Source organism: Serinus canaria, chromosome 24, assembly GCF_022539315.1.
Source record: "Serinus canaria isolate serCan28SL12 chromosome 24, serCan2020, whole genome shotgun sequence".
In the NCBI taxonomy this organism is placed as follows: domain Eukaryota; kingdom Metazoa; phylum Chordata; class Aves; order Passeriformes; family Fringillidae; genus Serinus; species Serinus canaria.
This window is the reverse complement of record NC_066337.1, coordinates 961907-1103760: the sequence shown is the minus strand read 5'-3', so window position 1 is coordinate 1103760 and position 141854 is coordinate 961907. Positions and strand designations below refer to the sequence as shown.

General features: G+C 52.1%; 1 protein-coding gene across 2 annotated transcripts; it reads right to left on the bottom strand.

The window, feature by feature from the left end:
- Positions 1–57410: 57410 nt before the first annotated feature.
- On the bottom strand, positions 57411–134691 carry ETS1 (ETS proto-oncogene 1, transcription factor). 2 transcript variants are annotated; one of them, XM_009097824.4, is made up of 10 exons: positions 134578–134691; positions 127599–127681; positions 125253–125397; positions 82115–82234; positions 81413–81613; positions 78060–78137; positions 76711–76956; positions 72343–72603; positions 63003–63121; positions 57411–62044 (listed from the first exon to the last, which is right to left on the bottom strand). In XM_009097824.4, exons 2-10 carry the CDS (start codon positions 127668–127670, stop codon positions 61829–61831), a joined length of 1458 nt encoding a protein of 485 aa, XP_009096072.1. In that variant the 5' UTR covers positions 127671–127681; positions 134578–134691; the 3' UTR covers positions 57411–61828. The 2 variants fall into 2 exon arrangements, with proteins under 2 accessions (XP_009096072.1, XP_030088435.1); XM_030232575.2 differs by lacking the exons at positions 125253–125397; positions 127599–127681; positions 134578–134691 and adding an exon at positions 104719–105056.
- Positions 134692–141854: the final 7163 nt, after the last annotated feature.

The following is a 141854-nucleotide window of genomic DNA, read 5'->3' as shown; positions in this document are numbered from 1 at the left end:
CAGGGCTGGTCCACGGCCATGGCCAGGGCTGGGAGCAGCAGAAGGATCCAGAGTGGGCCTGGGAGGAGGCTGGAGCTGGGATGTGCTGGGGTTATCTCTTTAACAGGTTTCTCCTGTGCCTGAACATATGTGCAGGAACATATCCCTGGAAAATATGTGAGTGGGTGAGCTTGGCCCCAGCTCCCTCCCAGATGGGACATTCCAGAGCCCACATCACAAAGCCATCAGCCGGGCTTTGACAGAGCTGCCAGCACCTCCAGCCTCTATCAGAGCCCAAAAATGTCCATATGATCCCTGCTCCCCCCAAAAACTCCTTCTTGCTCTCATTTACAGGCAGGAAATGTTGGCAAAAAGGGAAAAGTAGGGAGGGGAAAAAGTAGGGGATAAAAAAAGAAATGAGAGGGAAGAAGAAATCTTCCAGAGGGAAACGTGGAAGAGGTGAGACATGAGGTGCCCTATTGCTGGGACCCCAAGGGGCACAGACACCAAATCTCATCCCCAGGGTGCCCAAACCCAGCTGGTGTTGGCCCATTTTCCAGCAAACCCTGCAGGGAGTTCCACAGCATCTCCTGGTCCCCTCCTGTCACTCCAGGAGATGCTCCCAGGTTGCTCAGTCCTTACAAGTTGTAGCAGCACCACTCCCACAGAGGGGACTTGGGGCTTTCAGCAGCACCAGCCCCAGAGTTTGAAGGCTGGTGCTGGATATGGAGCGCTCCCAGGCTGATCCCATTTCCATCTGCAGAGAAGGGAGGCTTTGCTGAGGCCAGGGTGACATCCCCCAGCTGGGATGCATTTCAGCAGCTCCAGAGATTGTTCCAGGCTAAGGAGCTGTTTCCCTGCACACAGCCGAGTGTAATTCCCAGGAAAACCAGCTGAGCCCTTGGCCTGAGCTCAAAACACATTAGGAAATCAAAAGCATTTATTTTATCCAATTTTTCTCCTGAGCTTTGCTCAATACTCCCAGAACAAGGAGCTTTAATAGACTTTGGTTTGTGACTGCAGACACCTTGCATAGCTTGGCCCTTTCATCACGTGGGAACTGGGATATCCATCATCTGGAATCAGCTTAGTGCTGTGTTCTCCTTCTCTGCTCCTGGATTTGCATTTTGTCCACTGGTGCCTAATGAATTTAGAGTGTCAGGGCTTATAAATCATTAAATCCAGCAACTCTTTGCATCCCATTTTCTACCAAGAATCCCTAAGAGCCACAAAGGCATTTAAAACCTCTCAGGGCTGGTGTTGTGGGGATGATCTCCAACATGAATGTTTGCTGTGCTCAAAATTGCTGAAATATGGCAAATTTGGAGGAGGTGCAAGAAGGAAATTGTTCAGCAGTTCAGATTGAACCTAAAATTTTGAACAAATTTGGCAAAAAAATGTCCAGACAAACCTTATTCCTTCTTGTTATTGCCCAGGAGAATGTTTGGTGTAGGGTTTAAAACATTTTTATGGATATTTTAGTCTTAAAAGCAGCCAGCCCAGCAGGGTTTTCTCCTCACCCAAAAAACTCCTCTTGAATGTCAAAGAACCATTTGCTTCTTCCGAAAATAAATAATTTGGCACAAAATCCCTTTGCTTTGACCTGGCCTGAACTTCCCTTGGCTCCCTGCTGCTGCTTTCGCTCCTGAGCCTTGGCCCAGAATCCAGGGATGGCTGCAAACCCCTCGGGCTCAGCTGCCTTGGGATTCCATCCCTTGGACCCAGGTTTGGAATGGGAGCTGGGAGCACCCAGATTTGGAATGGGTGGGAACTTCTGGAAGGTTCCCAGTGGTCCAAAGGGGCAGGAGCAGGCTGGAGATGCTTCCAGGACGAGAAGCAGCTTGGACAGACCCACGTTCAGTTCCCCAAAACCTGTTCCTTCCTATTTCCTTAAAATCAATATCCCATTGCTTTCCAGGGGTAAAACAGGCTCCACTGCTCATCAGGACCTGCAGGGAGCAGATGATGTTGTTACTGGATTTTTCCCACATAAACCTGGATCCCTGAAGTATCAATGTTCAGCCACACAGGTGACCCAAACTTGCTGGAAATTTTGTCCCATATTTTGAGCCACCACACACCTGGTTGCTACCCAGAGCCAGCAGCTCTGTTTCAACACCCATAAATCCCAGGCTTGGAATTGGAACTGGGCTCCTACAGATCCTTGAAGCAATATTTAGGTTGGGGTGGGGGTAGCAGAGGTTTCCCCCCCCCATCTTTCTCAAAATCCTTATTCTTTAACAAACTTGTTGCCAGACAGAAGACAAATTTTCTTTGAATGTCAAAACAGGATGTTTTTGACAATCTCAGGACATTCAAACAGCGGTTTTTTTTGTTTTCTTTTTGAAACAGGAAACTCATCTGAGAGCCCTTTCCTGCAAATGGTTTCAGTTGTGACAAAACTGCCACATTCTGACAGAGCTTGGGGCATTTTTTATACAAAAAGATGCCACATGTAAAAATTTTTGAAAAACCCATCCAGGTTACTCAGTCCTGGAGGTGGGTGTGGATTTTTCTCCTAAAAAAAACTCATTAAAGGGAAATATATGGAGATTGAGCTGTGGAGCAGCTGGACTGGGAATGTTTGTCATGGATATTTGGAGCTCAAGGTCATTAAAGGGGATCTACCCATGGCATTGCAATCCAGGTGTCTCTGCTGCATCCCCAAATCCCCATGGCACATCTTTGAGCACGAGGGGATGGAGGATGCTGAACAAACATCAGTGGAACAGCGCTTCTGAGATGCTCAATTCTCAACAAGGAACTGAAACGAGATTTGCAAGTCAAACTCTCTGCCCCTCTTTGCACCCAGAGGGAAATGGGGCTCCAGCAGCTCCAGGGGGCTGAAACGAGGGAGAGCAGTTCATGGTGGGTGACAGGGGAGGAGCTGGTGGGGTCTGGGTGGTGGAAAATGCTTTGGGAAATCCTGGGTGTTTCCCAGTGTCAGGATCCTGTTCAGAACCTCGGAGCTGCTCCTGGAGCCCTGCCCTCCCAGGTGTTGGACCTGCGCTGTGGAGGGATTGCAGCAGGGGGAAACCCAACCCTGGCACCACTAAAAAGGAACCTGAGCCTCTGCATCCCAGTATCTCATCAGGTGAACCTGGATGCATTCAGGAAGCCATTCCAGGAGCTCTCTTCCTCTCTTAGCCTGGCTTTGACAACCTCCAATACAGGGGAGGGAAAAACAATCTGGTTTACACTCAGACACAGACATTTCAAGACTTTTGTCTTTTATTTGCTTAGAGATGGAATCAACTCATCCCAGCCTGGATTAAAACCATCCCTTATGGGACCAGCTCATCCCAGTCTGGCTCAAAACCATCAGTTCCTTGTGGGATCAACTCATCCCAGCCTGGCTTAAAACCATCCCTTATGGGACCAGCTCATCCCAGCCTGGCTTAAAACCATCAGTTCCTTGTGGGATCAACTCATCCCAGCCTGGCCTCTGACTTGCCTAGGTCTCATCCAGTCTTCAGCAGGACGAGCACCCCATGTCAAAAGAGCAGCTGCTGGGTTGAGATGGCTCCTCCAGAGGCTTTTAAACATGCCCTGGGCATTGCCTGGCAAAGCTCTGGGATGTCTCCATGAGATCCCAGCTCTATCAAAGCTCAGGAAGCACCAGTGAGCCTGGTGGGAATAGCAGGACCCCAAAAAGAGTGATAAAGGTGGAATCACCATCAAGCCCCATCTGGTTTCTGTATTGTTGGGTGGTCTGGAAGTTCTGGGATTAATGGGATCCATCCACAGTTCCTTGCATTCCTCCTCTCTGTTTTGCCCATGCTTCTGTGAGGACTTGCAGAAGTTAGAATATCAATATCAGAAGGAATGTAAGGAAATATTCATTCCTTCTGTCAAGGAGATCCAGAGGAAGGCAGGAGGAATTAACCAAATGTGAGATCAAGACAGGATCGGTCCACTTGCATTTCTGTCACCCAGAGCAGGGAGAGGAGGGATCTGGCTCCTCATCATTGTGCTGGATACAAGCAAAGAGCAACAGCAGCATGAGGGCTCTGACACGAGAGACCAAAATCTTCTGCTTGATCTGCAAGGAAGAGAAGAGAAGAGCAGCTTCACTGGAATTTCAGCAAAGGGAGAACACTGCAGTGAGAAATACCTTGATTTTTTTCTTGTGCAGCCCAGATTAACAGGACTGTGGTGTTGGAATTGTTCTCCTCCATCCCCTTCCCTCAGACTGTGCAGTGTCCACATGGTGCTGCTGGGCTGGATCAGTGTTCCAGCACTGCCCATCAGAAATGTTCCACAGGAGTGCAAGGCACCAATAAAATTGTTCCCCAGAGGGGATTTTCAGACTCATCTTTCATCTAATTTGATTAACTTGGCTCATTTCCTGCTCTCCCTGTGATCCCACTGATGAGATGTGCAATCCCAGGTTTATGGTGCCCTGCTGGGATCACTCAGTGACAGGAGGGAGCTTTGCAGGCACAGCCTCAGCCTGGCTCAGTGCATTCTGCCTCCTCTGAGTCCCCAAGCTCTATCTCTGCACCTGAGTGTCAGGACACCATGGAATCACAGGATGCTGGGATGGTTTGGGTTGGAAAGGACCTCAAAGCTCAGCCAGTCCCACCGCTGCCATGGGCAGGGACACCTTCCACTGTCCTGGGACATCTTTCCACTATCTTTGCTCCAAGCCCTGTCCTGGACACTGCCAGGGATGGGGCAGCCACAGCTGCCCTGGGAATTCCATCCCATCTCCTCCTCACCCTCACAGGAAAGAATTCCTTCCCAAAATCTCATCTACACCTGCTCTCTCTCCATGGGGACCCATTCCCTGTCCTGTCCCCACCACCTTATGAGGTGGCCCAAGGAACAACGAGCAGGCTGGGGGCTGCTGAGCCACCCCAGAGCATCTGAGGGCCTTGGAGCTGCAGGTTCTGGGTAGGGCCAGACCTGCTGTGCCTGTGCACAGGAATGTCCTGGTGTGATCCCAGATTTCCTCCTGCTGCATTTTGGGGGTCCCGGCTTTGTCCCTCTCCAGATGTGAGGGGATGGGAGGCAGGGCTGTGTGCTCTCAGCCCTGTTATCTGCTCTTTAAACAGTGTTAAACCTCCAGAAATAAATCCTCTGGAAGAGCTTGGTTTTGCTCAGCTCCTCGCCTGGCAGTGCTCCTAAAACATCCAGGAGTTTTCATGGAGCTCTTTAGGATACTTGACACTTCCATCACTCCTTTCATCCTGAAGTGCTTTTCCAGCCTGAGACCGCTTCTTCAGTCAAACTGTTCATGGAATAGTGGGGTTTTTCCCTAAAAACCAAATCCTACATCATCCTGGGAGCCCTGTTCATCCTCCATCCCTGTGGAATCAGTGAGGGCTCAGCACACAGCTCATCCACGAGGGGATTATTGGGATGATGCCACTGCAAAGGGAGCACTGGGAAGTGGTCCTGCTTTGGGAAAAGTGGTGGTCTTTGGGGAAAAAAAAGAAAATACATGTACAGAATGCAGAAGACACTGAATTTGGCTCCAATCCTCTGCTGGAAATTGGCTGCTGCTGTTGCTAACACCCAAAGCAGGACAAGCTCGTTCCAGAGTGAATTCCTTCACAGCTCTACCTTCAGAACCGCTTTGGATCCAGACAGCAATGCTGTCCAAGCTTTGGGAACAGTTTTAAGGGTGAAGGAGCTCCCAGCCCTCAGAATGCCCCAGGGACAGGCTGAGGGCAGCTACCTCCAAAGGACAAATTTACCCTGGACTGGGATTTTCCATTTATCTGCCCTTAGCCAGACCCCAAATGCCTAAACCCCTCTTCCTGCCACACTGTGGGGGAGATGGAGATACTCACCCCTTTCTAACAGAATCAACTCTCCCTGTTTATTGCTAAACTGATAACAAACATCTGGGATAAATAAAACCCACCCCTGAACCCACAGCTAAACCCAGCACTGGTGTGAAACACCAGGAGAGAGCTGGGCCACAGCAGCCACACCAAGAGGGTTCAGTGCCAAAGGCCCCATTCTGAGGTTGCCCTTGGACTTGATCCTTCCAGGCAGGAATTTACAGGAATTTACCATGCTGCTTTCCTTTAAATTGCCACAAAGATGTGAGTGGCCCCCAAATCCTTATTCTGCTCAGTGCTGGACTCCAGGAAGGTTTTGGGGGGAGAGGTGGGAGAAGGTGCTTTTGGCTCCAGTAGACCAGGAGCTTGTGCTGCTATGGAGGATCCTCTGGAGCTTCTGTTTCCAGGAAGGCTCCAAAGGAGCATCCATGAAAGTTGAGGTAGGATTGCCAGGAAAAATGAAGCAAATTTGGAAAAAATTAGCCAGGAGCTTGTTGCAGGAGCTTTCCTCCATCTTCCAGACATGCAGGTGTTGCCTGGCCCTGGAAGATGTCAGGACTGTGGCAGTGAGGTGTGGCTGATGTTAAACAGGACAGGACGGGTGGGTTTGATTGGAAGAATGCAAATGGATTGAGATGGAGATGAGGGTGTGTGGCTGGGGGGGAGCAGGACAGGGCGGGCAGGCCCTGACACAGGGTGCCCAGAGAAGCTGTGGCTGCCTCATGCCTGGAAATGTCCAAGGCCAGGTTGGACAGGGCTTGGACCCACCTGGGATAGCAGAAGGTGTCCCTGCCCATGGCAGGGACATGGAATGAGATGGGCGTTAAGGATCCTTCCAATCCAAGCCATTCTGGGGTTCTGTGGCATTATCCCCACCATTACTGCAATCCTGCTGCTCCCCAAAATCTGCCCCTGCCTCATCAGGTCAGGTGTTGGAAGAGGAAGCAGTGTCTTGGCAGGGTGGTCAGAGCTGGAAAGATGCTGGAGAAGGATGGATGGCATTTGGAGAAGGAGGGCAGCTGGAGAAGAAGGGCACTTGGAGAAGGACAGAATGATGGAGAAAGATGGAATGATGGAGAAGGATGGGATGATGGAGAAGGATGGGATGATGCAGAAGGATGGAACGATGGAGAAGGATGGGATGATGGAGAAGGATGGGATGATGGAGAAGGATGGGATGATGGAGAAGGATGGCATCTCCCCACTAATGAGGCTGGGAATGTGCAGTGCTGGAGCTGCCTGGGCCGGAGTTAAAGGGGTGGTAATTACCTGATTACTGCCTAATGAAGGACAATTGAAATGGATAAGCCTGCTTGGTGCTTGAAAAAACCCGAGGAGTTTCTAGGGAAACCAAACTGCGAGATCTCGGCTGGAGGGGGGAAAGGGAGGCTGCAGCTCCTTGCCGAGCCAGGCCGGGGAGGGCGATCCCATTTCTGACTCACGATCCCCAAATCTGACCCATCCCGGAGCCATCCCACGGGATGACCTCATCCCACAAACCCAGCTAAAGCCAAGCAACAGCTTCGTGCAGCGTGCTCGGAGCAGAGGGAAGACAAATGGTATTTGCTGCCCCAGACCCCCCGGTGGTTCCTTCTCCCCCGCGGCTCGGGGCGGTTTCCAGCCGCCGCGGCTTCCAGCACGTCTCGCAGGGCCTGGGCAGAGCTGGAAAATGATGTTTAATGTGTCTGCCTGGGCAGGAGGTGATTAATCTGTCTGGGGGCATGGAAGTGCTGGTCGTGTTTGTAGCCATGGAGGTGCTTTCATCCAGGGCGGCCAGGAGAAGCTGTGAACACCCAGAGGCTGGGGCAGCTATTTATTTGCTTTATGGAATGAATATATTTAATCCTTAAGTCTTGGCTGACCTCCTGCATGAATGGGTGCCCTGTTGGGAGAACCCATCCCACCCAAAGCAGGGCAGCCAGGGATGCGGTGGAAACGCCGTGCCAATGGGAAGGGCAGGGGCCCGGATCCCGGCACAACAAGAAACGCCGGGATGGGGGAAGGCCTGCGGAGATTATTCCCCGCAGCGCACAGCTGGGTTGTTTCTGCTGCCGCCAGATAAAAGGCTGGAAGTTTATCCAGGCCGGGTGCAGCAGGGATAGGTTTCCTGCAGACAGGTGAAACGCTGAGCACGGGACTGACCCGAGAGCAGACGGCCCTGGGGAATGTCCCAGCCCCGCTCGGAGCCGGGGCGCAGCCGCTGCAGCCCCCGGTGCCCCGGCACGGGCAGACGGGAGGGGCCGCGCCGGGCCGATAACAGCCCCGGAAAGGCATCAGAGACACCCGGCCGGCCTCTGCCTCTCGTCACAGCTCCCTGCCAAGGGGGCTCCTGCACCTTGTCAGCCTCCTGCTAATGGGAACCAGCTGCCGTGGGGGATGGAGAGCGGGGGAAGGGACCGCTCCTAATCCCTGCTGCTTGCCCGGGGCTGCGGCAGGAGGGAGCGATGGGGATGGGATGGGGATGGGTTGGGGATGGGGATGGGATGGGATGGGATGGGATGGGATGGAATGGAATGGAATGGAATGGAATGGAATGGAATGGAATGGAATGGAATGGGATGGGATGGGATGGGATGGGATGGGATGGGATGGGATGGGATGGGATGGGATGGGATGGGATGGGATGGGATGGGATGGGATGGGTGGGATGGGATGGGATGGGATGGGATGGGATGGATGGGATGGGATGGGATGGGATGGGGATGGGCTGGGATGGGATGGGATGGGAGGGATGGGATGGAGGGGATGGGATGGGATGGGATGGGATGGGATGGGATGGGATGGGGATGGGATGGGATGGATGGGATGGGATGGGATGGGATGGGCTGGGATGGTGGATGGGATGGGATGGGTGGGATGGATGGGATGGGATGGGATGGGAGGGATGGGGGATGGGCTGGGATGGGATGGGATGGGATGGGATGGGATGGGATGGGGAGGAGGCACCCAAAGAACTTGATGTGGATGCAGAGGATGCTGAGGATGCAGAGGATGCTCAGCCCCCAGACCAGCTCTCGGGACCTGCTCACTTGTGGGTGCAGCTGACACTTCACTGAACAGTTTTTCAAGCTTATTGGGGTTCGCCATTCCCCAGGGTGGGTGTAATATTCCTGCCTGCCTTCCCCTGTCCCAGAGGAAAGATTTGTACAGAGAGAATTCCATAGCCCAGAGCTGAGCTCAAGGCTAAAGCTCATGCCCAAGAGACAAGCTGATATTTTACCCCAAAATATCCATTTCACCCCCCAAACTGCGGCAGAGCTCAAATGACTGCTCTGCACAGAGAACAGACCTCCCAGGAGAAGTGGTCCTGGGGAGAGGATTGTTCTGGGTGTGCAACAGCATCCTCCTTCCCCGTGCTCCTGCTCTCCAAAGTCACCAACACCCCAAACTCTCCTCGTTCCTTGCAGGATTTTCACCCTCTGTAGCTGGGAATTGGAGCAGAGGGAGGATTTACACCCTTGTCCAGGCTGGGCTTCTGGGAAGAGCAGCATCTCCAAGGAACCGGCTCCATAATTGGGTTAGCCACACTCATTTTCAGGAACAGGTTGCTGTTAACGAGTTTTAATTAAAACCATCTTCACAGTGTCAGCAAGTTGAAACCGAGGGCAGTGTTTCATATCCACAGTAATATTCCCAGCCGGATCACAGGCAGGGTGTCTGCCAGCATCCCAATTTTGGGGCAAAAAAAGCCAAATTTGCCAACCCAAGTGGCTGAAGCCTCACCTGGACCCCACACACAGAGCCCAAGGGTAGCTCAGCCTCTTCCAGCACCGTGGATGCTCCTCCCTCCCCTATTTCCCAAACTTTCTCCAGGTTAATTTTAGCAATCAGCCCCTCCAGGAATCTTCTCTGGAGCTTAATCCCATTTGTGGAGGGGGAAAGGAAGAGTTTTCCTGCAGTGGAATTACTCTCTGCTCTTTTCTTGCTATGAAATTCAGGTTTTGGCCCTTTGGAACCTCTGGAAGAGATTTTCCCCTGCTTTTTCCCAGCCCTGGCTCTGCCCAGAGATTTCACAGCTCGTTGCAGCCTCACTTTGAGTCCATCCTGAGCGTTCTAAAGGCTCTTCTGAGCTCTCTCCAGCTTTCAGTGCTCAGGGAGATGGGATCAGGGAGGGACACGGGATCAGGGCACTTTTGGATGTGCTGCTGCAGAGAGGTGGGATCCAGACTGGGTTTGGGCTCCTGAAATCCCAGGATGCAGCTCAGGATCCAGGAGTGCAGCCCTGGCACAGCTGCCTGCCTTTTGCAGCTCTGCCTGTTGGATCAGATTCCTGGGCTGATGAGAAAAGGGATTTAATTCACCAAGAGACAGAATTCCACTTCAACCCATCAGTGGAAAATGAACTTTGAATTCCAGGCGCTGTTTGGATCCATTTCCCTACTCAGTCCCCAACAGAAGAAGATCTAAACCCTTGTGCTTCTCATCACAGAAATTTTCCCTTATTTTCCCTCCCAAATCAGGTCTTCAACCCAAATCTGTGGCTGCCCTTGGCTTTTTGTCTCCCTCTTGTGCCAGGCCTGGAAAGGATTTCCAGGATTTCCACGGAGGAGGTGGGATGGTGCCTTTGCCATGTCAGGTCTCAGCTCCACACTGGGGATGGGCTGAGCCCAAAGGGGTGTTGGGACTTGGGGCAGGAATTAAAACTGTGCCTTTAACGTGGGATTGTCCCAAAGGAATTCCAAAAGCACAAATCCTGCATGGACACGAGCACCATTCACCCACCATAAAGCCCAAGCACTGGAGAAAAGCTGAGTAGTTTGGGAATCTCAACTCTGCCTTTCTAACCTGGACTAAAAAGACTTGGCTTGCTGTTAAATAAAGGGAAACTCCTGCTGGAGGGGGAATTTTGAACCTGGCAGTCCCAGAGCAGGCGCAGGGTGGGTTTGGGCTGAAATCCCGGGGTCTCCCAGCGCTGCTGGGTGATGCAGGAGAGAAGGGGCGGAGCTGGTGGAGGGGCAGGAGCGGCAGGGCCGGGGGATCCTCCCGGGGCATCCCGGCAGGCAGGATCCTGACCCAGAGCAGACGGGAAGGGAGGGAGGCTTTTTCCAAGGACCCACTGGAAGACCCTGAATGAGAGATGTGGGACTCCAGGCAGCTCTTCCAAATGCAGTTTATTCCATCCACGAGGTTACAGCAGTCCAGGGTGGCAGAGCTGTGCCCACAGCTGTCAGCTCCAGCTGCAGGCAGGCCTGGAGACCCTTTGGGTTTGGTTACAGTGCATTATATACTTTTCTTTGCTTGAAATCTTCATACAGTAGAACCAATCTATCCCTTAACTATTATCCATAGCCTATCATAACTCCTGTAATTACCATATTCATGTTACTATTCTCCAATCACTCACAGTCAGTCCATCACAGTTTAAGCTAGAAGTTGTTTTTCAGTTTTCTTGCAGTGGAAAATTCTGAGACCTTTTTCTCCTTGCAGCATCAGCAGGCTTGTTTGCCTGTGCTCTCTTTCTGCTTGGTAAAAACATCTTCTTGTTTGGGGTGGGTTTATCCTTAGCTCTAAGCCATAAAAACCCCTTCTCACTAACACACCCTTTGCCTCCTTGGTTAGCCAGTCAAACTGGCTCAGCAATTCTTTTCTTCTATATCAAAACTTGCTTCCATCTCTATTCCTTCTTCAGATTCTATATTTAATAATCTTTCTGCCAAGCATACATATCTGTGAGATTTTCTTGTCAAACTTTCATCTTTCCCAACACTTGGGGAGATAAAGTGTTTAAATCAACCATGTGCAGAAAGAGAGCAGAGATGCTCCAGGGTCGGGGGATAAAATTAGGGATTGAGCCTCCAGTGGGGCAGGGTTTGCTGCACCTCCCTGCAGGGATGCCCAGAGCTGTGTCTGGGAGGCAGACCTCATTCCAGCTGGGAAGCAGAGTTAATCCATTCCCTTCCCCAGCCCCAGCTCATGGCAGGTTTGACAGATCCCAGGGCTCCTTCCTGTGTTCTGCCCATCCCTCACTGGGCTCCTGCAGCAGGAGCAGGGCACAGCATCCCCCTCCTGTCTCTGCCAGCCTCATGTTCCACAGGGAAAAATACCAGGAGAAGTCCTGGCTCCCTCAGTCCTGGGGAAAATCTGGGGATTTCTTTGGCTGGGATAGGAGGCAGTGCCCATGAGATCCCCACACCTCTTTGGACCCATGGGAAAGGATTTTGGGGTTGGTTTTGGGGCTGTGCCAGGAGTGCCAGGTCTCCATCTCTCTGGCTCCTACAGAACCCCCTTCCTATCCATAAAGCACAGCAAAATTCCCTCTTTTTTCCATCTGAGCTCAGAAAAAGCAGAGGAGATAGGGTGGATGTGGCATTGCAATGCCTACATCACAGATTTCATGGACATTTGGGGGAAAAGCTGCTTTCCTTGGGGGGGATGAGAGCAGCACAGGGCCAAATCTGACCTGCAGTGGAAATCCAGGGATAAAATCCTTTATCCAGAGGTTTTTTGCTGGCATTTCTCCCTGCAGAGTGTCCTGGGCAGAAAAAAAGACCAACCCCAAAGCCCTTTTCTTTTGCATTTGTGGGACTGGGACTCTGCACTCCCAAATTCCTGCTGTTCCCTTTCCAGCCCAGCCTTGGAGAAGAATGACCCCACTGAATGGGCCAAGTTAATCAGGTGAGCTCCTGACACACCTCATTTATCTTCCCTGAGCCTGGGAGACCCAAAAAATGGGATTAAAAGCAGCGATAAACAAAAGGTCCCAGACGGCCAAGAGATTTGTGGATTTTCCCCTGATCTGAACTCTGGGTCCAACATTTGGTTTTTATTTGGGAATAATAGGAAGTGACAGAATTGGGCTTTTTCTGCTTCACTTTGTGACTGATAAAAATATCCTGGAGGAGGTGGGAGGAAGGTCTGGGAAGGATGGACTGTGGGATCCACTAATTTGCCTTTTTTTGGGAATTAGTGGAGGGTCTTCCCCAACTTGTTATTGCAGAGGGATGGCAGCTCCCACCTCCCCTGGTGCTTCCCTGGGTCTCCCTGTCCAGAGGGGAACAGGAGCTCATTCCTGGGTTATGGAGAGTGCAGGGCTTGGAATGAAAACACTCCCAAAACATTCCCAGCCTCCAGGGCCACCCCCATCCATCACCCTGGATCCAGCCCCAAACATCCATCACCCCCAGGAGCCCTCTCTGCATCCCTCTGATGCCTTGCAGAGCCCCAGCAAATCCCCTTCCTCCCCTGCAATCTTCAGCCTGCCCTGCTCTCCCTCGGATCCAACAGAAATCCCATTTCCCATGCTAAAAACTCCTCTCCTTAGGAACGTTCCCAGATCCCAGCTCTGTCTTCAGGGAATGTTTGGTGCTACAGAGCTCCTGCTTCCACTGGGCATCAGGAGCTCCATGTCTGTGGCATGAGCCAGCAGATGGAAATGAATCCCTGGTGGAGCCCTGACTGCTGAGAATTTGAGAATTTCAGATTTTGTGCTGGTGGATACTGACCCCCAGGAGAACACTGCAGTGACCTGAGGCCGTGGAGAAGCTTCCAGAATGGAATGACAGAACTGGGATTGTGGGTGTGGGGTTTGGATAGAAGTGTGTGACATCACAGGGTGGAAAACTTAGAGTTTAAGGTTTTAGCACATAGCAATAGATATTGAGCAAGATGGAGGTTTTAGGGCAGAGGCTGGTCCTCCTTCTCCTTCTCCTTCTCCTTCTCCTTCTCCTTCTCCTTCTCCTTCTCCTTCTCCTTCGCCTTCTCCGAGTCTCCTATCTCCTTCTCCTTCTCCTTCTCCTTCTCCTTCTCGCTTCTCCTTCTCCTTCTCCTTCTCCTTCTCCTTCTCCTTCTCCTTCTCCTTCTCCTTCTCCTTCTCCTTCTCCTTCTCCTTCTCCTTCTCCTCCATGGGTTTGGGTGGTTTTGTGTAATTGGACAGAAAAGTCCCCATTGCAGCCATGGGTGATTGGTTATTGGGTTAAAAGTGAAAATAATTTAGGTGTCATTTCTTAATTGGGCAGTTTAGCCTTAAAAGACCTTGTAGAGAGGGATGTGGGACCATTTTTAGTTTGTTGGAATGAAGTGCTGTAGAACTCAGGTTTGTGAGGCTGTGACATGGATAAGAACTGATAAACATCTGAGTCCCAACAAGGAACTCCATCTCAAACATTTAATCCACACCCTGGTAAAAAAGAAGATAAAGCCCAACACATCCCTAAATATTTCTGGGGACAAATGGAAGTTCCTTCCTAGGATTTATAAGAAATAGAGACATGGGGGGGTACAAAGCCCTGGAAATTAAAATTTTCCGGAATTTTTTTCCTTCCACAGTTGCCCTTTCTGCCCTGGATGAAATATGTTCCTTCAGTTGGAATTTCCTGAGAGGAGCACAGAAGTTCATCACCAGGCTCTGAAAAATCATCGGTGATCCCATCAGTTCTGAATTTTTAGGGAAAACTGTGGTTTTTCTGAAAGACTTTTAAGGTTTCATTAAAATAAATGCAAAAAACAACTTTTTATGTCACTTCTAAGAGCTGCAGCCTTGCTCCTGATTCCTGGGGCTCCTAAAATCAGGATCATTGGCAAACTCTGGATCTAAGGGATGCATCTTTACAGGAGGGTGGTTGGGTTGTTTGAATTTAATAGAAAACAATCCTGAGAAGGGAAAAAATCCAAACACATAGGATGGTGGAAACAGCCCCTTTTTTACTGCTTAGGATGCCCTAAAAGCAGTGAGGGCTGGGCTGGCTGTGCAGGTGTTTAAGAGGGAATGTTCTGATGTGGACATAGAATTCCAGGGAAAGCTCAGCCACCCCCCTATTTTAAGGAGATGGGCAAGAACAAAAGAGGTGCTTCCCAAAACGAGCTTTCCACAGCAGATTCCAGTGCACTGGGATTTAATCTCCTGGATCACCTGGGAACACCTTCCCAGGACCCTGTGGGCCAGGAGAGCCAGAGTTTCCCTGTCCCTAAGGCCCTGCACCATTTGGGGTTTGGGATTCCCACACTGAGCATCCCAAAGCTTCCCAGAGGGGTGCAGCAGGCAGGAGGGATGGAAGGAGAGGCCCTGACCCCAAAGGAAGAAGCAGCTCTGTCCCTACAGCCCATGGAGAGGAGCAGGAATGTGGAGGAACAGGGTGGGATCTGGGAGTGTCCATGACCCCAGACCCCTGGGATGGGGGTGTGGGGCATCACTGCAGGGATCACAGCCCCCTGCAGATTTGGGGTGTGGAAGGGCTGGATTTGGGAAGCACCTCTTAACTGGGATTCAAATCTAAGCAAAGCCCTCTGGCTTCATTCCAGTGATGCTGAAGCTGGGATGAGCTCTAAGAGCTGATGGAATTTTCTCCATATCTGTTCCCACCCATGTCAGGTCTCCTGAGCTCTTCCTGTGTCTCCCACTCCTCACATTTCTTCCAAAAGCCCCAAATCCCGATTTTACAGATGAACCTCCACTTCTTTTCCTTTTAATTGAGGAGGTTTCCAGACCTCATTCCATCCCAAAAACCTCACCTTGGGCACCTCAGGGGCTTGGGAAATCCCTGCCCATCCCCAGAGGATGCACAGAGAGAGTCAGGAGCTTTGAGATCCTCTCCAAACCCCAAAAAGAGAGGTGGGATGAGCTGGACTCAGTGCACATGGAAAGGCTTCAGTTTTGAACTGGAGCAGGAAAAGAGCAGGAAAACCCCCAGGGCATTGTGTTTTCCATGGATCAGCATCTCCTGTGCAGTGTTTAAGAGAATAATGAGGATAATGAGGAATAAAGAGAATAAAGAAGGAATAATGTCATGGAGATGATGGGATCCACACAGCCACACAAGCTGCTTTCCTGGGGAAACTGAGGCCTGAAAGAACCCCTGGAACCCCCGGAACTGCCTGGAACCCCTCCTGGAGCCCTGTCTGGAGCCCCTCCTGGAGCCCCTCCTGGAGCCCTGCCTGGCTGGACTGGGAGTGTGCAATGGCTGTGAAAGGGATGAGAACCTTTGGTCCAGGTCTCCATGCTGGCAGGTGTGGAACACTGCCTGAGTTATGAGATGTCCCAAATGCTGCAGCCACAGAGTTGGGTCCCTGGCATGGGGATGTGCTCCAGGCCCTTTCCATGCCTCTCCTGCCCCTCTGGCATCCCCAGGATTTGCTTTCTCCCCGTCAGGCCTGGAGCAGGGATGCAATCCCAGGTTCTCCATGCACAGCATTCCCACAGTTTGGCAGTTTCCCCTCCTTTATCCCACAATACATATGGAGAGAAGAGCAATGTGTTTGGAGATTAAAACTCACCCCAACTCTCCCACCAAGCCAAGGGAAACCCTCTGGGAAGCTCCTTTTTGGGTTATTTGATGTGGCTCAGCACAGAGCAGCCACCTCCCATCCCTGGCATTACCCAGGCACCTGGGTCATTTAACACTGCAATTTGTAAATCTGGTTTTTGCTAAGCCAAATTAAAATACTCTTTCTTTAAAGGCCTATAAATCACTGTAAAATCCTGACCTGCCATGGTCAACAGCCCCTCTCTGGCCCTGATCTGAGCCAGCATCTCCATGGCCACGAATATTGGTTTTGGAGACCTGTAAGGCAAAAAGATCCATTCTATTATCAGCAAAGGATCTCTTCTGGAGCTTGCAGGAGCTTCCTCTCTTTTAAAATCCAAATAAAAAAGGAGCTTGAGAGCAGAACTGTGGGAGAATCGCCCTGTTTCCCTGAGCAGAGCATCTCCCGTGGCTGCAGCTCCATCCCGGGAAGCAGCTGTGCCTGTGGGAGCCCTGTCCCTCCCGGCCCGGCTGTGTTATTGTGAGTGTCAAGTTACAAATCCCCTTTCCATGCCCAGATCCCGGCGGGAAAATAAACGGGGCGAGGTCAGGACCCTGCCAATAAACAGGAGCCAGCCCCGGCTGGAGTGGGGCCGAGGGGATTTGCCGGCCTGGCCCTGCAGGTCCTGGCTCTGAGGTGGTCATTGTCCCTCCCCATCCTGCCAGGACACACAAATCCCCTGGGAGAAGCAGTGCTGGGAGGGGCTGGAGTCACTCACAACCCCTGCAGGTCGATCTATAATCGATCATCTTGCAGAGACAAAGGGGAATTGTCAGGTTTTCTCCAGAAATAGTGCCTTTGGCCAAACCCCTTCCTTTTCCAGGGAATATTCCTTGGAGAATATCTGTAGGTATGGAGCACACTCAGGGGGGTGAAAATTCCTTCAATCAGAATAAAGCATGGCAGGAAACTCCAGCCTGGAGCTGTGGATCCATTCCTGGCACTCCCCATGAGGGATTAGGTTTTTGGCATCTGCTGAGGCAAAGGGAATGTTGAGGGCATCCCAGTGGGAGCCAGGGATCTTGAGCAGTAGCAGGGAAAGGGTTAACATGTATATTCCCACAGGAAAATCCCATCCCATCCCATCCCATCCCATCCCATCCCATCCCATCCCATCCCATCCCATCCCATCCCATCCCAGCCCAGCCCAGCCCAGCCCAGCCCAGCCCAGCCCAGCCCAGGCCCAGCCCATCCCATCCCATCCCATCCCATCCATCCCATCCCATCCCATCCATCCCATCATCCCATCCCATCCAGCCCAGCATCCATCCACCAGCCCAGCCATCCCATCCCATCCCATCCATCCCATCCCATCCCAGCCCAGCCCAGCCCAGCCCAGCCCATCCCAGCCCAGCCCAGGCACAGGAGCCCATGAGGGAATTCTCAGGAGCAGTCACCTTCAAGCTCCTCTTCTCCCCTCCTTCCCCAGCCTTGGATGCCCCTCCCGAGGATTTTTCTCCCTAATTAAGGATGTTCCCTGTGAATTTGCTGTGCAGGGTGGGGAAAGGCCAGAGAAATCCAGAAGCAAAAACCCCCCCAGAGGGCACCAAAACTGAAGGTCTCCTATTTCCATGTCCCTTTCCCACAGCTCCCTCCAGCACCTCCTGCCCTTCCATGGTTTGGAATGAGGGCCCTGGGTAAATATTTGCAGAATAGGGGAGAATTTAAAAAAAGGGATTTGTTCACCATTAGGACAGAAATAAAATAATAATAATAAAGCACAGATATTAGAAAGACAATATGGTTCAAAGCATTGGGGTTTCCATGGGAGGAGGGGGGAGCCCTGGCACAGGTTGGGTGGATCCCTGGAAGTGTCCCAGGCCAGGCTGGGTGGGGCTTGGAGCAACCTGGGACAGTGGGATTCTGCCCTGCCGTGGCAGTGTGGAACAGGATGAGCTGTGAGGTCTCTTTGCAGCCCTGAGCACTCTGGGAGGCCACTGATGCCTTGTGCAGGCTGCCCTAGACCAGGGCTGGATGGAGTTAAAGAATAAAGCAGGGATTTATTTCAAGGATCTCCTCCATGGATGCACCTTGGGCAGCACAAGAGCCCAGCCAGGGCTGCACCCAAGATGAACCAAAATGGCCCCAAAATGCACGGCCAGGGGTCTCTCACTTTTATAAATTATGCTCCATTTGCACCTTGCAGTTCAATTCCAGCTTTGGCCCATCCAGTCCCACCCTTGTTTTTCTCTCTCCAGCCCACGGGGTTTGTTCTCCTGGGCTGAGATTTGGATCATTTGTCCTTGGTGCCCAGCTGGAGCAGGAATTGTTTTATCTCCCTACCCTGTGCACAGAGCTCACCATCCCCTGATGTGAAACCCAGACCCACTCACTAAAGCAGCACAGAGTCTGAAAAATAGAAAAGCTAAACCTGAGGCATCTCCATAATTCCATAATTCCAGGTGGTTTCAGAGCTTCACTGTCACTCAGGTGCAGCTCCCACCACAGACCCACCACGGGAGGGGGGCAGGGCTGGAGGGGAGGGCTCAGTGCCCAGCTCCAGCAGATTTTGGGTGGTGCCCCTGAAAGGCCCAGGCCCAAAGAGCCGTCAGTGTCCTGGGACTGAAACTGGGACCTGCCACCCCAAAAGCACCTGGAGGGGACTGTTAACAGGGAAAAATGAGAGAAAAAGAGGGAAAAAGAGGAAAAGAGGGGAAAGGAAAGGCTCAGCTGCACGAAGCTGCTCAGGTCAAGGAGCATCTGGAGCTGGTTTTAGGTCCAGATTGGAGAAAACTTTTTACAAACAAAGTCTGGTTAAACCCAGATTTGCATCACTGCAAACTGAAACTTTGCTGCATCTTCAGGAGTCAATAAAGGACCCACATTTTGTGTTATATTCATATCATATTTCATATCTCCAGGAGCCAATAAAGGACACAAATTTCATATCATATTTATATCATATTCTGCATCTTCAGGAGTCGGTAAAGGACCCACATTTCATATATTATTTTAATCGTATTTTGTATCTTCACGAGTCAATAAAAGCTCCATATTTTATATCATATTTGTATCATATTTTGTATCTTCAGGAGTCAATAAAGGCCCCTTATTTCATATCATATTCATATCATATTGATATTTTTAATAAAAGATATTTTATATCTTCAGGAGTCAGTAAGGCCCCCCATTTTGAATCATATTTTGTATGTTCAGGAGCCAATAGAGGCCCAACATTTTGTGTCATATTTGTATCATATTCCACATCTTCAGGAGCCAACAAAGGCCCCATACTTTGGGCCATATTTGGCTTCATTTTCAGAGAGGCCCGGGAGGTTTTGGGTGACACCCAGACACGTGAGCAGCTCCAAACCTCTCTCTCTTGCACCTCTCCAAAAAGCAAACGCTGCAGATGCAGAGGAGAGATTTCTGTGGGTCCTGTGAGCTCTGAGCCTTGCCAGGGGCACCAAAATCCCGAGCAAACAGCAGTGACAGTGGCGACACCAGTTTGGGGTGGCTGTGACAAGAGCTCCCCTCTCACCTCTGCTTTGGGTCACCTCGGTGACAGCTCCTGCTTTAAAGGCACAAAAGTGGTTTTTGTGAGAGTTTTTTGGGGTTTGGTTTGCAGCTGCTTTGCCCAGGAGCTGAGTGAAACTCTCGAGATCAAGATAAAGGTTGCGTGGCAACCAAGCACCTGATGGATGAAATATGACACAAATGCAATCTGAAACGTGGGGCCTTTATTGGCTTCTGAAGACACAGAATATGATCTGAAATGTGGGTCATTATTGACTCCTGAAGATGCAAAATATGATACAAATATGATCTGAAATATCAGTCCTTTATTGATTCCTGAAGATGCAAAATATGATATAAATATGATATGAAATTTGTGTCCTTTATTGGCTCCTGGAGATATGAAATATGATATGAGTATAACACTAAATGTGGGTCCTCTATTGACTCCTGAAGATGCAGCAAAGTTTCAGTTTGCAGTGATGCAAATCTGGGTTTAACCAGACTTTGTTTGTAAAAAGTTTTCTCCAATCTGGACCTAAAACCAGCTCCAGATGCTCCTTGACCTGAGCAGCTTCGTGCAGCTGAGCCCTTCTCTTCCCCTCATCCCTCTTTTCCTCCCATCCCAGGAGCTGGGACCACAGGAGTCAGTACAGGGGTCGGGTTTGATTTGGGCCCCTGCTCCTGTTAAAGGTGGAGAACCTATTGTATTTGTGGGGTGCCCCAGTGAGGGAAGGAATGATGGATCTGACTCCATGTTCTCAGAAGGCTCATTTATTATTTTATGATACTGTATTATATTAAAGAATGCTATACTAAAGAATACAGAAACGATACTTACAGAATGCTAAAAGATAATAATGAAAACTTGTGACTCTTTCCAGAGTCCAGACACAGCTGGGCCCTGATTGGCCAAAGAGTGAAAACAACTCACCCCAGAATGCAATGGAACAATCACCTGTGGGTGAACAATCTCCAAACACATTCCACATCAGCACAGCACAGGAGAAGCAAATGAGATAAGAAATGTTTCCCTTTTCTCTGAGGCCTCTCAGCTTCTCAGGAGAAAAATCCTGGGTGAAGGGATTTTTCAGAGGATGTGAATGCCACAGAGAAACCTGGGCTACTACTCCTGCTCCTGCTCCTGAGGGTGGAGAAACTTCTGGCATGGAGGAGAAAGTGATTGATGAGCTCCAAGTCCTTCCGCAGGTTTGCTCCTTGATGAACACTGACGGTTGGACTGGATGATCTTCGAGGCCTTTTCCAACCCAAAGGATTCTGAGAGTCCATGATCTTCCCATAAAAACTCGCAGATTGCTGCAAATCCACTGGAAAGGGCTGGGGTTGGAGATGAAAACTCCTGGCCCAGAGGCTCAAATAAACTTTACTTTGGAGGATTTTAATCTCTTTGCGGATCAAAGCATGAATTGCATCATTTCTTCACAGGAAGGTGGCAAAGAAAATCCCTGTTTGGAAAAATAGGGAAACTGCAACACAGCACAGGACTTGAAAAATCCTGGCCAGATCAAATATTCCACATTTCTTGGAGGATATTTGGAGCACATTTCTTGGTGGAATAAACCAGGAGCTGGTGATAAACCAGTAAGAAAATAATCCTGTGTCCAGGGAAACTTGGACTGCTGGATCAGGGGAGGAATAGAGCTGGAAAGGTCAAGTTCACCTCTAAAAATCAACCCCTTGCTTGGACAGATTCCCCCTTTTCTGGAGACAAAGGAGATTTTCCCATGGAAAGTCGTGTTTGGCTCATTAAGAGGAGAAGCTGCTCTGCCTGTTCAAATATCCCTATAAATGCTGGATAAATAAATCCTAAAGGATCTGTTTAATAAATTGTATTTTTAGGCATCCTCAGCAGGTTCCTTCTGCCCCTCGGTGAAAGCACACGATGCCCGGGAGCAACAGGAATTCCGGAGGAAAATAAATTCTCCCCTTCCTTGCCACTCCCTTTCCCTTCCAATCCAGGTGCTTCTTTAGGAACCTCCAGGATCAGAAATATTCAAATTTCCCAGATTTTTTTAAAGGGAAAGCTGGGAAGGAAGCATCCAGCCCCAGTGACAATTTCTGTTTTGTGCAATCCTGATTTTCCATGGATCTGTTCATTTTTATTGTGATCAGCCGCAAATCCTTTCCCTGCACAAGGAAATGTTTTCATGGTCTTGGAAGGAGATTTTTGGCCCCAAATGCCAACCCAGCAGCAAAGAGCCCTCATCCTTCCCTCCTGTTTTCCAAGCAGGGAAGGGCTGGAGCATCCCAGGCCCAAGGACTTTGCCTGATCCCCTCTTTGCCCGTTTTCACCCAGAAAAGTGATTTATTAATGAGGCCTGGTGGAATCATTTCCCCTCCCCACTCTCCTGTAAAACCCCACAGGCTCCAAACGAATGGAATTGCTGCGTTTGATCCCCATTTTCCCCCTCACTCCATCCCCCCGTTCCAAATTTCCTCTTCCCCACCTCATAAAAGGATTTTCTCCCCAAGAAATGCTGTTCCTGCTTTGCTGATGGGGTCAGGACCTTTCTTTTTTCGGGTTTTTTTTTCCTTTTTTAATCCATTTTATTACCCCCGGGGAAGGAGGTTTTCCATCTGGGAGCTGTGTAATGCAATCCAAAAATAACAGCACGGCTGCTCCCTCCTGTGCCCCAGAGCCCTGGGAAGGGACCACCAGCATCCCTCTGGAAGGAGGGAGAGATGGGGAAAACCCTGCCCAAATCCTCATTTCTATAAATTAACTCATACTAAATTATAATATAGTCTGTATATTCTGTATATTGTGTTTAATAGCCTTTATATGTATTGTATCTATTAAATTATTTCAACAATATACAATATACTGTATACACATTATTTTGAAAAATGCAATAATTGTGAATTTTCTTTAATAGGGATACCTTATATAGATATCATTCCTCTGGAAAGATGGAGAGATGGGGAAAACCCTGCCCAAATCCTAATTTATATAAATATAGTCTGTATATTCTGTATATTATGTATAAGTAATTATATGTATTGTATATTTTAAATAATATACAAAATACTGACTAAATATAAAATAATATTAAATAATTGTGAATTTTCTTTAATAGGGTGATATTTTATATATATATATATATATAATTCCTCTGGAAGGATGGGAAGCTGGGGAAAACCCTGCCCGAATCCTAATTGTATAAATATATTCTGTGTATTATATATCATAGTCATTATATGTATTGTATATATTCAATACTTTAAATAATATAAAACATGATGTATAAATGTTATAAAATATTTATTTATTACTATACCATTATATTATTAATATTATATTATTATTATATTAAATAATTATTAATTTAATATTACAATTATATATTAATAATAGTACAATTATTATTATAATGTTAAATAATTGTGAATTTTCTTTAATGGGGAGAACTTTATATAATTATCATCCCCCTAGAATGAAGGGGAGCTGGTGAAAACCCTGCCCAAATCCATTTCTAGAAATGCAGTCTCTATGTTATGTACATTGTGTTTATTAGTCATTAAATGTATTGTATGTATGAAATAACTTAAATAATATACAATATAATAAATAAATATTATTAAAATATTAAATAATTGTGACTTTTGTTTAATAAAGGAGAAATATATCTACATATTTATATTTACATCTACATTATATTTATATCTATGTCTATATTTTTTTATATATATATATAAAATCCCTCTGGAATGATGGGGAGATGGGGAAAACCCTGCCCAAATCTTAAATTAAATAAATATATTCTGTATATTCTGTATATCATGTTTCATAGTCATTATATGTATTGTATATATTAAATACTTTAAATAATAGATAATATAATGTATAAATAGTATAAATTATATTTATATCATATAAATTATATTTCTATAAATAATATAAATTATAAGATAAGTATGATGTTATAACAATATTAATATATTATTACATTATTAATATTCTATTAAGTGACTATTAATTTAATAAGACAGTTGTATATATTGATAATGATAAAATTATTATTATTCTATTAAATAATTGTGAATTTTGTTTAACAGGGAGACCTTATATAGATCTCATCCCTCTGGAATGATGAGGAGATGCGGAAAACCCTGCCCAAATCCTCATTTCTAGAAATAAAATCTGTATATTGTGTTCAATAGTTTTTATATGTATTGTATATATTAAATAACTTAAATAATACACAATATATTCTTATAAGTAATGTTTTATATATTATTAAAATATTATTATAAGAAATATATATTTTATATTAACATTATTAATAACAATAATTATTCATCTCATTGATAATTGTGTTATAGTTACTGTGATATGTAATATAATACTTACATTGTGTATTATAATAAATAATTACTATTATATTATTAACATATTATTCTATTTAATTACTATTAATAATATAATATTAATATAAAATAATATTAGATAATTGTAAATTTTCTTTAATAGGGAGGCCTTTATATAGATCTCATCCCTCTGGAATGAAGGAGAGATGGGGAAAACCCTGCCCAAATCCTCATTTCTAGAAATATAGTCTGTATCTTCTATGTATTGTGTTTAATAGTCTTTAAACATATTGTATATATTAAATAATTTAAATAATATACAGTATAATGTATAAATATTATAAAATAATACAAAATAGTTGTAAATTTTCTTTAATAAAGGAGTCCTTTATATAAATTTATACCATCCCTCTGGAACGATGGAGAGATGGGGAAAACCCCATCCAAATCCTAATTTATATAAATATATTCTGTATATTATATCTATTATGTTTAATAGTCATTATATTTATTGTATATATTAAATGCTTTAAATAATATTTAGTATCATGTATATTATTAATATTTAAATTATCAATATTACATTAAATTGCTAATAATTTAATAATACAATTTAATATAGTATTAATAATACAAATATTATTATAATACAAAATAATTTTGATTTTTCTTTAATAGGGAGACCTTTATATCCCTCTGGAATGATGGAGAGATGGGGAAAACCCTGACAAATCCTCATTTATATAAATACATTCTGTATATTATGCATCATAGTCATTGTATGTATTGTATATATTAAATACTTTAAATAATAGATAATATCATGAAGAAATATTATAAAATAATACTAAATAATTGTAAAATTTCTTAAACACAGGAGACCAGGACTTTTTGGGAAGTCCCTCTGAGGATGGACTGTCGATCTCCATGGGAGTTATTCCCTTGGATAGCCAGCAATGTCTTTTTGGATATGCAGTGTCTGTCCCTGCGTCCTCCTCTCCCACCCCGGCCTCCCCAGGGCTGTGGAGAAGGCAGAAGGGACCAGGCCCAGGGAGCCCCCCCAAATCCTTCCCCAGCCCCCTGGGAACACTGCCTCTGCTCTGCAGCCCCTGGAAACAGCTCTTGAGTGGGAAAGGGATTTGTAGAGAATTCCCAAAGCCTGACAGAAGGGTCACACCCTGTGCATTTCCATGTATCCTTTAGGGAAACACAACCATGGAAGGTGCACTGCAGTGGGACCCACGAGGGGACATTTTAGACTAATGAGGTCTCTGGTGTTGAGATGACCCCGAGGTGTTGGAAAGTCTCTTTTTCCCAGCCCTGAGACCGAAGAAGAAGACAGAGTTCCTTGGCTCTGGTTCTCAAGGTTGTTTATTTGCTCTTATCCAATGCATGGTCTCTCTCTGCCCTGCTGAGGTCTGTCCAGCAGGTCGGTCCATGGCACACTGACCACCCTCAGGGCAGTGTTAGCTTTTTATACTAAGAACTGCCTGTACTTTATTTACAATAATTTCCCAATACCCATCACCTCTGTTAGACAGTCTGTCTCTACTCTAAACCAGTCCAGAAGTGTCACCATCACAGCAGAAGTGTTGCCATCTTGTTGCAGGGGCTCCATACTGTTGTCTCCTTATCACAAAGGTTTCACACCTTCTCAGTGTTTCTCGCGGGCAGCTCCTCAGAGCACTGCCGCTTTCTTCTTCACAAAGTAACCAACTGACTCCAGTTCCCTTCTCAACCAACCACCCCACTCTTTTACAGCACTCTTCTTCTCACTGGTTACAGCTGGGCCTGTTAAAGTCAGGCCTGTTCCTAATCTTGGATAATTGGCCCAACTGCAACTCCTTAGGGGTAAGGTTACTTTCTACACTATCTTTATTTCCTTAAATTCTATCCCCCTACAGAGAAGATGGAGGCTAAGAAGAAGAAGGAGAAAACACACTCAGATTCCTCCATCTCGCCTCTTGAACCCCCATTCTAAACCCCCAAAATTCTACATTTTCACCCTGTGACAAATTCACTGTCATTCTACTCAAACTCTTGTGGCTTGTAACTCCTCACACAAAGTTGGGAATTGTTTCCATGGCTAAAATCCAAGGCACAGGTGTGTTTGACTCTGTGTCAAGGTCTCTGAGCCCCCTGCCAGGGTCTGGAGTCACCCAGGGCAGCCAGAGCAATGTCCTGGGTTCGGACATTAGATGTTTGGCTTTAAGACATTTACAGTAAGGTGTGGTGAAAGCCAAAAACCACATATATTGTATTGTAATTAAGAAATGGCTTCTGATTTTGATGGTGTGGATTGTAACATCTGTGTGGTCTCACCCTTCTCATGAGACTGAAAATGGAATAAAAGTTTTTAAAACACCTCTCAGTTGCCCCATCTCTGGGTCAGCAAAGGGCCTAATCTGACAATTTTGGGGAAAAAATGCCATCCTTAACAAAACTGGATGTTTCCCATGAAAAACTGGGATAGGTTATGATGGCCAGAGTGACAGACAGGGAAAACTTTATTATCTATTTATATCTCAATTTTTATAGATATTTAATCTCTATCATATATTTTATATATCTCTATCAAATACTTAACTCCCAAATCCCCAAGGAAGGCATTTTCCAAGTCACCTTTCCCCATTCTCCCCTTTGTTAAACCAGTTACAGCTTCCAGGCAGGAAATAAAACTCAAATATTTTGCCCCTTGCAGCTGAACTCAACCTTTATTTATTTTAGAAACATGGCTTGGATAGAAACTCATAAATCTCTCATCCCTCAGAGCTTCCGAAGCTCCTGGGAACATAATTTTCCTTTGAAGTGGAAAGTGGGAAAAGTAAAGGTTGGGAAAAGAGGCTGGTCCTGCATAGCCCAGTTTCCCCTCCCCCTTCAGAGTTTCCAAAGAGTTTCTTTTCAAATTTGAGATGAGTTTCACTCCCTGGTTTTGGTTCAAAAAATGCAGGAAAAAGATCCCAACCTGTCGGATTTACAGCTCTTCCCATCAGTGTGCTTTAAGAAAAGAAGGGAGAAGGAGACATTTGGCTTTTTCTCCTTACTTGAGGGAAGGTAGCAGGCAAAGTGGTCCAGCTGGGATTTTTGGTGCTATTTTGGTAAGCAGAGCTGACCCTCGGCACAGCCAGCACCACTAGAGGGCCCAGAAAGCGCTTCAGTGATGCTGGTGCTTTCCTCGTGGTGCTTATCATAATATCCAGTGCCCTAAAATTGCTTGTGCATCACTGGATCCCTTCCAAAAAATTATAATTAAAAAAAATAAATAAAATAAAGTCCCAGCAGTTCCTTGGGTGGATTTTTATGTAGAGGCTCCTCCAAGACTCCTGCAACAGCAAATCCCTCAAATTTCAGCCCCTGTTTGCAGCTGCCAATATCTTTTTTTTTTTTCCATAATCCATATTTTGGGCACAGTTGTACCTGTTTGAAGTTATTTGGGATCAATACAACTTGCATGGATGTCATTCCCCTACCCAAGCTGGAATTCAGCTCACAGTGACCCTCCTGCCATGGATAACTCCGAGGACATCCAGGAGCTGGGACTGAGCAGTGACAATCAGTTCTCCTGGGATTTTTTAAACTCTTTTTATATGAAATGAGGAAGGGAACAGCTTTTCCTGCCATTCTTCTCTTGGATATTTGGGGTTCAGCTCAGCAAACAGGGAGAGGAAGGTCCCCAGGAATGGGGTGGGGGTGTTCCAGACCCAGGAACAGGGATAGATACATTCTGAATCCCAACCTTCCCAAATCCTCAACTCTGCAGCTTAAATACCTCCCAGAACAAGCCAAGGACAGCCTTGGATCCTCCAGCCTGGGATCCCAGCCCCACAGCCCTGTCCTAGGATTAGGAGCTGCCTTGAGCCCTTCCCAACCCACACAGAGGGGGATCAGGGAGGCTGGAATCACACAGGGGTGGAGCAGGGATGTCAGGAGATCTTATCCCAGCCTTTATCTGCCATTCCCCATTGGTATCTGTGCCTCCAGCAGCCTCTGCCCCTCCGAATGCTCCCTGAGCACTCCCAGGGGACAGCACTGAGAGCTCCTGGGGACACCATGAGGGACTGGAGACGGGAATTGGGATATTGGTGGGAGCAGTGATGGGGGAGGGCAAATCCAGAGAGCAGAGCAGCCCCCAGCCCATTCCTGACCTCAGTTTGGGACTCATGGGGATCTCGGTGATGCTCCCAGCAATGCTCTGACCAAATCACAGCCAGGGGTTAAAGAGCCCTTCCAGCAGGAGTGTGAGTCCCAGGGCATGCTGTCATTCCCGGTGTGCCTCTCCAGGCTGGGAGATCCATGCAGGAATTCCCATTCCCAGCGTGCCTCTCCGGGGTGGGAAATCCATGCACATGCCGGAGTTGCCATTCCCCAAGTGCCTTTCCGGGGTGGGAAATCCATGCACATGCAGGAGTTGCCATTCCCTGAGTGTCTCTCTGGAGTGGGAAATCCACGCAGGAATTCCCGGAGAAATCCACGTAAGAATTCCCATTTCCAGAGTGCCTTTCTGGAGTGTGAAATCCGTGCACCCGCAGGAATTGCCATTCCCGGTGTGCCTGGAGCAGCTCCTGAGCCATCCCCGTGCCGGGAGCGCGGGGCCGGGCGCAGGAAGGGCTGGGCTCCCTGCAGAGCCATCTCCGGGATGTTTCCTGTAATTCTTGCTGGCCCTGACCCGCCTTTGGTTATCGAGGTGCCGCTGCTGGGCTCCCGCTGATCCTCCCCCGAGCATCCCCGCTCTGGGCTTTATCTCTGCGGGATTTCGCTTCCTCTGACGTCTTTGGAGCTGCCGGGAGCAGAGGAGGCAGCGGGGCAGCACCGCAGCCTCCCGTGTCCTCGGGAAGCACGGGCACAGAAAATCCCAAGGGATGCTGCATGCTGCTGCCTCCGCTCAGCTTGGCAAGAGCGAATTCCATTTTCCACATCATCCATGAGCAGCTCCCGAACTCCTCTATCAAAACTTGCATTGGTGTAAGGTCCTAGAGGATCCCGGGATGGTTCAGGCTGGAAGGGACCTCAAAGCTCACCTTGTTCCACCCCTGCCATGGGCAGGAACTCCTTCCCCTCTCCCAGGGTGTTTCAAGCCCCGTCCAACCTGGCCTTGGGAACTTCTGGGTGGGGATCCTGGATAAATTCAGGGTGTCCTTGTGAAGTGCTGGGAGGCTTGGGGTGTAGCAGAGGTGTGCCTCTTCCTGCCCAGCCTGCCGGCATGTTCAGAGTTAAACCTCGGTGGGAATTTAAACCCAGCCAGACACTGACTCCCCGGAGTCCCTTCCACAACCAGCCAGCATCCATGGATGGATTCACCCCTTTTTGGGGAGAGGGACCCCCAAATCTGGCAATTGGGAGCTGCAATTGCCAAACCCAAACCCCGGCTCCCACTGAATTACCCACCCCTGCAGAGAGCCCAGCCTTTAACGGGCCCTTCCAACCCAAACTATTCCAGTGTTCCATGACTTTGTGGGGGCTCACCGGTGCTTTGGGAGCACCATCCCCCCCCAAGCCCCATCACCCTGCAGGGAGCGGCTGCACCCAAGCCCCGGGGCTGAGCTGCGGCACCGCCCGCGGGGCGGCCTTGGCCCCGCGCTCGTCCCCCGCAGCCTTTTCCACCGTCCCGCTGCCCATTGTTCCCGCAGCCCGGCCCTGACCCCGGGTATTTATAATCCCCCTTTCCGGGCCGGCATTGTGTGCTCAGCCCGGGATGAGCCGGGCTCCGCTCCCGCTTCCGCGCCTTCCTGTTTACACCCGGCCGGAGCCGGAGCCAGGCCGGGCCCTCCACAGCTCCGCTTCTCCTTCCAGCGGGGACGGTGTGATGGCTCTGCTCCCCAAAACTCCTGGGGAAACGGGGATAAATCACCCCCTGTGCAGTGCAGAGGGACCAGGCTGGGGACCGGCCACCCTTCTGCCCACCCTGCTGGTCACACCCTTTTCAGAGCAAGCCCTGGCATTGGTTTGCCTCCTTTTTCAAGGAGGTTCCTTGGGATGGACTCAGCAAAGCCATAAAGCCCCTGGAGTTTGGGAATAGTTGGGTTAACCCAGGATGAGCTCTAAGACACCCTATTGCTATTACCACCTTCAGCTTCAAACCCTGGAGAGATTGTCCTGGGGCTGCTCAGACAATATAATCTGGGCTATATCAAGTTCTTCTACACTGAAACACTTTGTGACCCCAAAATAACATCCATGCTCAGATTTGGGCCCCAAATGGATTTTTTTGTCTCCTAAAACTGGCAGTGTTGTAGCTCAGCAGGCCATGGCCATGCCTTGACACAGACAAGCCTTGGATGTGTTTTGTATTTTAAAAAGGGGGAAAGATCTCCATTCTGTGCTGATCCTGTGTGCAGAACTGCTCATTCCAGCAGCAGAGACCTTTTTCCCAGATAGATTTTATTGCTGGGGGAGGTAAATCAGCGCTGGCAAGGGGCAGACCTGGGGCTGCCAAGAGCCTGTGGTGACCTCTGTGACAGAGCTGGGCCACAACAGGATGGGCTGTGGGCTCCCCTCTGCTGCAGGGCTGGAGCTCAGACTAACAAAAAAGAGGTCAGTGTTTAATGGGAAAAGGTGTGGCAAGAAAGTCAGGCCTGACCCGGTTCCAGTTGCTCCTGCTGGGACAGGATGAGTGTGAGGGATCCCCAGTGCTCACCACGGTGCTGTCCCGGCCCAGGGAGAGCCAAGGCAGAGGGAAAAGGTGTTTCTCTTGTGCTAGCAAGAGGAAAAATTGCAAAAAGGCAAACCAACGCCAGGGCTTGCTCTGAATAGGGCGTGACCAGCAGGGTGGGCAGAAGGGTGGCCGGTCCCCAGCCTGGTCCCCATGCACTGCACAGGGGGTGATTTACCCCCATTTCCCCAGGAGTTCTGGGGAGCTGAGCCATCATTAACCCCAGAGGGTGCAGAGGTTACCCCATGGGCAAACCCCAGCCTGCCCCAGCCCCTGGGCAGCCCCTGGCGGCCGGAGGGGTCCCCGGGAGTGGAACAAAGGCAAGCCCCAAACCCAGCCCAGGCAGCGTTCATGTGTGGGGTGGAGCCACCCTGCAGGAAACCCCCAGTGCAGCCACACATGCACCCGGCCTGGAGAAACCATTATGTGTGCTGCTGTCCCCTCAGCCCGCCTGGGGACGTCACTGGTGGCCTCCATCCATCCCTGGAGGAGCTCCAGGCGTGTTTCCCCTTGGACAAACAATGGCCCTGACTCACAGAGTGCAGACTTTGGGGGGGTTTTTGGGGGGCTTTTCCTGCTCCCGGCCCGTCCAGGGAGAATTCCCCCCAAAATCCCACCTGCAGCCCTGGCAGATGTGCAGAGCCCACGGCTGTCACTGCACATTTATCCTTTATCAGCCCCTGACAGGCCAGCCAAACAGAATTCCAGATGTTTCCTACCACAGAGCCCAGCCCAAGGTTTTGGGGATTTTCAGTGTTGTTTTGGGTTGTTCAGTGTTTGCTCGGCTCTCCTGGCACTGGGACATCTGGAGAGAGCATCTCCCTGCAAACACTGATTTGTTTTTTTCCCCAAAATAGGAAGAAAAAATTAAAATTTCCATGCAGCTACTGTTAGCCAATATTTAATATAAAAATAAAATCCTGGATTTCTCCTGGGACCACTCAGGCAGTAAAATCTGGGCTATCTCAAGTTCTTCTATGTCTCTGAAACACTTTGTGACCCCAAAACAATGTCCAGGCACAGATTTGGGCCCCAGATGGATTTAAAAAAAGAAAAAAATCTAAATTTCCATGCAGCTCCTGTTGGCCAATATTTAATACAAAAATAAAATCCTGGGATTTGTCCTAGGGTTGCTCAGGCAATAAAATCTGGGCTATCTCCAGTCCTTCTATGTCCCTTAAACACTTTGTGACCCCAAAACAATGTCCAGGCTCAGATTTGGGCCCCAAACAGATTTTTGGGGAAAAAAATGTATAATTTCATGCAGCTCCCATTAGCCAATATTTAATACAAAAATAAAATGTGCTGTCTAATTTGTTGGGTCATTGGTAACATTATTTATGGGGAGAGGGATGGATAACAAGAATAATCCCACACAAAGGAGGCAGTGGGATCACACCAGCCTTCGGGTAAGGATTCGAATTCCCTTTGCTGGGAATGGCAGCAGGATGGAAGCCCAGCTGAAGGCTGGGGCTGGCACTCCACAGGTTTCCCTGATCCCTGGGAGGAACGGGATCAAACAGCTCCTGGAATGGTTTTGGATGTGTTGGTTTTGGCAGAACGAGAACTCCTTAGTAAACCAAATATTTTTTAAAAAATAGATTTTCGTTTTTACTTTCTAATTTTATTTTAACTCTGAAGCAAAATATTTTCCATGGAATGCCCCTGTCTGGCTGTCAGTGTCTGTGAAGTGGAGCTGATGGACCCGATCCAAGCATCCCACCCACGGCCTGTGCCAGCCTGGGCTGCAGCTCCTCAGGGCTGGGATCTGCCCTGCTCTGCCAGACCTGCTCTAGGCACTGCAAACTGAGCACAAATCCTGTCAGAACCCAGGACATTGCTCTGACTGCCCTGGAGGACTCCAGACCCTGGCAGGGGGCTCACAGACCTTGGCACAGAGTCAAACACACCTCTGCCTTGGATTTTAGCCATGGAAACAATTCCCAACTTTGTGTGAGGAGTTACAAGCCACAGAGTTTGAGTAGAATGACAGTGAATTTGTCACAGGGTGAAAAAGTAGAATTTTGGGATTTTAGAATGGGGGTTCAAGAGGCGAGATGGAGGAATCTGGGCGTGTCTTGTCCTTCTTCTCCTTCTTCTTGTCCTCCGTCTTCTGCTGTGATGGGGACACTTCTGGATTGGTTTAGAGTAGAGACAGACTGTCTAACAGAGGTGATGGGTATTGGGAAATTATTGTAAATAAAGTACAGGCAGTTCTTAGTATAAAAAGCCAACACCACCCCAAGGGCAGGGACTGAGCCACAACCCGACCTGCTGGACAGACCTCAGCAGGGCAGAGAGAGAATGGAACAGATAAGAGAAAACCCTGAAAAGCAGAACCAATGAATCTCCACTTCTTCGGTCATGGGGCTGGGAAAAAAGAGACTTTCTAATACCAGGGGGGTCATCCCAACCACAGAAACCTGAGAAAATCCCACCCTGCATCACCCCCAGCCCCCAGAGAGCTCCTGCAGGGCAGCAGCTGGGGAGGGGGCTCCTTGGCAGTGCTTTTGGGGGAGCTGGAGCATCCAGGAACATGGCAGGTGGGAGGGGGCAGTTCCCAGCAGGAAAATTGGATCTTCTCAGGGCAAAAAGCAGGATGGTGCTGGTGACCTGCCTCAGGTGAGCTGGGAAATTGGTGGAGGTGAAACTGGAGATTCACATCACTTCCAGATGGCAGTCAGGAAGCTGCTGGAAGATTCCACCATGGGGTTATGCCAAGAATTTTCTCTGCATTAATTCCCACTTTGGACTTCCCAGGTGAGCCCCTGCAGAAGCTCCCAGCAGTGTGGGTGGTCCTGGTGCTATGGATGAGCTCTCTGGAGACAGAGATTCCTTCCCTCATGCAGAAGAAAATAAAATTTCTACCTTGACCTGAAGTCATGGATCCATGGAATCCTGGCTGGTTTGGGTTGGAAGGGATCTGAAAGCCCATCCAGTGCCACCCCTGCAATGGCAGGGACACCTTCCACTGTCCCAGGGTGCTCCAGGCCTGTCCAGCCTGGCCTTGGGCACTGCCAGGGATGGGGCATAACTCCATCCCTAATTAGTGAAGAGAAGCAGAGGCAGAGCAGGCTCACACATTGATGGTGTGACTGAAAACCTCACCATTCCTCCATGTCCAGAGGAGACTTCCCAAAGCATCCCTGCACTGTGGCCATCGAGCCCTGCTGGGTTCATGTGGAACATCTGAGAAAACAAGAATTAAAGAGATTGGAGAGGGAAAGATCATTGTTTCACTGCCTGGTGAGGGGCAGCTATGGGCAGGGGAATTTCCCTTTCATTATATTCAGATCATTTCCCCACACCAGGAAAATCCACATCCTTTCCTCACCAGCCCCCTCAGAAAGTTCCCCAAGCCCTGAGCCTTTCCCCCTTTATTCCTTGTGGGATCATCCAGGCTGTGAGGAACCAGGATGAACAGAATATTGTTGAGATGGGAGGATAAACAGGCTGGGAGGAGGGGACTGGTATCTCCCCGTTATCCCCAGGGAACAGGGACATCAACAGGAACCCTTGGTGGCTCTGGGCAGGGTGGGAGAAGTCCAGCTTGAGGCTGTGGAATTCCAATTGTTCCTGCAAAACCTGGCTCTGGAGATGTTCAGCTTAAATCCAGCGTCCTTGGGAGCACAGCCATCAAATTCAGCAGTGCCACCAGGCACGAGGAGCAACCACAGAGAGCTTGTCCCGTTCCTGCCTCCCAGCAATTCCATTGGGATTAAGGATCCTTTTTGTTGGAACCCTAGATGCTGAGAATTTCAGACTTTCTGTGCTGACAGGCACTGATCCCCAGGAGAACACTGCAGTGACCTGAGGCTGTGGAGAAGCTTCCAGAATGGAAAGATAGCACTGGGATTGTGGGTGTGGAGTTTAAATAGAAGTGTGTGATATCACTGGGTAGAAAACTTAGAGTTTAAGGGTTTAGAATATAACAATAGATATAGAGCAAGATGGAGGTTTTAGGGCAGAGGCTAGTCCTTCTTCTTCACCTTCTTCACCTTCTTCACCTTCTCCTTCTCCTTCTCCTTCTCCTTCTCCTTCTCCTTCTCCTTCTCCTTCTCCTTCTCCTTCTCCTTCTCCTTCTCCTTCTCCTTCTCCTTCTCCTTCTCCTTCTCCTTCTCCTTCTCCTTCTCCTTCTCCTTCTCCTTCTCCTTCTCCTCCATGGGTTTGGGTGGTTTTGTGTAATTGGACAGAAAAGTCCCCATTGCAGCCATGGGTGATTGGTTATTGGGTTAAAAGTGAAAATAATTTAGGTCTAATTTCTTAATTGGGCAGTTTAGCCTTAAAAGACCTTGTAGAGAAAGACAGTGAGCCATTTTGTACCTTGTTAGTGAAGAACTGCAGAGCTCACTGCTGTGAGACTGTGACATTGATAAGAGAAAATAAATACCTGAGTCTGAACACAAAATATCGTCTCAAGAGTTTCAATCCCAACCTCGGCAGAGGAAGGAGGAAGCCAAAAACCAACACTTTTCCACCCTGGAAAAATGAACACCTGTATGGCACAAGGGATGCATCTCATTAATACAAATTGTAATAGATTTCCTGCTTTTTAGAGCTTAATCCTCACAAGAAGGGGCCAGCAGAGGGGGTCTGCTCTGGGAGCCATCAGAAATCCAGCACAAAGCTCTTTTTAGGGAACAGGCATGGAAAGAACGAGCTCTTGGGTTATTTTCCAGTGTTTCCTTGTGTTTTCCAGCTTTGGTGGATATAAAGATCCCCAGGATTTTTCCCTGGTGCTGTTAATCCCTTTCCATCCATGCACTGAGCAGAAAAGGGTGGGGAAGGACCAAAATCAACCAGAGTCATTGGCAGGGAGGGGGCAGGAGCTGCCAACATTGATACACTATAAATAATAGCCAGAGGGGCTTGGGAAAAGGAAAAAATCCAGAGAAATTCCAGAATAAAGCAGGAGAGAGCTGGGATGAAGCCTGGTGTGTTCAACATCCTCTGCCGTCGTCAGGGCAGGAGCAGGGGCTCTCTGTGCTGAGCCCAGGCACAAAGAACAGGATAATTTGGGAAGTGCAGGATGGATTTCCTCCCCAGGACCCTTTGGATTGTCTCACCAGTGCATTACATCCTCTAAAGCTTATAAATCAATTAACTCAGGCCTGCTTAGCTAATTAGAGCTGCTTACACTTCCAGCTAATAAAATATTTGTCATTTCGAAGGCACGTGGGAGTTTTTCTTCAGCTTAACCCAATCACCCTGACAATTCCCGCAGCTGAAGACATTCCCAGAAGCACTTTTTGCCCAGAGGTAAGAAAATCTGATTAGGTAAAAATGACAAAAACTTGCATTCCTGTAGTTTTCCCTGCTGGAGTGTGGATGGATGGAGATGATGATCCAGCAGCACTCCCATTGGCAATCCAGCAGTGGGGATGGAATTTGGAGGAAATTTTGGGATTAAGGGTGCAGAGATCTGTTGGAGACTTGGGTTCAATGGATTTCATCATTTTGGCTTCATCCTTAAGCCAAGCCTTGCTGATTTTGGGAGGATTCAAGCTCACCTGCCTGGTTTTTGGTGTTTATTCATCTCCACATGTTTAATTCAACAAAGGAAAAAGAAACTCTTTGAATGTGCTGCTGCATCCAAATGTTTTTTTTTTCCTCTTCTATCTTCCCTTATTTTTTAATGGACTTAATAAAGAAGGAGATGTATCAGCCAAGTCCAGCCCATGTGGCTTTAACAACTCAATTTAATTAACATCTCCCAAACTGTCTTATTAAAACTAAATTAAATCCTGATTTGAGAGGTTTAATAGATCACCCAGACCTTGTGCAGAGACAACTGCAGCTGTGGGAGTGCCAGCAGAAGGAGCTGAGCCTTTCCCTGCTCACCTTTGTGGGGCCAGAGCTGCTCCCTCCCCCATTCCCAGGCTGCAATCCAGGTCTCCTGCCAGGTTAAATCAGTGTTCACTCTCTGGGGCTGTAGACAGCCAAGAGCTCCCTGAGTCCTGAGTTTATCCTGGAAGACAGGAAAAACTGCCAAACCAGAAAATTATACAGAATATACAACCCTTTCCCTGGCTTTTTAAAATGCATTTGCCTAAACCACATTTTTGTAAAGTTATTTTTTGACTTATTAAAAAAAAAAAGATGCTCAGGTTAAATAAAAATTATTCTAAAAATGGTCCTGTATGCCATAAGTGCTGTGTGGGGAAGGATTTTGGCTTTGGGGTAGGTGGAAACTCATCATTTTTGGAAGGGAAACAGGGAAGAGCAAGAAAACACCAATTTATTTTGGAAATTTCTGCTCCCAACAAGGCAAGTGCTGCTCCATCAGCCTCTTCTGTGGAGGAGCTGCTGCCTTCCCCATCCTTCTGTGCCCTTTTCTCTCTATTTCCCTTTCCCCCTTTGCTTCCCCCCTCCTCCCTGGAGGTTCTGCCTTCCCCCTCTGCTCTCCAGCTCCCAGGGATGCTCTCCCACCAGAAAGCCTCCAGGAGCTGCTTCTGCTCCTGCTTTTCCCAGCAGGCCCTCAGGACTGGAGAGCTGATGGGGGCAGCATCTGCTTTCCATCACCCTGCCAGGCCAGGCTTAGCTCTGCTCCAGTCTAAGCCCTGCCCAGGTTAATCCCTGCTCCCACAGCCCTGCCCCATGGCTCCAGAGGGCTGGAGACCAAGGGAGCTCCTTGGGGTGGGGCTGAGCAGGGCTGGAGCTGCTCCTGGGGACACCTCAGAGCTCCTGGGGACACCTTGGAGCTCCTGGAGGGGCCAGCAGGGCTGGAGCTGCTCTTGGGGACAGCTCAGAGCCCCTGGGGACACCTTGGAGCTCCTGGAGGGGCCAGCAGGGCTGGAGCTGCTCTTGGGGACAGCTCAGAGCCACTGTGTGGGCTGGCAGGGCTGGAGATGCTCCTGGGGCACCTTGGAGCTCCTGGATCAGCTGGCTGGGCTGGGGCTCCTCCTGGGGCACCTCCAATCTCCTGGGGACATCTTGGAGCTTCTGGAGGAGCTGGAAGGGCTGGAGCTACTCTTGGGACACCTCAGAGCTCCAGGAGGGAGCTAGACCTGCTCCTGGGGCTGTTCCAAGGTGGGTTGAACCCACGGATGAGTTTTGGGGAGGGGGTTGCTAGCAGGGCTCAGCTGCTGCTTTTGGGGGACCTGCCCATTCCTGGGGCACTGGCCTGGTGGGAAGGGCCATGCCCAGGGACAGTGCCAGCCTGGAGGAGGGCTCTGCTGAGCCCAGGGGGGCACAGGCAGGGACTCTGGGGCTGGAGGGAGCTGGGTAAGTGCTCACATCCCCCAAATCCAGCTGGCCTCCGGGCCAGCACTCCGAGCAGTGGGCAGCCTGGTGCTGTGGGATCCTGTTTCCTCTGGTGTCCTGGTTTGGGGCAAATTTGGGAGAAAACCTCCAAAGGGGCCCCTCCAGAAAGCAAACCCACACAGGCCCTGCCTCATTTGGTTTGGGAAGGATTCCTTGGAGAGAAGTGGAAAGAACCTGTTTATTTAACAGGCACGGCACCCCCAGCACACAAAATCAACAATACCAGATGAAAACACTCTGTCACTGCTCTGAAGAGATGGCAAATTCAGAAAGTCTCTCCTGGGGTGCTCGCTCTGTTATCAGTCCCTCTGGCACTGGGCATGGCTGCTGCCCACCGTAGGCCCCAGCAGGCCACAAGGTGCCAACTCTCGGGGTTTGCCAGGGCCCAGTCCAGAGCAGGCTCGAGTGGATCCAGAAAAGGATAAAAAAACAGTCCAGGGAAAATTCAGACTGATGAGCTAAACTAACTAATGAACAGGAGCAAAAAGCAAGAGCAAAGCAGGAACAGAGCAGGAGCAAGAGCCAGGCAAAAAGCAAAAGCTGCACCATGCACTGCCCTGTCTCTGTGTCCCACCAGCCGTGGAGGAGCGGCTGATAACAAAACAAAACAAAATAAAGCTTCGCTCTTCAGAGCCAGTCTGGAAGGCACAGAACATAATATCCAGCATAAGCAGAACACACAAATGGGGATACAAGGATCATAATGTCACCCTAGGACATCTGGGAAGTTTGGGATTCATTCATTGTGAGCCCTAAAGGTGCCTCTGCCCATCCAAACCAGCAGCAGAGAGGGCAGCCAGGATGGCTCAGACTCCAGAGCTCGGGAAAAAAAAAGGATTTAAAGCCAGATTTAAACCACACTAATTAGTTAAAAAGCCATTGTTTCATCATTTAGTGGTAAAGCAGTGACTTTAAACCAGCAGCTGCTCATTTTGCAATTCTCCTGACGAGGATTTTCCATCCCTGCTGACGTTGGTGGAGTTATATCACCTGGAAATCTTCTCCCAGTGTGTGTGGAGCAGCCTTGTTTACTGAAGAGTTTTAATCCTCCATTTACAGCCCCTCTGCTGAGAATCTGCGCTGAAATCAGGAAAGGCATCTGCAAAAAAACAAAAAATCCTGAAAAAAACCCTTTGTAAGCAGAAGGGAAGGAGATTTGAATCACTGAGTGCTGGAAAACTTCTCTCGTCTATTTATTCCTGGGCCTGACATCTCCGAGAAAAAAAATCCCCAACCACTTTCCAAACTCCAAGAGGGGTCTGGAAAGGTTAATCCTGGCACAATTTTGCCATCAGCCGTTCTGGAAGCTGTTTCCCCACGGAAAATGTTATCTTGGGTTGGGCTAGGGTGTCCCTGGGTGCTGCAGGGCAGCAGCAGGATTAGCCCCAGCCACGTTTGTAACTCTGTTAATGTGGGAGATAAGGATCGTGTGATAATTGCTGGCAGCAGGGAAAGAGAAATTCCCCAGCTCCAGCCTTGGGGGACAACTGCCTTTTCCCTAAGAAGCACTGGGGGGAAAACTCCCTTTTTCCTAAAAATCACTGGGGAAAAACTCCTTTTGCCCTAAAAAGCATCGGGGGGAAATGCTCTTTCCCTAAAAATCACTGGGGGAAAACTCCGTTTGTCCTAAAAAACCTTTGGGGGAAACTCCCTTTCCCTAAAAAGCATTGGATGAGCACTCCCTTTGTCCTAAAAAACACTGGAGGGAAAATTCCCTTTTCCCTAAAAAGCACTGGGGGGAAATGTTCCTTTCCCTAAAAAGCATTGAGGGAAAATGCCCCTTTCCCTTAAAATCTTTGGGGGAAAACTCTTTTCCCTAAAAAGCTCTGGGGGGAAAACCCTTTCCCTAAAAAGCATTGAGGGAAAATCCCTTTGCCCTAAAAAGCGTTGGGGGAAAACTCCCTTTCCCTAAAAAACATTGGGGGGAAACTCCCTTTCCCTAAAAGCATTGGGGGAAATGTTCCTTTCCCTAAAAAGCATTAAAAAGTTGGCAGAAAACCATCAGTGAGCTTTTTTCTGGCACGACACCTTCCTGGGGCTGCTGGGACTTTTCCCAAAGAGGATTTTCAGGAGTTTTGTCCCCACCCATGGGTTGGGGTTTGTGTGGTGGTGGCTTCACCAAGAGGTGGCATCTCTCCAGGTTTGTCCTGGTGACCCTGAGTGTTTTGGGGGGAATTGGGTGATGTTTCAAAGCCAGAGCTCGAGTTAGAAATGTCACTTAAACCCCAGATCTGTGTGGTTTTAAGTTGTTATTTTCTTTTTATAAAAGGTCCTTAGAGGCTTGTGCTTTTTTGTATGAATAATTGTCTTTTAACTTTCCTGGGAATAAGCTTCAACAGCTCCTTGGAAAAGCCAAGTGTTGCCTTCCAGCCTCCCAAAGAATCTGGATGCTGTAATTAAGGACACAGAAATTCAGGAAAAAGAGAAATGAACAAACCCATAGAAATTATTTCCCTCACTTTCTCAAAACCCTTTTCCCCTCTCTGCCCCCCTCTTCCTTTCCTCTCCTGAAGCAGTTGGTTGTGAGTGGGGTTCAACTTTCCACTGTCAAATTAAACTTTTCTTTTGGAACAAAAAAACTTTCAGTTTAAAAAAATACTGGGAAAACATCTCAGTAAAAATTATAAATGTTGTTTCAAGTGAGAATTAATACTAAACCCCAAAGTTATGGACAGAGTTATTGACCTACTTCTGTGCAATGATGATGTGGAATCAGCTTCCTTGGGTTTATTTTTTTATATCTTTTGCATTATTTGTAATTCCCAGAGCTGCTTTGCTTCTGCCCAGAGACCCTTTTAGTAGTGTGAGGAGGGGTCCCCTCCTGGGGGCTCCTGGAGCTTCTCCCTCTCCCCCTCAGGAGTGAGATACCCTGAACTTCCCAGGGAAAAAACCTCCAAGCCAGGGGGAGTCCTGCTGCTCCAGAGGGGGCTCATTTTGGGATTTCAGGCAGCAAAATCACCCCAGTGAACCCCCAGTCTGAAGCAGAAAGGTTTCTGTGGCCCTTTGGAGGTGGAGCAGGGATCAGACACGTGGAGAGGGGAGAGGAGGAGGGACCCAGGGCTGCTTTGATCCTTCTTGGCTTCCCCAAGGCCCCCATGTGCCCAGCACCTGAGAAAGGCTATTTATAAATCTGCAGGAAGAACAGGGAGCCCATAAATCTCCTGGGCTTCCTTTTCTCTCTGGAGAAGGAGGAAAATGAAAACCACGCACTGGATTTCCCAGGGATGCTCCATCCTCCTGCCCCAGCCTGGAGGTGCCCATGGGACCTGACTGTCCTCACCTGGGGGTACTCAGTAAGGCAGGAGGTGAAATCCACACACTGGACAGGAGGGAAGACATTTTCCTGACACTTTGGGGTGGTTTCATGTGAAAACCCCAAAGCTCCCAAGCCATGAACTTTGCTGCTGCTGAATCTCCATCCCCACGGCTCCTTGGAGGACCAGATTCCATCACCTCTCAGCCAAAGCCATTTTATTAGAATGAGGAGAGCTGATCACTTTGAATAGGAACCAAACCCTCCATTTTGGTAGGGGAGGGTCACAGAGTTTCCTACAGGCTTCTGGAAGCTGCCATGGAGATTCTCTGGAAGCTTCTACAGGGCTGAGCTTGTGCTGCAGCCCAGCATCTCCACACTCAGCATCAGTTTGGCTGCTGGACCCCAAATTCCTGGAGGAAAGGTGGATGCCATCAGGCTCAGCCACACACTGGAGTGGTGATGCCTCCCTGTCGGGCAGAGCTGCTCTCCTTGGGATCAAAGATCAAAGGGCACCAAATGTGTGACCTCCCGTGGGGGCTGGAGCTCATCCCAACGCCAGAGCTCCTCGTGGGGAGTGGAGGGGAGGCTGCTCCTGTCCCTGCTCCTGGGTGAAAGGGGAGCAGTGCTGCTGACCCCAGGGGCCACAGAGAGCAGGAGCAGATGGCAAACAGAGCTCCCAGTGTGGCCCTGCCCGCAGGAGGTGACCCTGGGCACCGGGCATTGTCACCAGAGTCCTCACCAGGACACGGGGCCCAGTGACTGCAGAGAGCTGCCCCAGGCAGCAGCTGCTAAAAATACTGGGAGGGACAAAACCTGGCTCCTCCTGCCCCTGCAAAAATTGGGAATTTGTTGTGCTGTTTGCATGGCCATGAAAAAAACTGTCTCCACTTTTTTTGGTGTTTTTTTCCCCATCCTTTCATCCTTTCCACTGGTGCTGTTCAGCTCTGAGCCCTGGATCTAAAATGAAGAACATGGAGATCCCTTCTGCTAAAAAAAAAAACCAAAAACCACTGAGAAGTTATTCTTGGTATCATTTTTAAGGTGGGGAAACTGAAGCACAGAGCAGGGTTGGATTTTGCCTTCCCCTTCATATCCTGGGAACGAGACAGGGAATTTCATGCAAGTTTTCACACAACCCTGGCCAAAATCAAAGCTGCTGCCCATGGACACGTGGGATGCTCTCCACATGGAGCAAGGCTGCCCCACTCACTTTGCATCCACTGAAGGAAAAATAAATCAAACAAACCAGTCAAAAACTGCCTCCTAAAAGCCCCAGTTCTCACGGCCGGCAGTGACCAGAGCCTCCCTGCGGTGCTTTCCTTGCAAAAACTTGGGATTTTTTATCCATGTAGGATAACTGGGGCAAAGAAAGGGCTTATTTCAAAGTTATGAGGGGAGAGAGGTGCCAGAGAAAGGAATTCAGGTAGTGAGAGGGAGATGCTTGGCTGCACATCTGGGATCAAATCTGTGGAAACTGAGGAGAATCCAAGAAAACCACCTTTTGGGGATGGAGCTGGGCATAAAATTGGGAAAAGCAGCAGAACACAAAAAGGGGGAAAAAAAAAAGATAAAATCTCCTCCAGCACTATCCAAGTGTTTCCTAAACCCCCAGGGAGGGTTGCACACATGGGAAAACAGCCATAATTCAGGACATTGGGATGGGGAGCTCTGGGAAAAGCAGCGTCTGAAGTTTCTGTGATGGTCCCACAGCACCTGTGGAATATTTTCTCTGCTGCCTGCCCCTAATTGCATCCATCTGGGATGGAGGAGCTCTTTCAGCGCTGCCATGCGTGGGCAGAAGCTGCTGGGCTTTGCCCCATATTCCTGTCAGATCCCAGATAAACACAGCCCCGTCCCTGGGGAGGCCCTGGGCTGCTGGGATAAAGCAAACACACCAAGTTCTGCTTCCAGGGCAGCTTCAAGAATGAAGCTCTGATTAAACAGATGATTTTCAGCCTCTTTTTGTCATATTCTTGTGAAAGAGGGGTTGACAACAAAAATAAAAAGGAGGGGCAATCTCTCTTGCCTTTTCCCTGGGGGCATCACTGGGAACACAGGCACTGTGTGCCTCAGTTTCCCTGTTTATCTTTGGGACATGCTAAAACTTGCTGCCTAGATGAGCTTAACAAAAATTCCAGTGTTTAAAGTGACATTTCCATGTGCCACCCCCACATGTGATGTCCCAGCAGCAAGAATGTAAAGAAAAAGGGGAAATTCCCCCACTCCTCATGGAAAACTCTACTGGAGGGAAATCTCCTCCAGGAGGAAGGACCAGGGCATTTGGAGCTGGTTGGGGCTCAGAATCCCCCAGGGATCAGCCTGAGGCTGCAGCAGGGGCTGGGATTGTCATCACATTATTAAACAGTTCTATAAAACATCCAAGTTTTCTTCTGGTGGGAAAAAACTGCAGGAGGGAGGATGGGGGAGCTGGAGTGGATTTTTTCCCTGATTGCAATTTTCTTTGTCTGGATGTCAAGCTCCAAAACATCCCAGTGACTCCAAATGATTCTGGACACTGATTTGAAAAAAATTCTTTCACATTTTGGCATCACCCAATAAAATTCTGGAGAGATTTCTCTCCCCATTATCTTCCAACCAATTCCTAGAGAGTGGGGAGAGGAGATAATTAAGTCAAGCCTCATTAAGTATTTCAAGAATCCTTCTCTCCTAAGTTTTCCTGTGGTCCATTCACTTGCAGCAATCTTTACCTGAGCTTATCCCACCTGACACTGCTGGAGAAGTGGGAAAAATCCAAATTTTTGGATTTGTGAGGTGCCCAGGGATGGAGAAGGGTCAGAAGCCAGGATTTAGACCCAGTCCTGTCACCCTGGGTGACATCTCTGCTTCTCCTGACCAAAGGGTTGGGATGAGATGTTTATTGCCCAGCAGCAGCACCTGAAATCACAGGATCATGGAATTACTTTGGTTGGAAAAGACCTCTAAGGTGACCAAGCCCAGCCATAAATCCCAGTGTGGACTCACTGAGGTCTTGTAGGATGGTGTGGTTCTGACACCACCCACTGCCCCTTGGTCCCCAGGCCATGAAATCCCTCCTCAGGTGGATCAGAAGAGGCTTTTCTTGGAATCATGGAATTCCAGAATGGTTTGGGTGGGAAGGGACCTTAAAGCTTCTCCAGTCCCATGGGCAGGGACACCTTTCCCTGTCCCAGGTTGCTCCCAGCCCTGTCTCACCTTTCCTTTTCTCTTCCCCATGGTCCTTCCTCCCTTGCTCCCACCATCCCAGCTGAACTTCATGTAGAGAGTGGGAAGTGGAATCCAGGGAGGTGGAAAAGGGTGGGAGAGGAGGAAGAGGAGGAAGTTCCAGGCCCAGCAGCTCGCTGATGGTTTTGCTGTTGCTGTTTGTATTTTTTCTCCCTTTATGTTTATCCAAGTTTGAAATTCCACTTAATTAAGGAAAAAAAAAAATCAAAGCCCTGCCTGGAATTTCTCTTGCTGCCCGTTCTCAGCCTGTGAATTTCCCAACGCCTCGGCAGGGGCTGCCTGGACTCCGTGGGCCCAGAGCCAGCTCTGGTTTCCATTACAGTGATTAATGCCAGGGACCACGCTCACATCCCAGGCCTTCCACGCTGCTCAGGGATTTGGGGAATTTTGGTACCAGCTCTGTGAACCCCTTCATTCCTGTGGGGCAGCCAGGGTCACATTTCCAGCAGGAGCTTGGAAGCTGCTCCAGGAGGATGGGAGCAGGGCAGGGCAGGATAGGGCACCCTTAGAGCTGCTGGGGTCCCCCTGCTTTCCTCTGCTTTCTGCTGAGGATTTCTCCATGCTCAGATCCCAGTTTTTCCTGCTCTCTGCTGAGGATTTCTCCATGCTCAGATCCCAGTTTTCCCTGCTCTCTGCTGAGGATTTCTCCATGCTCAGATCCCAGTTTTTCCTGCTCTCTGCTGAGGATTTCTCCATGCTCAGATCCCAGTTTTCCCTGCTCTCTGCCAAGGATTTCTCTATGGTCAGATCCCAGGTTCTTCTGTGGGAAAGCCACTGCTGGATGTGGGGAGGGCTGGTGGTGAGAGGTTTGTGATGGCAAAAGCAAAGTGGGTCAGAGCATTTTCCTTCTTCCCTGTGTGCCCATAAATCCTGGAAACATCCAGGAAGCCACCACCAGGACCAGCCTCTTCCTCACCCCCAGCGATTCCCAGCTAACTTCAATCCCTTCCTGGGAAAAGCATCACTAAATACAACTTTATTCCTTGTACTTTCATTTGCTTTGCTTTGTTCCCACAGACCACAGCTGGCTGCTCCCAAATCCTGGGGGACGGGGGATTTCAGGAGGAATCAGGAAAGCTGGGATGAAAGCAATGCTGGACAATCCTTGCCAGATCTCCCCTGGGAAGGCTGAACTCTCCACCACCCTTGCTGAAGGCACCTTAGAGGCACCCCCACAGTTATTCTGCTTGTGCTCACAGTTTTCCCAGATTCATTGGATCAGCCCTAGGAGGAAATGCCCAGGCTCCCCAAACTCCTTCTCCAACAGATGTTCCAATAACAGCACATTAAAAAGGAAGTTCCCTCTTCCAGGTAGCTCCAGCTGTCAGTGATCCAGAGGTGAAATCTGTCCTTTGCTCTTGTCCCTATAAATCCTTTCCTGGGCTCCAGGCCAAGGCAGCTGCTGCTGAGGGGCCAAGGGGTGCTCAGGGAGTTCACTCCTGCTACCCTTATCCCAGCCAGCCTGGACCTGTGGGGAAAATCCCAAAATGTCTTCAAATTCCACGGGATTGCCCTGTTTGCAGCTCCTGGAAACAGGATTGCTCCTTGTCCAGAAAAATAAGGTGGATTTCACCCAAAATCTGTGGAAGTGCGTGGATTATTTGGGATGTGTTGATGGCCTTGCCCTGCCCCTGCAAGACCTGGTCAGGTTTTTTGAATCTCCTCTCCCTACCCAGACAGATGAATCCATCCAAACCATCTCTCTCAGGTGTCTCCAAAGCCTTGGATGGACACCAAATTATTTGGGATACATCAGTGGCAATGCCCTGCACCACAAAACCTTGTCAGGTTGGCTGAGTCACCTCCCTCTTCCCAGAGAGATGGATCCATCCATCCATCCATCCATCCATCCATCCATCCATCCATCCATCCATCCATCCATCCATCCATCCATCCATCCATCCATCCACCCTTCCATCCATCCATCCATCCATCCATCCATCCATCCCTCACCTCCATCCATCCATCCATCCATCCAGCCAGCCATCCATCCATCCAGCCATCCATCCATCCATCCAGCCATCCATCCATCCAGCCAGCCATCCATCCATCCATCCATCCAGCATCCATCCCATCCATCCCTCCATCCATCCATCCATCCATCCATCCATCCATCCATCCATCCATCCATCCATCCATCCATCCATCCATCCATCCATCCAGCCATCCATCCATCCATCCATCCATCCATCCATCCATCCATCCATCCATCCATCCATCCATCCATCCATCCATCCATCCATCCATCCATCCATCCATCCATCCAGCCATCCATCCATCCATCCATCCTTCCTTCCCTCTGGGTGCCTCCAAAGCCCTCTTCCCACACTTCTAAAGCTTCTTGGGTTACAGACTCCTTGGGGAGAAAAAGATCCTGTAATTTTTTTGAGAGCTGATCAAAAAATGATGTTTTGATTTTATTTGATTTCTCTCCACTCCCAGAAAATTGATTTTTTCAGCTCAAAGCCAAACTCTCCCCCGCTACTCCCACACAATTTGTATTTCTGTGCTGATTCCTTCCCCTCCTTTGTAATGCCAATCCCAGAATTTCTATGGAAGGCAGACATCTTTTACAAAGAGTTTATCAGGAATCCCATTATTTACCTGGAGAATTGTCATGAGGGATTATTGCCTTTTCCAGAAAGAATTTTTTCAGGCTTTCCTTTTGTGTGTCAGCTCAAGTCTCCAAGGAGCTGCCAGAGCCATGGCACTCCGGGGCACACATTCCACAGCTCCCAGCATCCGGCTGGCAAGAGGAGAACAAGCTGGGGCTGCCTTGGCCTGTTCAGCCCTGCTGGAGGTCACAGTCCCTCATGTTCATCCTCCTTCCTGGAATGCACATGGATATTGTCTCTCCCAAGCCAGGCTTTGGTTTCCCAGCCCAGCCCACACTTCTGCGTGCAGAGCCTGAGCAACCAACGGGATCCCAGCTTTGTCCCTCTGCTGATGGGATGAGGAGCCGGCATTCCCTCCTCAGAACCACATTCCTGAATATCCCCACACCCCCGTGTGCTTCCCGCTGCCTTCGGCGAGACCTCTGTCTGCTTCCCACCGTGCCCTTCCCGGGACAGGGAAAGTGCTGGGAAAGTTCTCTCCCAGGGCACTCAGCTGGCTGCGGCCTTGAACAATGCTTGGAAGGGAGGATGGGGAAAAAAATAGCCCGGCTGACGGCACAGGGACTCATCCAAGCAGCAGCAGCAGTGCATAGTTTGTGGTGGAAGTGTCCTGGAGGTATTTCCTACGGAAATCTGGATTGGGTTAGCCCTGCTGGCAGGCTGGGATCTTCCCAGCTCAGAGGCCCTGTGCTGGACTCCCATTCATTGGTCACCAGCTTTCCTACTCCAGGCTTTGCTTTTCCCAAGGACATCTCTTGGTCTCCTCCCTGGCTGGTTTTCTGAGGGATGTTCCCAAAAAAGCATCTGCTGGAGGCTGAGATTCCATCCCCAGGAAGATACCACGGGACTCCTCATCTGGAGTCCCCCAGGATCCATCCCATCCCAGTGCTGGGGCTTCAGGATTGAGTCAGAGACCATGCCCGTGGTTTTGGTGGCTGCACATGGGGGAGATGGAGCTCCTGGACAGGGACATGCCTGGGTTGGACCTGTCCGTGTCACTAGAGCATGGCAAGGAAAGCAACTGAGTTGTCTCCACCAACTCCTCGTGTTTTGTTAAGAAAAAAGGGAAGAAAAAACTGAGCTCATGTTTGTCAGCACTTCTGATCCCTCTCAGGACATGACTTATCCTGATTTGGTGCTCTGAGACAAATCCACCTTTGCAGAAAAGTCTTCATCATCCACAAGGAAAGCACATGGAACACCAGAATTCTTTCCTATTGCAAGCCACTCTCCCTCTCCACAGCTCCATCAGCTCCTGCTCCCATCAGGCTTGGAATTTTGGGACCCCACTGGCTGGCTTTAAGCCCTGCTTTTCCCAGGCCACGTCCCCACTGCTCTCCCAAATCTGACCCTTCCAGAGCATCTGGCAGCCGAGCGCGCAGATGTTGGGCAGGGAAAACCACACAGCATTTTTATCCCCCAGCAAAACCTCCTGTGTTTATTTCTGGAGTCACACCAACCCAAGACGAGGACCTTGAGGGCTGAGAAGGAATGTCTGAGAAGATTGTCAGCAGGGCTGGGAGGGAGGTGCTCTCCAGAGGGAGAGGTGTGCTCCAGAGGGAAGGGTGTGCACTCCAGAGGGTGGGATGTGCTCTCCAGAGGGTGGGATGTGCTCTCCAGAGGGTGGGATGGGCTCTCCAGAGGGAGGGGTGTTCTCTCCAGAGGGTGGGATGGGCTCTCCAGAGGGAGGGACGTGGGTTCTCCCAACACACAGCTCTGGATGACAATCACCTGCTCTGCGCTGGTGTCCCTCCCTTGTTTTGGTCATGGGCAAGGCAAGATTTGGGGTGAAATCTCAAATTCTTCTTGTAAGCAGATCCCTGAGCTAATTCAGCCCTCGTCTCCAAGAGATCATCTCCATCTCCACACTGGGGAGGGATGCCCACTTGCAGATCTGTGCAACCCCTGGGTGAGCACAAACCAGCCCCCAAGTGATTCCTCTCATCTTTTCTTCTGTGGTTAAACAAGTTTGAATCACAACCCAATTTGATAATTAAACCAATTTCACTAAAATGTGCCACCCCTGGAAGCAGCCTGTGCTCGTTTCCCCTCTCCCACAATCCCCAAGCTCACAGAGGGGGAAGCCAGCGCTGCAGCTGCTGAGATTTCTAAATCTACACACCAAACCTGGATTTGTTCTGTTTCTGTTTGTCATTTCCATAAGCCATCCCAGTAGGAATTGCACATTCCTGGTTGCTAATTCTATCAGAGAAGGGCTGCACAGATCCCCAGGCTGATACCAGGAATGCTCCTACGGAAAGAGCGTCATGTTTTCCTGTGTACACAGAGTGGCTCTTCCTGAGAGGAATTGCAGACATATTTTTGTTGAGTTGTTGGGTTTGGTTGGAGTTTTTCCCTCCTTGCTGGTGGCTGAGCAAGCAGCTGGCATGGCCCCTCCATGGATGATTCACCGTGACCAGGCAAAGGCAGATCCAGCTCTTCCTGGCCCGGCTGCTTGTGACGGGAATTTTGGGTTCAGGCTGGGAGGTTTTGGGGATGGGAACCAGCTTTGGGTTGGGTTGGTGCAGCATGAGGTGGTTGGGAAGGGGAATGTGCAAAATCCCATTTTGCTACTGCTACAAGGTGGTAATCCTGGGATTAGGGAGGGATCATGGGAGTGGATCAGAGTGGCTTGGGTTGGAAGGGATCCTAAAGCTCAGCTCGTTCCAGTGGGACTTTCCTCTGTCCCAGGCTGCTCCAGCCCCAATGTCCAACCTTGGCCTTGGGCACTGCCAGGGATCCAGGGGCAGCCACAGCTGCTCTGGGCACCCTGTGCCAGGGCCTGCCCACCCTCACAGGGAACAATTCCTAATTCCCAATATCCCATCCATCCCTGCCCTCTGGCAGTGGGAGCCATTCCCTGGGTCCTGTCCCTCCATCCCTTGTCCCCAGTCCCTCTCCAGCTCTCCTGGAGCCCCTTCAGGCCCTGGCAGGGGCTCTGAGCTCTCCCTGGAGCCTTCTCCTCTCCAGGTGAGCACCCCCAGCTCTCCCAGCCTGGCTCCAGAGCAGAGGGGCTCCAGCCCTGGAGCAGCTCCACAGCCTCCTCTGGGCTCTCTCCAGCAGCTCCCCTTCTGATGTTGGACTCCCAAGCCCACACAGCACTCCAGGATGGATTTGCCTTTGCCACTGAGGTACATTTCCAGCTCAAAATAAGGCTCAGTTGTAGAAACTCTCCCAACACCTGTGTGAAAACCCCAGGTTCGTTGTCAGCACCTCAGCCTTGGCATCCAGGTGGAATCCTGGCAAGGAGCTGCTGTGTTCTGCTGCAAGGAATGATTTCTTTGAGCTGCAGAACGTATCTGGGGGGTGAGGAGTAAAAATGAGCCCCAGTCTCCAAATAAGCCACAGCATTCCTGAGCAAACCCTTCCAGAGCTTAAGGAGCCTCAGCAACTAACACCTTCCTGATTGCCACTCTCTGTTCCTCATTGCACTCTGTGTTTGTTACTGATCAGTTTTTGCCTCCCAGCCCTTCATGGCCACATTTCCTTTCCCCATGGAGGAAGGGAGCCTGTGAGTTGGATAAATCCTTTCCAACACACAGGGAGCGAAATGGAGCTCCCAGAGCCTCCTTTCCATAATTCTCCTTGCTCTCTCCTGAACTGCTGCCAGTTTTGCGGCTCCTCCACTTGGGCTGTAAATATTGGTGCTGTTGGAGCCCAAAAGCTGTCCCACCTCTGGGATGCTGCTCCCAATTCACATCCCCTGATTTTCACCCCAAAATCAGAATTCTATTGGCAGAGCTGTGAGACCGGGCACCATTTTTTTGTTATTATCCCTGTTTTACTTGGGAGATAAGGATCTGTACACATTAAACCCTAGAAGTGACCAAGGCTGGGCTGGAGAGGGTTGGAGAACCTGGGATAATGGGATAAATAATTACATCATTAATAAGAAATAAATAAAAATAAAATTAATAATTATTTTAAAATTTAAATTTAAATTTAATTATTTTAATTATATTTATGTAATAAATTACATAATTTAATGTACACATTAAACCCGTGGAAGTTCCTGCCCATGGCAGGGGTTGGAATGGGATGAGCTTTAAGGTCCCCTCCAACCCAACCTCTTAAATCTTCCCAAAACCTGGCAAACCCCAGGGCAGCACCACACATCTCATCCAGCCTTTGGAAAGGCACCCCTGGGTGCTGGGGGTCCCAGGGGCCCTGGGGAAGCTGCTGGCACCCCCCAGAACCCACAGCAGGCTGGGCACTGTGGGATCCAAACCCTTTGGCACATCCCAGACCAACGTTTGGCACAGCCCTTAAACAGTCAGCAGTGGCAGAGATTTCCAAAAGCAGCTGGGAAAGGAGCTGGAGGGTTTGGATTCACTCTGAAGAGCATAAATCCATTGCTGCACACCAGCAAAGGAGTTTTCCCCTGTGTCCCCCAAGGATGGTGACAAAATCTCTCCTATTGATCCCTTTTCCTGTGTTGATCCCACCCAGCCAGAAGTTCCTTGGATCCTCAAGTCCTTCTGCAGCTCCATGAGTGCCACTCTGTCACTCTTACTCATTTACTGGCATTTCATCCCCCTTTCTCCTCCTTCCCTTGCTGGCAGGAAGCCCCTGCCTTCTATTTTTATCATCAGGAATTGGCTCTGCCATCAAAGTGGGACCTCACAGGAGCAACCCCTGGATTCAGAAAAGGGGAGAGGGAAAAATAAACATCCATCTCACCCTGTGCCAGCACTGAGCCAGGGCTGGATTTCGTGGAGATGGGGAAAGTCAAACCAGGGCTGTGCCAGCTCCGTGCTGAGAGTGAGATTTCCCCCACTTGCTGTTTTTTGGGGGGATTTCATGCTGAAAACTCAGCATGGTAATGCAGATCCTGATGATTTATGGGGAGTTCTCCTCTAAGGAGGACTTTCCACTTGGCCAGACTGGGCAGTGCTGAGGAGAAGGGCTTGGAGGGGTTTGGAAAGAGGAGCCGGCAGGGAACTGGGAGCAGGTGCTGCAAAACACCTTCAGTCCAGGCCCCAAAGGGTCACCTTATCCCAGAGGCTGGGGCACAGGATGGGGACATGGGGCCTCCAGGTGCCTTCACTGTCCCCGAGGTGCAGCCACTGTCACCAACCCCATTCCCAGAGTCCTGACTCCAGAAGAGCAGGAGGGATCCAGCTGGATGGGGCTCTGCAGAGCTTTTGCACATCATTAAGGTCCAAAATGACCCCGGTTAACTTTAGATCCTCCGTGCTGATGTTCCCCGTGTTCCTAGGAAAGCTTTGGGAGGTGTTTGGGAACACAGAACCCCTGGCAAGGGCTGCTCACAGCTCAAACCCTGAGCTGTTTGGGCAGGACATCCCTCCAGGCTTCCCACAGGATCCTGATGGTCCCAGCTCCCAGGTTTTGGGCGTGGTGTCTCCAGGAAAACCCCAAATAACATCCCCCAGTGTCCCCCATCCCACTTTCCTGGGAAATATCTGGGATAGAGGTGGGGAAATGTGGCAGCAATGTGGGAATGGGTTTATTCTGCCCTGCTGGGTTGATCCTGGCTGAGGATTCAGGGGATTGGAAAAAAATGAAACATCACAGTGGTGGTGGGGCTGGAAGGAGCAGCTATTCCATCCTGTCCCATCCCATCCCACCCCATCCCAGTCCCAAACAGGGACCCCCAGTGTTCACCCCAGTGTTAAAGGCAGGCTGGGAGGGTTTGGGATCTGGGATTGCACTTGGGGAAACTGAGGCAAAGATGGTGGAGGAGGCCAAACTTGCCAAGAGCTCCCCAAGTCACAGATCCCAAATCCCAGACCTCCACTGGGGATCCCTGCCAGCTCCTCGTGCCCTTCAGAGAGGAAGCAAAGCCTTTTCCTGCTGCCAGATCCCCCTGCTTGGCTTCCTGGGTTCATTCAGCCCAGGGTTCTCCCTCCTGGAGCAGAGCCCCCAGCAGGAGGACAGCAATGGGAATTTTGCAGGAGCAACCAAGACAGGGAAGGGGAAGAACATAAAAACCCCAAAGAAAAATCTCAATGTGGGGAATTTTAGTTTTATTTTTTTTTCTTGCAGAGGATGATTCCCTGCTCCAAAAGAAACCCTCCTCTGGCAGGCTGGAGCTGAGCAGGCTCTGCTCTCCCCTCCATCCCTCCCAGCCAGCCCAGGATCTGGGCTGGGAGCCGGGGGCTCACTGGAGGTCTGTGGTGGGCACGTTGGTGGTCTGCCCCAGCCAAGGCCAATGGCTCTGGCTTCACCTCGTGCTTTGCAGCTGGGAAATGTCATTAATGGGGGCTGAAAATCCATGGCACCGTTCCTGCCGTGCTTTTCCCACTGTGCCAGAGCTGGAGCGGCAGGATGGGGGTGGAGGATGCCAGGGAGGAGCCCCGGAGGAGGGAGGAGAGTTTGGGATGGCGGGAGGGCTGGAGAGGGGCAATGTGGGAAGGCAGTCAAGGAATGAGCATGGAGGAGGAGGGAGAGGCTCTGCTGGGTCCATCAAGGTCAAGCCAAGCTCAGGGAATGGGATATTGGGAAATTTACCCCGTGGAAAGTTAGCCCTGTCTGAAGGAAAATATGAGCTCAGTTCAGCCTGACCAGGCTGGGAGTGTGCTCCTCCCTTCCCAAAATGATGCTGAAGGCAGGAGGGGGATGGAGCATCTGGGGAGCATCCCCACCTCAGGGATACAGATTTTTGGGGAGTATTCTCACCCAGGGATGCAGCATCTCAGGAAGCAACCCTACCCCAGGGATGCAGAATTCTGGGGAGTGTCCTTGCCCAGGGATACATCAGCTGTGGGAGTACCCTGACCCCAGGGATGAAGACCTTGGGGGAGCATTCTCACCCCAAGGATGCAGCATTTTGGGGAGTACCCCCACCTCAGGGATGCAGAATTTTAGGAAGTATCATTCTTTGATGGATGGGGAATTCTGGGGAACAGCCCTGTGCAGGAGTTCTTGGTGAGCACTTTGGGGACCATCCTTTCTGCAGGGATGCAGCATCCTGGGGAGCATCCCTACCCCAGGGGTGCAGAATTCGGGGCAGCAGCCCCGGCCCAGGCTCCCTCCGTCACGGGCAGTTTGCCTCGTGTCCCCAGCCCCGAATTCCTGCCCTCCGGAGCAGCCTGGCACAAAGGCTCATTGTGGGAGCTCCTTTCAAGCGAGGCCAGGGAGCGGCCGTGCTCCCGGGAGCGGGGAAAGGCCGCTGGAAGAGACGGAAAGTTGCTGTTGGACGAGGTTCAGAGGCCGGGGCTCGGCGGGAGGGAACCGGGGGAGGAAAGCAAACAGCGGAAAGTGCTGACTCCGACAGGCAACCCCGGCATCCCACGGCAGCACCCCCGGCACGGCCAGCCCGGCAGGGGGAATGGTCACCAAAGGTGTCCCAGTGCCTCCCAGCAGCCCCAGATCTCCATTCAGGAGGGGGAATGGGCACCAAAGGTGTCCCAGTGCCTCCCAGCAGCCCCAGATCTCGTTTGCCTGAGGTGATGTGCTCGCTGTGGCCGGATCCACCAGCGGGATGTGTGTGCAAGGCTGTGCTCATCCCACAGGGAATCACAGGATGGTTTGGCTTGGGAGGGATCATGAAGATCATCCAGAAACCATCTGGATAATCTTCATGGATCATCCAGAAGGATGATCCAAGGAAGGAGCCAAGCTCATCCCCTGCTGCTCAGCACCCCATCCTTCTCCTTCCCCCTTTCCCTCTGCATCCCTCTGCTGGCTCCCCTTAAATTCATCCTTCTCCTCTTCCATTGCCTCCTTCCACTTCTCTGGGATCTCAGGGATTTCCAGAGCCCTTCCCTCACTTCACCCTTCAGCCTGTTCCTATTTCCATCTCAGTGTCCCTCAAACACCAGTTTCACTGTCTCATTTCAAGGCACCAACCTGAAAATGTCCCTTTTCCTCACTGGTCTCCCCTTGCAGCAGCAGCTCAGGGTGTTTCCACCCCAGAAATCCTCTCCATCCCACAGGGATCCCTTGGGATACGCTGCCCCCTGCTCCACTGCACTGCTGCATGTGTGCATCCCTGGATAATCACATGCTGGGGAAAACCCTCCTGCCCACTCTGGCTCTGTTCAATCCCACACAGGAGCAGCCACACAGCAGCCAACAGACCAGAAAAATCCTCCTCCAGCCCCAACTCCCCACACAGCCAGGATTTTCTTCCTGGAGAGGACATCACTCCCAGCAAACCCTTCCTCTCTGCTCAGTTCTATCCTGAGGGTCAATTATTCCATGATTCTACAAAATTATTGTACACAAAGGTCTTGGAGCAGCCTGAATTGCAACCTGAGTAATTCTATTCTATTCTATTCTATTCTATTCTATTCTATTCTATTCTATTCTATTCTATTCTATTCTATTCTATATTCTGTAATTATATTCTGTTAATAATTATATCTTGAAGGTCTCTTCCAACCTTTTGATTCTGTGATTCTGTGATATTCTATAATATTCTATAATATTATATTCTATGATTTCAAATTCCCATGTTTTTTATTAGAAGCCTGGTTGCAGGATGCTGCAAAGGGGTTGGTTTTGGGGGAGCAGAGCTGTGGCTGTGATGGTTTTTTCCATGGGAAAATCTCCGGTTCCCTCCTCAGACTCCACTTCTCCATCCCAAATCTCACTGCAGCCGCTGCTGGCATGGAGACCTTGAGAAAAGGAGGGGTGGGGACAGGGCAGGGGCATCGGGGGGGCACATTTGCTCCGTGTGCCCCTGCTCCCCCTCCGCTTCCCCTGGGGGAGCAGGGGGCGGTTAATGGGGTTAATAATTAACGCGGGGCCGTTCATGGGCGCGGTGGTTTTAGTAGGAGCGCTCCACAGGCTGCAATCCCTGCGGAGTGCGGCATTCGGGCTGCGGGGGGGACCTGCGGCATCCCCAGGATCTGCAAGGAGGATAAACCCCCGAGAGCTGCGGCACCTTCACCCCTTTGGGGCTTGGCTGCTCCCCCAGCAGAGCCTCCGCAGCGGCTGCGCTGGGAAGGGAGCGGAAAGGAGCGGAAAGGAGCCTAAAGGAGCCAAAAGGAGCCGCTGGATGTTTGTTTTCCCGGGACAGCCGAGCACGAGCCCCGGCGGTCCCGCTGAGATGAAGAAGCCCCGCCGGGACCAAGGGCCCACGGCCGCCCCAGCGAGTCCCGCCCGGAGCTCCGCGCTGCAGGGAGAGGATGGAGCGGGCTGGGCGCTGGCCCAGGGCTGTCCCCGCTTCGGCTCCGTTCCCTACGAGGTCGGGGATCGGCTCGGGAGCGCAGAGGTGTCCCGTGAGGACCATCAGGATTCCCCATCCTCATCCTTGGTTATCCCGGGATGTTGTTCCCTGTTATAAATGGAGAGTTTCTTATCCTGCATCCGCATCCCCCCGTGTCTTGTCCACTCTTCCTCTGGTTCCGGTGACTCTCCCGAGTGTCACATTCCTGAGCAATGGCTCTGACCCGAGCCGTGCTGACTCAGCCAATCCAGCGTCACTGGTGTCCTTTGGGAACTTCCCTTCACGCAGAATTTTATGGATCAGCACCAGCTCCTGGCCCACGGACGTCCCCCAGATGCTGGATTCATTAATCACCACTTCCAGAGGCTCAGGCTCCAATCCAGCCCTGTCCAACTGGGCACAGCACCGTTTTCCTCCTGGCTTGATGAGGACAAGGAAACACCAGAGCCAGCATAAAATTCCCTGGAAAAAGCATCCTGACTGCTGTGCAGGCTTGGGAGCTGGAATCGTTGTGAGTCCCTCCTGATGCCTTAAAGAGCTGGAGCAGAGGCTAGAAGTTCAAAGGAATAAAGTGGATATTTATTGAAGTGCCTTCAAAGGTCACACCCTGGCAGTACCAGAGCCACAGTCCTGGCTCTGCCCAGATGGCTCCAAGATGGAAGCAAAAGAGGCCTTGGTCACAAGATCTCCCATTTTTATAAGTTTTAGTCCATTTGCATACAGGAGTTAACTGTCCAATTAATAGTTTGCAATTATGAATTTTCACCCTCCTTGTTTGCTTGCCCACCCTCTTCTTTTCATGTTCTTTGTGCTTTGGGCCTGAAGTTTGAAGAGATTGTCTGGCAGGAACAGGATGGTTTTGTCTCCACCACCCTGTGAAAACATCCTGGTAACACTGAATACAAAGCTAAAAGCTGCACACCAAAACAGAACTGAAAAACTCAAAACCCAAGGTACCATTCCAACCCAGGGCATTCCATAATGGATCCAAATGTGGTTTTCTCCAGGATCTGAAGCAGTGGTGAAGAACTTGGAGAGGGCCAAGGTGGATTTCTCCTCCCCATGGGCCACAGCCCAAGGTCTCCAGGAGGAAAGAGAATTCCCAGCACAGCTTCCCTCTGGTGGCCACGGGATCTGCGGGGGGGGCACACCCATCACCCGAGGATCCTGCTGAGGAAAACGCCCCTCTCAAAGCTCATCTGGACTGGTGAACCACAGGCACCCCATGCTCCCAGTGAGGACTTGGGATGAAAGAGGGTTTGTGGGGTGTGGATCCACCATCCTAAAGTGAGAGGGAGCCATGGGGAGCATCACCCCACCACGATGTCAGCCAGGCCCTTCTTTCCCATAAAACCCCAACTTCAAAAATGGGGAAAACAGAGAAATTGCTGGATTTTCTACATTTTTTGTTTTCCCACTTTCTGCCCCAAATCTAAAGAGGAAAGGCATGGAATAATCACACGGACACCAAGGGTTAGGAATTATTCTTCTTTTAATTTCACATGGTTTAAAATACGATATGAAATAAGGCTACAGTATATAAAAAACTCTCCAGCAAAATGATGTGCCAGCATCAGCAATTAAAACAAAACCAATCCCCTCCTTCTCTAGGAGTTCAGTGGAGGAGGGGTTTTAGGTTTTTTTTGAATCCTTTAAAAAAAAACCAAACAGAACCAGACACAACACACGGACACACACACACATCGCTACATCTCTAAGCTACCTCAGCTCAGGTTTTTTTAAAAAAGCACCTGCTTTTTCCTTGTTTTTTTATTTTTTTTTTAAATCTCGCTTTTAAACTTTTTTTCCCACTTTTAAAAAATATAAATTATATGAAAATACAAGTTGGAAAATAGTCAAACAGCACAATATAACAATCTCTTTTTTTTTTTACTTCTTCTAAGTCTATCAGCTTAAAAAAAAGGTGTAAAACCAAAATAAAACAAAAAAAGACTTCCTTATTTTTGTTGGTTTTTTTGTTGTTTTTTTTTTTTTTACTGAGGCAGTTAATTCCTGGAGATATTCCATTATAACATATATGTGTACATAGATTTATTCTTTATTTAACCTCTTTGGAATGTAGACAACAGCTCCTTGTGTTACACAGACCCTACCAGGGAGCAGAGCACACCAAGGCATCCCAGCTTTCCAATGTTCACAAGGAACCAGCAATTGAATCCTAAAACCTTGGAGAAAACCCCTCCAAAACCTCAAAACTCAGAAAGTGGAGATGTTTCCTGCAGCATCTGGATTTACTGCTGCTTTCTGGGACCATTTTTTGGAGGAGGTGCTGCTTTGGGAAGACAGGAGAAAGTGAAATGTTACATTACTTCTTTATTTGTTGCCCTGTTTTGTTATTTCTCCCCCAGAAGGATCCCATCTGGATGGGGATGGAGGGAGTGTGGGAATGACATGGATCTCCACTTGGACACACCCCAGAGTCCAAGGGCTATGGTGATCCCACACATGAAGAGGGAGAGGGACTGGCAGCAGGAAAGTGCTTGTGGGTTTTGTCATTTTTGGGGTGGGGTTTGTCATTATTGGGGTGGTTTTATCATTATTGGGGTTTTTCCCTTTATTTTTGAGTTCCCAAATATCAACTGTCAAGGCCCCCAAAGCTGTTTGCAAGGCTCAGGCTCTGCCAGAGGGGCCAAGGGAACACCAACCCACATGGAAACAGCAAAGAATGAGCAGGACACAGAAAATATCCCAAAATCTCACCAAAGCACCTGAGACATTCCAAACCAAGACAAAATCATCCCATTTCCAACACTGTCTGCAAGGGGGAAGTTCACTCCTGTGTGGAGGAAACAGCACAGGAGGGAGTCCAGCCCTAGCAGATCTCCATCATCCCTCTCAGATCCATCCTTCTGGGCCAGCAGGTGGGAATTAACCAAATTTTCATGGACTAGAAGGAGCTCAGAGGGTTTGGGTTGAGCTTGTCCAGCTCAGCACAGCCCTCACCAAAGGCCAGCAATGAAAAGCAGAAGGAAAAAGGAACCAAAGCAAAAGAAACAAAGAGAAATCTGCACATTTCCAGTGTATAAACAGCACCCATCTCTGGGATGGCCTCTAGAACGGGAATAAAAGCACAGGAAAATAGGAAATGATGGAGCTGATGTGTCTGGGACTGTTCACAGGCTGTGAGCTGGGAGGGCAAAGGGCTGGAGAAACGATGGGGAAACTCCAGCCAGAGGCTTCTTCCAAAAATCCAGAGCTGCTTCCCCTGGCTCACCTTTCCTGACCTTTAAACATCTCCCCAAAATCAGTGGGAACCACAGGCTCAGCTTGGAAACCTGGAATAAGCACAGTGGGTGAGGGATGTAGCCTGGCTGGGGGATGGGGTTGTAGCCAAACCTGCAATTCCTCCTATTGGAGGGAAATTTTATCCCATTCTTTTTCAGCTGGAGTAACCAAGCAAAGCAGGAGAGATGTCCTGGGGCATGGCCCATGCCAGGGGCAGGAGCTGGGATGTCTGGGAGTCCCTTTCTAAGGCTGGAAGGGGGATTGAAGTGACCCATGATGGACAAGCTCACATTGCAAGCACTTTGCAGCAACCCTGAATATCCCAAAACCCCTCTGATTGCTGTGGGGATGCTCTTTGCCAGCTCCTCCCTGTGCCCTTACACCTCTCCTGGCTCCCTGTCCAGCTGCCCAGCCAGCTGTGGCTCAGGCTGGACCTGTCCCAGAGCCTCACCTCTGGGGGTCTCATCCATGATATCCCAATTTTCCTTTCCTCCCTCCAGCTTGGCCAGGCTGCCTCCATCCTCCTCCTCCCTGCCTGCCCAAGGAGATGAGCCTGAGTTCCACTTCTCAGTGGGCAGAGCCCCCTTCCTCCTTTGGCACCTTCATCCCCTCTTCCCTCTTTCCCTCCATCCCACCCTTTCCTTCAGACAACCCACAGCACCTGAGTGTAACAATCTCCCTTCCTGGGCCCCCTCTGCTTCCAGCCCCTGGCAGGAGTTCCCTCCTGGCCTCCCCATTTCCCTCCAACTCCACCTTTTGTAAGGACACAGCAATTCTGGGGCTGATTTTCCCTAAAATGCCCAGTTTTAGGATGCAGAGGTGCTGGGTCTCCCCCACTCCAGAGGCCAAGGAGAGCCCAGCACCTCTGGGCATCACTCTGGGGATGGGCTCCCCTCCAGCTCTGCCCCTGTGAGAGGGGGATTGTGCCTGAATATTCTGGGTATTTTACACAGATTCCTGTCCTGCCACCCCATCCTTTGGGATCGGGCAGGAATCACTCCTCAGCCCCTCTGGAAAGGCTCTGACCCCAACTCCCAGAGCTGTCCAGTGCCTCTGAACGAGCTCTGTGCCCCAAGAAACACAGAGAAGGGATTCTGGTAATGCTGCCTTTAAATGCAGACATCCAGAGGGGTGAAAGATTCCCTTGGGAGGCCAAATCTGCAGGGATCTGGCTTTAGGATTGTACTGGGATATGGGAACAGCCTCTGACCCTCCAAGTCCCACCAGTGCCCCTAAGGGTGGTGGGACCTTGTCCTCAGCCTGCCCAGAGCATCCCAGGGAGCACAGGGAGCAGCAGGAGTGACCCCTCCAGAGAAAACCAGCTGCAGGAGGGTTTGGAGGCCAGAGGGAGCAGCTGCCCTGGACCTGGTCCCACAGCCACCCCTGGTGACACCGTGCTCTGTGCCAATCTCGCTCTGACAGCAGCAGCCTAAGAGCCATAAGGACCCCATTTGCAGGGACAATTTCCTTTCTGCTGTGCCCACACATGGCCATAAAGACAGAGCTGCTTGAAACAGGAAGGAAAAAGCATTTCCCTTTGGGTTTTGAACTTTTTCCTGATTTTCCCCCTCAATTACCTTGCATATTTTCCATTTACCACATTGAAAACATGGGAATTTCTTTCCTTTCCCCCTCCCAAACCCAAAAATGTCTGTAAGCACCAAAGTGTTCCTTGAGCAAAAGAAGTGATTTGGAAAATGCCAAGAGACATTTTCCACGGAAATTTTGAGAGGATTTGTGCAGCCAGACATTAAAAAAAAAAGCAGAGATTTCAACCAGCATTATCAGCACAGCGTGTGGAGCTGGAAACAGGAGTGGCACCCCCAGCCAGCATCAACAGGAGCCACTTTGGAGTTCATGTTCCTTCCCATCCCAGTCCCAGCATTCCAATTTTCCAGTGGGGTCTATATAAACTAATTCTTCTTTTTCTCTTTTCCCTCCCTGGGATAAAACTCTCTGCTGGCAGAACAGAAACAAACACACACAATATTGCAATACTGAGACCATCTTAGAGCTTAAGACTATTTAGAAAAAAAAAAAACAAATACTGGCACAAAATTTAATAAAATAAAACTTTAAAAAAAAATAAAAAAGTCTTGATCCCTCCTAGGAAAAATTCTCTCTTGTAGAAAAGAAGACAATGGACAGAAAGGTGATGGAGCAAGAACAACAGTTCTTGGTCTTTTCCTATATTGCCCCTCCCCAAAGCAAGAATATTCACCCTTTTTGGTTTTCCAAATGAAAAAAGTTTAAAACTCCTCAAATCCTCAGGAATATTGTCATTCCTGACCTGTCAGTTTGTGTGTGAGTGACCAAAGGGATCCATTCCATCACATTTTTTTCTAAACAGCCAAGGGTGGGGAGGGGATTGTTGGTTTTTTTAAGTGAGCTACATTTTCCTGGCTTTCTCAAAACTCAGAATTTTCCCCCAGAAAAGCCTGTCTTGGAACTTTCAGGAAATCAACAAAAAGCCCAACCTTCCCCTTTTCCTCTTCCTCTCCCCTCTCCCCTGACATCCTCAAAGCCTCGAACCTGAGCGGCCCTCGGAAAAAATACGAGCAGAAGAACAGCGAAAATCAATAAAAAAAGAATGGCCAAACAAGTCCTGGGGCTGTGCCAGGGGACAGCGCTGTCCCCGTGTCCCTGTCACTCGTCGGCGTCGGGTTTGACGTCGAGCATGGCGTGCAGCTCCTCGGGGGTGTAGCCCAGCAGGCTCTGCAGGTCGCACACGAAGCGGTACACATAGCGCTTCCCTGCCGTCTTGTGGATGATGTTCTTGTCGTAGTAGTAGCGCAGCCCGCGACTCAGCTTCTCGTAGTTCATCTTGGGCTTGTTTTTCCTCTTGCCCCATCGCCGGGCCACCTGCAGGCAGCAGGGATGGGGAGGAAAGGTCAGCCTGGCTCAGCTGGTGTGGCTGTGGGGATGTTCCTTTCCCAGCAGGAAGGGGGAGGATTTCACAGAACTCACAGAATTCCTCATCATTAAGAACTGATGCTTGGGAAAACCAACCTCTGTGCAGTGGCAGAAGATGGCAGAGCACCCCATGAGGATTTATGTGGATTACTTCGTGTGCTACCTCAGATATATCCTCATATCCCAAGTTCTTCATCCCTTTCCCAAGGTTCCTCCTCCACCTTCTGCCTGCTCTAAACCAGAGGACACCAACGTGCAATGGCCCAATGCAAGTCACTTCTGCAGTTAGGCAAGCTCCAGTCACTCATGGAATTATTTAGGTTGGAAAAGCCCTCTAAGATCATGGGGTCCAACCATCCCCCAGCACTGATCCACATCCCCAAGTGCCACATCCACAGAGCTTTTAAATCCCTCCAGGGTGGGGACTCCATTGGCAGCTGTGCCAGGGCTGGACTGCACTTTCCATGAAGAAATGTTCCCTTATCCAACCTGAACCTCCCCTAGCGCAACTTGAGGCCACTTCCTCTTGTTCTGTCACTGCTATTTGTCAGAAGAGACCAACCTCCATCTTCCAGTCAGGGGAGGGGACAAAGATCCCACCTGTTCCCCAAAGCAGGGGACAGTCACCCCTCACCTGTACCCAGCCTATCTGAAGAGCTTTGCCACTGCTCCTCTCCCTAAGGTGTGCCATTTACTTCCCACCAACTTTGGGCACAAACCCCTGCTTCCAAAAGGTGACTGCATCCCAATTTTCCCAACAAGCTTTCAGTTGGACTCTGATTCCTTGGTTCCCCACAACATACCCAAGACCAGAACCAAGTGGCTGCCCAAAGGGAGGAGGAGAGGCTTATCCACACCAATATTTCTGAGGAATTTGGGTTGTGCACTTAATTCCAGGGCAATTTACCTCGTCTGGGTCTGAAAGTTTGAATTCCCAGCCATCGCCCGTCCAGCTGATGAAGGATTGACAGGACTTGTCAGTGAGCAGTTCCAGCAGGAATTGCCACAGCTGGATGGGTCCACTGCCTAAAAAGACAAAGGAAACATGGAATATTAATACCAGGAAAAGCACAGTTTGTTCTATCACAGAGGGGGAAAAATTCCCATACAAAAGGTGCTCACTGAGTAAAATAAAGCCTTCTGTCAAAAAGAGCCACCAGCAGCCACAGGGCAGGAGCTGAGCTGGGAGTTAAACCCTACAGGTAACAGAGCTTCCTATTTGCAGGAAGAGCTGAATATTCATGCCCTGGAATGCTTCACGTGGAGTTACATAAATAGGATTATTTTTCTGGCACACAAACAGGAGGAGTCACTGCCTTGGCACGGCAGCAGCGCCAGTCTCCGTGCCAAAGAGCCGCCGGGCACGGCTGAACTCCGGCAGACTCCGCTTCCCGGCCGTGACTCTTTGCTCTGTGCTGCTGATCCAGATAAGGGGGACCCAGGTACAAGAATTCCTTGGCCTCTTTCCAGGGCGTGTTGCTGCAGGAATGGGCTCTGCAGACTCGTGGGGAGGGCAGGGGAACACAGAGCTCCCCAGCCCAGGATCTCCTCATTGGCACAGCCCCAGCAAATCCACACAGAACCTCCTGGCAGCTGCTGCTCCCCTGGCCCCGCTGGACAGGCATGAGGTGATGCAGAACATCCCATGCCATGGGCATTCCACCTCTCCTTCCACACCTGGTCTCCACCTCCCCTCCAATCTCTGCCTTGGCCCATCACCAATTTGTCCCAGTGGCCCCAGTGAGAGCCTGCAGTAAGGCTGGGCTGGAGTCATGGAGAAATTTTGAAATATTTATCTCTCCCTTGGGCTTGTGTCCCAATCCAAGGTAGAGGAGAAGCCCTGGAGCTAAAATCTCTTTGAGGAGCAACTTCCAAATGTGGCCACATCCCAAGTATTGCACTTAGCTGTGGGTAAGGTGTTTTGGGAGAGACCCTGCCATGGTTTAAACCCAGCTTGGAATAGATCATTAATAATAATATTTATAACAATAATTATAACGAGACAGCCAGAGGAGAAAGGAAATTATTTATCCCACAGGGAGTTGCACAGGCTGGATTAGCTGGGGTAATCCCAGTGCTGACAGAACTGAGCAAAGATTCAAGCAGGGAAAAAATGAGTTATGGGCTCAGAAAAAGGGATGGAGCCCAGCCTGTTTTCAGGAATGACAATGGATGCTGTCTGAGCTGTGGCTGTGGGATAACCCATGGAGGGAAGGGAGGGCTGCTCCCCTTCCCCACAAAGTCTGAAATTACTCCAAAGCTGCTGAGGAGGAGGAAATGAGGGAGCTGGCTCCAGGACACAGGAATGGCCATGTCCCATCCAGCCCTTCCCAAATTGTTTCCCTCCTGTTATCCCTGTGGAACCGCTCCAGGGCTTTGTCAGCGCCAGGCCTGGGGGTTATCACAGCCCCAGGCAGGGCAGGGCAGGCAGGGCAGGGAGCTCATCCTGCTGGAAAGGGGAAGGGACCCAGTGGGGAAAGGCTCCAGCCCACCACTCCCTGGAGCTTGCCAAGATGTTGACTCCACAGCCACTCTCCCCAGTAGGGATGGAGCTGGATAATCCATGCCAAAATGAGGGAGGAAATGCAGATGACGCCTTTGCCTCTTGTTGAAAGGGAGGAGTGAAAAGCCTGGCCTGAAGTGCCACCACATCTCCATGCTCAGGCCTATTTATAGCAGTGAGCTCTAAATGCAGAGAAAACACTGGGAAAAGGCTTTAGTGGCTGCCTGAGGTCCTCCACAGGTGAATTCCCAAGGGGATGAGTTCTCTTGGCCCATCTGGCCTCACACCAACTCCCCACACACAGCAGGAAGCATCCAACACCCAAATCGAGTTAACAGAGACACAGCCCAAGTGTCCAAGGCCAGGTCCATCTCCTCCCTTTGATTTTTTTCCTGCCCAACTGAAGAATAAGGATTTTTAGTTGATTCCTTCCCCAAAATAAGAGGGATGGAAATTCATCACCTGGGTGCCGGGTTCTTGGGTGAGGAACTGCCCTCAAAACACCCCTGGGCCATCCTGGCCCTGCAGGATCTTTGGAGGCTCCAGCCTCACTAACCCTGGGCCAATAGCCAGTGCCATTCCTGTTTGGTTGCCAGCTGGCAGGAAGAGGTGCTGGGAAACTCAGGAATTCTTGCCTCTCTGCAGTAAGCAAGGTAGGGCTCCTGCCACCGCTCCCAGTGCCACCCTGCTGGGTATTTTGGGATTTCCAAGGAAGTGGTGTCTTCCTTGGAACAGGGATTCCCAAGGTCTATTCTGAGCTGCCTGCAGGACACACGTAAAACCCCAAATTCCTCTGGCTGGACAGGCAATTATGTGAGGAATGTGTTTGTGCAGGGCTCCAGGCATGTCCCAGCTCCTGCAAACACCCCCTCCCTGCCTGAGGGGGAGGCAGTGGAGCCTGGCAGATGTGGCACTGCTCGAGATGGCAGCGAGGAGCAGGAGCCAAACCCCAGCACATGCCCAGGCCTGCGCCCCAAATCAGCACTGGCAGGGAGGAGACAGAGCAGGGAGCAGTGCTGGAGGTCAGGACATCATCTGCTGCAGCTGTAATTAGTGCTGGGAGGGGGAGCTCCACAAATGAGCCACTCTGCAGCCAGCAAGGAGCAGGGAATATCTTCCCATAGGATTTCAAGGTGGCTCATGCAGCAATGCCACTCCCCTCAATGTCACAGGGCAAGCTCCCAGGCTTGTCCCTGCACCCAAATCTCCTCACCCACAGGAGCTGGGAGCAGCGCACATTTTACATCCCTTGTGCTCCAACCCTTCCCTTCACCCAGCCAGGGCTGGAAATCCCCATCAGGATGCCAGGGTGGGATCATTCCATGGGATACCCTGGGCTGAGATCACTCCACCCCAGCCAGGCTGTCCCAAGGCCAGGGGGTGCCTCCCACCCCAGGATCTGCTGCCTTGGTTATCCCAGAACAGCCCCCTGTTCCCACAGCCTGGGTTGGGGATCTACCCCTTGGATCCCGCAGCAGATCCAAGAGTGAGGTGGAGGGGCACAAGCAGCTTTTATGGCATTGCTCCCCACACAGCCAGGGGCTTCCCAGAGCAGACCCAGCCCTGGCTGGGGACTGGGGGCAGCCCCTACTCCACAAAAGACAAGGGGAGGACTCAGAGGGGTGGGGGTGTCCTCCCACCCCACCACGACCTCCTGCACCCACGGGGCTGCTAAAAATAGCAGCCACAATGGGGGCCCTGTCTGGCCTTGGTGGCACTGAACAGGGTCCTTCAGCAGGGACTGTCACACCACAGGAATTCTGCGGCGTCAGGGGGAAAATATTCCCCTGGGCTGGGTGTCAGTGGGAACTGTGGGAACTGGGAACCGCTGCCCGAGCAGGGCTTCCTCAGCACCAGGCCCTGGTGGTGTCCCCAGGGTTTGGTGCCACACCATCCCTGTGCCTCCCTTGGGCAGGAGGGTCCCCCACCTCCTTCCCAGCCACGGGGACACCAGACTCTGCGGGTGGGGCTGTTCCAGTGGCACGGTGACGGTGGCACTGCCCAGCTGGGGCAGACGGGCACAACCCCGGATCTGCTGTCTCTCTCGGGACGGTTTTACACACCCACCCCTCCCAACGGCCTCTGTTTTGTTTCCTTTGGTTCAAACAAGACAAGAAGACAAAAAAACCCCACCTACCAACCCCCAGCGAGGCACCTTTGCCTGGCGCTCTGCGGTTTGTGGTTCCAGCCCCACAAAGCAACCAGCCCTGGCAACGGCTCCAAAACAGCCCCTGCCCCATCACCTGCCCAGCCTGCCCACCCCCCTGCATGGCACCACGGCCCCCAGATCCCCCAAAGTGTTGGGAGTGCTGGTCCCCATCGCTCCCTCGTCAGAGCAGCTCCCACAGCTCCTGCCCAGCTCCTGCCCAGGCTGGTGCAGGCATCAGACACTGCAAAGTGGTGGAGCTTGGATGGAGCATCTCCAAAGAAGAGCTGTGAAAAAGCAGGAGAGGACGCAGGAAGCTCCTTCCTCCTTCCTTTGGGAGCAACATGGCCATGACTGCAGGCAGCAGAGCAGCCAGGGGCTGTCCAGGCCAGAGCTGCTTCCCTGCTGCAGCTCCTCTGCTCTCAGAAGGGGGTGTTGGGAGGACTGGTCTCACAGAATCTCACGAGCAGGAAAAGCCCCGCACAGATCATCAACTCCAGCTCCTGGCCCTGCATGGGACAACCCCAGGAGTCCCACCCTGTGCCTGAGAGCCTTGTCCATAAACTCGAGGCTGACTCCAGGGGCATCTGGCAGAGCTCCAGGGGCTCTGTGAACTCCACATCCCCCTGACAGTGGTCCTGCAGGCCATGAGCTGCTGAGCAGCACCAGCTGGGTGTCTGCAGGAGACCCAGGCAGAGCTGCTGCCCCCAGCACCCTCTGGCTGGAGCAGCCCTGGGGAGAGCTGAGCTCTGCCACGCTTGGGCAGCGGCGCGTGGGGCTGCGTTTGCTCTTGTTTGCACGTCTGGCAGGTGGGGCAGGAGCCACTGAACCGGCCCTGGTGCCACCCTGGAGTCCCCACCCTGGGGAGGCCATGAGGGCACTGAGCCCATTGGGCCCTGCCTGAGGCAGAAGTGGGCAGGAGCTGCTGGGTGGTCACCCTGAAGTCACCTGCGAGGGCAGGTGAAGGACATGAGCCAGGAGGGGCAGGACATGAAGGACATGAGCCAGGAGGGGCAGGGTGACACCATCCTCTGCATCCCAGCAGGGCCAGAGGAGCTGTTGAGCTGCTGGGCACAGGAGGTGGGTGCCTGCATTCCCCAGCTCCTGTGCCCTGGCTGCAGATGCCCACGTGGGCACTGTGCTCCAGCAGGGCAGGCAGGGAAGGAGCTGGAGTCCAGGAATGCTGCAGCACAGGCTGGGGAAGGGAAGGCAAGGACAGCCAGAGCCCTGGAGTGAGGCAGGAAAGGGGACAGGAAGGCAGCTGCTGGCAGATTTTTGGGTGCTGATGGCCACAGCACAGGGGGATCTCGCCTGTGGAGGCTCCAGAGCAGCAGCACGGCACCAGGGGGAGGGGCAGCACCTGAGCTGGCCTGAAAGTGACCCACTTTCCTTGGCACACCTCGGCTTTCTTGCAAAACAGCAGCTGTGCTTTCACTGCTGGGCACAGATAACATCGCTCACCAAGAGCCCGGGAGGCTGCAGCTCTGCAGCACAGCAGCTCACACACTGCACGGGGCTGAGGCACATCTGGGCCCCATGGCACAGCCCTGTGGGGGCTGCCAGCCTGGCTCAGCAAGGTCTGGCCTGGGCAGGTCCAGCTCAGCAGAGAGAACTGGGGTGGGATTATATCAGTTCCTGCAGGGCCTCCTGAATTCCTGCTGCCCAGCAGGACAACAGGGATGCTCTGAGAGGGACACTCGGCATGGGTGACATCAGCTGGAAAGGCATTAACTCTTTAAGTGCTGGGACTGGCTTTAAAGGATCAGCACCTCCCTGACCAGGCCCAGAGCAGAGGACAGGAGTAGTAGCCATACAACCCCAGCCTGCATCTGCAGGATCAGGGCTTGCTCTGCACTCAGCTCAGCTCTCCCATCCCTCTCCCCTCCCCTCTGGAACACGAGGGATGGCCCTGCTGGGTGCTCAGTGATGTGGAGCAGCAGTTCTGAGCCATGGCAGCACCAACACCGTGCACGGAAAGCCCCAGGGTGTCAGTCCTGCCCACCACAGAGCAAACAAACCCCATAACCTGGCTGCCAAACCACACTGCTGCTCGAGGGAACCCAAAACCAGCTCAGTGCTGAATGGTCATGGCAAAGCAGCAGGGTCTGAGCCTCCTGTGCCCCTGCAGCACCAGGGGAGCAGCAGCATAGGCTGCAAACACCAACCCAGGGCACAAAGATCCAGCTGAGTTTATCCACCTTGTGCAGGGCTCCTGCAGGATGCTGGTGGCCATGGGAGTCACCAGAGACTGCAGGATCCAGCTGTGGCACAGCCCCAGGGCATGTGGAGGCAGAGCTGAGCTCACTTTAGCCCAGCTGGGCTCAGGCACTAAGGGATCTCTGCCCACTCACACCAAACTTGGCTCTGCTGCTGAACCACAGAGCTTAGACTGAGCTCAGCTGAGCCAGCGTGAGGTTTAGCAGTGAACACACATCCCAAGCCATCCCATGCTTGGATTTCATGTTTGCACTCTGTGTCATGGCAAAGAAAATAAAATCTGGCTTAATGTAGAATCTCAGAATCAGAGAACTTCCTGAGCTGGAGAGACCACCAGGATCACCCAGGGCAGCCCCTGGCCCTGCTCAGACCCCCCAGCAATCCCACCCTGGGCACCCCTGGCAGCGCTGCCCAAACCCTCCTGGAGCTCTGGCAGCCTCGGGGCTGTGCCCATTCCCTGGGGAGCCTGGGCAGTGCCAGCATGCTCTGGGGGTAGAAGCTTTCCTGATCTCAGCCTGCCCTGCCCTGGCCCAGCTCCAGCCATGCCCTCAGGTAAAATCCAAGCTGTCCAAGCTCCAAACCCAGGTGTCCAGGGCTGGCCCTTCCAGCAGCAATGGAAACTGAAGTTCACCAACTCCTGAGCAATTACATTTCTTCTTCGAAAAAAAGATAAGAAAATTGCATCAACCTCTCTGTGAGCAACCATGGCAACTTGTTAAAATAGGTCAAGATGTGGGGGCAGATAAGGCAGCTCTGAAAGGCCGCTCAGAGCTGGGTGAAGAACACATCAAACGCAACTGGAGCTTCCGCCAAAATGCACCTTCTCACCCCAGAACGCGCCTCCGGGGCAGATAGCATCAGAGATGTGCTGGGGCCACCTCCCTGGGCACACAGAAACAGCCTGCCAACAGAGCCTGAACAAGACTGTCTGGTCCTTGAAGCCAGGGCAGATAGTTCTGGGGATAAGGGATGTGATGTCCCTTCTCACCCTGCAGGTCCAGCAGGGGGCTGGGGCTGGGTGTGGCCTCAGGGGGCAAATGGAACCCCAAGGTCTCTTTTGGGTTCCTGGGCTGGCAGAGCCCTTCTCTGCTCCTTGGGAGGCTCCACCTCCTCAGCAGAGCCACAGGCAGAGCCCAGACTCTGAGTTCCTCTGCTCTGGCTGCCAGACAGCACTTCCTCTCTGAGTAAAGTAAGAGTAAAGCAAAGCAGTGCACAAAGAGGCCTGAGCCCTGCCTCAGTCCCCACCCTGAGCCCTGCTCAAATCCCACTCTGAGCTCCCTCTGAGTCCCCAGTCTGAGCCCTGCTCAAATCCCCACACCGGGCTCAGCTGGCCCAGGCCAGACCTCCAGCCCTTCTCAGGGCAGCCTGGGCAGGGTTTTCCTCACTGACAGACCCAGAGAGTGGGCAGTGCCCAGTTCTTCTCCAGTTTGAAACCCAACACGTTCTACTCGCTCTCCCCAGGCCCTGCTCTCACAGTGACCCAGCTCTGGCTCCCTTTGCTTGGAAAACCCAGAGCTGAAGGTCTGGGGGCTTTAAAATGGCTCAGAGGGCATCTCTGGAGTCACTGCCTGCCAGGGTCACCCATCCAGGGCCCTTTCCCAATGGCAAAAGCTGGCTCTGCTGGCTTGAGCCCTGAATATTGCTCAGCAGCCTTTGAAAAGGCAAACAGAGCTCCAGCTTGAGCATTTCCCAGTGATCCCAGATTTTCCTCTCCACATTTAAAGCCTATCAAGTGAAGCAATGCAAAAATAAATAAAGAAATCAGGCCTTCCCATTTATTGATCCCACCTAAGTGTCTGGGCCAAGGGATTCTCTTCCCAGATCCAAGAGGTGTTGGAAATGAGGTGAGGGAAAATGTTACACAGAGGAAAGTGTTTGGAATTGTGCTCTGGCATTGCATGAACCCAAGTCTCCCCTTCCTGAAGGCACTGCTCCAAGGACAGGCTTTGGGGTGCTAATATTCCTTGGAAAAACACAGGGCCCAGCCACTGACTTCAGCTCCTCGCCTCTTTCCAGGGATGGCTCTTCTGCACTTTTTTCCATGAGCAACAGCAAACATGGAGGGAAATACTCAGCTTGGAAAAGAATGCTCCTGGTTTCGCCAGCACCTCGGTTACCCCAGCTGTTCAAACTCATCCTGGGCTCCTGCATCCCAAAAGCACTTCCAGGTGCCACAGGGAAAGGCATTGCCAGGAGAAGATAGGAGTAAAAATAGGAATAAAAAGAGCAATTTGTGCTCAGTGGTCTCTTTTCTCAGGAGCATCGATTTTGGTGGCACAGCAGAGAATGAGCCCCAGGGCACAGTCCCTCCTCTCCCTCCCCAGTCCATTCAGGAATGCAGAGCTCTCTCATATTTGGCATGGACTTGGTAGAATCTCATTCAGCAGGCAGGGCTGGGCTCTCGTTCTAACTAAAGCTATAGCAACAAACCACTTCCTTTTTTACACTCCTAAAATTATCTGCCCACCTTTCCTCCCCCTGCACCTCTCCCAGCCTCGGCAGGCTCGGTGTCAGCCCCACATGAGCCATGCGTGGGAGGGCACTCGGGGACAGCCGCGCCTCAGGATCTGCTCCGAACCTGGCCATGATCTTTATCACCACAAACTCTTTCCACCAGCTGCTCCCAGCTGGGCCAGGACAGATCTGAAGGTGCAGAGCCAGGGGAACTGGCAGGAGGCTGCCCCAGAGTTTTCCTCAGAGCACAGGGAAAAGCCATGGCACAGAAGGGCTGGAAAGGATTAGCTCAGCTTTAGCTGGAAGTCCCATCCCACCAAGCCTCTCTCCTTGGAGATGCCAGATTGCTGAAGGGCTGTCATAAAGAGCCAGAGTTTCCGTGGCCTATCACCTTCTCATCTCTCCCACCTCAAGGAATGGAAAATGTTTGAGATGGCTCTGGAAGTGCCCCATCCCTGCCTCACACCAAGGTACAGCGGGGCCTCCTCTGTGCCGCAGGGAGAGGATCCATCCCCACACACAGCAGTGCTGCAGCTGAGCCTGCTCCTGCCCCAGGGGCAAAGCACAACCAAGAGCCCAGCAGTCACCAGCACAGGGCTGCAGGCTCTGCAGCACCTCCTGCTCAGGGACCAAAGCAGCCCCAGCTCCTCCACAGCCAGCCAGGGGCAAAGGGAGAACTGGGCACTGAGTGCCCTGTGCCCAGGCAGGTGCCACATCCCCCACGAGCTGTGGGATGGGTGGATGCCCACACTCAAAGGAGATGCAGTCCTGGGCTGACCCAGACACCCCAAAACCCCCCCTCACAGCCCTGCACCAGCCACAGTGAGCTGGGGCAGCCCAGAGTGGCCCGAGACTCTGTCCCTGGGCACGGGGAGGTGGTGCCCCAGGGGCTGGGGGCACAGAGGGGCTGCCAGGCCCGTGCCCTACCTGTGTAGCCAGCCAGGGCAGCAGCAGGGATGACAGGCTTGTCCTTGTTCATGTCGGCCCGGTCCCGCACATAGTCCTTGAAGGTGCCCTTGGGCTTGTGGCTGGGCAGGGTGGCAGGGTAGTCCTCAGAGTCAAAGCTGTCATAGGAGGGGACGCGCTGCAGGCTCTGGAAGGAGGACTGGCTGCTCCAGGACTGCGTCAGGCGGTCACAGCTGTCGTAGCTCTCTGTGCTCTCGAAGGAGTCCTGGCCTCCCAGCTTACCTGGGGGAGGCACAGCAGGTGAGACAGGCCTGGCCAGCACAGGGCACTTCACCTGGCCAGTACAGAGTGCCTCACCTGGCCAGCACAGGCTGCTCTACCTGGCCAGCACAGAGTGCTTCAGCTGGCCAGCAGAGTGCTTCCCCTGTGCGCTGAGCAGGCAGAGGGCAACTGATGCTGTTCCTTTACATCCCATCTCCAAAGTAAGCACAGCCCAGAGCTGCAATATTTTCACCTTTGCCATCCAGAGCCAGGCTGAGCCCTGGAAAACTTCAGGCAGAAGAGCAAGGCAGAGAGAGACAGGGGAAAAACCCAAATCTGGCCTCTCTATCCAAGACTGGTGCCTGGCTGACTTTGAAGGCAATTTCAAACACATTCCAAAAGGCAATTTCAGAGACAAAATTCACTTAAGATACTCAGGGCTGAGCTCAGGAGCCTAAATGTGGGCACTCCAGGACCTCTTCATTCAGTGGGTGGGGAGGCCTTGGCACAGGGTGCCCAGAGCAGCTGCCCCTGAGTCCCTGGCAGTGTCCAAGGCCAGGTTGGACAGAGCTTGGAGCAGCCTGGGACAGTGGGAGATGCTCCTGCCCATGGCAAGGGACGGAACCAACTTTAAGGTCCCTCCCAAGTCAAACCTTTCCATGATTCTCTGATTTCTGTGATTCTCTTGCTGCTGAAGGATATTGGAGATCTCCAGTAAATCCCCACTACATCACCCAGCCCAATTCAAACACTGCTCAGGCACACCCAGCTCCTTGAATTTGGATGTTTCTCCCCAAATTACACAGCAGCCTTTTGCTGCCATCTGTTCCAGCCAGCCCCAAATCCCCGGCCAGCAGCAGGTTTTCTGCAGGAGCAGAGCCAATGGCTGAGAGCTCCAACAGCTTTTCCCAGCTCTGGTAAGGTGAGCACAGCTGGTTTGTGTCAAAGTCACTCTCTGGGGTATTTTTAGTCAAAGCCAGAACATGAGAGGCCAGATCCTCAGCAGTGCTGATTTACACCCCCCAGAGCCAGCCCTGTACTGAACCAGAGCTAAAAAAGGCCCCAAAGAACAAACTGAAATTGCAGCCTCTGATCTCCCTACTCTACTGATTGCTCAACATCTTTCCTGTCAAGCTAACAGGATCATTCAAGTTCACTAATTTCCCAAACCCAGCTAAAAACAGCTGCTGGGATTGTGCAAGAGCTCCTGGAGAAATTTCCATTGGCAGAGCTACCCACAGCCCAGGCCCAGAGAGCAAATCCCAGGGGACAGGGAACGTGGAAGGGCGCTGGCACACACCCCCAAATATTTGTTGTGTTGTAGTTTGAAGAGCACTTGCTGTGAAAAGACTCAACTACTGCAGGGCCTGCCCTGATTGCTGGCCTGGAGTCATTGGGAGCTGGGATCCATTGGCTTTATTCTGCTGGGACAGCCCTGTTCCAAACTCTTTTCTATTTTCTTTTTGTTTTTTGAGGATTTTCATGCTCCAATCCTTCCCTGAATCCTGCTAAGGAGAACACAACGCTGATGTGTCTGTACATTAATTGGCATAACCAATTCCCTGAGCAATCCTGCAGCACAGGCTCATTTAGAAAAGGAATTAAAACCTGACAGAGATGTGATTTGTGTCAATCCATTGAAAATTCACCTAAATTCCACCTAGCTGGAACAATCACGCCCTGCACTTACTCAGGACCAGCCTAAATGAGTTTGGCAGCTCCACTTCTCGACCAGCTGCCCTCGCTGACGGGGCAGAGAGAAACAACTCCCGTGGGACCCCAAAATTTCCTCCTTAAGGCCCCACAGAAGGCCTGGGAAAGGCCCCACAGTGTCTGGAAAACCTTCACCCTGAGGTGATGCTGAAGGGTTTGACTTTGTGTCAGACTAACCTTGTAAGACAGTGCAAGGTAAAGAGGAACATAAATATAAATTAACTGGGCTCTGCTTTGTATTAAGGCTTTCCCCCAGCCCTGGGAGGATTTGTGTTCCCTGAAGGCCCTTCCATGGCTGAAATGCAGCACTGGTGTGAGCACAGCCTCTTGCACCAGTGTTCAAGCCTTTGCTAACAGCAGCCCTAGGGCTCTCTGTTCCCTCCCCTGAAACCATTTTTAGCTTTGCCACTGAGAACAGGCTCAAGGTGGAGTTGCAAAAGCCTTCCTGAGCCATTGCACTGTGAGAATGACGAAATCACCTGTGTTAAAGAAAAGGTCAAGAAAAGGCAAAGACATTGCTGAAATTTAGGCAGAAAAACAACCCCAAAAAGAGCAGTTTCCCCAAAATTAAAACCGTGCTGCCCTTCTGGCTCAGGTCACCTCTCTCAGAAGGAGAGGCAAGAGCACGAATAACAAGTTCCCAGTAATTGGCTCTCCCAGCCTGGAAAAAGAGTGAGGAAGTTCAAATGAGCTGCACGTGCCATGCAGCCTGGAAAGCAGCTCTGGCTTTGCTGGGAAGGCAGCTCAGCCTCAGCTCTCTGGATAAATGGGTTTAAGTGCTGCACATCAAACCTGGCTCACAGCACCATGTCCCTGTAACGAATTCTGGAGCTGAGGACACCTGGATTCCATTTTAGGGGGTGGCAGGCAGGTCACATCTCCTCCCTGTGCCTCAGGTTCCCTACCTGGAATCTGGAGATAATGATCCCACTTGTGAGGGACTTTGAGCTCCATGGCTTCAGCTTTTTGCTTTGAAGGAGGCAGAGCCACATCCCCAGCCTGGCATCACTGATGTGATCACAAAGCAATCAGACATGTGGGCCCCACGTGTTCCCAGTCTCACAACATTAATTGGGAGGAAATTTGGGCTCAGATCCTCAGCAGAGTGTTCAGGTGTTTAAATCCCACCACCTCAAAGAGGAGTCATGTACCTATAACTCTTTGGGGAGCAGCATTTTTGGGGTCCTTAGCTCTGCTGCTGCCCCAGCCCCTGACATCTGCACCTCGTGACCAAGCTCAGGAATTGGCTGCAGCAGAGTATTTCAGACAAGCAGCCATCAAATTCCTAGACACAATGGACAAAGACTTTGGATCATAAAGTGCAAAACTCTTCAGAGCCTTCAAGAGCAATTCCTGATGAGAACTTGTGAAGAATTTGTGGGGCTTTGCCTGGGCTCCTTAAAATGGGATTTCTACAAGCACCCAGCAGTTTGTCCTCCCTGCTAACATGAAAGCTGAGTTCAATTTCACTCAGGTTCAGCATTGAAGCACAGCACCAGAAACATGCCCTTTCTGCAGAGGATGTAAAACAGGCACCAGAGGAGAGGAAAGCAAGCCCTTCCTCGAGGTTTCCCTGGGGAGAAGGGCAGGAAGAGCTCAGAGCCACCGGGGAAGCCAGCAATGTTGGGAGAGGGCTGTGTCAGCACTGCACAGCTCCCTCGGTGCTCCCAGGGCCATTCCCTCAGGAGGGAGGGTGAGAACAGCAGGAACCCAAGCCAGCCTCTGTCAGACAGGCCCCTTTTCTAGAACTTTCATCGTTCTATTTCTCCAAAGTATCTAGCCTTATTTACAAAGCTATCCTTTAAAACTCTTTTTCTAGTTCCATTTTATAGGAGTGTGCCTTTGTTGACGGAGTGACAAAACTCTCCTTGGTCCCCTCATAAAGGAAAGAAGCCCAGAAGTTTCTCTCCTCCATTAGGTGAAAAAGCCACTTTATAGGCCATGGGGACTTCACCTCAAACTTAAGGATAGCTAATTGGACAGAAGCCAAAATGTCCTGCCTGAGCAATTAACTAGAAAAAAAGAGAGAACAAAGACACTAATCACTTTTGTGAGGTGTTTTTCCAGGAGCAAGAACGTCTGGCACCTGGCTCGGTTTTCCTTTGTTTGTTATTTTGCCTTTTATTAAACCTTTTTGTTTTCAACACTGCAAAAGAAGCCATCCTGCTGACTTTTATGCCTCCAAAGGTAGATGAGCTATCTTGGGTGTGATATAGACCTCTGAGAGCTTATTAGACCTGGCTCAAAGAAGTTGCTACATCACAATTTCTCAACAATATCTGTCCTGTTCCATGGCATTTCTAACTCAGCATTTCTCATCTCCCAGTTCACCGACAAACACATCCCGTGTAAACCTTCTGTTAAACCCTGAAAACTCTCCCCAAGTTCCTTTCCCAGGTTTTAGCCCAGCTTTACCTCGGCTGGCACGGCCCATGCACATGTTGTCTGGAGTCACCACCTCCTGCTTGATGGAGAAGAAGTCGTTGTGCAGCGGGTCCTGGGCGGGCTCACGCAGCAGCACCGAGGGGTACTCGCTCTCGTACTTGAGGGACAGCAGCTCCTCCGAGCTGATGGGGTGCAGGGTCTGGTAGGACTCGGTGATGAAGCTGGGCTCCGAGAACTCGGACGGGGGCACGCACTGTGCGTGCTCGATGCCGTAACCTGGGACACAGCACGAGTCAGAGCCCGCCCGAGCAGGCCCCAGGACCCAGAGCATCCCACAGCCCCTCCCTTGGGCACTGCTTGGGGCGAGGGCTCCAGACATCCCACACCTCCTCCCCTAATGCTTTGGGTGAGGCCTCCAGAAGCTACAGAGATGGGGTCTGAAAATGCAACAATTTAGCAAAATATGACACCCCCCGACCGTCCTCAATTGTACTTTGCATCAAACTCCTCCCAGGGCAGTGCCAGAAGGAATAATCGAAAACCCTGGGAAGTGGATTTTACCCTGCTGCTCAGCAGAGGAGCAACAGGGTAAAAATGTTTCATTGCTGGGTGGGAAAGGTGAGTCCTTGCACAGCCGCCTCTCCCCATGCCAGAGCCTGAAATCCCAATCCACAGAATCGTGAAATCCCAGAAGGTTTTGGATTGGAAGGGAATTTAAAGCTCATCCAATCCCACCCCTGCCATGGCAGGGACATCTTCCACTACCCCGTTGTTCCAAGCCTTGTCCAGCCTGGCCTGGGACAATTCCAGGGATGGAGAGGCCACCACCTCTCTGGGCACCCTGTGCCAGGGCCTCCCAACCCTCACAGTGAAGGATTTCTCCTTCACACCTCATCCAAATCTCTCCTCTTCAGGTCAGTTAGGCTTTTTGCTGGTTCATGAAATATCTCCCAGATTTCCAATGCCCTTAAAGGACATCTCCAAAGCAATGGCGATGGGAAGTGCAGGAGTGCAGGAGTGCAGAGACTCATCCCTTCCCTTGCTAGGCTCCTCCCTGGCAATCCAGAGTTCAGCCTTTCCCCCCATTCCCTCCCTTTTTTAACAGGTTTTTTACAATTCCCAGTACTGAGGTGTGCTGAGGCTGCTTTCAAAATCTGCTGAGTTACAGCTTCAAACCAATAGTGCTTGAAGAAACCAGATGTTGGCACACAAAGCAGCCACCAAAAAGTCCGGGAGGCTTCCAAATCAACCCTAAACCCTTGGAAACACCAGATCCCCCTTTGCAGGGTGCAATCCTGTTGTGGTGAGGACAAACCTCTGCTCAAAGGTGCTTCCAGGCACGGTAATGGTGATAATGGACACTGCTAATTGAGACTTACTAATGAAGTAGTCTGAGGTGTAGCGGGACTCGGGGTACGTGGTGCTCACGCCGTTTGCTGGGTACGGTTTCACCTCCTCTGCAAAGAGGAAAGGAAGGAAATGTCACCAGTGGAAGGCACACAGAGCTGTGCAACACTTGCTGTGACACAGAGAGCCCTGAACTTCCCAAAATCTCCTCAGGTTAAACTGGGACATTCTGAGCAACAGAAATGAATCCAGAGCTGAAATCCCACAGGAAGCTGGGGCACATGGGGTCTTTTGGGAATTCCTGCTGCAGCTATGGCTGAGCTTAAACAAAAACCAGCCCAACCCAAACAGCAACAGCGTTCTCAGCCAGGGCCCCAGGAGACTCTGAGCTCCCAGTTGCAGAATTTCCTTGCTTGCCTCAGGCTTTGTCACCTCTCCTTCTCCTGGGGGTTGCTAAGCACACTTCCATTTGTCAGCTCCTGGAAAAACTCCCCACACAAGGACAATTGTTTTCATGGAAAAGCCCTGTTTTTAGACCAGCAGTAGGTGTGTATGAGGGAGTGCGTGACCATCCCAAAACCAGCTCCTCTAACCCCAAATCAGTGTGAATTCCCAGCCTGTGCAGCACCTGATGCAGGCAGAACATTCCATTCCCAAACTGCTTTGTTCACTGTCCCTGACCCCACTCCTGACATAGACTCCTCCATGCATATATGGTCAAAATGCCAAATTTCAGCTTTCCATAGGCATAACTCACTGGGAGAGAGCATGAAGCACATCAAGGCATGGATTCCCTGCTTCCTGTGGCTTTTTCCAAGCACTTTGCTCCTCCTGGGCTGTGCTGAATTTGCTTTCCCATGTAAAAGCCACCCTGCCCCCACTCTGGGCAGTTTTTCCATGAACACCTGACTCATTGCAGTGTGGCATTCTGAGCAGGGATACTGGGATGGGGATTTTCTTTCCTTCAACCAAAGCAAGGCCCCCGGGCAGCTCTGGGCTGGGTTTGTTTCTGCCCCAGCTCTGGAGAGCCGAGCACAGATAACGCACGTTCGCCTGTGAGGAGCCTAAATTTGGCCCTCTCCCCTGGGGACTGAAGGCTGGAAAATATTCCCTAACAAAAGAAGAGGTTGTGCAAACACAGACTAATGAGAAATGCTCTGTTCCTCTCTCCACAGTGTCTGCCAAGGGGCAGGGGGTGACCACAGAACAGGGGAGAACCTTCGGCTGAGCTTAGAGTCAAGTGCAGGGCACTGCTGACTGCTGGTAACTGAGGAGGTTATTTTAGGAAGAATTATGGAAAAGTGAGCCTGAAAATACCCAAATCCATGCAGGGAAAAGGCATCCGTGTGCTGTTTTTAAAGCCTGAGCAGGCTGTGGTACGTGAGTCACGCAGTGCTCACCGGGGACAGTGTCAGCTCAGGGGACAGTGGGGTCACAGCCTGTCCCAGCACGACCCCGGACCAGCAGCACAGGTAAAGCCAGGCATTTCAGGGTTAACAGCCACTCCCAGCGCCAACACCTCCAGTGATGATGGTGGGGAGGATGGAGAGACAAGCTGGAGCCCTGGCTGAGCCTGGAGACTCCTGGATCTCTTCCCATGTCACATCCAGGTGCAGAGGGAGAGCCCCAGCTCCTCCTGTGTGGGCAGAGACGTGGCTGGGACAGGGACAGGGACAGGGACAGCTCTGTTCTGTCTGTACAGCTCAAGCCCAGCTCTGGTCAGGGCTGGAGATGGGCCCCAGCACTTACAGGGAGCAGAACCCAGTCCTGGGGGCAGGCTGGTTATTTCTTGGGAGCTCTTTGTCACCCACAAATGCCTCACTGGAAATGTGTTCAGAGCCCACCAGAGGAGCAAGGGCCCTGCTTGTGCAAGAGTGACAAAGTCACCAGTGAAAACAACCAGGCAACAGAGATTTCTGGGTTCCCAGGGTAACACCAACAGTGTGAAGACACAGAAATTCAGCTTTATTCATTTTCAGCCTTTCAGAAGAAGAGTTGCAGCAGGCACAAAGATTTTCAGCTTCTTTGAAAAACTCCTCCCTGTCCCAGGTCTTTGTACCACCAATTCAGTGTCTGAATACCCATGTGTGTCAGTGCTGTCTGAAATTATGATTCCCCTCTGCCATAAATTTACAGCATGAAGTCCCTCTCTGTGTGTGGGGAATCTGCAGGAAGGAGGTGCAAACCCAGCCCTGGTGCACAGTCAGTACCTGCAGCACATCTCACCCTCTCCAGTGGGCACAGCCCAAAAAATCACAGAATTACAGAATCCTAGGAGGGTTGGGTTGGAAAGGACCTTGAAGACCTCCCAGCCATGGGCAGGGACAGCAGGGAAGAAGAGCTGTGGGAAGGTGCAAGCAATGGCTCAATGCAAGGAGAAATTGGGCTGACCACAAGGTTTGGCTTTGTTTGGTTAAACTGCTCGGTGTTGATCCAAGCACTCCATGAAAAATATGCAAAACAAAAGGGACAGACCAGATTTAGAGCCCAAGAGCAGGAAAACAGCCTGGCCTGCCCAGAGCCCGGGAAGGGCCATGTTTACCTTCTGCAAACCACAGGTAGCAGTAAAATTAGTAATGGGCAATTAACATCCATTTGTCAATGGTTTCTTGGAAGGAATAACTGTGCTCCCCCTCCCCTTCCTGCCATCAGGGTCAGTAGGACAGCACAGGGGACATTCCAGGAAAGCAAATAGCTCTGCAGAGAAGGGAGCTGGAAAAAGAGCCCAGGTGTGCTGCAGCTCCTGCTTGTGGCTCTCAGCTAGAGGTGCTCAGCTCCTCACCTGCTCCACAGAAACCATCCCAGTGCTCCTGGGCATCCAGACACAGAAAATCAACACCCTAAATCAAAGTGCGTGTCCCCAGTCACTGAAAGTTAATGCCCTGGGATTCTGTCATGCACAGATGACTTCTCCTCCCAAAAATGCTGGTTTTGGGGACATGGAACACCCTTTTTTGGGACATGGAACAAAGCAAAGCAGCTTCCAGTCGCCACTGGGAAATTCAGGTAGGATTTTGGCTGTATTCCTGTACCCAGTTTCAGTGGAGGAAATAGTAAAATTCTCAACAGGAGCTGAACAGGCTGAGGAAAAATGCTTTGGAAAATCCCACCATGGATTCCAGGCAGGCACAGTGTCCCTGCCCACTGGGGATCCCTGCCAAGCAGCTGGCACAAACACTCTGCCTCTTTGAGGCACTGCCAGGATTCGCCTTGCCCCTGCCGTTGGGATGCCCATGTGGAATCCTGCTGAAAAGCTGGGCTTTGGAAGATGTTTTTTTTTCCTGGGATTAAAGCTCAAGGTGAACACCTCCTGGTCTGTGGAAACCCCTAGAACCAGGCTGGCAGGGATGCTGTGAATTGTTCACTGGGACACCCCAGGACTGACCTTTCTGCAGGATCTCCAGATGTTCCCAAAGGATATCTCCCACAAAGTCAGGTGCCAGCTCCAGGAAGCACTCCTTGCCCAGGGCACAGAGGGCAGCTCCATTCATGCAGAACTTCTGGAAATCCACTTCCTTCAGGCTGAACTCGTTCACTGCCCACATCACCCAGTCCCGCACGTGTGTCTCCGTCCACTGCTGGGGGTCTGCAGAGGGATCCAGCCATGAGCACCCACAGGCAGTTTTCCCAGGAAAACAGGACACAGACAGTGCTGCAGCTGCCCTGCACTGGCACAGCCTCACCCCTGGAGACTGGCAGCCCACTGGCACCAGGGTGTGTGGAACACCATGCCCAGTCTGGATCAGCCTTAATGGGGACACATTTCATCCAAGGAACAAGCTTTGGATTTGTTTGGGATTTCTAAAAATCCCATCACTTCTCTGATCCCCTTCTCCCACCCATTTCTCCAATTTTCTTAGTTTCTCCCTGTCATCAGCCTCTGGTAAAGGGTTCCTGCTGCTTCGTTCTTTAGTGGAGATGACTTGTCCACATTTTTCCAGCTGAAGCTTCCAAGAAGCTTCAGGTGGTATCTGAAAGGCAACACCACCTGAGGAGAACCAGCAGGGGAGATGGCAGCAGGGAATTCTGGGCAGGAGGACACAGCCCCTGTGGGTACCGTGGCTGTTCACAGGAAGCCAGGTCTTACCTTTGGGAATTCCCAGCCGTTGCTGCTCCTTGGCAAAGCCGCTGAACGTGGCTTTCAGTGCCTGGGACATCATTTCTTTGCTGCTGGGCGTTAATAAAGGCACATCTGCACATTCCATGTCTGAAAGAAGCAGGAGAGAAACAGAGCCATGAGGACACGGGGCTGGGAAAGATGTCAGGGAATGCCAGCCAGGTGCACATGGTGTCCCTACGCTTCTGGAATGGGCTACTGGATGATGATATCAAGGTCTTTCCAGAGCCTGCTGGGCTTCAGCATTCCAGGTGTGTCTGGAGCCTGAGAAATGGCTCAGCAGCTCCAGGCACTGAGGAAGGCAAAGAGTCCCACACCATGGTGTGCAAGAAAGAGGGAGAAAAGCATCCCTGAATTGCCACTCTGTCATCCCAGTGCAAAGAAAAGCAAGGAGAAAATTAAAGAATCCTAGAAAATTCTTTATCCTAGGAAATTCTTCCCTGTGGGGGTGGGGAGGCCCTGGCACAGAGAAGCTGTGGCTGCCCTTTCTCTGGAAGGGTCCAAGGTCGTGTTGGAACAACCTGGGATAGTGGAAGGTGTCTCTGCCCAAGGCAGGAGCTGGAATGGGATGGGCTTTAAGGTCCCTTCCATCCCAAACCATTCATGATTCTAAGAGTCCATGAAAAAGCGAGCTGACAGCAGGCTGAGACAGGATGGAGGAGTGGCAGAACACCCATTTGAGGGGGGAAGGGAAACAAAGAGCTGGAAAATCCCACATTAGCCCAGAGTTACGTCATGCACATCCATAGCACATCCATAGCAAGGAGCCAGGGTGAGTCATGGCCAACGCTGCCATCCCAGGGGACAGCAGAGCCAAGCTGAGAGCCAGGCCTGGAGTCAGTCCTGACAAGGACCAAACCTCTTCCTTTCCTTTTTTAAATCCCTTTTTCTCATTTATTTGGAAGGAGATGAAGCTTTGTAGCCAAAGAGTCTCACAATAAAAGCAACCATTTGAGGCAAAATATCTGAATAGAGGTTTGGTTCTTTTTCCCTTACTTTCAGTATTCCTGAAAAAACACTTTGATGGAGAAGGAAAGTCTTGAACAACCACCACCCCAAAAACTGCCCTTGGTCAGCAGAGATGGAAATCTTCCCCCTGAGGCTGGCTTAGCTCTGCAGCCTAGTGGAAATTTTCCATGTAAACTCAGAGGAAAAATGACACCACGGGCAAAGTCTTTGGTGTTCTCATGAATATTTGGATGCCAACATTGAAAATCAAAAATTCTGTGTCTTGTGGAAACTCAACCACCACAGTTTTCCATTGCTCCAAGTTCACTAAACTCCTGATTGAATAAACCTTTATACCTGCAAAAAGCCGCTGAGGGCCTGTTCTGGGCAGTGTTGGTGCATTCATGATAAAACCCAGAGTCAGGGAGGGAAGCAGAGCTGCAGCCATGGGAAGAGCCAGCCCAGCTGCCCAGTCTGGAACTCCTGCTCCACCCAACTCCTTCCCAGCCAAACTCATGGGCATCATTTAAAGGCCAACAAGCCAACAAAGGGTTTTTTTCCAAGTGGGAATATGGGGGTTGGGTCAACAGAATTCCAGAGTAGTGGTGGTGTCATCACCCCTGGAAATGTTTAAAAAACCTGTGGATGTCGCTCTTGGGGACATGGGTTGGTGGTCACCTGGCAGTGCTGGGGAATGGTTGGACCCCATGATCTTGGAAAGCTTTTCCAACCTAAACAATCCTGTTTTTCCATGGATAAACATCCACAGGCAGCTCTGTAGCACCGGGTGAGGGTGACAATGCTGCAAAGCATCCCCAGGTCATCCGCTGGATGCTCCTGACACAATTCCACTGCCAAGACAAACAGAGCAACTTCTCTGTCCCCACTTCTGCACCTTCTATGTCTCAGCCCCAACACATGCACATCCTCCAGCCAAGTCCCCAAGACTCTCAAGAAATTATTTGCAGACTCTTGGCTCAGGTCGGAGCAGTGAAATTCCCAACACGGAGTGTCTCAGGACACAATTCCTGCCCTCAGCCCAGCACACAATCCAGGATGCCTCCACAGTGGCAGGATCAGGACCTTTGAAAGCAAATCCCACATCCAAAGGCTATTTGGCAAATTACCCTTCATTATTTACTGGATTTGGCTGGAGAGGGCACGGAAAATGAGCAGCCACCATCGCTATCTCTGTTCCCCATCTGCTGCTTGAGATAACACTGGGAGAAAGTGGCTCAGTGCCCCTTTCCCTTCATCCTCAAGTTACACTTGAATGCTCTGCTCTCCCTGCTCTGTGGTCACAGGGACCACCCAGGAATCTGCTCCCTCCGCCTGCCTCAACAGCAGCTCCTGCCTGCCCTGGGAAGATGAGTCAGAGCCAGGTTGAGAAAACGGTTCTAACCCCAACTTTAACACTGAATCACCATGAAAACCTGTGTGGAGGGGAGTTCCTCAGGCCAGACACCAAGAGCAGGGTGAAAAACGGTATTTTTGTCTCTGCAATAGCAAGGGCCCATCCCTGATCCTGCTGTTTGGTCGTGCAGGATCCATGGGTTGGCTTTGCACAAACCCAGCAAATCAATTTTTCAGTAGCGGGAGGATAAGATTTCGGTTTAGGAAGGTGAATGCTGAGCTCTGCACAAACAACCTGTCAAAACAGGGGAGACTTAAAAGTGATTCCCAGGGAGAGGTCACAGGGAAGCAAACAATCTGTTCCCAAATAAAAAAAAACCATGCCAGAGGACAGTTTCTATTTAAACACCCAAATCAACCCAAATGTGCATTTCAAGGCTTCTGCAAAATCTGTTGTGCTCGGCAGATTTAGGACTAAAACATCATCTGCTTTTTTCCTGCGAGGTCGCAGCCACTTGTTTGAATTTCTGCTGAGGACAGAGCAGCCCCAAAGCCCTGAGCCTGCAGAAGCCTTGTCTCAGCAGTGTCCCAGAGCTGGGGAAAACTCACCCAGGGAAACCAAATGCATGTGAAGCTCTGCAGACATGTTTGGGGAGAAGGCTTGGCTGGGTGGATTGAGAAAGATGGGGTGGATTAACAGTTTTTACCCTAAATTCTGCTTCTGCTCTTCGGAGGTACTGAATTTATTTAAATAATTCAGTATTTATTTTAAAACTGGGGGGTTTCTGAGCAGGGAGCATAGTGGGCTTCACCCAGCTCTGTGCAGGGCCATGACTCGGACGTAGCGATTCCTGTGAATCCCTTCCAACCTGGAATATCCTATAACTCTATGAACTTTGCTGCTGCAGGGAAATTCCTTCCCGTGAGGCAAACCCAGCCCTGGCAATGTCCTCCAGTGTTTCACCTCCAGCCTGGGATGCCTAAAGGTCAGAGTTGAGCAGAATTTCAGGAACAAAAGCAACAAGCCGTGCTTAGCTGTCCTGGTATCAGCTTTCAGTGCCATCTGAAACCTGTTTGCAAGATTTTAATCAAACCTTGCACCAATAAAACCTCTCCTTTAGTGCTGCCCACGGAGCTCAGGGCTGTGTGCAGGAGCTGGGGCGGGAGCCAGCACCAGGCCCAGCTGTTCTACCTAAACCCAGTTTAGGAATGCTGGGACTTTAATCCCAAAAGCAAGCTCAGCAGCAGGGGCCAGACTGGGATTTCTGGCTGGTTTTTACGAGCCCATCAAAGCCCCCAACACGGCTGCCACGTGCACCCAGCTGTGGGGATGCCGTGTCCTCGTCCTGTGCTGACAGAGCCGCCTTTGATTTCCCTCCTGGGAGAGCGGGCAGGGAGCTATGGCTTGATTTTCAAACTGTGCCAGGAGTTGCAGTCGCCCTGGAGAGTTATGTCAGCAGCATCTGCAGAGCAGAGATGCAGGATTTGCCTCTCATGGCTGCAGCTTTTCAAGGCAAAGAGGGATCTGGAGGCTCTGTGGCTTCTCCAAACCAGGCCCCTTCAGCTCCCTGACATCCCTGGGGATGGGAGTCACAAGGACAAGAGGATAAAATGCCCTGACATTGCCCTGGATGGGTTTTGTGCTAAGGGGGTCCTGCCCAGACCCCCCAGCCAGGGGCACATGGAGCCTGAGAGAAAACCAGGAGCAAAGAGGCCAAGATCACCAAGTTCATCTCCCAGCCAAATTCCCACTCTGCTCCCACCAGGCCTTGCATGTGTAAACTATTTCCACACATCTGATCTTTTTAAAGGACTCAGATTTACAAACTTCAGGGATTTTGACCTTCAAATGCACAGAACTCATCTGCATGCCAAAGCCATTTGCAGCTGATTGCAGAAGGAATATAAATGGCAGAGAGGGCAAAGCAAGGATGGGCTGAGCAGAGGGAGGGGAGCAAAGTTATTTTTCAGCCCAGTTTGCACCCGGGGTCAGTGACTCCTCCAAGCTCCCCTCGGCCACTCACTTTTTTTTCCATCAGAGGCCCAGTGTGTCCCTGTGTGGGGTTTCACCAGCAGCTGCTGGCAATGGATGTGGGGAGGGTCAGAGCAGAGCCACCTGACCCCACAGCACCTCCTGTCCCTGGATGGATGGATGGATGGATGGATGGATGGATGGATGGATGGATGGATGGATGGATGGATGGATGGATGGATGGATGGATGGATGGATGGATGATGGATGGATGGATGGATGGATGGATGGATGGATGGATGGATGGATGGATGGATGGATGGATGGATGGACAGCTAGGGCAGGAACCCAAGGTCTCCTCAGCCTTCCCTGCCCAGGCCTGGAGCACAGGATGCTATGGAGATGCCAGGCCTTGTGTGGCTTGGCAGAGACACAGGGACAAGGGGGAGAGGCTTGAAAATGAAACAGGGTAGAATAGATTTAGATTTAGATTTAGATTTAGATTTAGATTTAGATTTAGATTTAGATTTAGATTTAGATTTAGATTTAGATTTAGATTTAGATTTAGATTTAGATTTAGATTTAGATTTAGATTTAGATTTAGTTTAGATTTAGATTTGATTTCAGGAGGAAATTCTTCCCTGTGAGGGTGGGCAGGCCCTGGCCCAGGGTGCCCAGAGCAGCTGTGGCTGCCCCTGGATCCCTGGCAGTGCCCAAGGCCAGGCTGGGCTGGGCAGGGCTTGCAGCAGCCTGCGACAGTGGGAGGTGTCCCTGCCATGGCAGGGGTGGAATGAGATGAGCTTTAAGGTCCCTTCCAACCCAAACCATTCCAGGATTTCATGATTAAATTAGGGGGGGAAATGCAGGTTAGCTTCAAACAAGATCCTTTGCATCCAAGGGCTCCATGAGTTCGTGCCTGTGTCCCTCAGAAACCTCAATCCTTGAGCCCTGAGGCAGCTGAGATTCCCCTGGAGTCCCCATCCAATCTGGAGCTGCCCACACTCCAGGATGTCCCCCCAGTGCTGGGTGACAATGGAGCAAGAGTTTCCCAGAGGGGTGGCAGGGGTTCACTCTCCCACCCCCCTGCCACGTGCCCACAGTGAGTCTGTGGCCACCAAGCCCACAGTTCCCCCTTAGCCCACCCTGAACTCATCTCCCTGAGCCCCTCTGGCCCAGCTTTCCTTGGGATCTGGGCAGAGCTGGAGCTGGGGGAAGCTGCAGCACAGATTTCCCAATGTCCCCCAGCCGAGAGGGTTCAGCAGCACAGAACCTTTCTCAGGATCAGAGGAGGCTGAGGAGATGGGGGCTGGGAGCTGAGACCCTTCCCACGCTCCCCAGCGAGGCTGGCAGGCACCGTGGAGCCACCACGTCCCCACACGTCCCCACCACGTCCCCACCATGTCCCCACGTCCCCAGCTCAGGTTTCCAGCACCCCCAGGCACCTCCAGCCCCTCGGGCAGCTCTGCCTTTCCCAGGTGCCCCCCGCCCTAGAGCAGGGACACCCGAGCAAACAACCCTGGCTGAGCCCCCTGTTATTTAGGCAGGATTAGGCAAAAATTTGTGTGCACTTTTGAACTGTTTTCACAAGCGTTGCCTCTCACTCCCACGCAGGAAGCAGGAGAGGAGCCGGCCTGTTCCAATTAGGGCTCCTGGACCCGAAGGGCAGCGAGATTCCAGGGGGAAAAGGGAAAGTGGGACAGAAAGCTGGAAAAAAGGAGCCAGAGGGAAATCTGGATGGGGAGCAGGGATAGGCACAGTAAGGGGTATTTGCAGGGGCTGTGGGGATGGGATGGGTTGGGAGCAGATGGGGGAGATTTGGGTCCCCTTCCTGCAGCTACGTGCCAGAGACCGGCCCTGCTTCCCTCCGCAAGGATGGCACAAAAGGTGCAGACATTTGCTATTTTAATTTAAAATAAATATATTTCTTAAACAAAAAAATAAAAAAGAGAAGAAAAATAAGTCTTTTTTTCCCCTCCTCCAAGCAGTGAAAAATAAATACTGTGAGATGAAAGCTGGGCTTCAAGAGAAAAACAAGAGAGGAAACCGAAAGCCCACAGTGCTTAGCACTGCAGAAAGCCCAACAAAGCCGGCTTTTTTCTGGCCCTCAGCAGTTTTCTTAGGGAGATGTGGTATGCCATGGGGGCCAGCTCTTCCCTCAAAACAGGCCTGAGCACTGTCCTCCCTAGATGCAGATAAAGGCATTTTGTCCCAGGTTTGGGCTCTCAGCACTTGGAGCTCCAGAGGGGAAGGTTTGGCTGTGGGTGAGGTGTTGGGATGCTCTACCCAGCCTTGGGTTCAGCCCTGTGTGCCATGGACAGCCTGGCCTGGCAGAGACATGTCCATGAGGAAAACAGGACACAGAGCAGCCACCAGGTGAGGGAGAGCTGGTTTGGGTCTGGGGTCTGGCAGCTAGAGGAGCCAGGGAAGGGATTCTGCAGCCACCATCAGTCACAGCCCGCCCTGCTCAGGCTCCAGCTCCTTCTCTTCCCTCACTGTCCCTGCTTTGTAACGTGGGTGTTGGATGGCAATCCTGGGAAAGCAGCATCCTTGAGAGTCCCAGGAGCTCGCAGGGGAGCAGCCTGGTGGGCAGCTCACTCTGTCTTTGGCTTTTGTGGAGAGAAGAGGGAATGAAGTGCTAGAGAAAGGCCAGGGCTAAAGCTGAGCTAAACCACAGCCCCTGAGTCAACGCTCACTGCCATTATGGGAAAGCTCCCCCTGCTCAGCAGGGCCAGGGCCCAGAGCTTCTCTTCCCTCAGCTGGGGATTCACCCCATCCTCCCCATTTCAGCTGCTGGAAGAGGCACAGATTGGTAAAGCAAACCCTGGGGACATCCAGCCACCTCTGAGGTTGGGGAATGTGGCCATGGTTTAACAGCACTCATTGGAACCATCAGAGAAATCAAAAACAAGACTGGTCATCAGTCAAATTCCATCAGCATTGCCCAGAGCAGCTGTGGCTGCCCCAGCCCTGGAAGTGTCCAAGGCCAGGCTGGACAGGGCTTGGAGCAGCCTGGGATAGGGAAGGTGTCTGTGGGATGGGATGAGTTTTAAGGTCCCTCCCAACCCACCCGAAGGTTCTAGGATGAGATGCTACAAGGCTGGAGTAGTTCAGCTCCAGCAGCAGCAGCTCAGCACCTGACCCTCCCACTCTTCAATCAGCTCTAAATGGCCTCTGCAGCCCCTTCAGATTTAACAGCATCACAACCTAAAACTTTCCGAGCCCGCTGGCCCAAGGGCAGAGTCCAGCTTCTTTAAACCCCCGTGGAGGCTCCAGGCTGGAGATAGCCAGGCCAGGAGGCTGCAGCCGGCCAGGAACAACCTCCACCTGCCAAACCCCTCCTGCTCAGGAGGCAAACCATCGCTTCCCTGCCTCTTTTCCCGATGGAATATCCATCCCAGCAGCAGCGTCCCCTCTGGAGGCAGGATTAGCGCCGCACCTCCAGGCCGGGATCGCTGCTCAGCAGGGCTGGGAGGACCCTCCCGTGCTGGCGCAAACCTGTGAGCCAGGCTTCCCCCGATAATCGTCCTAATCCCTGCTAACCGCGCCTCCAAAGACTCTAATCCCCGGGCAGGGCACACACGCGCTGCTGCCGGAGCCTGGAAAAGCCTGTAATGGACACCCGGCCCATCTGGGGCAGCTCAGGTGGAACCAGCCAGCCCTACCTCCGGGAGATGCTCCTTTCAACCCAACCCCACTGCTCACACCCCACTGTTGAGCAATGGGGGGAAAGGGAAACTGGTACTCCCTGCCAAGCCCCGGCACTCAGCACGGAGCAGACGAGCACAGATAGTGCCCTGCTGCTGGCACAGAGCCCAGGCGCTCACGGCGCTCAGGACCAGAAGCTGCCTGAAGCTCCTCCCTGTCCCTGGGCTGGGCTGGGAGCCCTCAGTGCCAGCCGTGCCCCCGGAGCCCCGCAGGGCTGCAGGAGTCCTCCCAGAGCAATCCCACCTGGGCTCCAGCACTTAGGGCACGGTGCCCCAGGTCAAACACACCCACCTGAGAGCTCACATTCCCTTCCAGCCTGGTCAAAGCCAGGAGTTCTGCTGTTCTCTCCTCAACTCCCAGGCTGATGTCGCCATTTCTGGCATCTTTGATGAAGGAGGGATGGGACTGGAGGATTTGTCCCAAGAGAAGGATGAACCCATCCCATAACCCTGCCATGGGTTTTTCCTGGATTGCAGAAGCACCCATGGGATGGATGCTCCCAAGGTACTCCCTGGGCAGTTCAGATGGAACATTTCTCCATCCATCCAAACAGACCCTCAGACTCTTTTGGAGATATTAATCTCTCTGTCCTTCATCATCACCCAGGAACAGGGACAGACACAAAGGGGATTCAGCTCCAGCACCTCCAGCTGCTGCTGCAGGCTGGGGCTGCCAAACCATTCACCAGTCTCCCAGCAAGGGAGAGCAGGGATGTAACAAGGCCAGGTTGAGGATAATTGGCAGAACATCGTGTGGGGAAGATGCTGTCAGGATGGGAAGTGTGAAAAGGGAAGGCTGAGATCTCTTGGCAGGGCTGTCCCCTCACAGCAGGAAGAAGGCCAAGGAACCTTCACTCAAGCTGAGCTCTTTCATCACTCACAAAGGATCCCAACCCTCCGAGCCGGCTCAGACACTCCTGAAGAACAAACTGTGCCAGCACACTTTGTGAGCAGCCACGCATGACCTCACAGCTAGGGATGTTTTCATCCCACAATCCCAATGATCCATGTGCAATGACTCCATGCCCTGGATAAAACCCCATCATTTGTGCTGCCATCACCAGGACACAAGACATTTCGGAGGCTCATGGGCTCCAGAGCTGTCCCTGCTGCTGGGAAATCACTGTGCCTTACAGAAGCCTCAATTCCCTTGCCTTGGGAAGGGATTAGACCCGGAGATGCTCAGCCAAACACCTCCAGTATGTCTGTCCCGAGGAATTCCCAACCTTCCCTTGATTTCCCTGCTCAGACTGATCCCTCTGTGTCGAGGCCCAGCCCCTGCCCCCGGGCCGAGTCACGCCAGACACGAGGCAGCACATGGCAGGGCAGTGGCAGTGCCCCGGGGCTGGTGGGATGTTCAACCCCCAGATATGTCCCACCACATCAAAGCCTCACCAGCTCCCATTCATCCTCCGGGAATGTGTGTGAGAGCCGGACCTGCCGCTGGTGTGTCCATGCGCTCATGGGGAAGGTCCCTGGGGATCTTCCTACGGCTTCTTGAAGGCCGGCACATCCCACAGGATGCTGCCAGCACGGAGGAAGGCGGCGATGCGGGAGGATCAGAGGATGACGAGGGAGGAGGGAGGGAGGCTCGGCAGCGCCGGGTCACCTCCGCTCGCCGCCGCGGGCGACGGGCGCTGGGCGAGCCCTGCACCGCTCGGCAGCTGCAGATTCCTGCCCGTCCCACCCCCTCCTCCGCAGCCTTCCCGGGCACCCCTTCCCCGCAGGGCAGCGCCAGCAGACAGCCGGCATTGCTCAATGACAGCGCAAGTCACATCGCGTCCCGCGGCTGCGGGGGGACCGCGGTGCCGTGCCCGGCCAGCCCCGCTCCTTCCCGGCTGCGACAGCTTCCACATCTGGGACTGCTGGGCTGTGCCCGGGACAGCGCTCCCTGAGCGTATGCACGGCACAAGGAGGAGGAAGAGGAGGAGGAGCCCAAGAGCTCCTTCACAGGAGCCCTGTCCTCACCTGTCCTCCCCATGTCCCTCCTCACCCCTCTGTGCCCAGAAGTCCCTGCACACGAGGACTCCAGGGCTGCCCTCCCTTATCAGCCCGAGCTGTCCCGGTGCCAGTTGCAGTTTCCAAAGGCGGAGAGGGAAGATTAGGATATTTAGCTTTGAAATCAAACAAATAATTGCACAGGCTTTCTGCAAACAGATCAGGGTTGGAAGGTCAGAGAGCAGCTGGTAAATCTCAACACTGTTTGCTCTACCTAAATAATATTAGACCAAGAATAATCAATCATTTTCATCAACAAAATTATTTATAACTCTTTAGAGCAAACAGTTAATCCACTGGCAGCTGCCAAAAGATGGCAGGTAATGATCCACATGTCTCCAATATCCCTGTGTGGTTATGGATTGGCTCCTTTGCATCCCTGGATTTACTGCCCTGGAGATTTGCCCTCACAAGTGCCATGACTCTCTCTGAGGGTGTCCCTGGCCAGGCTCACAAGCACACACTCAAACACACACAAATACACCCAGCAGCCCCCCTGCAGCTGAAACCTCCCCCAGGGCAGCTCACAGCAGCCAAGCACCTTCCCAAGCTGCATCTCCCAGGGAGGGAGGGAGGGGAGGGAGAACCTGCTGGACAGGAGAGGGAGAAAGTGCTCCTTCTGCTCTGCCACCTGAGCCAGTGCCACCTCTTGGGGTTGTGGCTGTGCTGATGGTACCACTGACCCCTCCATGGGCACCACTCATGTGCACATCCCCTCAGTCCCAGGCAGGCTCTGCACAGCAGCAGATGATCCCAGCAGCCACAACAGGACAGAAGCCTTTTCCTGGCTGGAAGCCATGAAAGCCAAAGGATTGCTGAGGGGAGAACGAGAGCCAGCTTCCCATTTGGGACCAGGAGGGAACCAGGACAAGGCCATCCCTGGATGCTCCTGCCAGCCCTGCACCATTTCACCTCCCTGTCCCCTGTCTAAGCTCAGCTCCCCCAGTGATGGAGGCCAGGAAAGGCCTGGGAAAAACCTGGGAACCAAAGCTCTGCAGCCCACGCCAGCCTCAGGAACAGCAGTGCCAAAGTAATTTCATTTCACAACTTCCCAGGAACAATTCTCCTGGGTTTATTAATTTTTAAGCAGACAAGAAAACCAACAAAGGGGATTTACCAGGAGAGCCCCAAGATTAATCATCTCCATCCCAGGCTGAGCACAGGGCTCCTGGGCTTTGCCCAGGTGTGTTACACCATGCAGCATCCGGGTTTCCAGTATCCTCAGGCACAGGAGCGAGGGTTTTCCCAATCCCCAAGAAGTTCTTCTTTTCCAGCTCCTACTTCTAGGAAACTTCCCACCAGGGAAGGAAGCAGTGCAGGGACTGGGCCAGACCAAGCCCTGGGAAGATGAAGGTGGGAGTGAGCTGGGAGAGGCGGCCAAAGAGGAGCTGGGCTGCCCCATCAGGCTCAGCCCTCCCCATCCCAGAACCAAGCGCTGTCCAGGATGGATTCTGTCCACTCCTGGCCTCAGCTGGGAAGAAGGAAGGGCAGGCAGGGATAACTGTGAGGGGCTCGGATCTGCCCAGAGGAAGCCTGAGCTTGGAAACCTCAGTGAGGGCTGGGGGAGAGAGGCTGAGAGGCTCCCAGGCCTTGCATCCACCCCGCGGAGCATCCGGAAGCCATTAAGGAATTACAGCCTGGCTGGCCCCGAGCCCTCCCGGCAGAAGTGCCTGGAGCAGATGGTGAAAGGGCTGATTGAATTCGGCTGCTCACGCCAAGAGGCTCTTTAGGAGACACTCGATGGAGGAGGGGGTGGAGGGGGCGGCATTTGGGACTTGGGAGCTGGGAGCCCTTGCCAGGAACTCCAGGAATCCTCCGTCAACCCTAAGGAGGCTGGAGGAGCTCTGGCAGTGACTTGGATGTGTGGTTTGAGGGGTGTGAGATTCCCTTGGGAGCTTGGCCCCGATTTCCTGGTGCCCCAGGAGTGACTCCCCAGTGATCCAAGGCTGGTTCCTCTCCCTTCATCTCCAAGGGCACCGTGCATTGGACCAGCTCCCCCAGGAACCTGGCATGGCCCCAGGAGCTGAGTGATCCCAAGCCTTGATCCCAGCTGAGGAGGCACAGGAGCTGTCCGCCCAACAGCCCTGCCCACCCCCAGGGCTTTCCTGACAGAAAAATGCCAGTTTGTAAAGGTCCTTAATTCCCAACTTGGTGTAATCCCACCCCATTCCCACACTGGGTATGGGACCAGACCTCCCAAAGAGCCCTCAGAGAGGGATGGAACTCCAGTTACTCTGGATGGGGAGGAGGTGGGGGGAAAAGACCAGGATGAGAGAAATGTAGGATGAAAAGAGCCAACAGGAGGGGGAAAAAAACCTAAGGAAAAACATGCTTCGAAAGTCATCCTCAGTGCCAGCCCTCCCGGGGGTGATGCCAGTGCCTGGGCAAAAACACAGATGGAGGAACCAAAATTGCCTGGGGATGAAGGAAGGGCTTAAACTCTCCCTGGAAAGTAGAGGGGAAGAAAAGGAGGAATGCCCCAAAAACCAACACAGCCCCAAGCTCTGGGCTCCCTGCACCAGCCAGCCAGCTCCAGGTCCCCATTCCCTGTGTCCCAGGGGGACAGGCATCGGTCCGAGGCCCCCGTGCCATCCCCTATCTCCGAGTCCATCCCTGCTTTTCCGAGGGAGAAAGCTGCAGTGAGTCCCCCCGGGATCCTTGGCCGGCTGCCCGAGGTTGGGAAATCGGGAGCCTGGTCAGGCTCTGCCGGAGGGGCCGGCACGGAGCGCTCCGTGACCGTCAGGGGATCTTTGCGGAGCAATCTTTTCCGAGACAAGTCATGAGATTATTTCTTGCCTGGAATTTGCTCCCGCAGCTCCCATCAGCCCCGGACTGCTGAGTCAAGAGACCGCCGGGGCTGTGCCCTCCAGATGAGTAAATAAATTGCCATGGGGAGTGCGGGGGGCCGGGGGGGCTGGCGCCCGGCGGCGCGCGGGATGGGGCAGGGAGGGGACCCGATGACTCCCGAGCCTTGGGCTGGGGATGGATCCCGGTTTGGCAGCCGCGCACGGAGTTAGTCACCAGATTAGCGAGCAGTTACACACGCGGCTTAAAGGCACATCGTCCTCCCCTTCCCTTTCCTCCTTTTCCTCCGGGGTCTTATCCCCCTGTTCCCTTCTTCTTTTATTTCTGAGATGTCTTTCAGCCGAACTTTGGCTCTCAGTGAGTGCTAGGGACGGGCAGCCCGACAGCCACGGAAGGCAGAAGCCCTTGAAGACGCCGAAGGGGGGGAAAGGGTCCGGCCCGGGGGTGACACAGCTCGGGGCAGCCCCTCCTGATCCCTTCCCTCCCCCTCCCTCCGATCGCTCCCCTCCCCGCCCCGCTGCGCGGCTCCGCCGGGCACTCGGGTCACTCTATAGGATCCATATGGCCCCGGCTGCTCCGGGCTCGGCTGCTTGGAAGCAGGAATGGTGCGAGTCATCCCGCTCGAAGGCAAACAGGCGCAGGGCCGGGCCTTTCATGTTCCGGCCTTTGGAGCCAAATTCAAATCTGGAGCCGCTTAAAGGGATGGAAAGAGCCCCAGCGAGGAGCGGCCCCGCCGGGCCGCGGCTACCGGGACAGCTCCGCATCGCAAACCCCGCGGCTGCCGCCGAAAAAGGGAAACTGTCCCAGCCTTCCCAGACCCCGCTGCTGCCGCTGGAAAGGGAAACTGTCCCAGCCTTCCCAGACCCTTCTGCTGCCGCTGGAAAGGGAAACTGTCCCAGCCTTCCCAGACCCTTCTGCTGCCGCTGGAAACTGTCCCAGCCTTCCCAAACGCCGGCACAGCCTCGGACCCCAAGCCCAAAGTTCCTGGCAGCCCTTCACAAGGATGGGCTTGGGAAATGCCACCGATGCTGCCGGGCTCCTCTGCTGCCCGGGGCTGATGCCAGGGCTTGAGCAAAGGAGTTTTTCCTCAAAGGAGTTTTTCCTCATTTCCAGCTGCAGACCAGGAGGAATTGCGTTTGCTGACCTCATGGAGCAGTCTGAGGGATGGAGCAGTTGGGTAACGTGCCTCGAGCACTTGAAAAGAGAAAGCTCTTGGCATTGCATTTTCAAACCGCTTCTAACAATAATGGGTAAAAAAAGAAGGGAAAAAATAATGACCCGAATTTCACGTGTCCCACGCCGTCTTTTTTTAATTTTCCAGTGGAAAAAGCCAGGACTACTCAGCTTTTGCAAGTTGTTTCTTCAGAGGGTTCAGGTTTCGGTAAACAATTGCTCAAAACTAAAAGGTAAGAAAACAAAAATCCCCTTTTCTGCTCCCAGAGCAGTGACCAAAATTCAGTGGCTTTGCACAAACACATACAGGCACCTCTGAAAAAAACTTTCATGTGGGTCAAAAAGCCACAGTTTGATTATTGTGATAAAAAGTGCTGACAATGGGGGGTAAACAACAGAAGACAACCCCCAAAGCACTGCCCAGTGTCCAGCTTCAGCTTTTGGGGTCTGCTTCTGGCGGTGGCAGCTCCCCTGAGTGAGCAGGGTTATCCTGCAAGGCCATGGCAGCAGAGGCAGCATCCCAGGGAATGGCAGCCAGCCCCATCCTGCCACGCCTGACTCGGCTCCCAAGGGATGCTGAGCCTGCCCCAGTCTCCCAGCACCCCCAAACTGGGAATACTGGGAGGTGGATGGCTCCAGGCCTGCCTGCTGCTGGGGAGGAGCCGGGCAGTGGAACACAGAGCATGGAGAGCAGGAGTCCTGCAAGCAGAGGGAGACCTGGAGCACCCAGCTGAGGATGCTCTCACCTCCCTGAAACAGTGGAATGGGAGTGCTGTGCCTCAGTTTCCCTAAAAACAAGGTCTCATCAAACCTTTTCTCAACATCTTTTGGGGTGCAAGGCCCCAAAGCTTTAGAAAGAAACTTTTAAAGAAAAGCTCAATCCCTGGGCTGGCTTCTCCTGCACTCCCCACCAGCCATGAGAAGAATGCCTTGGAATCACGTCAAGTATTTAGGATGAGATGGGGGGAGAGAGAGGGGGCACGGCGAGGGGAGAGGGGGAGCCTTTGACTCAGTGTCTGGCTTCTTTCATCAATCCCACATTCCTGCTCATGCCATCACCCTCCGGGAAAGTGCCACAACCTACAGAACCCATGTGGAGCCAATTTAGAATCCCCTCTGTGTAAGAAAATGCATTTTGTTCATTAACAAGCTCTGGATGCTGAGCTGGGGTGAGGAGGCAGCCCCACAGCCATCCCAGAATGGGATTCAGTGGGAAGATATCCTACACGCAGCTACAGCCCAGAGCAGAGCAGTGCTCCCTGCACTCTCCCAGGACATTGTTCCAGCCTCAAATAACCCTGGGGTTCCTGCCCCAGCCACCTGGGCTGGAGGTCTCTGCCTCTGCTGGCTGTATAGGAAAGGTTTAAACACGAGGAAAAAAGCTGGAAAGCAGGGAATTGCTGGAGCAGGTATTGCTGTTGTGCCCAGCAGCAATTGGGAGATGAATGAATGGGAATTCCAGCCCCAGAGCCCAGTTCATAGCCAGACAGAGCCCAGGGACTTTGCACATCCCAATCCACAACCAGGGCTGTCACAATGACTCCAATCCTCATTCCCAAAGCAGAGGGAGCCACAGAAAGGAGGGGATTTTCCTCTCTGGGAAAGCAAGCTGCTGTCTCTCGGTGTGTTTGTGATATTTCTCTGTCAGGTTATATTTATCCACGAGCTCCAGGAACCAGGTGTGGGAGCAAGGGGCTGTACTGCACCAGCTTCCTGCCTTCCTGCAAACACTGGCTCCACCTGCCCCACACAGAGCAGGACACAGCCTGCAGAGCCAGGAAACTGTGCAAGGTCAGCACAGCCAGGGCAGGGGACAGGGAAAAACGTGTCACCTGCCTGGTCCTGCACAGAGGGCATTGCTCCCATGAGCTGCTGATGTTCATGGGACAGAGGAACAAATCAGGGCTTGGATTTTGGCACTTGACTGAAAAAAAAACCCAAAACCTCAACAAAAAAATGCAGGGTTTCAGTCCAGAAAGAGACGGTAGTGAGAGAGCAGGGCTTGACCCATCCAGGGCTACTCTGAGCCAGCCACCCCTCAGGAGAAGGATGGAACACCTCGGAGCAGCTCTGAGCACAGCACTGGGGGCTCTGCCTCCCCTGCAGCCCTGCAGGGCTCAGGCTCTGCCAGGCAATATTTGCAGCCTGTGCAAGGCTCCAGAGCCTGGGTGAGACACTGAGACACCACAGCTGAGCCCTCACACCAAACTGCAAACTGAAACCACCCTGGCAGTGCCCAAGGCCAGGCTGGACAGGGCCCTGAGCCACCTGGTCCAGTGTGAGCTGTCCCTGCCATGGCAGGGGTGGCACTGGGTGAGCTTTAAGGTCTCTTCCAACCCAAACCATTCTGGGATTGAAGGATTTATTTCTTTTTCTGCCATCTCTGTGCACTTGGCCTCCAACTGTGTCCATCCCAGACTGTCCCTCCCCTGTTCCAGAAGATATTCAGGCACATAAAGCCACTGTAGATTTCCACATTTTCCCATCACTGCCAGGGAAGCCTGCAGGCACAAATCCCCAAAGCTGGGGAAGCTGGGCTGGGGAGATGAGAGCAGGGCTGTGCAGCAGGACCCACCCCAGCTTTGCAAAGTCACCTCTGCAGGAGGAGATCCCACTCCAGGCCCGTTATCTGCAGAGCATCTCCCAGCTCTGCCATGGGCAGCACTCAAGTGCTTCCCCCCTCAAATTCCACTGCACCTGGGAAAAATGTAGGAGCTCGTACGAGAATCAATAAATATTTATTGTTTAACCAGCAGTATTTTGACTGGAGATGTAAGCATGGCCCTGTGCCAGGGAAACAAGAGCCTTCTTGGCCAGCGCTGCAAACAAATTTTTGTCTGTATCTCGTTGGAAGATTATAAACTACACAATGAAAGGAAAAAAAAGAAACCCAGGCAGTGAGCAGCTTAGTCACGGAAGAGGAACAAAAGAGCTGAGATGGATAACTGTGGCATGGGGTTACAAAAAAAGGGCTGCAGGCCTGAATTTTGGCTGTGAGACAGCTGTGCTGCTCAGATCAGCTGCAGATTGTGCCACTGGCTCCTGCTGGGATGGGGCTTGGAGCTGCACCAGGAGGCTCGGGAGTGACACTGGAATCCAGCAGGAACTCCAGCCAAAAGCAAACTGGGGAGTCAGGCTGAGCCTTGCCCCTATGGAATACCCAATTCCCACAGGGATTCCAGGACCAATGAACAGTCAGGCCCTGGCTCCAGGGCAGTTTTAGTGCTCAAATACAGCAGATCATCCCCTCCTTGTGCACCTCCTCAGCATCCTGGCAGCTCCTACCCAGCACAGGTGCTCCACCAAGCAAGGCTTGTCAACCTGGAGGGTGCCAGAGCTGCATCCTTTGGATCAGGGACAGCAGTGACACTTGCTGTCCTACATCCTGCCATTTCCTCACCTGGTGCCATGCAAGGACCAGCTGACAGTGCAAAAAGGAGAAGACTCTCCTGCCTTATCTGGGACAGATTCACTTGGATTTGTTCCCTTCTTCCCCAAAATCCCAGCAGATCCCGGTGCCACAACTGACAGGAGCCATTTAGGGTAGCACCTCTGCCAGTTCACATCCCTGACATGTATTCAGACAGTCTGGTCCTACTCACACCCACCTGAGGCTTTAATCTCTGGGACAACCTGTGCACCCGCAGCCTGATGCAGCTGCCCCCAGCTCCTTCCACAGCAGGATCCATTCCAGAAGAATGTGATTGTGGATTCCCACATTTTCCCATCATTGCCACAGCAGCCTGCAGTTCCACCCAGAGCTGGCTCCCAGAGAAGCTGGGGCTGCCCCATCCCTGGACTTGTCCAAGGCCAGGTTGGACTGGGCTTGGAGCCACCTGGGCTAGTGGGAGGTCACCCAGGTGAGATCTTTAAGGATTTCAACTCAAACCATTCTGGGATTCTGTGATAATCCCGTGGCAAAGCTCAGTGTGCCACAGTCCTGCTGGAGTTCCAGCCCCTCGCTGCCTGCCTGCAATCTGCTCTGGATTTGGGAGTGCAGGAAGTCTTCGGATGCCACAGCAGCTCCTTTGGAGAGCTGGAGTGCAGCATTCCAGCGTGAGCCTGTGTTATCCCTGCATTCTGTAAGGCCCATCAAAGCGTGGCACGCTGTAATTACATGGCAAATTAGGGGCCACTTCATGGAACGACACTGTAATTACACACTTGGTGCGTGCTTTGGGGAGCTCGGCATGGAAACGTGAAAGGAACGGGGTTTGCTCCAGTTCCCTGGAAATCTCCCTCCCCGTACCAGGTTAAAAACCAGGGAATGTGCCCTGTGGATGTCCCTGAAGGACAGCTCCGTGAGCTGCCCTCTGTCCACCCCTTCTCAGAGCTTTGGTGGGAAGCTGATACTAAAAAACTTGAAGCCGGTGGCAGCCAAGTGCAGCGAGTCCCCCCATCCTGGGAACCTCTCATTCCTGCATCCCGCCTGGATACCACAGTAATGGGCATTTTGTCAGCGCATACAGAGGTAATTGCTCTTCTTCAGCTGAGTTCTCACCTCCTCCGCAGGCAATCAGCACCGAAAATGCGAGAGCGGCCCCAAGCCCTCCTGAGCCTCAGCCTCGCTGCTGATCACTGCAGCCCACACAGAGCATCCCCAGCCGAGCCCAGCGCTCGCCTGGGCCGCACTGCAGAGCGAAGCATCCCGAAAGATCCGGGTGCCATTCCCTGAATCCCTGGAAACACCAACCCGTGTTTTCCTTTCCCCAGACTCTGGCATCCCGGGTGTCCCCGGGGGGACAGGTGAGCGCTCTCCCAGCGCCTCTGAGGCAGAGGGGGGACAGAGAAGGTGCCGGAACAGGGAGGGAAATGCTGGGCTCTCTGATGTGTTTCATCCCGCATGGAAAGAAAACGTGGCCATGCAGGAGCCAGCGCCCATCAGCAGCAGGGAAACTGAGTCACACAGCAGCTGATACAGCTGGAAGGCTCAGCCCTGCGAGGATAAGGCATGATTAAACCTGTCTTTTTGAGAATAATGAGAATAATGCCCCAAGTCCCTGAGCATTTTTACCCCGAGCAGCTCAGCAAATGGCCCCCCGTTGGTCGGGCTGGTCCAGCTGTGACCCCGTTCCATGACCTGGAGTCAGGGATGGCTGCAAACTAGTCCTCCCTAGACAAGGCAGAGGACAGAATGAAGGATCCCTCCTAAAACCTAAAGAAGGGCGATTTTCTGTGCCTCTTGCCCGCGGCGAGGCTCTGTGGAGGAGCTCTGCGTTTGCCAGGCTCGCTTTGAATGCGAACTCCCTCATTTGTCTGCGCTGAAAGTGAAAGCAAAGCCTGACCTGGCTGTGGGAAGGGGGAGAAGCACGATTCAGGCAGGTCCTACATCCCGAGCAGTTTGGAAGCTGTGTAGGAGCTTCCCTGTACCCGGCACCGCCAGAGCAGGAGAACCAGAACCTTACAGAGCTTTGGGTTGGAAGGGAAAAATCTTGCTTCAGCCCTAAGTGATGTTGTACCAAATCCTAAACAGAGGGAAAAGCTCTTGCCAGATAAAAGCACACCCCTGGGATGCCACCCACGCACAGGCCAATGGAAACAACGTGTCCATGTCCCAGCTGTCCTCGGGGTAGGCATGGGAAGGGCCAAAAAGCCGGGATTTCTGTGCTGTGTGTGCACAGAGCAAATCCTTTTTCCAGGAACAAATCCCCCCCTGCTCCCATAACACACCTCCAGGGAAAGGAGGCAGGAGGAGGGCTGGATGCAGGATGGGGAGTTTGGCATCCTTGCTCCACCTGGGATCCCAGGAATGACACCTGGGATTACAGCCCTGCTCTGGTACCGAGGGGGAGGCAAATCTGCAGCTTCCTGAGCACGAAATTAGCCCTGGGAGCTCCAGTTACACCCCACAGCTCCCAGCAGGGCTGGAGCTGCTGCCCACTCTGCCCACAGCCAGCAAATGCAGCTTGGTGGGGCTGCAGGAAACAAAGTGATTTGTGCAGGGCAGCCTTCATCAGCCCCCAGGTGAAGTTCCCTTGGGGTTGAATTTTGTGTGGTTTGGGGTTTTACTGTCTCAGAAAACGTCCCACCAAGCCTTTGGTGGATCAGCCATGTATGTACAACCACAAGTGATGTCAGCATCCTTCCATCACATCCTCCTAAGAATATCCACGCACACAGAATTGTGTCCTGAAGGAGAACCCACCCCATGGGGTTCTGGCTCCGACCTGCTCATCTCACTCACACATTCCTGCTGGTAGTAGCAGGGGTGGAGTGGGAGGACTTTGCCTTGGAAGCTTTCTACAGCTCCATATCCCTTCCAGGTTATTTTTAAACCCTTTGGACACCACAAATCTCCCCGGAGTTCTGCAGGCAGAGGTGTGGCATGGGACAGGGTTTGGTTTGGGGGGTGAGAGGGGACAGAGTTTCACGGGGCATCAGGCACCTGGCACATCAAACATCCTGCACAGCTGAAACCCTCTGGCTGCAGGGCCCTCCCTGCCCAAGGCTCACCCCACTGATCACACCCGCATGGCTGCGTGCAAAGGGACAAGGGGCTGGAGTCCTTCTCAGCCCATTTTGGAATTAAGGACAATGGGAACATTTGGTGGTGGATTCAGGGCTGCAGGAGCCATCAGGGAGCAGATGAGCCCTCCAGGAGCAGAGAGAAGTGATGTTCCCTCCTCCCCTGGCTGGATCCCAGGAACACAACCCAGCAGTATCCACACTCCTTCCCTCACCATCAGTCCCACCAAACCAGAGAGCTGCAGCTTTTTTCTCTCGGAGTTGGAGGGGAAATGAGGTTAAGCCACCTAATTGACAGCGCTGACCTTTGTGGCTCCCAGCGAGCGCAGCCACCAGCACAGGAGCGGCTGCAGCTGAGCCGATGGGGGGGCAGCGCTTCTCTACCTCTTGGGTTTGTGTTTTTCAGAGCTCTTCCTGCCCAAGTTTCAACTTTGGGTCAGCTCTAAGAGCAGTTTGCTGACATCAGCTGCAGAAGAGCTTTCAGGGACAGAAGAAAACGAACTTAAGGCAGGGTGAAACTCCGAGCCCTCCCTTCAGGCACCAGGGAATTCCACTGCTCCAGACACCCAGAGCCTCCCTGGTGTGGGAGCTCTCACCCACACCAGGAGCGTGCAAATTTTAACAGATACTTTACTCTGGAGTGAAAAGCAAACCCCACCCCACCCTGATGGTCTAGGTGTTTATTCCTGTCCCGTTTTCCTCCCCTTCGAACAGGCTGCCCTCGGGGGCTGAAGGGCAGCAATGAGTCTTCACCAAAGTCTTAGGAAATAGGCACAAACAGGTCCTCAGCTCCCCTCCAGCCTCTCATTCCAGCGGTGTAGGTGCATTCTTAGCATCTCTCGGGCATTCTGAAGCCTGGCGCTCTGACCAGCACAGGGTGCTCCCAGCGGCCGGGGAGGATGGGAGGAGGGATCCCAAAGGAGACCCCTGCGCTGGACACTTTGGAGCCCATGGATGGCTGAAGCCAAGGGGGGTGCTGCGTTTAGAGCTTTCTGCAGCCCCGCTGATGCTGCACCAGCATCTATTGAAGTCGAAGCACCAACCCCTGTGCGGCTCCAGCGCTCAGCTGTCATTTCATTTCCACACGCAGCCCAAAATCCCAAAGCCTGCGGGAGCTGTACCTCCCTTCTGCCTTTCCTAGAAACTTTCTAACCGGCAGAGAAATGCACAACTCAATCTTTAATTTGCTTTTCTTCGCCGCACCGGTGCTGCACAAAACCCAGCAAACTTCCAGTTTGGCGCAGTGGGAATTGCAGCAGGGAGAGATGAAGCAACAGGACTCGTTTAATGCAGAAAAAAGGGTTGTTTTTTGTTTTTCCTGCGGATCCTCCAAGCTCCATCCTCCACCTTGCCTGGGCAGGGCAGAGAGTTGAGCACCCGGGGTCAGCGAGCAGCCACACGCCAGCAGTGTGTGAACAGCAGCCCTTATTCTGGTCAGGCTCGGCTCGGAGCAGGAACCACAGCCAGCAGCAGCTGAACTCACCCCGCTACAACACACAAAAACCCTTCTCGCCTCCCTTCAGTAACGTGTTGCTCTCTGCACCCTCTCTCCACCCATTTCTCCAGCTCCAGAAGGGCGAAAAAAAAAAATCAAAGCGGCTGGTTTTCCTGGATTAAACGTGCTAAATCCAGAGTATTTAGCACTGGAGTTGTGTTTCCCAAACCCCACGAGTGCTTGGACTACACAAGACATTTCCAGCCAGGGATGGGGGAACACACATCCATCCCAGCTAACGACGGGAACGGGCGCGGAGCCCCGGGAGCGCATCTCTCCTGCCTCCCCGCCGGACGGGCTTCCCTACATCCCGGCAAGGATGCCAGGAGCGTGAGGGAAGGAGGCTGGAGGGGCGACGGGATGGATTTTAAAAGAAAGAGGGGGATAGAAAGTCATAAAAGCGCTCGGAAAGTCAACTAGCCTTAGGCAGCGGGCAGAGCCCGGGCGGCGCCGCTGCGCTGCGACTTGGGGCGCGCTCCGTGTTCCTTTCCAAAAGACACCCCCCAAAAACCCCACACCGACCTCTCTGACCACCCTTCCCCAGCGGTCCAGCCTCTGCCCCCCCCCCCCCCCCCCCGCCAAACCTCCCCCGCCGCCGCCTTGGCCGAGAGAAGGGGCCGGGGCTGCGCGGAGCGCTGCGCGGAGGGGACACGGCGCTCACCGGGGGACGGGAAGAGCTCGATGTCCACCTTCTCCGTCTTGATGATGGTGAGATCCACCGCCGCCTTCATGGCTGGGGCAGCGCCGCGGGGGCGTCGCGCCAGGAGCGGGGACGGCGGCTGAGCCCCGCCGAGCGCGGAGCGGGGCGCCCGGGGCAGCGCGGCCGGCGCTGCCTCCCTCCTCCCGCTGCTCTTCCTCCTTCTCCTCCTTCTCCTGCTTCTTCTCCTCCTCCTCCTCCTTCCTTCCTTCCTTCCTTCCTCCCGCGCTCCCTCGCTCCGCTCCCGCCTGCGCTGCGCTCCCCGCTCCGCTCCGCTTCGCCCGTCCCAGCCGCCGCCGCCCCGGCCGGCCTGAGCCGAGGGGAGGGCGCTGGGCCGGCCCCGAGCGGTGACAGCGGCGGAGGGACCCGCCCCGCCCCGCCCCGGAGGCGGCCCCGGCCCCGGCGCTCCGGGGAGCGGAGCCGGCGCTGCCGGGGGAACGGGGGTCCGGGGGCAGCGCATCCAGGGCGCCTCCGCTCCGACCTGTGCTCTCAACCCGGCCCCCAAACACCACAGGATAAGAGTTTGAGCACGCTGGCTACAGGCAGCCCTGGCTGGAGCCGCTGCCCGAAACCGATGGTTCTTGAAACCGGGCCGGTTGTGTTCACCCCTCCTGTCTCGACATGAACCGCTGCCTTTCACACTCACCCCTTCGGCTCCCATCGCCCCTTCACGCTCACATCATCTCCTCACATTTCCATCACCCCTTCATATTCACATCATCCTGCCTGGAGCAGCCTGATCCTCTCCCACCCACAAGCATGTCCAAAGTCAGGGGCACAGCCAGGGCAGAGCAGTGCACACTGTGCTGTGGTGGGTAACAGCCAGGGCTGGCTGTTCCTGGCCTGCTTGGAAGAGGTGGGAGGCCAAAGAGAGTTGGGAACTGACTGGATAAAAAGCATCTTGAAGATGCAAGATGAGTGTCATGCCAATACAGCATGGAGTTAACAGAAGAATATCGGTTTTCACATGAAATCTGTTTGATTGTATTTAGGTAGCACAAACTTGAGACCACAAACGGCACAGCAGAAGGAGAGTATGACTCACAGATGTCAGCTTACCGGTATGGAGAAAAAAAGTCATTAGCAACCAACTCTTGTGGTTCTGTCACTCCGAAAGTCTTTAACAGCTTCCAACGTCGGCACAGATCAGGCTGCTCTCATCAAAGATGGGCTCAAGTGAGCACAGGCCTGCAGGAGCAGCTGCCCGGGGTCACAGTCACTGCCTAGCCCAGAGAATGGAGCAGGGTCCCGCTTACAAACATCCCTGAAACCTCCCGAGGCCCCGAAAGATGAGCTGCACATGCAAGCGCTGCAGCTCCGATTATTTCGCTTCTGCAGCAGGGCCTTTCTCAGCCAGCACAGGCATATTTATAGCAGGGAGTTTGTGCAACTGAAAGAGCTGCGAGGTTGCCGGGGCCAGACAAGGAGAGGCGGCTCTGGCTGCACACACGGCTTTGCCAAGGCAGGCAGATCGAGCAGCAGGAGGGCTGAAAGCTGGCAAAGCTGGGCAGGGAGCTCCAGCCCCAAGTTCCTCTTCCTCACCAGTGACAGCCTCTCACATTCCCAGTTTTACAGGCAATCTTGTTTTCAATTTACTTGCAAGCTCAGTTCTGGACAACCTATTCCTGCAGCAGTGGAGTGGGACCAGAGATTTGCTGTGATGAAAATCTTCCCTCCACTGATTCCCAAGGGCTCGGGAGATCCGGAGCTCAGGCAGAGCACAGGGCTGGAAACCTCAGCTGGTGGTTTGAAACCTACCACAGGAATGAACCTGGAAATCCGAAGGTGGAAAAAGGATTGCTGCAAGGATAAAATGCAGTCCCTCCCCGGGACAGGATCATGTGCTTGCACCTGCCCTGGGTTTGGGTTTCTTTCTTCCCTGTACAGCAACGACTGAAGGAAGAAACTACAGAGAGGAGGTTTAGCAGAACCTTTCTAGTTGAAAATCAGAAGGGGATTCAGAAGAAACAGCTGCCTTTCTATCTGATCTCTGATCCCTCCAGAGCAGGCTTGGGCAGAGAAACCTGATGCAGTTATCAGAGCCCCCAGCCCTTCCCTTCCTGCGCTCCCGGGCTGGGATCCCGGGCAGGGAGGGGAGGGGGCTGCCTGGGGGTGCCGTTTTGTGCAGCTGCCTGAGGAGCCATCAGAAAGCACCTGCGGTCCCAGCCGTATGGAAATGACCCCCGGGTGGATCGCTCGCCCCGCTCAGCGCTCAGCGCGGCTGCAGCAAACCACAACCCCCGGACCGAAACGGAGCAGGAGGCGTGGCGGGGTCACTGGGACTTGCCCAAACACAGGCTGGGACAGGCTGCTGGTGGCACACAGCACAAGGCTCTCCTGGGCAGAGAGGCCCTGGAGGGAGCTGCCACAGATGGAGATGCAGTGAGAGGAGGCAGCGAGTGCTCTGAGGTGTCTCTACTTTAGCCTTGCTCCCCTGGGCTCCTATTTTAGCTCAGCTGCTCCTGCAGTGTTACAGTCTCGAGGACTGGCTGAACTCCAGGGCACCTGTACTGGAGATCCTTCTCTTCTGGACCAGGACAGAGGCTCTAATAAAGACCTTTATCACAGCTTGTGGGGTTTTTATTAGGAGACATCCACGCCCTCCTGGCATCCTGGCTGAGCCCTGATCCCACAAAGCCCATGACACTGAGCCCAGCTTGGTGCAGGATGGCTGCAGAGGAGCTCTGAGCTGTGCCTCACCCCCTTGTGCCTCCCCAAACCTGGGGCAATGCATGGCAACCCCTAAGGGCAAGGCAACTGGAAATGCTTCCAAAAGTAACACCAGGGCAAAAATCCCCAAAGGGGAGGAAGAGAAGAGAGTGGCTGCGGACAGAGGTTTCCTCCCAGGGCAGCTGAATCTCTCCTTCGAACTCCATCCCAGCAGCCGCCTTAATTTGTGTTCACTTCAGAGCTGCAACATGAAAGCCCTGGCTCTGAGCTCCAGCTGAGCCGCTCAATGGCTCAGTGTTCGCAGAAGGCATGGAAGGAATCCATTGATTAGTTTCTTCAGCTGGGATGTGACCATTCCGAGTCCAAGACCTGCCAAACATGACTTCGCCTCAGCAACTGGTTCCTATTTGCTGCTCACAGGCTTGAGGAAAATCTTTCCTCTTCCCCATCCAAGTCTCACCCTCGTTTTCCACTGTGTCGTTAGGAACGTGAATATCCATTCAGGCTCCGTTCGGGAGGGAGGATGCCGGGCTGGAGAACGGCCCTGCAGCCCAAAGATGGGCGATAACCATCTGCCCTCCCTCCGCAGCGCAGCCCCACTGTTTGCAACTGCTGCGAACAAAGAGAGGATGGGCAGTAATGCCCCATTGTTCCCAGGGCCTCTGACTAACCTTGGGGTAACAGAACAAGAATAATTATTATTCATTTAGCACTGAAGAAAGGTGTTAGGAGAGCGGAGCCTTTGCTGTGATTTCGAACGCGAGGACGGCTCTTCCATGACCTGTCTCCTGGCTGAGATGGCTCTTTCATTTCTCCACGGCCAAAGTCACTAGTGTCCCAGCCCAGGGCAGCAGCTGGCTCTCCTTCAGATGCCGTGGAGCTGGGCCAGCTTCTCCTTTCCCTCGCATTTCCCCATTCTCATTCCAGCAGGAATTAGGTGAAACTTCTGGGCTGGAGAGGGAGCTTTTCCGAGCACTGCTGCTACCAAAACATGGGGTGAAATACAACGGCCACGTAATAACGTGGAGCATCCACCCAGCTGTAATGGCCAGGAAATGAAGAACACCATATCCAATTAAAACTGCAGGGGGATATTTATGGCAGAACGTAATTAGCCAAATTGGAGCCTTCCCCAAAACTGCCATGGGATTTTTAATGACCGCGAGTGGTCAGGGATTGGGTTTGATGTTTTGTCAAGTAAACAATACCCAGAGGGCATGAGACAAAAATCAGGAGCAAAGGGGAAAGGAAAAAAAAAAAAAAAAACACAACCCTGTCCTGCAATTCCAGGGAGAAACGGATACATGAAAGGATTTATCGTAACGGGGACATTGTTGGAAGGAGCAGCAGCCACCACTCCAAGAAAGGAAAGAGCAGGGAGGTGGCCCTGGGTGTGGAGGTGGCCCTGTGCAATGAGAGGAAAGAGCAGGCAGCTGCCGCGGCCGTTCCCCCGGGAGATACCTTTCCTGGAATTTAAAATGATACGAGAAATTCTTTCAAGCGCCGTAATAGCTGGGAAGTATTGGAGTATTTTGGTAAGAGGAGGCTGGGTTAGCCCCGCTGACTCCAGCCTCCCGTTTTTGGCTCGGGCATGGAAGCAGAGCTCGTTGGTGGCACATCCTGCGTGTGCCCCGGGCGGGCTGCGGGAGCCGCTCCCAGAGCCGGCTCAGGGTCCCGGAGGTGGTGACTGTACCCCAGTGTGGCCCCTGGGGTCCCCTCGCTGCGGGCTGGAGGCACAGAGAGTGCCCCAGGCTGGGCGCTGGCGGCAGGAGGAGCAGGGCAGTGCTCCCGCTGGGATGCCCAGCCTGGGCCATCGGCCACAATGCCCTCCTGTCAGCGACTGTCCCCGGGCTCCGAGCCTCCGCGGCTCCTGCTCTCATTAAGTCCCGGCGGGGAGGGCTCACAAAAGCCGCTTTGTGGCCAGCGGGGGTCAGGGCCCGGCACACAGAGCCACAGCCGTGTCACACACCCGGGGTCCCGAGCGAGTCTCTCAGGCTGCCTGAGCACCTCCGAGTGCCTCCCGCTCCTGCCTTCTCAGGGCTGCTGATCCCGCACCTGAGGAGCTGCTCCAGGCTCCGGCAATGCCATCCCGATGGGAATGCCCTGGCAGGGCTGCTGGCACTCCCTCGCGTCCCTGCTGGGAGCAGGGGCTGGATGGAAAATCCTCATAAGCTGCTCTGCAGTCCTGTTTGCTCTCCGGACATTTCCCCCTCCCCTCAAGTCACAACACTGGGCTCTGGGTAAACACATCCTGGAAGGTTTTGCTGCTGAACTCCCGATATTCCAAATTCCACCGAGCATGTGCAGCCAATACCCACCAAATCCCACCTGCAGGGCACCTCTCTTGCCTTTGCTCAGATCTCCTGGCTCAGATCTCTCTCCTTCAGAGCACAAACAAAGCAGCCAGCTCAGGTTTAAGCAGCACAGCTCTGCTTGTGGCTGTGCTCTTGGCATCCAGCAGTCTCTCCTTACTGAACTGATCCCTGGTAGCCCTTGAAATTCCCTCCCCTGGGATACATCGGAGGGGATTACAACGGAGAGCCAAAGGAATCATTGCTCACAAATGGTCTCCTGACAGCCAGACTGTGATCACTGACACTTATCTGCCCTTTCCATCTTTCAAAAACCCATCACCACCCAAACACCACCCACTGCTTCACCAAACACCGAGGAACAGCCACGTTTCACTTTACCGAGGTCCAAGAGACACACCAGCACTTCCCAAGGGAGGTCAGTCCAGCTCCAAGCTCTGGAGTAGAATCCACAGCCTGAGAAGTGGCAGCCACCAGGATAATGCCATGCTGGCAGCCAGTTGGAAGTGATCAGCCCAGGAAAATAAACCACAGGCCTGCAGTGACCCCCACTTTAACACCAGGGCCAGAACAGAGGGGTTCAAGTGATGGAGGTTTAATTCCTGGCCAATATTTCCACCTTTGTGCCTCCATCCCCCTTTTTAAATGACACTTTCTCCCTTCCTAAGGAGCTGGGAGTTCAGCAACCCCAAAGGAAAAGCTCAGGGGTTGGGGATTGTGATGGGATCTCTCTAGAGAGAGATTTAGGAGAGAGGACTGGGATTGTTCCACAGGACTCTGGAAGGCACAACCAACCAAGATCCAGCAGCCAAGGAAGGTCTCTCCATCCCCAACCACTGTCCTGCCAAGGCCACGAGGTGACAGGTGCACACTAGAGAGATAATTCAGGGATGGGCAGGATTATCCCATGCACACCATGTCCAGAGCACGGAAATTCCAGGAGGAGACGCTGCCCTCCCCAGAGAGGCTCTGTCAGCAGAGGCACCCCCAGCGTCGCTCCAGGCTGAGGGATCCGCTTGCCAAAGCCTCTCAAAGAGGAAAAACCCTCGCCCGGCGCTGGAAACCTCCTCTCCCGCAATTGTCCGTGCTTGGCAACCTGGCCTGGCAGTGAATAAGCGCCAGGGAAATATTCCTCCCTACACGTGTTTGGGTTTTTCGGGGTGGTTTTCTTGGCCACAGCTCCTGGCTCTGCAACAATGCCCGGCTTGTTCGGCCCCGCGCTGCAGGGCAGCCTTGAATAGATCTGTCTAAAATTATAAGCGGGCAGCCCCTGGGCTCTGCGAGATCACAGAGCCCACGCTGGGGCTGAACAAAGCCCCCGCTATTTCCCAACAATTAGGCCGGCTAAAAGGACATCTATCTCCTGCCATCAGAGCCACCACGTGCCTCCCAGCCAGCCCATTGTGCAGCTAATTAAATAACACGCCTCTCTCCCCGGGAGCGTCTCCTGATTAGCTCGCCGAGGTCCTAAATCCTTGCGGGTGTGAATGGGAGCAGACAGCTGCTGGGCAGGGAACTGCGGCTCCCGAGGGGACACGGTCACCCCGGGACAGCCACGGCAGCAGCGCCGCGGATTTCTGGGCTTTAAATCTCATCCAGTGCCAGTCCTGCCATGGCAGGGACACTTTCCACTGTCCCAGGTTGCTCCAAGCCCTGGCCTTGAACACTTCCAGGGATCCAGGGGCAGCCACGGCTTCTTTGTGCCAGGGCCTGCCCACCCTCCCAGGGATTAACTCCTTCCCGAGATCCCATCAAACCCAGCCTGCTCCAGGCTGAAGCCATTCCCTCATCCCATCCTCAGGGAGCTGCTGAGCAGAGATCCTGGGATCCAGGAGGGCTCAGCACACTCTGCTTCCCCATCCACCTCCCAGCTGCCTGCAGCAAAAGCCATGAAAACAGATGATTTATTTATTATTTTTCATGCTTTGCTGGTGGCTGGAAGGAAAAATCAGATGCAAATATTTTTCTAAATATGTTCCTGGCTGATACAGAGCAGTTTGTTGTAAGGTTTTTTTCCTTTTCCCACACTTCTCATTGGGTTAAAGCAGGGGAAAGAAAATAAACAAGGAAAATGTTGTGTCATTCAAGCACAGCTAAAACTTTCTATTTTTGCACTTTTAATATAGGAAGGAATTGCAAAATGGAAAAAAAAAAAAAGCCTATTAAAAATAATTTGTTAACAAGCTCTTTTCACCCAGTTAGTTCACCTCCTCGAGGAGGATTCTGTGGGAGGGGAAGGTCTTGGATAAGGAGGAGGCCAAAGGGAAGCTGGGAAGCTGATTTGTGTTCTGTGAGATGAAACAGAATAACCTCTGGGGCTTGGAGTTTCTTTCCAATCCCAAAAGTTCTGGGAAGTGAAGAAAATCCACTCAGATGACGCATCAAACACCCCAGGGCTGCCTGAAATGTCCTGGGCCACCACAACCATCCCTGGGGAGGTGGACATAGACCTGAACACCCAATCTGCACCAGCTCGAGCCAAAAGCCATGGCAGGATTTTCTCCCCATCCCAGCTCTGCTCCTCAGGCTGAGCTCCAGCACAACAGCCCAGAACTCCTAAATCACTCCAGATGTTCAGCACCTTTCCTCACACACTCCCAAGACCCGGAAGAAATTCAGTTCCCTTCTGTCAAGGCCCCAATGAGCAATAGTTGCAAATATCCCTTTTACCCCCTTTAAATCATCATTTCCCACCTCTGGCTATTTCAATCATCATTTTCACACTGGGAGAGCCTGCCTGGAGGACTGGGAAGGTGGAGCAGCAGATTAATGAGCTGATTTCCTGTGGACCTGCAGCTCCAGGCTGGAAGCAGCTGGACCTGCTGCTCCATCCACTCAAGGAAAACACAAAATCCCCATTCCTCATTCCCTTGTGGAGAGGAGGCAGCAGGGGGAAGGACGCAGAGGAGAAGGAGGCAGAGCTTGGTTTTATTCTAATGGCAACCAAAGTTGGCTCCTGTTTTCCAAATCCACCCTGGAGAGTGGCTCCTGGTGGAGCTTGGGTGGGAAAAAGCTCCTGGGAAGCTTTAGGAATGTGTCAGGGAATTATTAATCAGTGTATGTGCACACCCATAGGGGTTCACTGCAAAAGCACAGGGATCAACTTGATGCATGCTGTTGTTGAAATCATATTTGCCCTGCACTCAGGAAATGCAAAGATTTTACACCAAATTTCACAGGGATGCATCCACAGGGCCAGAAAAACATCATTAAAAGAGATACCATGGCTCACACGAAGGCCCAGAAGGGGCTACACAGGAGTGCAGCCCCAAAGTCAGTTTAACATAACCCAGGAGCAGCCTCCTGAGCCCTCCAGCAGCTTCAAACCCCACGGGCAGGTCTGAGAGCTCCATTCATCCCAAACTCCCAAATAAAGGGCAGGAGCCAAGTAAAAGCTGCCTCCCCTCACCCAGCCAGTGCCCTGGGTCCCAAAGCTCTGGGAATGGCTCCACAGCCACTTGATTAATAAGGGCCCAGGGGGGGAAAACCGTTTATATAACCTCGTCTTCTCTAAACTTCCTAAGTGCTTCAGAAAGTGGCTGCCCTGGAAACCCAAACTGGAAATGAAAAATATTATCCTGCCATTTATAAACATCCCTGGTGCTAATGAAGTGTGGAGCAGCAGCGATGGCCAGCGAGGGCAAGGTGCTCTTAGCAGGCGTGGGAGAGCCCCAAAACCCTGACTTCAGGTGGCTGTGGAGGGGAGAGTCCTCCCACCATGATCCAGTGCCACTGGAGCAGGGATTTGGGAAGAGGGATGGCTGTGGAAGTGTGGCTGTGCTAAATGCAGGGGCTGGGGGCAAACGTGGTGGGAGAAGGGCAGGGTGATCACAGCCAGGCAGGAGCAGGTGGGTGAAAGCTCTCAAATCATTCCCTGAGCTCGGAGCGGGGCTGGGGTGAAGCAGCACATCCTGCTCCTGGACAGCAGGGAGGGAACTTCGGTGCTTGCTGCACTCCAGACCCTGAGGGATGAACTGCCCAGGCCAGGCTGCTCGTGCAGGCCAGCAGAGCACGGCTGTTTACACCACTGTGCTCTGAATAAACACAGAGCAGCCCAAATTTAGCTCCTGGGTTCAACCACCCTGCTCCTCGCAGCCCCTCAGCCACACATCCCAAGCAAAGCCAGGACAGCAGAGCACTGCAGCCCATTGCTCCATCTGCTTTCCCTGCTGGCATTTCCCACGGAGATTTGTTTGTGCATCAGCACCAGAAAACACTGAGGTTTGGCTGGAAATATTTGGATTTGGTTTTGACAAAATATTGATGATTTCCGCCCAACAATCTGTCAGTTTTGGCAGCAACAAGGAGAAAAGAGAAAAAAAAGAGAGGTTTTTTCTCAAGATATGGGGGCTGAGCTGACACCCAGCCTGGGACTCGGCACAAGGAGAAGGCAAAGCAAAGCTACTGGGCTGCCTCATTATCCTGTCAGTCTGATTACTGCTCCTACTTCCATGGAGTGGCTCCTTCCCTGGATGGAAACACAGCCAGAGCTGCCAGACACACAAGGCCTCTGCTCTCCTGGGGTCAGGCAGGGGCTGGATGCAAAGCAGGGGAAGAGCAGGTCTGGTCACTCTGGAGATGTCACAGATACCCCAGGGGAGCTGGTGAGGAGCTGGTCCAGGGCAGGAGGAGATGCCAGCTTTATTTCCATCACTGCCTTCCAGAATTAGACCTGTCTCTGGAGTCTGGAAAACTGGGTTGAAATCTCCCAAGCACAGAAGCTTCTGCAAGATGCCTGGAACTGACCAAATTAGAATGTTTCCATGAACAGGCTCCCTTGGGGCATCTCTTCCTTTTTTCCTTTTCTACCTCAGTGCTGACATCAGTTTGACCAAGCAAGAGCTCCCTGGCCCAACTTGGACCTCAGATGTGGAGAGTGAATCAAACAGACCTGGGAGAAAGGCATTCCTGACTTCTGAAGAACTGCTGCTGAGTTAAGGAGAAGGAGTTTGGGCTGGATCTCCTTAGAAATCAAATCTCCCCTTTGGTGGAGCAGTTTATTTTCTCCATTTTTCCTAAATACTAAACCCTGGCACAACCTGAGGCTGTTTTCCCTTGTCCAGGCCCTTGTCACCCCTGAGAAAAGACCAATCCCCACCAGGCTCCACCCTCCTGACAGGGATTTGTGGAGGTCCCAGCTTTGCATCCTAACCTGCCCTTGCAGCATCACAGGGGAAGGAAAAACATCAAAAGAGAAGCCCTGTCTGACCTTTGGGGATCAGAGGTCTCCAAAGGCAGCTCCCAGGGCACGGAGAAGCTCCTTTCATGAGCCTAAAGCTGGAAGTAAGCCCATGTGCAAAGTCCACCCTCCATGCCAAGCCATTCCCACCCCTCCCTGAAGGCATTTTGGAGTGTCCTATGGCTGTCCCCAGAGAAGCCATCATCCCAGCATACGCAGGGCCTCGTTATCCCTGCCTGCTTCCACGGGGCTGTCCCTCCTAGGAGCAGCTGCACAGAGAGGAACCATGCTCCAGCTCTGGTCAAACAGCCAAAGTGATCCAGTGCAGCTTTCCCAAAGCCTATTGATCCCAAATCCCACAGGGGAAGGTCCATCTGGAGGGCTGGGAAACTCCAGCACGTGCTGGGGAGGCTGCAGGCAGCTCCAGGGCTGGCTGTGCCGGCAGCCAGGGTTCACTTCAGACGTCTCTTTTTGTGTGTGTAATCTGAAGCACTTGCACAGCCCCGTTCTCCAGGGACCCTCAGCCACTCTCCTGACCTCACTGAATTAAGTATGGCAATAAAATGTGCACTGAATTAATCATCTGCATCTCCAACGTGAGAAACTGCTGTGCAGGGGCTCACAGGAGCGGCTGCAGGGATTTGGGGATCTCAATCCAAGGGAAAGCAGTGGGGTTTAGATTCCTAAAGACTTGCTGGTAAGTGATACAGCCAAGGCCTTCCAAACCCCAGCTGTAAGATCAGCCTGGTCTCCTAGATATTATCCCTGAGAACACTTCTGCCATAAAAAGCCAGGCTGGACAGGGCTTGGAGCAGCCTGCTCCAGTGGAAGGTGTTCCTGAGCAGGGAACAAGATGAGGTTCAAGGGCCCCCAGCCCAAACCATTCTGGAGAGTGAATCACACAGACCTGGGAGAAAGGCATTTCTCTGTTTCCATGACCATGGGTGCTGGGAAGGGTCACCAGGACTGAGAGCTTGGGTGAATGACTCCCCCACCCTCTGGGAAGAGGAGGTTCCACTGCAGGGTCCTTGCAGTCCAACAGCTCATTGCTGCAAAGCTGAGATGAAGAGGGCTCTGGGAGAGCAGCAAGAGATCAGGGACCCCATTTTTCCTCCAGAGGCTCCAGGTAAGGTGAGAAACATCACAGGCACAAAGCAGGCTCTGGAAAAAGAGCCTTTGGAAAGCTCAGCCCTGGCTCTGCTCAGAAAAGGAGGAATCCATTCCCAACTGGCAGTAGGGGCAGCTCGTGCTGATTTCTGTCTCATTTTAGAAGGAGAGCAGAGAGATGCAATCCCTTACAGGGTTTTCAAGGAATATCCCTCCTAATGCTCTCCTTGCTTCTCTAAGCCCGGCACTTCCTGCTGCTCTTCCCCTCTCCAGCCTGGACAAGCTCCCAGAGCTGTGATGGGGCACAGGACAGTCCCATCCTCCTAGAAGTGTCTCTGTCTTGGAAATTACAATTAAAAGAACCAAAAGAGCATCCTAATTGCCCCCCTCCCTCCCCCAAACGTCTGACAGCAGTTTCTCAGGCTGAAGTGATGCAAATAGCTCAGATAAAGTATCTGTGCTCTCGAGGGCTTATCTGTGCTGAACACCAACTCCAAAAATCCTGAAATTTGCCCCGTGGGACTGTCTCTGGAGCCTGATTTCCATCTGAAGCCTCGACCTCCAGAGGCTGCAGAAACAGCTCCTGTTCAAATGCATTCTTGAGATAGCAGGGTGGGACCCGGCAGGTCTGCAGCTCCCCTGCTGCGGCTATCTGGGATTTGCCTCCTGGTGGGAATGTTGCAAGAGCGCGGCTGATGGCTCAAGGAACCGGTGACGGCACCTTTCACCACCCCCGCTCACACTCCCAGGACTGAGGGAAAACCTTCTCAGCTCTGATGGAAAGATCACTTTCCCTCAGCTAGAGGTTGTTCCGTGCTGGCTTTTGCTTTCAGGCCCTACTCGGTGACTCCAGGCAGAGAGAAAGCTTGGGGGACAGCTCAACGTGCTGGGAATTCCCTCAGGAATGGCAGTGTGGGCATTGGGATGAGATCTGGAGTTCCTGGGGGCAGCAGGGATCTGGGTGCTGTGACCATCCCGGCCTGGCAGGATGCAAAGGGACAAGGTCTGATGGAACACACCTGGCTCCCAGCAGTGGCCAGTCTCTGATATTCATTTATAAATTCTCTGCTTAGTGAGCCAGCTTTTCCAAAAACACACAGAGCTGCAAAAGGTGTGAGAGCTGGGAGTGACACCCATTCCCATTCCCATTCCCATTCCCATTCCCATTCCCATTCCCATTCCCAGAGCACTGCTCAGGATGGGAAAGGAGCTGGGAAGTCCAAGACCAGGCTCTGAGAGGGATAATTGGGATGTCTTTGTAAGCTGGTACAAAGGCCTCTGGGCTGAGACCATTCCTTGTCCTGTAGGAGCACCCAGGGTCTACCATCTCCCGGCCAGATCCCACATTCCATGTGCTCTACAGACTCTGGAGTAAAAGAGAGCAGGAAGGATCCCCCTCTGGATGGTTTGTGACCAAAGAAGCCACGATCTAATAATTTATACACCTCATGCAAATCTGGCAGGGATGGGAAAATGGAGGTTTCTGAAAACCCTTCAAAGCTCTGCAGAAATTGCCCAAATCCCGCTGATCCAAGCAGAGAGAGATTTCCTCTCTGCAGAGGTTTGCAGCCGACAGGCAAAGTTCTCAGGCAAGAATAATGATGAAATTCTATAGGATGGCTCATAAACCAGAGAAAAACTTCATTTCCTACTAAAAATTCCCAACAGCTCATTCCCAAAGGGTCACAGGACTGCTGTAGAGCACTGGCTCCCCTTCCACCCCAAAAACTGGGATTGAGGGAAAACATGTGGGCAGCTCTGGGCTCCCAGGGCTCTGCAGCATTGGCAGCACCAGGGTGAACCATTAGGCACCAAAACCAAGGGACTGGGGGAAAACCTGTGGGCAAGGTCCAGCTCACAGTGCCCTATGGCACTGGCAGCCCCTGGGTTAACCATGAGCCCCAAAATCCCAGGGATTGAGGGAAAATGAGTGGGCAGGGTCCAGCTCTGAGCACTGAGTCACAGTGCACAGTTCACTCCCAGAGTGAACCACAAGGCACCAGATCCCAGGGCTTGAGGGAAAGCGCTCCATGATGGCACTGGCAGCCCCTGGGTTAACCATGAGATACCAGATCCCAGAGACTGATGGAAAAGGAGTGGGCAGAGCGGGGCTTCCAGCACAGTGAACCACAAGGCACCAAATCCCAGGGATTGAGGGAAAATGTTCCATGATGGCACTGGCAGCCCCAGGGTTAACCACAGCGGCGCCCTGTGAGGCAGCGATTTCTGCTTTATTTCAGCAGGGGAAGTGTGTCCCGGCCTGATTAGCCCAATGGTTTCCTCTTTTCCCATAACCTCCAGACCCCCATGGCCTAAGTGTTTACTTTCTGAAATAAAAAATCTGCCAGTGTTTTTCTTTTTGCGGGGCATGTGTATTTTGGGAGGACTCGGGGGGAGGAGGTGGAGGGGGAGCTGAATGGGCCGGGAGGCTGGCGCACACCTCCCTCCCCTCTCCCACCCCTCACCCCAGCTCCTTCCCAGCTGCAGCCTCGGAGCTGAGACTTCTGGCTTCGATGTGAAGAAGAGAGAGAGAGAAATGCATTAATGAGAGAGTTCAGGCTCTTGCTGCAGCAGCCATAAACACGAGGAACATCTGGAGGGAGAGAGAGGTGCTCCGAGCTGCCAGCAGCTGAAAGGATCAGGCTGTTTGCAGGGTCCTGGGTTCCCTGCTCCCCACAGCCCCTCTGCCTGCCCTGCTGTGCTCTCCTGGCATCACATCGTCCCTCCAGGAAGAAAACACAATCAGACAATCCTAAAGGCTGGAGAAAGCCTCTAAGATCATCCAGTCCAACTATTCCCCCAGCACTGCCAGGTCCACCACTAAACTGTGTTCCCCAGTGCCACATTGACACATTTTTTGAACATTTCAAAGGATGAGGATTCCACCACTTCTCTGGGAAAGCTGTTCCAAATATCTGTCCTCACTTCTCTGCCCTCCCTGCTCTTCACCAGTCCAGCAAAGCTCCCTCAAGTGCTGCTACCAGGGCTGGCCACGGGCAACCAAACCTTCTGGAAAGGGTGCTCTGCTGCCCAGTGTCCCCACAGGTCACAGATCTGAGGTGACACAGCCTCTCTGGCTCTGGGGCTGTTTAGGGCCTGGCTGGAATGGGGGTTTTTCACTTTTCCTTTGTGGATCTTTGGGTATTCCATGGACTCCAGTTGAAGGCCAGTCCCAGCTGCTGTGCTGGGGGACTTGATAGGTTGGACTTCATAGGTTGGACTTCATGATCTTGGAGGTCTATTCCAAACTCATTATTCTGTGATTCTGTGACACTCTGGGCTGCTGAAGGACACACATCATTTTTTATGTTAAGGGCACTTTCCAGTCTGTTGGTGAAGAGAGGAGATCCCTCCATGCCTTGGGAACGAATTGCAGGGCTGTGGGATGCCTGTGGTGTGTGTGAATCTGCTGGGAAGCATGAGCAGCCCCTGCTCTGCTCTCAGGTCAGTGGGAGCTGGAGTTGCTGGCTCCTGTGGATCCTGTTGTTTCCCGGGTGAGGAAAATGCACCCAGGGACCCCTGTTGTTGAAAACGGGACCAGACTCCCGGTACTAAAGTGATTCCAGCATTTATTATAATAAAAGAAAGGCCTAAAGCAGGGGCCCGGGCCGGGCAGGAGCGCTCCCGCCGAGGATGGAGCAGCGCCGGCCCCGATGTCCCAGGGGAACGGCACAGCTTCCCTGGCTCAGATGCCCCTTTTATCCTGTTTTTTGTCCCTTTGGATTGCTTTCTGTTTGGATCCTTCATTTACATGAAGGTTTTAGGCCTTGATTGGCCCATGACAGTTCTGTTCAGGCTGGCTCGTGGTGCACTTCACTGAGGTGGGTTACGGTACCTTGAGTAGCGGATTTCTTATAACTGCCCTTTGACCCCTCTCACAATATAACAACCAAACTAACAGTACATGCTTAACCATCTATCAACTATTTTACAGCAGTTTCTGACCTATTTTTAACACCGTGACATTCAGTGGTGCTGGGACCTGCTGCAGCTCAGCACTTGGAGAGGATTATTTGCACTGAGGCGACAGAATGACAAAAATCCAGGCTTTCAGTTTTCCATTTGTTTCCTGCCTGACTCTGGAAAATTCCCTGTGCTGCCTGTCTGAGACAAAACCCCAGGGAGCTCCCAGTGCCTTGGTCATCAGCAGAGAATGAGCTCAGAGCTCTTTTCCCACTTGAGCTGCAGAGTCAGCTGGGCCTGGGAGAGCTGAGGGTCAGGGAATGCTGCAGCAGGTTGGGAAGGGTAGGATCTTGTGCAGGGCTTTGCCTGAGCCATGGAATGATGTCCTATCCAGTGCATCGCTCCCCATGGGGCTCACCCTGATTTCGCCCCATCCTGCTGCCCTTCACCTTCCTGCACATCCTCTTTTGCCTGTTCCGGTTTGCTAAAGAGGGTGAAGAGAGCCTGGCTGGCCCAGGGGTGATCCTGGCTGGCTCAGGGAAGGGCTGGCTGGCCCAGGGAAGGACTGGCTGGCCCAGGGGTGATCCTGGCCGGCCCAGGGAAGGGCTGGCTGTCCTGCAGGCAGGAGCAGCAGCTGTGCGTGCCCTGTGAGAAGGCTCCCATTCATCTCAGTGAGAGCATGCGGGGGAGGCAGTGCAGCACAGGGGAGGGGGAAGTGTTGGAGGAGGCTGAGAAAAGGAAGGAGGCCGCAGTTAAAAATAGGATAAAAGGACATGAAAAAAAAAGCAGATTTAGAAAAAAAAAGCTTTGCTCAGAAAATGCTCTGCAGCTGGAGAAGCCATCGGGCTGAGCCTGGTCAGCTTTACCTTCCCCCCTTCTCCTCCTCCTCCCCAAGCCCCCTTCCTCTGAGCGTGGGCCTGGAAGATGGCCCAGAAAGTGCTCACAGAAAACGTTTTCCTGCGGAGCTCTCCACCAGGAGAAGAGCAGGCAAAGGAGGGGACACATGGGGAAAAGCAGGGACGCTTGGCCATGGATGTGGGTGGCCCCGTGGGACCCCGGCCGGTGGCCCTGGCTGTGCTGGGAGCCGGACTGGGAGGAGGATCACAGGGTCCACCCCTGCTTGGTGAGGGCACAGAGCACACCGAAGTGTTTCTGCAGCTGCAGAGCCTTGGCTCTCCTGGCCAAACCAGCTCCACACCAGGGCAGCCCTGGCTGCGAGGACTTGATGCCCGTGAAGCACCAGCTCTGCTTTTTGCTCTCCAAAAGATCCCTGGGATGGCTCAAGGGCAGTCTGGACATGGCTTAGAGCAGCCTGCTCTGGTGGAAGGTGGCCCTGCCAGTGGCAGGGCACTGGGATGAGATGATCCTGAAGGTTCCTTCCAAACCAAGCCATCCCGGGATTCTGTGACCCATTTCTCAGTGAAGCCAGGAGCACTCCCCCAGATGCTTCAGAAGTATCCAAAAGGCTGGAATACCTTCAGTCCAAGGATGCTAATTCAGCACAACAGCTGTAGAAAGCTCTTCCGCTGGAGTCGGAGTGGTTCCATCCCTCACTTGCCATTAACAACAGTTTTATCTCCCCTATCAGTAAGGAAAACAAACCCACTCAGGGTGGAAGGGGCTGTTAAAGTGGCCTTGGCTCCTAAAGGCAGAACAGCCGGCCCTGAATCCGTGCTGAAATTGTCATGGAATCACAGAATCCCAGAGTGGTTTGGGCAGGAAGGGACCTTAAAGATCTCCTCATTCCAACCCTTGCACCACAGGCAGGATGCCACCCCCTAGATCGGGTTGTTCAGAGCCCCACAATACTTTGATAATTACACTAGCAAATCTTTTCTTCCACTCCAGTTTTAACCTAACCTTGTACAACCCAAAAAATATTCCCAGGGAGGACTTTCCTTAGGAGTTCACCATAAAGTGCTAAGTGTGGCCTTCAGCATCCATTCAGCAGCGCTTTGGGCAGGCACAGGGCACCTGCAGTTGGGTGGCAGATGGAGCAGTCAAGGTGTCTTTACTGACCTGATGCCAAGGAGCAGAGCTACGTGCCCTTGTGTAGCTCATCTGCCTCCTTCTGGTAGGCTGCCTTCAGATACTGGAGGGCTGCTCTAACAATTGGCCCAGAGTCTGCTCTTCTCCAGGCTGAGAAGATGCCTGGAGGACTCTGGCTTGATGACAGACTCGCTGTGCTACACTGGGGGCTCAGACCATGCTTCTTGGAATTGTTGTAGGATGCTCAGCCACTGTTGATTGTTCTTCATTGTGGTACAGGTAATAAATAGTTGATTGCTTTATTAAAGACACACTTGAAACAATAAGAGCTAAATTTTAAAAAAAATTATTTGGAGAATGATTCCTAAACCTGTGGCCTATTACCCCAGCCCAGCAGAGCAGCCAGCAGCTCCCCTCTGGATGGCCTTGTTCTGTCACCTCTGGGCTGGGCCCTTCCCTCCTGTGGTGATCCCTGGGCACTGACATTCCCAACATGTGCACCACACATTGTGGTACAAGCTGACAAATAAAACTGACTCCAGTCCATTTTCAAATGTCGGCCTTCCAAGACAAAAAACTCCACCCTTTCTTGCTTTATCTATGAGCTAAATCCACATCAGGCTTTCCTTTATCCATATCACAGAATAATCTTATCAGCTTCAAGCACAGTGTAAATAAACTTGCTCAAGCTTCAAAGGCAAAGCATCTTCCCTAAACGCAAGCAGCCCTCAAACTCTTAGAAATGTTGTGGGTTTCTATTGCAGGAGGATATATTCACACTTGCATTTTCCTTGTTGACTTGTTTCTTTCACCAACATCAAGACCATGAAAACCAAAATAGCCTCTGGTACAGCAGAAGAATAGATGACAAATGGTTTTCATGTGCAGCTGAGACACAAAGGAGAAATGAAAGGCTGTTCCTGGCCCCATATACAAATAAGAGTTTCCTCTCATTTAAAATTAGAAACTGCTCTAGACTGAAGAACCAGCAACACGAAAAAACAAATCAGAGAAGGAGCACCTTGCATTGCAACAGGAAGAACTGAAAACTAATTTTTAGGTATTGTGAGAGACCCAGGGGCCTGTCCTGCTCATCCCAACTCTCTAAAAGCTGTGGATCAAAACCTGTGGAAGACAGCAACAGCTTGGATTTCTTTCCCTGGCTTCACTAATGTCTGAGGCAGGATCCAGCCTCTGCAACAAGAAAGTTCACAGAGCCATGGTGGAGTAAGGAAGATCTGGGCCGCAGATATGTTGGTCCCTGGAGAGAGCACTTTCACAGAAAACGGGAGAGGGTTGGGGAAAAAAAACTAAAAAAACTTTCCAGGCACAGATTTACAAAATGCTTGAGCAAATCCAAATGCTGCCAGGGCAGATTTCATCAGAACAGAGCTGACATCATGCTGAGAGAGGTCACTCACTGGAGTTGAGCAAATAGCTGGAATAAGGATGCCTGGGAATAGCAGAGGGGCTTTGCTCCGGCCACAGGCATAGCTCTCTGTGTCCACCTCCTGCTCACACTCAAGTGCTCACCAAAGGAGAAAGGAAAAAAAACACCAAATGCCCGAGCATTTGCCAAGGAGAGATTTCAAACTGTACATTTCACCCAGCAGTCACTGTTCTGCTGAGCCCTCAGCTGCAGAAAGTCTCTGAACATCAGGGCTTTCCCTCCCCTTGGGGTAGCGAGCACCAGCAAGGAGCAGGAACGCTCACAGGAGAGCAGCACATGCCCAGGGGAGCTTACACGGGGTTTAAGTGCTTCAGGACAGGCTTCTGTGGGACTGAAGGGAAACAGAAACTTCATCTTGGCCCTTGGCAAAGGTCACGTTGTGCAACTTGAGCTCTTTCTCTTGGTTCTGTGGCCGGGCTGTGCTGGGGGTACCTGAGCCCTGGGCTGCTCCCTCCTCACCCAGCCCAGGCCAGAGAACATCTGCCCTGCCAGCTGCTCCTCCAGGAGTCCAGGAATCCCAGCCTGGGCTGGCCTGCACAGGACCTTAAAGCTCATCTCATTCCACCGCACTTTCCTCACCACAAGAAATGGCCCCAAGTGCAAGCTCAGCATGAAAATCCATCTGGTGGGGCAAGAATCAGATCCTGGTGCTTGTATAACAACTTCTGAACTACAGAGGTGAAGGAGGAGACATCAGCTAGTCTCAGGGAGGGAAGGCATTCCCTGGGCCCAGGCAGGGAAGGCAAGAACACATTCCCCAGGCCCTGGCAGGGAAGGCAAGAACACATTCACCAGGCCCTGGCAGGGAGTTGCTTTAGCTGATGGCCCAGCGTGGCCTCTCCTTTCCAGCTCTGGTGACCTCCAACCTGCCAAGAAATCAAAAACTCCCACAACTGGGTTGGAATAGACCTTAAAGCTCATCCAGGGCCATGGGCAGTGACACCTTCCACTATCCCAGGTTGCTCCAAGTGTCCCAGCCTTGGACACTTCCAGGGCTGGGGCAGCCCCAGCTGCTCTGGGCACCCTGTGCCAATGCAAAGCATTAAGTTACAAGAGACCCAAAATTGCCAGCAGAGTGGAATGGGAATTTGGGAATCCCTGTTTCCTTGAAGGCCTCCATGGATGCCACTTTGCAAAGCCACTAAGCAGGAGCCACGACACCAGTCCTGCAAACACCAGGAGAAGTGCAGAGGGTGCAGCTTGGCAGGTGCACCCTGCCCATGGGATCCTCCCAAGACCCCAGGAGCAGCAAGCAGGGTTGCTGCCCCCACATGCAAGGGAGGTGCACACAGAACTCCAAAATTCTAAAAACCAGCAAAATCACCAGCTGAAAGGGGAGAGGAGCACTCCCACACCACGGCAGGGAAGAAGGAAGCTCCCACCCTTCAGCATCACTTCAATAGGTGGACAATAAATACAAAACCCCCATATTTAAGGGGTTTTTTTGCTTTCTGGGCCAACCATCCCTAAGGGAACCCCTTGACACCGTCAAGGTAGGTGCCAACCTGGTGATGCTGTGCCTGAGGATGGCACTAAGGGCAAAAGCCCCAGTAAATGAGGGCAGGACTAGGGCACAAAGCAAATCTGGAATGACACTTGGGGGGGACACAGCAAACAGAGCCTGGCAGGGGTTCCGGCTCCTTTTTCCAGCTGAGGCTGCTCTGAGCCCCCCAGCACAGGGAAAGTGCCACCGCTGTGTCCTACCCATACCACCACAAATGTCCTACTTGTGCCACCCCGTGTCCGACCCGTGCCACCCTGCGTCCTACTTGTGCCACCACAAATGTCCTACCCGTGTCCTACCCGTGCCACCCCATGTCCTACCCATACCACCACAAATGTCCCATCTATGTCACCCCGTGTCCCACTGGTGCCCCCCGTGCCCTACCCGTGCCGTAGTGCTCCAGCCCGGTGGGCACCTCCTGCGTGGCGGGCTCGTCCCAGAGAGGGCAGCAGGGCCGGGGCTGGCAGCAGGAGGCCTGGAAGGCACAGGTCACCCAGGGATCCTCGCAGGGAACGGGCACTCCTTGTTTCTGGAAGGAGCAGAGGGAACTGTCAGGGGAGAGGGACCCTGAAATGTGCGGGGGGCAGGGGGGCTGCCCCAGAACCTGGCAGATCCCAGCTCAGCTGGCTCGGGGGTGTTGGGACAAAAAAGGCTTTTTTTAAACCAAGATGAGGAGAAAAGTGAAGGTCACAGTGAGGCTGAGCTTGGCAGGATTGCAGCTTGGGGGTCTCCCATAGGGATACCCTCTGTGGCGGGGTCTGTTCCACACCTCACAACTGGGAATGTCACTTTAAGGCAGCAGGAGGCCCCAAAAGCCCCCAAAACGTGGGGGTCACCAGGGGGTGCAGAACCACAGACCTGCCCAGGCACTGAGGGGGAGCCTGGTCCCAGCTCTCATATTTATGTTCCTCTTCTATTTATAGGGATTTATTTGGGATTATTTTCTTTTTATTTGCGTTGTTTATGTTTGTTTTATCAGTGTGTCCACTAAGATGTTTATACATGTGGTATGCACACATGGGTATATGAGTAATACACCTCATATGAAATGTACAGATGCATCTATAATTTATATAACATAATGTATCATTACCCAAACATTACATTACATATTATTATGTGTTAACACACAATACATTATAGATGTACTGATTAAATGGGTGATAGAAGAATTTATACACCCACACCTATGTAATCCTAGCTTATAACTCTGTATAAAATACACATTTATTTTCATTGTATATGAAGCTAAATTTATACTTCATAAAGAAAATACATTTACTATGCATGGATATAGAGGTATTTCGAAACATAGACTTGTTTAGATTGGGAACAAAGCTTTAATAAATGATCCCAGGATATAATTTTCCTTTTATTTTGTACACACCTATTTTATACATATATATTTATGTATACATATAGTGCGTATATATATGTACACACCATATTTATTATGTGCATCTGTGTGTATACTTTATATATATATATATATTTACCATGGGCACACACACATATACATATACACCACATAATAAATACATTGCATTTAAATGTTTGTCTCCCTAGAAGAGGACAATACCATGCACCTACCTATAAATAAATGCAGGATGTTTGAATTTTTTATCATTGTTACCATTTCCCTGCGGGGGAATAGATTTCCTTGATGGCAAATCAATATTTAAAAGCCAAATGCTTGCTCGGAACCACTTAAAGGAAAGCTCTGAAGCTGCCTTGGGAATATTCCATGGCTCAGGATGGGCTTTTCTTCCCAGTTTGGGGAAAATGTTGGGTTTTAGCACAAGTTCTGTGCAGCCTGAGGTGCCAGTCCAGAGCTTATCTGACCTCCCACGCTCAGCAGTTCTTTGGACAAATGGTTAGAAATGCCATTTCTCTAAGTAGAGATCTGATTTCTCTGAATATATTTCTCTGGTTTATTGAAATATGGATCAGATTTCCCTAAATATGGATCTGATTTTCCTAAAAAAAAGCTCAAATCCCTGCCCAACCTGTCCGAGGATCACACTGCAATGTTTATTACACTCAATCACCCGTCAGCTGCAAACAGACCAGAGCTGGCTCGGGACAGGGAGCACCAGAGTGGTCCCAGAACTCCAGAAAACCACGGGAGCCTTTCCCAGTCGCTGCCCTGCTCTGTGCTGGTCCCACTGGTCCCAGGTGAAGCAGGGGGAGCAGGCAGCAGGACAATGGTTCCCCTGACACCCCTCCCACACCAGCACAGGAAATCCGACCCAGGACCCCATTTCCAGGGGAGGTTTGCAGGCTCCAGAGGGTCAGAGAAGCTCTGGGTAAACACTTGGAATTCAGAACTGCCCTGAACTCCCTCAAACCTTAGATCCTCAGGAGATGGCACTGAGCTGGGTCAGGGCTGGAGAAATCCCAGCAACCTGAGAGACAACTGCTAGGGTAGGAAACCAGCCCCAATTCCTGTTTTTTATAGAGGCATGGAAAGGTTTGGATCGGAAGGGACCATAAAGACTCTCTCACTCCACCCCCTGCCATGGCAGGGACACCTCCCACTATCCCAGGATGCTCCAAGCCTGTCCAGCCTGGCCTTGGACGTTGCCAGGGATCCAGGGGCAGCCACAGCTGCTCTGGGCACCTGTGCCAAGGCCTGCCCACCCTGCCAGGGGTGAATTTCATTCTAAAATCTCATCTGTGCCCACCCTCATTCAGTGCAAGGCCATTCCCCTTGCCCAGCCCATTCCTTACCATCATTCCAGGCCGAGCCAAAGAATAAGGAGCTGCATTGCCAATGGCTGTGTCCATATAATAACTCATCATCTTGGAGGTGCCTGCAGGAATGGAGAGGGGCATTAGATTCCATGCCATAAAAACTGACAGCACCAGCTAAATCCATGCTTTCCACAGCTGTATAAAGCTTGGAGCACTGTCACCTTAACGAGTTTAGGCTGGAAAAGTTAAGAGGAAAAATACCTGGATTAATAGGAAATATTGTGATTAGAGGGGTTGTGTAAACAATGCAGCGCCCAGATGCAGGAGTGTAACCAGGGGAGAGCCTGACAATGGGGAATGAATTAATGAATGATCACCTGCAAGCTGAGGGAGCTGCTCTGAGGGAAGATGAGATCATATTTCCTTTGCTGGAGAATTGGTGGGAAATTGTTGCCAATTTCTTTCTTTTGAGGGAGAAAAAAAAAAAAAAAAAAAGGCAGTTTGTTGAGATCAACACCTTTCCTGTGAAAGCTTTGTCAGGCCCTGTCTGCCTCACAAAGAACTTTGCTGCTTTCAGGACACATCCTCTGGTTTTGCACATGAGCTTAGGTTTCCCTCACTGAATCACTGCCTTCCTCACTCAGGATTCACTCTCCTGCCAGAGCTGCTCATTAGCTGTATTTTTAATCCTCACTGAAGCCATTTGTGTGGCTGAGGAGCTGCACTGTGGCTCTGTTAGCAGAGCTGGGGGTGTTTCTCCATCTCTCCTTGCAATGCCAGTGGGAACACAGGGCCAAGGCAAGGTCTGTGTTTTGGGGCTGTGACTCCAAGGTGCTGGGGGGACAGAGGGAAGTGGAATAGCCTGGGCTGGGCAGGGCTGGCTTGGGCAGGATGGACCCTGCAGCTATGGGAATGGCTGTTCCCAGCCTGCTGGTGCAGAGGAGCTGCTCTAACCTCCCTGAGGACACAGCCCTGGCTCCTGGGGACCCCCCTCTGCACTCCTGCAGAGCTCTGGGCTGTGGCCACTGCAAAACACCTGGCTGAGTTATCTTACAACAAAATCCTGGAATTATCTGGTCCAACGCTTAACCTGGCACTGCCAGGTTATCCCAAGTGCCACTTTACACGTTTGGAACACCTCCAGGGAAGGGAACTACACCATGCCCTGGGCAGCTGTGCCAGTGCTTGGCAAACCTTTGAGTGAAGAAATTTTCCTGATATCCAACCTAAACCTCCCCTGGTGCTACCTGAGGCTGTTTCCTTTGCTTCTGTCACTTGTTTCCTGGGAGAACAGGGAACTCCCCCTGGATGCTCTCCTTACAGGGAGTCATGCAGAGCCAGAATTCACAGAATCACAAGATTGAAAGAGACCTTCAAGATCATCGAGTCCAACTGAGCCCAAACACCTCAACTAATCCCTGGCACTGAGTGCCACATCCAGGCTTTTTTTAAAGAGGGCCCCCTGAGCCTCCTTTTCCTCAGGCTGAGCCCCTTTCCCAGCTCATCAAACTCGAGCTCCGCATGTTTTGTGCTCAGCTCTTCTCAGCAGAGCCAGCTCACCCACATCACCCCCGGACTCCACTTCTACCCTGCACCCTTGAACATCTCCTGGAGGCCCTGGGACCCTCTCCCAGCCTTCCCTCTGGTCCTTGCCTGAGGGCTTTGCTGCTGCAGAGCTCTCTGCAGTTCTCCACCCCAGAGCTGCTTTGGCTCTCACTCAGCACCTCAGCAAACAGGGACCCCCAGAGCATCTCCCCCGTGCCCTGTGAGTAATGGCCCAACACAAAACACCTGCATGTGCACAGTATTAAATTATCATCATCATTTCCTGCTGGTTATTACTAACTCTGCCTCGAACACCAGCAGAAATTTTTTTTTCAAACTTCTCTTTTCTAATTCACAAGACTGAAAACTACCCCTACGTGGTGGAAGAACAACCAACCTGTTTCTCTTTGTGCTGTACCCAAAACCACACCGAATGCGAGTTAGTGTGGTTGAGAAGCCTTAACTAATCTCAGCATCTGTGCACGCCCTGCCAGCCCGCCCTAACGAGGCGTTAAAACGCCTTGGCTTCAATCTCCCTGCAGCTGGGGCAGCTGCAGCTGGGCCAGACAAAGCGTGTGCAGCGCATTGCTGCAGCCTGGCTGAGCACAGAACGTTTAGGGCTCGAAGGGACCTTCAAGCTCATCCCCTGCCATGGGCAGGGACGAGTTTAGGCTGGAAAAGTTCTCTCTTCCACAAGACCAGGGTGCTTTAATCCCCGTCCAACCTGGCCTTGAGCACTTCCAGGGGGGAGCACCCCTGGCATGAAGGGCATCCCCTAACGCAGGGCAAGGTGCTCCATCCCAGCCCATCACACACCTGACCCCGACCTTCAGCACATGGAAACCGTCTCAGGTAAACACAGGCTGGCCTTGCCCTAAAGCAAAGGTTGATGCTGCCAAACAAAGAAGAACAGACAGGGTGGCAGGTGAACAGCCCCAGCCAGAGAGAGCTGGGGCTGTTCACCTGCCACAGTGACAGCCACGTGCCCGAGGGTGAGGGCTCTCAACCCCAGGAGCAGTCAAAGAGCAGTCAAACCCCTGCTCTCTGCTCTGCAGCTCATGCAGCAGCAGCTGGGGTTGCTTTGGGGTTTTATCCCCTTTGGTGGAGGCACCTCACTCACAGCAGCTCTCGAGAGCCACGTTCACGCCTGGCTGGCTGTCCTTTGCATCTTTCTCAGGCTGAACCTTCCAGCAAGGCACCACACGCTGCTGCTCGAGGCCGTGGATGTGCTCCGAGCTCAGCAGCACCAAACCCATCCTGACACCCAGGACAGGCTTCATGCAGCAAGGAACAGCAATAGGATTCAAGCAGAGCTGCAAAGCAGCCCCAGCAGCTCCCTCACAGCCAAGAGGTGAATTTAGCATTTCTAGACAGCAGCTCAGCTCCAAGACATTTAGAGCCAGTTTGCTTTCTGGTTTCTCTTCCCCTCCAAGCTGAGCTGTTAAAAAGCACAAGAGAGGGGCAGGAGCACAACACAAAACTCAGCAACATTCTCTGTGGGTTTAAGAGAAGTCCTGGTTAAACACAAATTAAACCAGTTCCCTAACCTGATGCGGGTCTTGTGGGTGACAATGGTTAAAGGGCAGAGAAACACAGGCTGGAGGCTGTGAAAAGGACCTGGAATCATGGAATCCCTGAAGAAGGAACCCCAGAAGAGACCATTCCAAGCCCCCACTATGGATGGCAGGGATGGCACCCAGTAAGTGACCCACCCTGCTGGAAAAGGCACGTGAGCAGATTCTGGGCACGGAATAATTGTGCTCTGGAAAAATGAGTGTGGAGAAGGAGACAGGGACAGGACAGAGGGAGCTCTGCTGTGCTTTTTCCGGGCTAATTTTAACAGAACTTCCACCACTTCCCAGAGGAAACTACTTCACAGCCCAAAACATCTCTCACTGTCAGCAAGTTTCCCTGATGGCTGAGCGATATTTTGCTTCTCTTCAGCTTCCTCTAATAAGAGCCCAAAGAGTTCCTCTCCTCCCCTGGATGCTGTCAGGGAACTCAGCTGAGCTCCATTCCAGGCTGGAGCTCTCTGGGCAGGTAATTTGGCTGATACTGAGGAAATCACTGCAGATTTACATCAAGATAATCCAAAGCCACAGCTTGCTGAGAGCTGCTAGTAATTAGAGGGGGATCTGAACCATTTGGTAAAATCCTTAATGATTTAACAGCTTGACTTCAGCCTTATTGTTTGCTCTTTTTATTCCTGTCCTATTGTGAAAACGTGTAGGAGAAACAGCATTTATTTTGGGACTTGATCAAGTACCAGCTGAAGCTATTACACTCTTGGGTCATTTCTAAACTAAATTAAAATTTTAATTTCATTTCAACATCCATCCCTCCTCTTTTACAAGGTTGAGGGTTTTTTTGATTTTAAGTCAATTACTGAGCTTGGTTTAAAAAGGGAAAAGTTGTTTGTGGTCATGACTAACACACACCCCCCTTGCAGAAGTTGGGAAGGAGTTAAAAGTGAATATTAGAATAAAGTGAGCTTTGTCTGTTGGATATATGAAGACACTTCACAGTATTTTCCTGTTTGTTGTTTGTTGTTCAGTTTTATGTTTGCTCAAGGATAGGCAGAAGGAAGTGGAGCGATGCCACAGTGACGTCCCAGAGGCAGAGTCAAGTCCCATCCCTGTTTCCCAGTTTAATGTTCCATCCATGGCTCTGGGTGAGTCCTGAGGCTCAGACTGTTCCCCAGTTTCTGAGCTGCAGCACCACACTCAGCTCTGTCCCACGTTCCTCAGCCCAGCTGGGCACCAGGGAAGGTGTCACTGCAGGGTGGCACACCTGGGACAGCCACAAAACACTGTTTGGGTGCTTTCCTCCATCCCAATAAACCAAGAAAATTCCTTTTCCATGAGGTCTGATGAGAAGCCAGGAGGATGGGGCAGCATCAGCAGCCCCACCAAAATATTTCTGGCTTCAAGAAGGTGAATCAAGGCTTCAAGAACCTGCAGCAGCCCCTGCCACACCCCCACCCTCCCCGGGCTGCCTGGCTGACCCAGAGCTGCTCAGTGATAACCACTTCATTTTTGCGTCCAGCAATAATTTATCATCTTTGAGGGGGTGGGGCGAAGAGCCGGTGGAAATGACATCCTTCCGCCAGGCTTTAACCCTTGGGATGCTGGCACTTTCCAGGCAGCCCGTTCCCAGGGGAGAAGGGGCTGTTGATCTGTTGGCATCTTAGAAACCTCCTTCCATTCATCAGCCCCCGGCACCGCCTCGCACAAAAGGAGCATCCCTAAGGCAGGAGCAGCGGACAGGAGGGTGCTTTCTACACTTACAGCCGTGGTTTGAACAGATTGGCCGCACTCAATCCCACATTTCTGATGATTTTATAACTTTGGGGTGTTCGCACCCGGTTTCCTGCGGGGCAGCAGGAGGTGCTGCGGTAAACAGAGCAGCAATGGCCCTCCTGCAGCCGCTGGAAATCCCCGGGGAGGGTGACGGGCCGGGAGGAGGTCACCCGGGGAGAGTGAGGGGGCTCGGCCGAGGCTGTGAGGCCCGGGCCGCTGCCGGGCGCGATTGCCGGGGCTCGGCCTCTGCCGGGGACGGGGCAGGGGCCGCCCGCAGCATCCCCGGCTGCTCCCTCCCCCGGGGCCTGGCAGACACGAGGGCATCTCAAGAGCCCTCCCGTCTGGCTGGACAGGCTCTGCCTGGGATGGGTGACAGTGCCAACGGCGTTAAAGTTCGGCCCAGCCTCACAAAGCCCTGGCTCTCTGTGCTCGGAGCAAACTGCTTTTTCTCTACGTTTCTCCGGCTCTCTGCTCATCCATCGATTACTCAGCTGCTAATTAAGCTAAGATACTGCCCCCATCAGCAGCCCCAGCAGATGCACCTCGAGCTGACAGCACGGGTCAGGCAGGAGAGGGTTTAGGTGGGATGGCAGAGCTGCTGCCATTAAATCACCCTGCTCTGCCCCGGCTCACAGCAGCCACTGGCAACTGCGGGAGGATGTGAAGGGAGGGTTAATTAGGTCAGCTGTTGTCTCACTCACGAATTTGCCTCCTGAACCAGTAGACTCACACACAATGCCATGGGCCAGGCCCTCATCTGGGGCAGAGCACAAGTGGAATGAACAGGATCAGTGTGCCACTATTCAGAGAGGGATCCCTGCCCTCTCACACCTTGCCCATCTCACAGAGCCCAGCCTCTCCCTGGCACAGGGCCTTGGGCAGGGCTGGACAGCCCAGCTGGGAGGAGCTGCCCAGGATCCCTGTGGCACCTCCAGCAGGACACCTGGAGCAGCCGGTCCCAACCCGCTCTGAAATTCCCACCAAACCCTGCTCTTCCACAGGGCCCCAAACCACTGGGGAACGTGGGGTTACCTTCTGTTTCTTTGTCCCTCAGCTTGGGAAAGAGGTTTGTGATCTGGAGGGGCACACAGTCCCCTCCCCTAAAGCTCTGTGGTGAACCTGAGGACAAGGGACACACACATCCCAGTGCTGGGGTACAAAAAACACCTCGGGCTTCCACACATCCCAGCCCTGGGCAAGCAGTAAATACCCAAACAAATCAGGCCTGTCAGAGCATTATTCTCCCAGCAGGCAGGATGCATAGCTGCACACCCAGCAGAGCAGGGGGCAGCAGGACCGGGCTGAGGCAGGACCGGGCTCCAGCAGGAAGGCAGCCCGGCCCAGCCCAGCCCCAGCCCGGCCCAGCCCGGCCCAGCCCGGCCCCAGAGGTGGCTGCTGGCTGCGCAGCAGGGGAAGCTGGCGGTGCCTCTAACACCGAGAGAGTGGCCACGGGCACAGACAGCAGTGATTTACAGACTAACGGGAAGGGGAAGGCCTTGCTGGGCTCCTCAGGGACTCGCAATTCCCACTGCCTGGGCCGGGGGGCAGGATTCTGCTGTTCCCAAGGAATGGCAGCACATCCCTGCTGTTGTCACACTCCAGCTGCTCCCAAAGGCAAATGCTGGCACCTGTGGCACTCTTTAGGGGATGGCATCACCGTGGAAAACCCCTGGAGGGGTCATAAGAAATCCTTCCAATCATCCCTGCAAAGCAGGAATCAGCCCCAGGTCTGTCCATCTCACCCTGGGCACTTTGGAGCTCCCCTCCCTCACAGCAAAACCAAACCAAATTACACAAAAACCAAATTACAATTCAGAGCAGCAAAGGAACTGCAAATTTAATTCACTGTACTAATACCAGTGCAGAGCCTTCCACCTCGATGAGGAAAATAATAATGTTCTCCTAAATCTCTATAAAATTTATGTACCATATATATATATATATATATATATATATATATAAAAATATATAAATTTTTAAAGGGAGGCATAATCTGAGACATTTACAGAAGATCCTGCAGTAGCAAATACACAAATCAGTCACTGGGTGAAACTGGAAATTGAGAGAGGAAAAGTAAATCACCACAAACCAGATCTGAGGTGTCCTGAAAATGTTCACAGGTACCTCCGACCCCCAAAAGAGTTCAAAGAGCCTCTTCCCCCACCACTTACGGCTCAGCTGAAGGACCCGGGGAAAAGCTTGATATCCTCCACGGCTTCCCACACTTGTGTCCGCTCTCCTCCCAGCTACCTGGTGCTCTCCGCGCTGGAGCCGGGGAGGATGGAAATACCATAGTGTTCGAGGCAGGGCTGCTATTCAAAGGGAGGGGGAGTGGTCAGCCCCGCACCCAGGGCGCTGCGAACGCCGCCAGCCAGGAAAGAGCCACCTCTGGCCGCTGTCACGGCGCTGGGGAAACAAAACAGCCGCTGCTTGGAGGTGGGGATGGGTACAGCCCTGCCAGCCCCGCCGTGGGGTGGCCTTTGGGTCCGTGCCCTGTGAGTGCACCCGAGGCTCCAGCCTGCCCAGTGCTGCTGCAGCCCCAAGTCCCGTCAGCGGAGTTGGTTCCTGCCCAGGGACCGAGGCAAGGCTGGCAGAGCACTGCCCGGTGAGGCTGTGGCAGCCCTGGCTCCAAAGCCCAGCCCAGCAGCTGCCGAGGTGCCCCATGGCAGAAACCCCTTCCCTGAAGGGCGCTGGCACCGCTCCTGTCCCTGCTCCGTGCGGATCTGGGGCTCTCTGCTCCGCTTCCCGCTTAGCCCAGCCCTGGAAGGCTCCAGCCTGCTGCCAGTCCTGCCAGCTCTCGACATGTACCCTGGAACCAACAACGTGCCCTGGGGGCCGCTGCTCGCTTTTACAGCCTTAAAGGCTGAGGGAAACTCCCTTCGAGGAGTTTGCTCCCTGGGCAGCGCTGGGAGCCACCGAAGCAGCTCTGCCAGGGCTGGATGGTCCCGACCCCCATGTCCCCAAAGCCCAGCCCCAAGGCAGGTGCTCAGGGTGTGCGGGGCCTCTCCAGGCAGGAGAAGGGCAGGACAGCGCGTTCCCGGCTGGCCAGGGCCAGCAGAGGGACAGAAACCCAGCGTGCAGTGATCTCAGACCTTTAACGCCCCTGGGAATTATCCAGAGGCTCTGGAACAGCAGGATCTTTGCCTAATACCCCTGTCTTCCTCTACACAGCCTGGCCAGGGAGCTCCAGACGCCAGTAGCCCCGCAAATCCCGGATGCAGGAGGACCTGCCCATCTCGCCTATCCCCCTCTCGCTCTCCGGGCAGCAGAGCCGCCTTTTCCTCCAGGAGAGGGCTCCAGGCTGGAACTGCTGCCCAGCCCCAGGCTGGAAAACCTGCCCAGCTCCAGGCTGGAACTGCTGCCCGGCTCCAGGCTGGAACTGCTGCCCGGCTCCAGCACGGATCCCACCCCGCTGTGTCCATGAGCAGCCCGGGACCAGCCCCTGTCAGGGGCAAAGCCCAGGCCCCGAGGGCTCCATGTGTGCTGCTCCAGGAGCAAATGGGGGCCGGGAGCAGCTGCTGGCATTTCCCTGGAGATCCTAAAAGAGACTGTAAGAGAAGATCAGCAAAGAGCCCCCAGCCCCAGTGGGGCTCAGCCCTCAGTGCCCCCCTGCTCTGACCCCAGGAGGTTCTGCTTGCAGAGGATCTGCAGGAGGGGGTGATCTCCAGGGAATTTAGCAGCACCCTCACAAAAAACCCGAGCAGCCTGTACATCTGAGTGCTGTCACTGCTGAAGGGTCGGTGTGTGGGGAGAGAATAACTCCTGGAGACTCCTTCCCCAGCACAGCCCTGGCTATTTTGAGTACTCTCAGCACAGTGGGCATTTGCAAAGTACAAACCAAAGCTGTGTTTGCTCCCACGTGGATAATTTCTGCCTGCACAGGGCTCTTGTAGCATCTCCTGCTGCCAAATGTTCCCCAGAGAAATCAGATGTGCTGAACAAGTGTTCACAGGATAAAAGTCCCTCCTGTCCCCCTCTCCCAGACCAGGAGATTGCTAAAATGCACAGAGTGACAAATAGCTAAAAAATCCCATTATTTATGCACATAAAACTATTCCCAAGTCCTTCAGGAGCTTCCAAATGATGAATGAATCTCTTCTTTAGCCCTGAATTTAGAAAGACACAGCTCCAGGTGGCCCAAATCAGTTACCTGCTGGACTGGCCAGGCACAGCTCCCTCTTGTAGCTGTTTTAACACAGGAAATGATTTACAGGGTTCCATCTCCCCAGGAAGGTTTCCAGCCTCCTGGGCTTTGCTACAAAGGCTCTGTCACATCTGAGCTCCAAAGGAGTGGAATGTGTTCAGCAATCAATTTTTATCAGGGCAACTCTTCCTGGGATAACCCTGCTGGCAGCTGTGAGCAAGATGTCCCTGCCTGGATGCTGTGCTCAGGAGAGTGCTGAGGTGCAGAATGCAGACATTAACAGCTCTGTGGAGTGGCTGTGCAGCCAGCTGGGAGGCTGGGACGTGGAATCCCAGAGTCATGGAATGCTTTGGGTGGGAAGGGACCGTGAAGATCACCAGGTTCCACATGGTTGCCTGGTTTCAGGGTCACTGCTGTCACATCAGTCACCCAAAGCAGTTGCTTCAGCTCACAACAAAAAGTAGGGTTAAATTTCGGGCAGCTCATGGAATTGATCATAAAGTCATTGCACTTTCCATGGCAGCTGCTTTGGGTTTGCTCCATGCTCATAAAAAATAAAGCAATCCCTTAATGTTTCCCTGCAGCAGTAATTGATGGCTTCACCAAATTGGGGATGTCTTGGGGATGTTTCACAGGTTCTGCACTCGTAGGCTGCTTAAATTTGGGGGCCCTCAGGCTCCTGTTGAAAGGTGCAGAACACTGGTGTCAGCAGAAGCAGCCCCTTTCCCAGTACCCTGAGAAATCCTCAGCACCACTTGGGGCGGGAGCTCAGAGCAGCAGCACTGGGAGGGTGACAGCACCTGGAGATGCTCCTGGTTTGTCTGCTGGAGCTGGGCAGGGAGCTTGGATCATCTGGGCAAAATTCAGCCCAGTCCTGATTGTCACCAACTGTCACCTACCTGTGCTCCACTCCCTTGCAGCCCCAGGTTCCTCTCCAGGGAGAGATCCCTGTGCTCCTGCCTGTGGATCATAAAGTACTAAAGGGGAGAAGCTTCCAGGGCCCTTCATGGATCACCATTTCCATCTTACTCTGGGAAAACAGAGAAGGAACCAACAAAATGGTCCTGAGCACCTGAATCTCTGCTTTTGGTGTTACCCCAGGGCAAAGAGGAAATGAGGATTCCTGAGCTGGAGGAACCTTCCCAGTGTTTGCCCTGGGAGAAGGTGGCACAGCTGGATCAGGAGCTGCCTGTGCCTGGAAATCCATGGCAGCTTTGCCCAGGGAGATGTTCCCTCTGCCCCTGCTCAGAACCTGGGTGTGCCTCACAGCCTGTGCCCAGATGTTCCCAGAGCTGGGCACATCTGGGACCCAGCTGCTGACACTCTCTGGAGCTGCCTGGCCTCAAAAGCCAACAGAGACAGCGCCAGAGGTCATTCCTCTGGACCAACCCCCATGAATTCCCTCCTGTGTGGAGCCCAAGGATGCTGAATGTCTGAGCTAAGGGGAAATTTCTGCCCTCCCAAGCAGAAGGAGCTTTTTCTACCCTTGGATCAGGCAGGAGCTCAGATCTTGCATGTCCATTACCTTGGATGTGCAGGTGAAGGATATGCACTAAAAATTTGGGGTGCACAGGATCCTGAATGCTTCAACTGCCCCAAAAGTGACTTTTGTGATGCTTCTTTAGGCTGGGAGCTGCTGCACCTGGATCTGCTCCACATCAACCAAGATAATTGTGATGAGCTGGCTCACCCATGGTTTATCCCACTTTTCTAAAGGAGACCAGCTCTGTTTAAAAATGGGCTTTAAACAGGGAACATCTGAAGGTGTCAGGACTGGGTAAGAAATGACATGGGCAAAAATTCCTTTTTCATTTCTCTCCACAAGGATAAAAACACATGGATGTGTATGGAGGTGAGAAACCCCAAAATCACACCAATAACAACATTTTCTTCCCTGTGAGGGTGGGCAGGCCCTGGCACAGGGTGCCCAGAGCAGCTGTGGCTGCCCCTGGATCCCTGGCAGTGCCCAAGGCCAGGCTTGTCAGGGCTTGGAGCCCCCTGGGACAGTGGGAGGTGTCCCTGCCATGGCAGGGGTGGCACTGAATGGGCTTTAGGGTCCCTTCCCACCCAATCCATTCTGGCATTCTGAGATTTGGTCACGTTTTCACTCTGGAGGAGGAAGTGAGAAGTTTCCACTCAGCTCTAACTCTGCTGTTAAGCAACATCTCCAAGGAAGTTCCAACCAGAACATCCCAGCCTGAGTCCTTGAGATGCAAACTTGTGGATTTTACATAGTTGGCACAAAACCTGATCCCTTTTCTAGAGGCCAATGTGAACATTTTCATTGCAAACTCCTTGTGCAGGTGCCTCCCCACTCACACCATGAATAAAGCCCTGAAAGCTGCAAGAACAAGGTAAATTAATTCTCATTTCTGTCAACATTAACTGGGAAATCAGTCCTTACTCACAAGTTCTCCCATTGCAAGAAGAATTTGGCCTCTTGGTTGGAAGAAGGATCTTTGATTAGTCTGATACACTCAGACAAAAAACCAGTGAGGATTTCATCACACACACCCTCTTCAAACTGTAAATTAAAATCCTCATCCAGAATCATTTAATCGAGGACTATAAAGCCAGATTTCAGAAGTGCTCTTTTCCCAGGCAGGCACATAAATAGAGATCAAATTTATAAAAATGCTATCAGCCAACAATTCCTGCTCAAACACATCTGGCCAGATTTCAAAACCAATTCAGCAGCCAGTTAATCACTTGCTCTTTATTATTTAACTTACTATTAGCATTGGGGGTAAAAAAAACACCAAGAGATATTTTTATTTTCTTTTATCTTTTAAAATATTCCCTGCGTCTTGCCGGGGTGGAAATCAAAGCCTTGATAAAAATCATGACATTTTTAAAAAGTCAACTGCTTCTCAAGCCCGTGTAAAAATGCAGGAGGTGAATTGAGATCACTTCACTGCTTCCCTTTGCAGCTTCTTGTTCAAAAAATGAGATTAGCACTGCACTGAGAATGCCACATAAAACCCACCCAGAAAATAATCAGCAGCTTGTGAGGGTTGAGCTGGGATGGGAATGAATGGGAAGCTGGAATTCTCCTTATTGCTGGCGGTTCTCTGAGGACACCAGGGCACATCTCAAAGCTTTGTGTCCCCAGGGCTGGCTGTGGTGGAGGACAGCAGAGAGTGGTGGCTGTGGTCTCCTGGGTTTGGAATTCCTCCTTCCTGGCAAGCAGTGGCTCCAAAAATATTGGGGAAGGGTTGAGCAGTGAAAAAGGATGAGAGTCTCATCCCTGGAGGGGTTTAACAGAGTGGGTGTGGCACCTGGGGACAATGTCAGTGGTGGAAACCGAGGGCATTGGGAATATTTCTGTGTCTGCTCTGGGGTGCCCTGACCCCCAGGGGAGCTCTGACTCTGACCCTCATTCATGGAGAAAGTTTCCCAGACTTCAAGATAGACAGGAACCCAGTGAAAATGTGAAATAGATTATAAAGAGCAGTGTGGGTGTGTCACTGGGTGAGAAATTGAGGGTTTGGGATTTTTAGTGTGCTGTGGATGGAAGCAAGATGGAGGGCACAGGGTGCTGTCCTGGGTTTCTTCTCCGTGGGTTTGGGTGGCTTTTTGTAATTGGGCAGAAAAGTCCACATTGTGTGCTTCCAGGGATCAGTTATTGGGCTAAAAGGGAAAATAATCCAGGTGTCAGTTCTTAATTGGATAGTTTAGTCTTAGAAGACTATAACAAGAGATTGTTGGCCATTTTGTGCCTTGCTGCCAAACTCATGGCTGTGAGGCTGTTTCACTGATAAGAAACAATAAACACCTGAGTCCTGACATGAACTACTGTCTCAAGTGCCTTCAATTCCGACCCAGAGAAACCCAGAGTCACTGGTGGATCCTTGGCAGTGCTGGGGGAACACTTGGATGGTCACTGACTGAACCTGCATTCCCTGAGCTGGGGGCTGGAGCAGCATCTGGAGGAGGGGCTGCAAAGGCAGAGCCCAGGGTTTGCACCTGGCTCACTCAGGGTGGCCTTGGAGGCCTTGTGGGGTCTGTTCCCCTGGGCAGAACACCCAAGAGTAGTGGCCAGCACAGGTCTCAGCTGGACCCCTGAACCAGCTCCTGCTCCCCAGGGGTCATCCCAGGTTCCATTTCAGGACTCCTAGCTCCACTCCAGCCCAGCTCAGCTCATCCTTTTTATGCCTGGGCTCTCCTTCCATGGCTCACAACTCTTCCCACCAGGAATGCCACTCTGTGGGGAAAAGGAGGACAAAGCACATGGGTGGTGTAGGAATGAAGTGATTTGTCTGCAGTGGATTCCATGGGGAGCTGATAAACCTGGGAAATTCTCCTTTTCCTGAGGCCCTTTCCCAGTCTCAAAGTGACCTTTGTGTTCTCCATCAGCTGACGGACACAAGGACAGTGAGGTTGGTGCCACAAGCTCAGCAGGGCCAGGGTGGGAGCTGAGCCCTCCTGGGTCCCACCGTGCACCCAGCAATGCCTGGGACACACTCAGCTAAGGAAGTGTTATCCTGGTTCTCCCATAGGGCAGGGAAGGTGTGAGATGTTCCTTGTGGAACAGAAACTGGGCATTTGTCAATGCTTTATTTGCATATCTAAACCAATGCAAAATGATCTGCACCTTCATGAACACTTCGTGTTCCTGGAGAAGCAGCAGAGGGAAAAATTCCGGTAGCAGAAAAGCAAGGCTGGGTTCTGTGGAAATGAGTTATTAACATGTCCTTTACCTCTCTGTTTATTTTCCACACGGTTCCAGGTCAAGGAAAGTTTGTCTGTGACAAGGATTAGGCTTTGGGAACAGCTGTGCCTTTTCATATTTAATTCCTGAGCTGCCCTGAGGGTGTTTGGACAGATTCTCCTTTGTCTCCTCTGTCGATTGTCAGAGGAGGATAACAGGACACAGGTGACATCCCCAGGATGGGACGTCCCCTCCATGAAGGACACCCAGAGCTCTGGAGGAAGAAAGGGGATAAATAAGGCGTGTTCTGGCTGAATCCATGCTGTCCCCGTGGCTGGCCGGTGCTGCAGGGGTTATTTATGGCCGGGCTGGGAATTACAGGGCTGGGTCCCACATGTGAAGTGAAAGTGGAAGTGTGTGGGTGGGAGGGGAAGCAGCAGCCTCCCATTTATCAGCGCTCCCGAGGCCGAGCAGCTTTCCCGGCTCCAGGCTGACATCCCCCAGGCAGCACTGCAGAACCCCAAAGGCATGATCCCATCCCAGGGTCCATCCTCGGGGATGCCAGGGGCAGGCACACCCACCCTGGAGAGGGAAAACCCTTCCCGATGTCCTACAGCCTGCTCTGGATGCTTCACTAACCTGCCCACCCTCAG

Bases quoted from the DNA above. Each gene is read 5' to 3' on its own strand.
- ETS1 (XM_009097824.4), bottom strand. From the start codon at position 127,670: ATGATGAGTTATTATATGGACACAGCCATTGGCAATGCAGCTCCTTAT. The intron at 82,235-125,252 runs GTAGGGCACGGG...TGCTTCTTTCAG, and splicing joins GCTGGAGCACTACGGCACGG to ACATGGAATGTGCAGATGTG. The intron at 72,604-76,710 runs GTAAAGCTGGGC...TGCCTCCCCCAG, and splicing joins CATGGGCCGTGCCAGCCGAG to GTAAGCTGGGAGGCCAGGAC.